This window comes from Myxocyprinus asiaticus, chromosome 25 (genome assembly GCF_019703515.2).
Source record: "Myxocyprinus asiaticus isolate MX2 ecotype Aquarium Trade chromosome 25, UBuf_Myxa_2, whole genome shotgun sequence".
Lineage (NCBI taxonomy): Eukaryota > Metazoa > Chordata > Actinopteri > Cypriniformes > Catostomidae > Myxocyprinus > Myxocyprinus asiaticus.
In genome coordinates, this window is record NC_059368.1 from 25,829,420 (window position 1) to 25,973,598 (window position 144,179).

The 144,179-nt window shown below is 38.7% G+C and overlaps 1 protein-coding gene across 6 annotated transcripts; it reads right to left on the bottom strand.

The window, feature by feature from the left end:
• Window positions 1-1,995: 1,995 nt before the first annotated feature.
• Window positions 1,996-46,296, bottom strand: LOC127416287 (uridine diphosphate glucose pyrophosphatase NUDT14-like). 6 transcript variants are annotated; one of them, XR_007893087.1, is made up of 7 exons: window positions 25,277-25,408; window positions 22,862-22,905; window positions 15,821-15,885; window positions 10,046-10,349; window positions 4,122-5,179; window positions 3,625-3,710; window positions 1,996-3,470 (listed from the first exon to the last, which is right to left on the bottom strand). XR_007893087.1 is itself a non-coding variant. In XM_051655549.1 (6 exons), exons 2-6 carry the CDS (start codon window positions 23,762-23,764, stop codon window positions 4,930-4,932), a joined length of 666 nt encoding a protein of 221 aa, XP_051511509.1. In that variant the 5' UTR covers window positions 23,765-23,820; window positions 46,155-46,279; the 3' UTR covers window positions 1,996-4,929. The 6 variants fall into 6 exon arrangements, 3 of the variants coding, with proteins under 3 accessions (XP_051511509.1, XP_051511508.1, XP_051511507.1); XR_007893086.1 differs by having other exon boundaries at window positions 1,996-3,710; XR_007893085.1 differs by having other exon boundaries at window positions 3,625-5,179.
• Window positions 46,297-144,179: the final 97,883 nt, after the last annotated feature.

The window sequence follows — 144,179 nt, forward strand, 5'->3', positions numbered from 1 at the left end:
ATATTCTCTCATAATTTACTCACCCTCATGCCATCCCAGATGTGTTACTTTCTTTCTTCTGCTGAACACAAACAAAGATTTTTAGAAGAATATCTCAGCTCTGTTGGTCCATTCAAAGCAAGTGAATGGTGGCCAGAACTTTGAATGTCTAAAAAGGATGAAGTCCTTTTTAAAACTATAAATCTATAGCAAATATTCTTTATATCGCCACCTACTGGGCAGGGATGAGAATTCATAGTAAAAAAAAAAAAAAAAAAAAAAAAAAAAAAAAAAGGACTTAAATATTGATCTGTTTCTCACCCACACCAACATATATCTTCAGAAAACATTAATTAAACCACTGGAGTTGTATGGATTACTTTAATGCTGCTTTTATGTAGTTTTTGGACCTTCAAAGTTGGGTCACCATTCACTTGCATTGAATGGACCAACAGAGCTGAGATATTCTTCTAAAAAAAAAATTTGTGTTCAGCAGAAGAAAGTCATACATATCTGGGATGGCATAAGGGTGAGTACAAATAATTTAAATTATATGGGTTAGCTATTCCTTTAAGGCAGTGTTTTTAAAAATGTCTCAGCTTATTTCCTCAGAACTACAATGGCTCAAAACAAATATATTATGTTTAGTCCACCATGCATCATATGAGACCAAGTTCTAAGAAATTAGTCATTAATTACAAATTAAAAGACATCTCTTTACAAAAGGGTCATATCTTGAGAGAAAGCCACAGTGCTTCCATAGTATGAGAGTAAATGATAAGAGAATTGTCATTTTTGGGAGAACTATCATTCTAACTTAACAACATTGCTTTAATAGAATGATTAGTGAGGTTCATTTTTGACTGACACTGACTGAAATTTACATATGAAAGTAGAGACTCAGTCTTAGGCACCAAACCTTTTTTATTCATTTAAACTGAATGCAGATCAAATGTAATACAGTGAACATGCAATATTTCAGTTCTGAAATATATATATATATATATATATATATATATATATATATATATATATATATATATATATATATATATATCACACACACACACACACACATTTCAAAAGATACAAGATATGTATATATATTACATATTTGAAATATATATAGTATATTTGCACGAGGTGCCATAAATGAAAAGAATAAGTAAACAAATGTTGTGAAATCAAAGAGATAAAAAGACATGAATGATTAGAACACATCTGTTGAAATACTGAAAATCAAGCATTAGTAACAGTGGCACATGACAATTAATCTGAAGCCCTGTCCTGAGATAAATGTCCAAAAAGAAGAGTTTTGTTCTCTTTTTTTAAAGAAGAGTTTTGTAAGAAAAAGAGAAATAATACCTAGTAGTGCCCTCAAAACAATGCATAAATCTTAAATGTCTCATTTGCATACTTTAAATGAAGCATGTTCAATTGAACCCACCAATCACAATGCTAAAGGTGTAGAAATCACCAGTTACCTACAAATGTCTTCAACCCACTCCTGTCTGGCAGGAAACTTTAAACATTAAGATTAAAAACACACTCTAGCCCCTCTGTTGTGGACCAAACTAAACCCATTTGCTCTTTTCCACAACACTCTTTTTGATTATGATTATATGAAGATGGTAACTTATTATTAGCATACAGTACTGTGCAAAAGTCTTAGGCACATTATATTTTTCACAAAAACTGTTATTTTATATTTGTCTTAAAGCAGTTATTTTATATATTCTGCTTCTAGTGTATCCGTAGGAAATATCAGTTTTAGATTTCAACATTCCCTTTGCAAATACAATTGAAAAGAAAAACAAGGCGCCCAACAACAGATAGTATGGCCCCCACAGAGGCCGGATCTCAACATCGAGTCAGTTTGAGATTACATAAAGAGACAGAAGCAATTGAAACAGCCAAAATAGAAGAACTGTAGCAAGTTCTCCAAGAAGCTTGGAACATCCTATCTGCCAACAACCAAGAACAACTGTGTCCAGGTGTACCTAGGAGAATTGATGCTGTTTTCAAGGCAAATGTTGTCACACGAAATACTGGTTGAGCTTTTTTTTTTTTTTTTTTTTATGTTTACTAGGCTTTGTATGGCATTAATTGATAAATGAAAACTATTTATGGCACTATTTTTGAAGACATCCTCACTATGCAACATTTTTCACAAGTGCCTAAAACTTTTGCACAGTACTGTGTGTATTGATAATTTAAGTTATAACACTCAATCACAACAGAATAGTTTTACAACAAGATGCAATCAGGTTACAATACTGTATTTATTTAAAGTGGTGGTGATCATTTGTCATGACAGAAACAAAGACTGAGTATTAACAAATGCTAAATAACGTGTAATTAGCTTGGATAACATTAATATCCTTCACTAAATAATCAAACCCACAAGGAAACCAGTGAAAGATCTCTGTGCATAAGAGAATCAGAACTGAACAGCAATAGAGCAAGAATCTGATTAAGAAAGCTTTTTTATACTCTGGCTTTTGTTGTGCTGAGGATTTCTACAAAACATTATTATTATTAATTTTTTTTGTATTCAGTTAATGGAAAACAAAAGCAAAATTCAACAATCTTAATAAAATGTTTATAAGTGAAGTTGCAAGCAACCTCTCAAATATTGGAGGAAGATATTGAGAGTATATTATATTATTATATTCATGTAAGATTAATCAAATGATCTTCAAGTATGGGATTCAAGGGATTCCTTCTTGTGACTTTAGAAGGTACTAGTAAATCTAACTATTCTGACACTATATAGTTTTTTTTTTTGGTGGAAAATATTAATTTCAGGGTTTTATTCAACCTCAACAGGCAAGCTCATGCACTTCTGATATACAGTATTGTATTCTACAAGTCTTTCTGAAAGATTTCAGAACATTGTTATTATAGTGATTATGGCAAAGCAGCTTTAGACTTGTAGGACTAGAATGGTACTAATACCTCTTTAGGATTGTACAATATGTATCTCATAAATTCGGTGGAAAACACACACTCAAAACAATCAACTTAAAGTTAAGCGACAATGAAAAATATCTCAATAAATTTCAGCACTGTGTAACCCAAGTTAAATAATGGTCATTTATAAATATTAAAATTAATATCTTTGATATCAATATCACATTTTATAACATACTGTATATACATAAATATAGAACCCATCAAAATTATATTTTGGTTGATTCAAGGCTTAAATTAAGTTAATGAGCTGTCTAGCCAATCAGAGCTTTGCATTGTTGGCAACAGAGTGGACTGAGACATGCAGGTTAGAAACACAGAGAGTGATGGATGAAGAAAACTTTGATGTTAACTTGAGTATTTAACATATATAGTGTTTTAAACCTCTGAAACTGAACAGAAGGTCAAAACTGTTCAAAACTTTGTTAAATCGCATGATCCAGTGTTAATCTTGTCGTTGGACACTGCTGAATTTATATTTTGACTTGCTCATTGACGCCATTGTTGGTCGTGTGTGCCTGTATAAAAGAAAAGCAAAGTGAATACAGAGGCCAGTTTTTTTTTTCTTGAGCTGGATTTTCCTATTTGATGGCGAGCGTCTCGAATATGACGCTATAAACAAAAAGAGAAACAACGAACCTAAAGAAAATGACAGTATCTTCCCTTACTTACCCTTCTGACCACTCTTCTTTCCCAAAGAAAGAAACTTCCATCACAGAGACTGACTTTCCTTTTTCTATAGTTTGACTGAAATATCTCTGGTTTCAAATTCAAGAGAAAAGAAAACTGATCAGTATCTTATTCGATGTGAACTTGAATCACTGATTGTTTGTGATCACATAAAACAATTGAATGAGAAGGATTAATTCATTTGAACACATGTGAAGATCTTTTAAGAGATTTATTCTCTTTTATTTGAGATTTACCATTCAAATTGTGAATATATCGGTATATACAGAGAGAAATGTAACAGGTGCACCCAGGGTAAATAATTGAGGTTTCATTTTGTATTATTGTCTTTGTTAATGTATGTCATTTTATATTTCATTAAATTTATTTTCTTACATCTAAATTCAGAATTAATACCTAAAATACTTTCAGTAAAAATTAATTTCACCCTTCACATATAAATCCTGTGTGTGTCTGTTATTGCTCAGCAAACCTGCTACCTCTTTCCTCGTGCCTTATAGTCTTCTGGTATTTTTTCCTGGTCCATTAGGCAAGTACCCGTTACAATTGTCACTAACCCTGAATGTCCCAAAGTCAGCTTTGGACCTGAGAAAAATGCAACAGCTTGTTTATTTATTCTTTGCTTGGAAAAGAAATGACTTAATGATTGTTTACAGTAGTGACTATCAAGTTTTCTCAGTTGGGTAGCTGCCTGTGTATTGTCCACATATAATCACATTAATTATTGTGACTAGTTAATATTGTTTTACTTTTTATTTTTCAAAATATTATTCTGTCTGCAAAACTGGTGGGAAAATGACAAGTGGTCTCACTTTTTGGCCACAGCGTACAGCTTTAAAAATGATCTTTCTTTAATCCTCCCGAAGTGAGATGGTACTGTATCAACGTGGACTTTTCAAATCTTGCCCTCTCAAGTTTGAGAGGAAATGATCACTGTCACAAAGTCTTAAAGGGCCACAGTGTGCTTTCAAAAAGATGGCTGGTTGAAATTCCTCACATGGTAAAAACAAAGAATTCAGTTACACCAAACAAACTCACAATGGACCTCTTTAGTTCTATGGCAACCTATTGGGATGTCTCAGCTCCCATAGAAAGCAGATAGCACACAAGTGCTTCTTACATCAGAATTTGAAATAAGACAATAGCTATAACCACAACAAACAGATAAAAGTGTCAGAAACAACTGAAAAAGTCAACACTGTTAGTGACCATTTTGAATACAATATATATAAAAAATTTACTGTATGTAATAACTGGTATTTCGAATAATGGCTTGGAACTTTTAAATTACACATTGGTGGAGATCTTGTACTTTGGCGACATGTTGCTGTGGAACCACATAAAGCTGAAAATGACGCCCATCGTTTTCGGGATGCTCTCATCAAAAGCGAAGGTCATTGCTTCATGTAGGGGAACTTTGACCACCTCAATCAATTCACCCTCTTGAGGTTTACCCCCGCCCTCTCCAATGCGATTCTCATCGGACACCTCCGCGTAGAACATGGTCTGCTTGGATCCAGTGACTCCAACTCCCGACCTGTGGGGGAGGAAGGCACACGGGACTCAGGCCACTTGATAAGGAAAAAAAGAGCAATACGAGAATGCAGAAACCTGAGGAGGCCTGATTTTTCCTTAACAAAACACTGCAGCTATAATCAAACCACTGTGAACGAGCTACTCTTATAGCGCTCATCAGGACCTGCAGGTATGAGAAAGACCTTTCATACCTTAATGGGCAACAACATAGCAGCATCTGATGAGTGCCACTGAGGGCTTACTTCACTTGAGACACTGTCATGGAGATATCACTATGGAGACCTCCCTGACACCCAGAGGCATTACAGGGATGGAAAGCTTCCAGAAGTCCCTCCCTTCCCTAGTACTTTGTAGTGTAGAAAAACTTATTCTGAACGAAGTTGAAAAATGGGCTCATTAAATATGGAAGATAATGACAAGGCCCTAATGCCTGCTCAGCATCAAAGTGATGGATGATTGCCTGAGGGAGTAAAAATGGAATACGCCACGACAATCAGTTTTTAGCATGAGTTTAAACTAGCCACAATGCGTTGCAAAATGCCACTCTACATCAAAGAGTCTGAATTTAAAAAGGATCTCCTAGATTCTAATGTATCTGTCACCAATGAAGAATGGGGTCTATGTTGACACACTCATGAAGAGCGAAGAGAAGATATGACAAATTAACAACAACTGAAGTCCTCCTGAGGCACTTATAGGGGCCAGAAGTTAGGCTTTTCAATCTTTTGATGGATGACAATTGCAGTTTTATAGTGTTTTCAACACAAAAAGTCTGAATTCAGCAATCTTTCAGAAAGAAACATTTGCATTGGTATCAACCCCACACAGCTTAAATAATAGTAATTTTGTCTAATTTTCCTGTAACAATATCTAAGTATCCTTATTTACTTGAGAAGCAAAATGACACATGATTACAAGTCTTGTTTTCAGAGAAATCTAACTGAATTTAGTAAGTTAGTAATATAGTAATAGTAAAACTATTTGCCAATGGGGTAAGAAAAATAAACTTTATCCAAAGGGAAAACAAGTTTATTTTTCTTTCCCCCTTGCATTACTCTCACTAAAATTTGTTAGATTTTTCTGAAAATAAGACTTAATATCTTCTTTCATTTTGCATCTCAAGTAAATGTATCTTGTTTTAGATAATTTAACTGGAAAACAAGACAAAATACTGAGTAAGAAAAACAATTTTTGCAGTGCAAGTGTAACTTCATTCATTTAACAAGCAAGCACACATATTTTGTCAAAAGTAAAATGAATAGAAGTTACCCCTGTTCCATGAGCTCTGGTTACATGCACACAGATAAGTATGTATACAAAGAAAATATTCTAAAGCTAACATTTTCCTAAATGCTCTGATTTTAATGACAGATGAATGCATGTCAAACAGGGTTCACATTCTACTTACCTTTTGATCTTTCTTCTCCAAATATATCTGAATATTAAAAAAACATATTGGCTATATTTCATGTAGCGCATCCACAGCATATGATATTTGGAGCACAGCGTGACTACTATATTTACTATTAACATTGAGAAGAATGCCTTGCATGCAAACACGTAGATGGATATCGATACAGTCAGGTCATGTCAAGACAAGTCTAATTTATTTATTTAAAAACAACATATTTTGACCAAAGTGTTAGGACATCGGACATTATACTACCAATCAGAATGATGACACAAAGCCAAAGAGAAAAGATAAGCTTTGAGACATGATTTAAAGCTCAAGTGTGTAATTTCTATGGCACTAGAGTCACCAAACTGAATTGAAAAATAATGATCGTTTTCAAGTTCTCTTGGTTCTCTTACATATCAAGCTGGAATAGGAGAATATATTGAAACATAAAATGACATACTTCAGCTTTAAATATCTCAGTGCAGAGGAGGACATAAAGATTAGTTCCCAAAAATGAAAATTCTCTCATCATTTACTCGGCCTCATGCCATCCCAGATGTTTATGAATTTCTTTCTTCTTCAGAACACAAATGAAGATTTTTAGAAGAATATTTCAGCTCTGTAGGTCCATAAAATGCAAGTGAAAGGGTGCCAAATTTTTCAAGCTACAAAAAGCACATAAAGGCAGCATAAAAGTAATCCATATGACTCTAGTGGATTAATTAAAGGAATGTTCTGGGTTCAATACAAGTTAAGCTCAATCTACAGAATTTGTGACATAAAAATGATTCATTTAGACTTGTCCCAAAAATCAAAGTTACAGTGAGGCATTTACAATGGAAGTGAATGTGGTCAATTTTTGGAGGGTTTAAACACAGAAATATGAATCTTATAATTTTATAAAAGCACTTACATTAATTCTTCTTTTAAAACTCATGTATTATTTGAGCTGTAAAGTTGTTTAAATCATCATTTTTACAGTCATTTTTAGATTTTTGGGTTTGTTGACATTACATTATCATGGCAACAAAGTTGTAAAATTGTCTGTAACTTTACACAGAAAAGGTTAGTAAGTGATTTTATTACACTAAAATCATGTTTACATACATATCATTTATGTCTTGTGGCTAAACTTCTGCAATAGTGAGTATTTTAAAGTTCAAAAACTGGCCCCCATTCACCTCTATTGTAAGTGCCTCTGAAACCAAGATTTTAGCTTTTTTTGAATAAAAGGAGGGATAAGTAAAAATACATTTTTGTGATAATCAATATTATGCCACAAACGCTGTCGATTGAGCTAACCCTTGTATTGAACCCGGAATATTCCTTTAATGTCTTCTGAAGCGAAACGCTAGGTGTAAGAAATAGATCAATATTTACAACTTTTTTTATTGAAAATGTACACGGGTCGAAGTCGAGCGCTTTGGCAAGTTCACACAAGAACGGAAGCAGTGTTGTCTACAACCAAGGAGCATAGAAAATCATACATAAATGCCTCATTCAGCTGGTTTGAATACGTCAACTGAGGCACCATCTTGGAACGGTGAACAAGGAGAGCTGTTTGAATCGGGTTGAATGCATGTGAGTTAGTGGAGGAGATGCCTCAGACAGAGCTCCTTGCTCAGACCGCTGCATAAACTGCATTTGTGTCGAGACAATATTGCGGTCCATAGAAACAGCTGCTAATAAGGGATCTACGTATGAATATCTATGTATAGGAGGCCTACATGCTTACGTCACAGCACAGTTTGAACACCCTTGTCAACGTACAAACCTCAAGCTGGCCGGAAGAGAACATTTTTAATAAAAAGGTTTTAAATATTGATCTGTTTCTTACAAACACTTAGCGTTTCACTTCAGAAGACCAATTAGACCACTGGAATCGTATGGATTATTTTTATGATGGCTATATGTACTTTTTGGAGCTTCAAAAGTTGGCACTAATTCACTTGCATTTTATGGACCTACAGAGATGAAATATACTTCTAAATATCTTCGTATGTGTTCTGCTGAAGAAAGAAAGTCATACACATCTGGGATGGCACCAGGGTGAGTAAATTAAGAGAGAAAATTTAATTTTTGGGTGAACTATTCCTTTAACACTCAGTAAGTTATATAGACATTAGTCTAGCAATTGATTTGAGCATCTACTAGGCCTGCCAGACTGAGGCTAGAAAGGTACAACTTTGAGATGCAAAATTTCACTTTGGTTGCTTTCACCACATGTTCATATTTATGAAAACAATATCTGGTAAGGACTTTAAGAGCATCCAGCGATGCCATATTTTACCATCTTGTTCCCCTTTCCTCTACCCATTATTTCCTGTCCCTTCTCTCTAGCATATTTATAAATAAAAGTGGAAAAGGAAAAATATATATATTTTTTTTTAATATTTTAGCACAAGCAACTTGGAGTAGGCCATCCCCTCGCTCTGCATTCCTTTATGTAACAACCCAGCCCATAAAAGCAGCAGATGCAGCATGAGGCCCACGTGTGTTTCTGATGGTCGGCAGTCATCAGGTGTGTCTCACTGTGTCTGTGTGTGTGCATTTGGGTGGTTTGTGACTCCATGTGATATCTTAGCAAATCAGAGATGGCAGTGGTAGAGGTCACAGTAAACAGCAATAAGCAGATGTTGCATGCTCACACAGACTCTGGCAGGTGTGAGATGGTAGAGGTTTACGATGGTTTCCTCACTAAAGACTGATAAGAGCATAATGCAGCACGGTTACTTCTTCCTTTATAGATGAGATTGGGACACATTTAACGCCTGAATTCTTTATCTTAGTGTTTCTTTACTCTAGCGCTGGTAAGGATGGAGGATTAAAGTGAAGGTTAAATATTAAATTGGGAGGCATGAATCCGTTGAGATAATAATGTATGCCAGTCAGACAGAGTGCATATTGCCAGACCTCTGTATATTTCCATATGTAATCCTCGTGACTTTTTATCATTATCAGTGTTGTATCAGTGATGACACTGTTTGTGTTATTATTAGGCACTTTCACACTTGAAACCTGTTAAACTGTCTGATTAACTTTTTCACATCTGTTTTTAACACAAACAGCTTTCCATATTTTATACTTAATGTCATCACTACAATCTGTTAAATCTTTGATGTAATTTGCAAGAATTTACCTTTAACCATTAATTTAATTAACTATCAGCAAACTATGTTAGACTGGTTTAAGATGTTTTTTAAGGGTTTCCACAATGCAGTTAACTAGCTATATCATGATAATATATTTCAACTCCAGCATCACATTGGCCTATAGGTAAAGGAAGTGGAGTAATTGTTAACTAACAGTTGGTTTACACTTCAGTTTTAATACCTGATGTTAATGTTCTTTTCCAGCAATTCTACAAAGATTTAAGCAAGCAACTGGAATTGATTTAGATTGATAAGGATGTATGTGTGAAAGCACCAATTTACTTACCATTAGACTGTATGTTACTTGGGCTCTCACCTGTAAGATGTGATCCTTCTCAGCTTGGTGACTGGCACATCATAGCCGCACTCTTCCAGTACTTCCTGCCTGGCGATCTCCTCCAGAGAGAGGTCGGGTTTGTCCACCAAGCCTGCACACAGCTCATAGGTCACCCCTGCCGAAGCTGGAGGCTGGTGAGGGTTGCTTGACGTCTCTTTGCTAGTCTCACCAACTTGGCCCTCTTCTGGGACTCTGGGTTCTGGAGATGTAGCTTCTGAAGGCCCTTCCTCGGCCAGCTGCAGGGGCTTAGGTTTGCTCCGCTCCCATTCACTCATGTATACAGCTGTGGAGTGTGGAGATATGCCAATATAAATATACAATATGTCACTATATGTCAAGTGTAAGAGGGCTTTAGAAAAATGATAAATGAGGAAACATCTGAGTGAACAGCCATTTTGATTGATGAGGTCTCAAATATACAGTAAGTTCTTAGCAATGCCTCAACATATACTGTGTCAGATCATGTAGGCAATCACACTTTGCGCTCCCTTCACTTCCATTCATACATATGTGAACATGGTAAAACAGAAGCGCAAGCATGTCTGGAGGAGTTGTCAATGCATACTAAAGTTCAAGTTTGGTGAACTCAGACCTGCAAATTCGCACAACGAAAAGACGTCTCACCAATTGAAAATATAAACTTTACAGATTGACCTCTTGGTTCACTTCAAAGAAAACAAATTTCAAAGCTGCATTATTAGCAGTGTTGCAGAAAAGTATGTAGTAGATGGCATATTGTTACATTTAAAAGTTACTATTGTTTGTAATTTATTAGTTGTTTAAAACAAAGTCCTAAAGTGTGACATAATATCCTGTTGCCAAAATTTGTTGCAAAGTCTGAATTTTGAATGCTTTAAGAATAGTGTGATGGCACCTTCAATGAGGCTTGACAAATACCAAGATATTAATATAACAGATTGTTTTATCTCATGGAAATTACAGTAAAGTTCAGTGATAATTTCCTGGCACAATCTGGGTTTAAATGCCTGGCTTAAAGGCATAATTGTGACGGCTCATGGATCACAACATTTGTGTCGGAACCTACAATATTTGGTTACTAATCTAGTTCCATCAGACAAATGTACTGGACATAAGGAACTGACTGAGAGTGAACTTAAGGAACAACCATTCATGAGAAGTTCTGATGTTTCCCTGCACAAGGCATGACTTTTCATTTGAAGCATTGTTTGAAGACTATAGAAAAAGAAAATAGAAACCTGGGGAAATACGTCTCTCTTTCAATGCAAGGCTTTCCTTCCATTCTGAGAGGCAGGGCGCCGTCCCTGGCAAGCATGTATAGAACAATAGTGTAAGAGTTGAGTGCGGGGGCCAAAGCTTCACAGAGAGCACTGACAAATGCTTTGTAAGTACGACGGCCATCGACATGAAAAATTTTCTATTATGAGAAAGTTATTGTTTTAGAGGCTGCACTCTTACTGTAACAGGCCAAGATAAGCATTATACAATTGAAGTCAGAAGTTTACATTCACTTAGGTTGAAGTCATTAAAACTAATTTTTTAACCACTCCACAGACTTCATATTAGCAAACTATTGTTTTGGCAAGTCTTTAGGACATCTACTTTGTGCATGACATGAGTAATTTTTCCAACAATTGTTTACAGATAGATTGTTTCACTTTTAATTGACTATATCACAATTCCAGTGGGTCAGAAGTTTACATACACTAAGTTAACTGTGCCTTTAAGCAGCTTGGAAAATTCCAGAAAATGATGTCAGGCCTTTAGACAATTAGCTAATTAGCTTCTGATAGGAGGTGTACTGAATTGGAGGTGTACCTGTGGATGTATTTTAAGGCCTACCTTTAAACTCAGTGCCTCTTTGCTTGACATCATGGGAAAATCTAAATAAACCAGCCAAGACCTCAGAAAAAAAAAATGTGGACCTCCACAAATCTGGTTCATCCTTGGGAGCAATTTCCAAATGCCTGAAGGTACCACGTTCATCTGTACAAGCAAAAGTATGCAAGTATAAACATCATGGGACCACGCAGCCATCATAACACTCAGGAAGGAGATGCATTCTGTCTCCTAGAGATGAATATAGTTTGGTGCAAAAAGTGCAAATCAATCCCAGAACAACAGCAAAGGACCTTGTGAAGATGCTGGAGGAAACAGGTAGAAAAGTATCTATATCCACAGTAAAACGAGTCCTTTATCGACATAACCTGAAAGGTTGCTCAGCAAGGAAGAAGCCACTGTTCCAAAACCAGCATAAAAAAGCCAGACTACAGTTTGTAAGTGCACTTGGCGACAAATATCTTACTTTTTGGAGAAATGTCCTCTGGTCTGATGAAACAAAAATTGAACTGTTTGGCCATAATGACCATCATTATGTTTGGAGGAAAAAGGGCGAGGCTTGCAAGCCGAAGAACACTATCCCAAACGTGAAGTGTGGGAGTGGCAGCATCATGTTGTGGGGGTGCTTTGCTGCAGGAGGGACTGGTGCACTTCACAAAATAGATGGCATTATGAGGAAGGAAAATTATGTGGATATATTGAAGCAACATCTCAAGACCTCAGCCAGGAATTTAAAGCTTGATTGCAAATGGGTCTTCCAATGACCCCAAGCATACCTCCACAGTTGTGGCAAAATGGCTTAAAGACAACAAAGTCAAGATATTGGAGTGGCCATCACAAAGACCTGACCTCAATCCGACAGAAAATTTGTGGGTAGAACTGAAAAAGCATGTGCGAGCAAGGAGGCCTACAAACCTGACTCAGCTACTCCAGTTCTGTCTGGAGGAATGGGCCAAATTTCCAGCAACTTATTGTGAGAAGCTTGTGGAAGGCTACTCAAAATGTTTGACCCAAGTTAAACAATTTAAAGGTAATGCTTTCAAATACTAACAAAGTGTATGTAAACTTCTGACCCATTTGGAATGTGATGAAATAAATAAAAGCTGAAATAAATCATTCTCACTACTATTATTCTGACATTTCACATTCTGAAAATAAAGTAGTGATCCTAACTGACCTAAGACAGGGAACGTTTTCTACGATTAAATGTCAGGAATTGTGAAAAACTGTTTAAATGTATTTGGCTAAGGTGTATGTAAACTTCTAAAGGATGGAGTTGCTCTGAAACGATACAAGGTCAATACACAACTAGTAACACTGTTGATTGGGAAAAAGCTTTAAAAGTGCAGAATACATGGGAGAAATTACCTAAAAAAAATCTATAATGCTTGCATGCCATGCACAAACATGTTGGACATTACATGGTATTAGATCTTAGTGATTTCACAGTGTATTTACTTAATGTTCAAGATAATGCCTTATCCATCCATCCATCCATCCATCCATACATACATTCATTCGAGTTAGTGCAATTACAATAATTATCATTTCCTGAACATTGGGAATTAATGTAAGTGGCATTTATCCTTCGGCTCTAATAATAAAAAAAGAGGACTTCAAGTCCCCAAGCATTTATTATCAAAAGATTATCTTTCATTACAATATGTTACACAGCCAGAAAAAGCCAGAAAAAAAACAACTAATCATTTCTATGGATACCTTTAACATCTCCACTGAACACATGACATGTTTTACATATAGACTATATCACAGCATGCTCAGATTCAAAAACAAATATCAATGGCAGCTTAATTAACATGATGAATTATTACATACAAACATTCAAAGCACTTATACAATCAAACAATAATAAAAAATAATTTTAATCTTACTTTTACTCATACACTGTTCATATACTTTAACTTTGAGCAATCATGAACAAACTTCTATAGCGTTAAAAATGTAGTGCAAATGTGCCACAGCATGGCACTACGCCTATTCACCAACCACTCAGTTTACGCAGCAACTCATATTGCATACTGCTCCGTGCTACACTATTCTTAAAGGGCTCTGAGTTGCCCTTATTCATGGTCCTCCGTGACTGTGCCAAACTAGAAGAATTCTGAACATTCAGTCGTTTAGAAATAACGTACCAATAATGTTATCAAACAAACGGGCTCATTGCGCATTTAACACAAGAATACGTCTGGTCTGAAAGGCCCATTAGTTTTAGGTGTGTCAAGTCTCACACATATGCCCATCTTCTTGTAGAGTTTTCAGCCCTAAAACCCTAAAGAAAATTAGCATTTTCAAGCCATGGGTTCCCTCAGAAATTTCCAATGGGTTTTTAGAATAGCAGGTATCTTTATGTGCTGGACAAATGACACACAATTAATGGAACAAGTAACGTATGAGGTGTGAGAAGTGTAATTTCTGTTGTAGAACAAAATGGGAAACTCTCTTTAAGTAATCTTAACCACAGAAATTATTTAACCCATTCAAAAACCCATTAGAAATTTCAGAGGGAACCCATGAATTAAGGTTCCTGCATACTTCCTAAGAAATTAAAATAACGAACAGTGTGACATCATTTAGAACAAAATCTGTCCAAAACTAATGTGTTCTTTTAGTTTGTTTCGGTGGTTCGTAACAGCTCGCTGGGGCGAACTTTCAGTAAGACGTCTTACCGACTGCTAAACACCTTCTTACTGCCACTGGTCCATGTCATCGTTAAGTGTGACCTGAAGCTCCACCTACTTTGAGACTGACAGCTAATTCCCATTCAGTCAAGATCAGTCCAGATGAACACACAGACATGCTGAGTTATTTGCTAACTGGTGCAAATTTACCTACATCTGTACAATCGATCATGCAGACACAATTTTCAAGACCATGTAATGTGATTTTTTTTGTTTAATTAGTCTATAAAAGGAATCAAATCTACTCAAATACTCTTAAGTGCCCATTCACTCTTTTTTTTTTATATGCTGCTTCACTCATGTACCTTCTGCAGCCGTAAAGCCATTCACACATCTGCCCAAAGTAAGATATGCCTCTCTTATCATCACTCTTCTGTCTGTATTCTGACCATTAACACTCTTTTATACACCCATCTTTAAATTAAATTCAATTAAATTCAATTAAGTTTATGCATTTGGCAGACGCTTTTATCCAAAGCGACTTACAGTGCCCTTATTACAGGGACAATCCCCCTGGAGCAACCTGGAGTCAAGTGCCTTGCTCAAGGACACAATGGTGGTGGCTGTGGGGATTGAACCAACAACCTTCTGCCTACCAGTTCAGTGCTTTAGTCCATTACGCCACCACCACTCCTATCTTTGCATTAGCGTTAGTGTCATCATAAATTTAAATAACAAAGGGGTAACCACGTACATCATGGTCATGCATAGCATGTTCGCTTATTAGCTCTATGAATTCAGAATGTAAACAAGACAATTTATATATTATCTACAGCATCTACTTTAAATAATCATCAAGTAGTTAAAGCAATGATACTTACATGGATCATGACGGTTTCTCATAGAATGAGTCATGAAGTCATTGATAACACATTTTAATGTCACATTAGTTAATGTTTTACATGTAGTCTTGAGCGTCCTCTTATTTAAATGTACATCTAAATGCCTCTCCCAGCTGTGTGTCGGGTGTCTGAATGTTCGCAACAGCATGTCGTTGCTCAGCTTTTTCAAACTTCATTTTGGCTCTGAACGAAGAATGAAGAAGCACTTCTCCGTAAGTGTGCTGGGGCCTTTAGCCTTCCGGGTTGGCCTACAAATTGACGTCAAGACTAAACAGCTCTTTTGGTCAAGATGTGTGAAGGACACACATAAATTACAACTGAAACCAGATAATTCAAGATCAAAGACCCTTGTGTGGAAAACAAAATATACTAGAGTAACAACTGCTTAATGTTACCTGGGCGGAACTGCTTGACCAGGATGAAACAGTGTGAGGTGGTGTTGAAAATCAGCACAGAGACACTGGAGAGAGGAAACAAAGAGATAAGAGAAGAGTATTTAGAAAATGAGTTGACATTTAGAGGTGCACTTCCAGTTTGATCAGTACTCGACAAAATATATCTTTCATTCCTTTTGATGCATCCGGTTCTGCCAGAGTAACAACAAACGAAAGTGATCCGACAACTACACTCACTGGCTTCTTAAGGCTTAGTGATAAGGAGAGTGAGCAAGTTTGTGAACGTGAGCATGAGAGAGAGAGAGAGAGATATTCAGGAAGCGCATGGACACCCACGCTCCATCAAGCCCCAACAATCACCCAGGATTTACACCTTGGCTGTTGTCTTGGCTTTTCACTTTATCTCTGTTTGAGACAAAAACTTAATGCCTTAAGAAGAGGAGAATAAATCCCTGTGTCTTAAGGATCTCTGTATAATAGGATTTATCCACCGAAGCATACAGGAATAGACAGACCTTGGTAGACTGAAAGCAAGCTAATTGCTTGGTGTGGCAGGAGGTCAGAGGACAGAGTCTCCTTCCAGCACTTTCACACATACACACAACATCTTTTTTCCCACTCTCCAACCAGGGCAACATGTATGGCCCTGTTAACACATAGCATTCACATCTGTCTCGCGTGATCTGATCAGAATTGTAGAACAGTAGAACGCCATTTACACCTGGTATTAACATGCATCTCAAATTCATGTAAACACTTGTAATCAGATTTTGTAGAGGGGATTTTGTCATGTATATCACTTAGTAGTGCATTGATAAAGTTGAAAAAACAACAACAAATGAAACCTTCCCAAAAAAAAAAAGACTAAAAAAAAGCAAAACAAAAATTAATCCATTTATCCAAAGTGAGCTATCTGTGTCATTGCATGCTGATATCAGGCATACTAAAGATTAGGGATGTGCACAAGTGATCGATTATTCGGGTACTCATTCAGCTTTAAATATTCGACTAGTAAAATCACTACTCGAATATTGCAATTTGATTTTCCTTTGTGCCTTTGCCTGCCATGGGCAACAATAAAACTGCTTCTCTCACCTACATCTTGACGTTACAACTAAATGCTTGTTATTTAGATTCTGACTACCTTTGAATGTGGTTTGAGTGATCAGATTACAAAACATTTTGGACCCAGTTTACACCTGTGTTTAGGTCTCTCCACTTGCTAATGGACTACCAGAGATGGATGTTAATACCAGGTGTAAACAGGACCATAGAGTGCAAGACTGTCACAGGCCTCAGAGCATTCTGTTCTACAATGTCTTGCATTAGCAATGTGAGGGTATGGGAGTCATTGTTTTGATGGCTGTGGACGGAGACTGCCTTCTGAGTGGGTAAAGCGGATATGTCTGTAGAGGCAGGAAGCCCTGCCCTGTCTTTCCCATGGTGAAAGCATGCTAGAGAAACCACCAGGCCAGTCTGACAGCAAATCTATACACGCACACACAAAAACTAAAAAATCTTATATACAATATGCATTCAGAATTCTACAACCACTTGTTCTGTGCTAGACCCACTTTATATTAGGTGCCTTGATCTACTATGCACTTTGTTTAATGTAAGCATTTCATACTGACATGGCCACTATAAACAAGTTAGAGTACACCAATCTTACATGCACATTTGCACATTTATTTGTTTACAAAAGAACAGCAGAAGCTCTTCTTGAGGTGACTCAAATGGTACAGTACATAAGCAAACATTTGGTAAGAAAGCTCATTATAAAGAGACACCATGATGCGTTGTCTGGGACCTGATTAAGAGGGTCCTTTTCCATTTTAAGAGCCCCAATCCAGTAGTGTAGTCTAGGGCATATGCAGGCATATGCCCTATGCCCACCTATCTTTCTTAGGATTTTGCGTATGCCTACCTAAAATAAGTGATGATACGTATGGCTGCCAGAACAACGAGTAGGCTTTTGACCTGGAACTTTTTCAATCTAATAATGCGATGCCGCAGCACTGTTGAGAGAATTGTGTTTTTTTATTTTTTTATTATTATTATTATTATTTTAAAAAGTGTACAGAGATTCTCTCTAAACACACACGGAGCAGCGGGAGAGTAACTGATGACACAGGCAAGACAGACAGTTTGACTAAGCTGATCCACCAATCAGAACGTTCATTTCAGACACGACATTTGGTGGGTGGGACATTTACAGCGTCTAATGCTGATGCACAAGCATCCCTGGAGTAACCATAATTTGCACTGTAAATTTATTTCCCAGCTAAAAGTATATATATGTACATACAGTATATACAATATATACATTTAAATGTAACTTATGCAATTAAACTTTGTGAAAATACAGCATGTTATTATACCCGAGCTAGTTTTTGATGCTCTTCACAGATGCTGGACAACTATCCAGTAATTATATCAAATGTCTTTTTTGTTTGTGCCTTTTACTGCTGTTGGTGGTGCCTTTTTCTTGTGATATCAAATAATTTCAATTTATATTTCAAAGAAGGAAAACAACTTCACTATACACAGAAAAGCACATAATAGTACACAAATAAAACAAATAACCATTAATTCTTACGTAGGCCTTATATGGTAATACAAGACAACATGTTAACGTGAACATTACTACACTCATATAAGCTATACAATGCTTAACAGTTCATTGTGTATTATGTATGGAGTAGTTTATTAATTGGAGTAATTTTCATAGTAGCCTAATGAAAGGAACATTAATAAGACCTATAAATTTAAATATATATTTAACATCAAGTTACCATACCATGGTTCTTAGTTCTTCTGTGCATCATGCCAGCAAGAAAATGTAGAGTACACTTTGTAAATTCATGTGGGACTATATTTACAACAGCCAAACATTTTTCAATGGAAAAATAAATTCACAGTATGCCCACCTCTTCAGACACTACTACACCACTGCGCCAATCTATCTCTTGTCTCCACCTTCTCTCCTGTCATTCCTTTCATCAGGAGGAAGTGGCTTTCGAGGCACACTCTCATTGTCTGTCTGTCTATCTCTGCCCCTCCTTCCTTCTTCACTCTGATGAGCTATTGAGTATGGACTATCCTGTGAGTCTGGAGAGTGCAGTCTGGCTCAACACTTTGAAACAGTGCGCCTGATGGGTCAGTGCTCCAGCGAGCCTCGGCATGTCTGAGTGTTGTGATCCTCGCTTCTTGACCTCTCCACCCTGACAATACTGCCAAAGTCACGCAGAATGCGTCACACACCGTTAAGCCTGCCGTCCATTATGGCTATCTGGTTTTCGCTGCAGGATGTGATACAATAAGAGGGACAGTGAGGGGAGAAGTGTCCTGGTGTAACAATGTCACAAGTAGTGATGGACCAATATATTGGTCATGTAGATTAATCAACCAAATATTTGGTAATTTTGGCGGATAACTGTGCACAATTAGCTGATTAATGGAAGTGGCCATTTTAGCAAGTGTCAGCTAAAAAATTTACCAACAACCTTGTTAATTGAGAGTGCACATTTTATTTTTTGAAATATTTTCAGTGAAGTTTGAGTAAACATGGTAAAATAAATTAACATAAAATAAGTGCATTTGAAGGGGGCCTGGGTCGCTCAGCAACTAAAGACGCTGACTACCACACCTGGAGTCGCAAGTTCGAATCCAGGGCGTGCTGAGTGACTCCAATCAGGCTTCCTAAGCAACCAATTGGCCCGGTTGCTAGGGTGGGTAGAGTCACGTTGGGTTAACCTCCTCGTGGTCGCTATAATGTGGCTCTCGCTCTCGGTGGGGCATGTGGCGAGTTGTGCGTGGATGCCGCGGAGAATAGCGTGAGCCTCCACACGCACTAGGTCTCCACGGTAACGCGCTCAACAAACCAGGTGATAAGATGAGTGGATTGACTGTCTCAGACGCAGAGGCAACTGAGATTCATCCACCGCCAGTCACTACGCCACCACGAGGACCTAGAGTGCACTGGGAATTGGGCATGCCAAAAAAATTGGGGAGAAAAGGGGAGAAAATCCAAAAGAATACAATAAAATAATAAGTGCATCTGAATTTTGTATACATTTTGTAGAGAATTTACTACAAATGAATTGCTGTTAATTTGCACATGCTAGTTTAGAGTGCAGATCAGGAACAAAAACTGATGAACCGCGATCTGGCACACTCTGCCAGTACTGTACAGGATCACTCCACTATTATGATCCAGACACATGAATTCTCTCTTTAACATGCTTAAAAAGCGCTTGACTACACAGCAAATCTATAAATGCCAGGTTATAATACTCTTCTCCATCATTTGATCATTATTTGATAAATTACTACTATGATTCATGAAAATTTACACAAACATCTCTTTCAGTTTACCGCCTGCTTTCCTCAGAAGGTAATATCACAATCTTAATTGTGCCAGGCAAATAGCAGTTTTGTGAATAAAGTGCAATTTATAATGAACCTAATTTACATAGAAAGGAGGCATGTTTGCGCAGAATGACGATGACTAAATTGAAATACTCAAGACACAGCATCATTTCAGCACTGACTGTACCTGCTTAAACTAGAATGTGAGTGGTTAGTAAATAAGACAAAGATTGTTTTCACTGAAATACAATGCACATAAGTAGCACAACCATTTAGTGAATTAGAATCTTAATTTGATATAATTAAATTGTATTACAAATGTACAGTTTTATTACATTGGCAATTAGCCACCCTGCTCTCCAGATTTGAGTATCATGTCGTTCTTATATCAAGTTATTCATCTACACACAATGCTATGCAAATCCACAAACACACGGATGCCCAGACACACACATACTCATCAATGCTCTACCTTACCCTTGGGTCCTCACAAAAGACAACTGACACAAACTCCTTACCACCCAAGAACCAGCAAAGCTTACAAAAGACTGCAGCAGTGGCACTAATGACCTGAACAGTTGCTCCTCTTAATGGCTTTACCTTTCAACTTTAGAATGCCCCCACCATCCCAACTACACACACACAATTTATCAATAGACTGTCACAGTCCATTATCAGTCAAATGGTGATGTCAAATATTTTAACATGTACTGAATATACAGTATTTTAGCACATTCATGAGTATAAAATGGAACCACACACACATATTCATAATACAAAAAAATTTCAGCTAGCAATATCAAGCACCTTCCAGCTACTGCTATGCATGACGTACCTGTTTGTTCCTACCTTACAAACAGAAAAAAAAAAACTTTTGGTTTCAATGGTCAGAGAACGATCATCTTTATTCTCTTTCAGCTTCATTCTACTTTTCACCTTGTCCAAACCAGGGTTAACATGATAAAGCAACAAGTTGTGGATCACATCTCTTCCACGTCAATCTGAGATTTTGTCCTTACCACCAAGCGATTTTGTTGCAAGTTTGGTTTCCATTTTTGTCTAGGTACCCCTGGCTATGGTAACATTTTATTGCACCAAAATCCTGGTCCACATAACTTTATGTACTGAGTTCTGATTTCGTCACTTTGCGGCAGCATTTTGCTTACAGAGTAAGGACAGAAAAATTACTTGCTCTAAACTTTTCACATCTTTCATGATTAGGACATGGTCTTACAAATCCACAGGAACTACGTTTTGGTTTGTGGATCACTTTCTCATAGACATGGTCCACATGCTCTTCACCGAAGTACTTCTTAAAGGCCTTCATAAGAAACTTAATATAAGGACATGCTGTTACTCTTTCTATAGTATTGGCCAGAGACTTGTTGTTGAGAATGATTGAATCTCCAGACAGCTCCATGAAGAAGAAAAAGTGTCTGACAATATTGACACATTGCCCACAGAGGTACTCAATCCACATGGATTCATACAAATAGCTTTAATGAACCCTGTAAGCGAGGTCAGCCATGATCTCAGGGTAGCAGTGAAAAACTCTAGAGGTACAAAGAGGCTGCTCTTAGGTGTAATGACCCAAGGACCACTTTGGAAGGGGTTCTGCAGGAAATGGCACTAAAGTGGAACTGCTTTTGCCTCACTCCTGAACAAGATTCAAGCCTGATCGGGGATCAGTGGCTGCACTGCACTTTAAGTGTGCAAGGCTTTCTCACTTACATGAACCCAACTAAAAACAGTACTGGGTATTAAAGTAAAAGAAAGGAAGGGAGGAAGTGTGCACTGTAGAGAGAGAGAGAGAGAGAGAGAGAGAGAGAGAGAGAGAGAGAGCAACACACAGAGAGAGAGAGAGAGAGATTTATCTTGACAAAGTTCATTGCAGGCCTGTGCGTGTAAAAGATAGTAATGTAGAGAGATCAAGATGTGTACACAAAGAATCCTAGGACAAGGGAGAGCTTCCTATTGTGGCACCATGGTGAGACATTCCAGGGCCACAGGCCCCTAATCCTCCCAGGTTTATTGTTGCCTTAAGGTCGCCAATTAAGTTACACTAAGAACAATACAAGAGACGTCTCTCTGGGAATATGGCTAAACAGGCAAACAGGAAACCCAAATCTCCCATTCTCCCTTCCTAAAGGCTGAAAAGATGCAGCCAACCCTGTTGGACTGATAAGAGGTCTTGAAGGTGAGCTGCATACTCAGTGAATAAATGAATGAAGTCTACATCAACCCACATAAACTATAAAGCGTCCATAGTACTCTGGCGTCATTTATTTGCGTGTACAACCAGTGAGATATTTATGACTTTACATCTGTGCATGCAGACCAACACTACCTCTATTTCCAAATGAAAAGGTCAATTCCACAGAGGTAGAAATTCAGTACATTGTCACTTCGGTAAATGTCAGCATCTTTTATCTCTATGATGAATAAGACAGCTCAAAATAGATTAAGAGTTTAATGTACCAACTGGAGACATCTCTGATTAGTACATTAAATAGCTTCTAAGAGGGCAGTCAGAACTCCAAAAACAGAGAGAGAGACAAAGATAAAGACAAACCAAAGAAATCAGATTTCACACCTGAGAGAACTCTATCAGGCCCACATGTAAACTGATAAAATAGTATTAAATTAAACAATATTAAGAAACAGTCTCACCTATCATGGGTTTGCATAAAGTCCCAGGACTTCTTTGTTCCATTCTGTGAAAAAAAAAAGGAAAAATAAAATATCCTATCACATCTAATATAACATCATCAAATAATTCAGGTAAAAACGTCAACATAAAAACAACAAACAAATGAGACAAAGACACTTTTTAACATGATAAAGCACATTGAAGGTTGTTGCAAGCAGCAATAAGCAGAATCTAGCAGGTACTGGAAGTTAAAGAAGTAGATGAAATGGAAATTGAGCATTGAAAAGTTTAGGTTTGACCTAAAATGTCAAGTAAAAAAAAAAAAAAGCATGGTTAAACTTAAGTGAGAGGGCATTGCATATGAAATTTTAAGTCTCAATACCTCAAGCGGGGTAGTGGGGCTGCCGTTTTGAAAACTGTAAATAAACCGCTATAGTTGCTAGGCAACCAGACATCCAATTTATCCCAAAATGACATAAAATGCAATTAACCACAATAAAATTAATGCATGCACAGTTTGGTGTAGGAAAAATAAACTTATAGCTTTTCAAAGTGATGTGTAATTATTTTTAATAAATAAGAGTACAATTACTCCTGAAATTTGTTTTTTAGCTAATTTAAATGTTTATAGGTATAGGGGAAAGGTGGGTAAAGGTAAAATATACCACTGTCACATTAGGCATTATGATAAGCTAGATTACCAATATTGTATCTTAATTTAGCTGTATCTTAGTTTATCTGAGTTTTATGTAGTTTATTATAGAGGTCGACCAATAGTGGGTTTTGCCAATACTGATAATTAAGGTGGGGAAACAGACCGATAGCAGATTAATCGGCCGATAGTTTTAAAATGTATAATATGAATGAAAACTTTCCACTCAATGTAAAATAGTGCTGAACTTTAGTTAAGTAATACTTTCCATGGTGATGCTTTAATACATTTCTCTCACACTGGTACCTTCTTCAAAGCCTTTGCCATCTGAAATTAATGAAAATATTAAAATGTTAAAGGTCAAATGTGTTTGTTGTTCAGCAGTAACATAAAACACTGCCTTACAAAGCCAAATAGTGACTGTATGCTTCACCACTACTAACAATATTTGTTATATTATTTTATTTTCATATTAAATCTATGAATGAAGTACAAGAAAGGGAGAGAGAAAAAGGGATAGAAATAAACTCAACACAAGTCTTGTCTTTTTAAAGGTAATTTTAGAATTACATTGTCTATAGTGTATGTGCCCTCACATAAACACTTATTATTATATAACAATGTGCCCTCTCATCAAAATTTATTTCAGATGGATTTTACCATGCTCTTAAGTTTTTTGTACATAACTACATCATAAAATTAGGAAGTTTGGACAGAAGTTCATTTTGTCAGAACAGAGAAAAGTTTGGGAAACTTTAGTCAAAACTGAAAACTATAAAACTGTTCCTGTGCGTGTGCATTCACACAATGAATAGTGCTCGCACTTAGTCTTCTGAAGCAAACAAACAGCTGAGCAAAAACAAAAACTCAGGCAGCATATTCAGCATATTGGCATTATTGATTGATTTACTACTGATAATTAATGTATAAATTCACTTAGAAACAAAACCTCTTCGAAATGCTCATGATTATAATCTGACTGCAACAAATTAGATGCCCCTTAACCCCATGAAAAAAATAAACAAAAAATACAACGGATCTGCACAAATTCATAAGTGACTTTTTCTCTTTTTTTTTTATTCTCTGCGGATTCTGTATTATATTTCTCCACTGGAACCATTATTTAAATGAAACTGCAAATCAAGAATATGTTTATCTTGAAGACTTACATGCCCAATATTTGTCTGAAAAGAAATCAGATCATGATCATGCATCATAGTTAGGAACATGTATTGCTTTTATAATAAGGAGGTTTCTGAAATTGGCAATTTTCCTTTCATGGGTGCTTTTTGTACTATTCATTCACCAAAAAATATTGAATTAGTGCATCATTTGAAGCATATGTTCAACATAGGAGGTATCTTATATGGTTCTCACGATACTTTAATCTCATTTGTACAATACAAGCAGAAGTTTCATGATATCAAGCAAAAAAATTGTATTGTACATATAACAGTAGTTATGGCAGTACAGTTTTTAGGCCTACCGTATAATTTTGGCAGAGCAAATCATTTTAGTAAAGTTCATGCAACGGTAGTTTTTGCAGTACCGTATTTAGGACTACCATATAATTTTGGCAGAGAAAATACTTTTAGTATCATCATGCAACGATAGTTATGGCAGTACCGTATTTAGGCCTAAGGTATAATTTTGGTAAAGCAAATCATTTTAGTATAGTATGTGCAACGGTAGTTATGGCAGTAAACATATTTAGGCTGATCATATAATTTTGGCAGAGAAAATAATATTAGTATTGCACATGCAAGGGTAGTTATGACAGTACTGTTGTGGATGTGAGGGCGTGGTCGAGCGCCGATCTGGGGAGAGAGAAAGTGGTAAGGACATCCACCTGAGATGAATTGTGACTAATTACTGTGGCAAAGTGACTGCTGAAAAGCATATCTTTGTGTGTTTATTTTATTATGCTGAAAAGCAAAGTTTGTGTATACTGAAAAGTGTTGCGATTAAAAGTGACTTACTTTGGATTGTTCACCCTGCTCCCGCTTCCTCCTTTGATCCAAATATGAACCTTTGCTACACTGGTGCCGAGACCTGGGACAAGGAGGAAGAGCACACTGCTATGGAGTCATCTTCGCTGCTGGAGGGAGTGTTCCGATCCCTTGCCAGCATCCACCAGGCTCAACACCAGGCCCTCATGGATTTGCGGGTAGAGCAGCAACAGCGCTTCGAGGTGCTCCTTCGAGGCCAAGAGTAGGAACGACGAGCGTTGCGGAGCTTGGTGCATCAGGAGGGGGCGCACACCATGACCCCAGTAGCAACGACCCCCATGTGTTGCTTGCAAAGATGGGGGCACAAGACAATCCGGAGGCCTTTCTGGAGTGCAATGGTTAGTCCACCTCTTACCGCTGCTGACTGAGGAGGCCCAAATCTCGGCCCAACAGCTCCTGGTTGACAACCTCCTGGGGTATCCCAGGCTGAAGAAAGCCATCCTGGAGCAGGTCCGCCCCAGTCCAGAAGAGCACCACCAGCGGTTCCGATCCCTGACACTGAGCTAATTCGGCCGCCCGTTTGCCTTTGCTCAACAGCTCCGTGATGCCTGCCGGTGGTGGGTGCTAGCTGAGGAGCCCAGCAACATCAGGCATGCCATCGATTTCGTGGTGCTGGAGCAATTCATCTCCCGAATAATGAAAGGACTGGTGGAGTGGGTCCAGTGCCACCGCCCTGTGTCGCTGGATGAACAGTACAGTTTGCGGAGGACCATTTAGCGGCGCACCCAGGGGCTGGCGTGCCCCGCTCTCTCTCTCTGTGATACCTCTGGAGCAGACGCAAGGCGAGACTCTTAAGCACGCGTCTGACCAATTGAAAGTAATTGATGGTCAACAACTTCAGCCGCAAACTGCACTCACATATCTGTATTTCTCAATTATAAACGATCAGTTGTATCGAGTGATGCAGGACGCTCAGACAAAAGAAGATACAACCCAGTTGTTAGTACCAAGGAGCCGTCAGGAAATGTTGTTCCAGGTGGCTCAACATAGTCCGATGGTGGGTCATTTGGGACAGGGGAAAACACTAAACCATCTCATGGCCCGTTTCTATTGGCCAGACATTTGCGGGGATGTTAGCCGGTGGTGTGTGACATGCTGCGAATGTCAGCTGGTGAATCCACTGGCCACTCCAAAAGCACCAATGCACCCTCTTCCTTTGATCGAGGTTCCCTTTGACAGAGGTGGCATGGACCTCGTCGGGCCATTACAATGGTCAACACGCGTGCACCACTTTGTGTTGGTTCTGGTGGTCTACGCAACCTGGAAGCAGTGCCTCTTCACAACATCTCAGCGCGTAGTGTTGCGGAGGCACTCTTCAGAATAATCTCCCGAATGGGGATTCCAAAAGAAATCCTCACTGATCAGGGCACTGCTTTCCTGTCATGTACACTATGCGAGCTGTACAAATGATTAGGTACTAAATCCATTTGGACAAGTGTGTACCATCCACAAACGGATGGCTTGGTCGAACGATTTAATAAAACCTTAAAAAATATGATTCGTAAGTTCGTGAAAGAAGATGCTCGGAATTGGGATAAGTGGCTCAAACCCCTGTTATTTGCAGTGCGAGAGGTCCCGCAAGCCTCAACGGGGTTTTCCCCATTTGAATTAGTATATGGGTGTAAGCCCTGTGGTGTGTCAGACGTTATGAAGGAAAATTGGGAGGAGGGACCTTCACAAAGCAAAAATTAAATTCAATATGTTCTTGAGCTGAGAGCAAAACTCCACACACTGGGGCGTCTATCACAGGAGAATTTGCTACAGGCTCAAGCACGTCAGTCCCAGCTGTATAACAGGGGAGCTCGGCTATGGGAGTTTGCACAGGGAGATAAATTACTTGTATTGCTGCCCACAACAAACTCGAAATTACTCGCAAAGTGGCAAGGGCCCTTTGAGGTCACACGTTGAGTTGGGGAAGTCGACTATGAGGTAGTGCGTAAGGATAGGGGCGGGTCTCATCAAATTTACCACCTCACCCTATTAAAACCATGGAGAGAGGCGGTCCCCGTATCCTTGATGATAGTAGTTCCGGAGAGGGAGGAGCTCGGTCCAGAGGTGAGCCTAAAAGCCAATCAGTTCACTCCGGTCCCTTGTGGAGACCACCTCTCGCCGTCACAACGTACGGAGGTTGCCAGATTGCAAAAAAGTTTCTCTGACGTGTTCTCGCCTCTCCTCAGCCGCACTAACCTCATAGAACACAATGCCTCGCATTGACGAACTGCTCGATCGGTTGGGTGTGGCTCGCTTTTACTCGACACTGGATTTAACAAAGGGTTATTGGCAGACCCCCTTAACGTCGATGCTCCATGAGAAAACAGACTTCTCCACACTGTTTGGATTACACCAATTTGTGACCCTTCCGTTCAGTTTGTTTGGGACCCCGGCTACGTTTCAGCATCTTATGGACAGAGTCCTCAGACCGAACGCTGCGTATGCTGCTGCTTATTTGGATGATATCATTATTTACAATAATGACTGGCAGCGGCACATGCAGCATCTGAGGGCCATTCTGAGGTCGCTGCGATGAGTGGGACTTACGGCAAACCCGAAGAAGTGGACAATTGGATGGGTATAGGTACGGTATCTGGGGTTCCACATGGGGCATGGGCAGGTGCAACCCCAAATTCATAAAACTGCAATGATTGCGACCTGCCTGAGTTCTAAGATCAAAAAGGAGGTGAGACAGTTCTTGGGGCTGGCTGGCTGGCTATTATCGAAGGTTTGTGCCTAATTATTCGGATGTCAACAGCCCGCTGACTGATTTCACAAAAAAAAAAAAAGAGCTCCAGACCCGGTCCAGTGGACGAAGCCATACCAACGGGCTTTCACACAGGTAAAAGCTGCACTTTGTGGTGGGCCGCTTCTGCATTCCCCTGATTTCTCTTTCCCTTTTGTTTTGCAGACGGACGCATCAGACAGGGGGCTGAGTGCTGTTCTGTCCCAAGTGGTGGAGGGGAAGGAGCACCCGGTGCTGTACATTAGTCGAAAGCTCTCTATGAGAGAGACGAAGTATAGCATATGAGAGAGACGAAGTACAGCACCATAGAGAAGGATTGTTTGGCTATCAAGTGGGTGGTCCTCACTCTCCGCTACTATTTGTTGGGACGAGCATTCACCCTCTGTTCGGACCATGCCCCGCTCCAATGGCTCCACTGTATGAAGGACGCCAACGCCTGGATCACCCATTGGTATCTGACACTCCAGCCATTTAAGTTCGAGGTGGTCCATAGACCAGGGGCACAGATGGCTGTTGCGGACTTCCTCTCCAGAAAAGGTGGGGGAGTGGGCAGTCTGGACAGTTCCCCTGGCCTGATTTGTGCGGTGGGGGTATGTGGAGGTGAGGGCGTGGTCAAGCGCCCGTCTGAGGAGAGAGATAGCGGTAAGGACATCCACCTGAGATGAATTGTGACTAATTACAATTTCTATGTTCACAGTGAGAGTTGGGGGAGATAAAGACAGCCCAGTCCAGAGAGAGAGGACAAAGCTGAGTCTGTGGGAAAGTGACTGCTGAAAAGCATATCTTTGTGTGTTTATTTTATTATGCTGAAAAGTTTGTGTACACTGAAAAGTGTTGCGATTAAAAGTGACCCGGCTCCCACTTCCTCCTTTGATCTAAATAGGAACCTTTGCTACAACTGTATGAAGGCCAACCATATAAATTTTCAGAGCACATAATATTAGGATCGTACATGCGATGCTAGTTACGGTAGTACCGTATTGAGGCCTAGTGTGTAATTTTGGTAGAGAAAATATTATTAGTACTTGTGCATACAAGTACTGGTAGTTATGGCAGTATTTTGAGGCTAGCTATCACAATACCACTTTCGCACCGGTACACCATGCAATACTAGTATCTTGTGAGCACATGTATCAAAGAATACAATGATCTTATCTTATTCCCTCAGGTAACCACCAAGGTTCCTCTTAAACCAGTCAAATTGACACTGATTATTCTGATAAATACCAATTGAGAATCTGTGGCTACTTTGTACCACCCAGACTGCAATAAGTTATATAGGAAGTCTGCAAGTCTCAGCAGTTTTATTTGAATACAAAACAAGAAAGACAGCAATAAGGAATAAGATAAAAAAAAAATAATAATTAGGTGAATGTACATTAGTAAGACAAATAATCATCACACATTTCAATGAACTGTGCTATATAAAAAATGCTGCTCCTTTTTCCAGTTGAACAGCTTAAGTTTGACCTACCTAATCATGGTTGCAGGCCTGATCTGTTAATAAGAAGCAAGGCTCCATTAATGGAAACAGCCAACGGTTACCTGAGGCACCAGTGTAAAACGAGAGTGTGGAAAGTGAACCTGCATACCAAGCGTGGTCAGTGGATCCAAAGGGGTCATGTTTTCTTTGGGCAATGCCACTTTTCGTGCTAATGACCTGTGTCTTTTGGCTCCAAAATGTGGCTGTTTTGGAGGGAAAACTGAGAAAGCGGAACAAACTTCAGTCTCAGAGCTCTGTATGGTGTCAGAGTTGATCCATTAAGAAAAGAGGACCAAGTTGAATGCTTTAAAGGGTGCTTATAATCTTCACACTTTAAGCATGGATACTTTTGCTTCTACAATTCATTAAGTACATAGGTGCTATGATAAAAGAATAAGGAAGCATTTTTTAGGATGAGTTTTGGTGAACATACAAAAGACAACAATCTTTCAGCAAAGAGAAAAAGAGAAGGGGCATTTAAAGTTCTAGTATTTTAATCAATATTTGAAAACCATTCAGGACCCAAAAAAAGGGCCAGTGTGAGTTGGTTCGAATTCTGTTGATTTAAACATACGAGCAAGGTTATGTTATTTTGCTGTGTAACATAGCGGTTTTGTCAATATTGCAATAGTGACTTGTAAGTAGGGATGCACCGATCCGATACATGGACTGGTATTGGCTCCGATACTGAAGCTTTTAGACGGATTGTGTGTCAGTCCGACGAGCCCGATCCAAATCCGATACTGTGCGTTAGTCATGTTCGTTACTGTCAAGCTCCAAAAATGACATAAAAGAACCATAAAAACATCATTAAAGCAGTTCGTATGACTCGTGCATTTTATTCAAAGCCAACTGAAGAAGTGTGATAGCTCTGTGAATCACAAAAGGCTGTGTTTAATAAGTAAATATATATGCGCAGCGCCAGCGCGTTAGTGAATGGTGCTGCTCTGTTGACACAAACTCACGCACAGGCTGGTGATGCACTCGTGGCTATTTTTAGCCTTCACAGCGGTGCGCAACATTTGAGCGCTACTCAAGAACAGCATCTCAGATGTAGATGCTCAATAGTTCAGTTCACTTGTAATATGCATTTAGAACAGCACCGGAGGTGCATTTTACCAGAATTTGAATAAGAAGTGAATTAAACTACTGTGAACTTGCCTACAAACAGACAAATACAGGACTTCCTGGAGAGTTTAGAATGTCAAAATAAAAGCATGAGGGTTTAAAAAGTGCACGATTTAAATATATTACTGTTGTATTTAAAATTAAAAGTCAATAATAATATTAATAACAATTTATTATTATTTTTGTCATCACTAGTATTTGTTTACAATTTATAACAATATTTAAGTTGAATGAGTTCCAAAAAATAACTGTGTGAATGAAAAGTGGACTGATGTCTTACAACTAAATTGAACAAAAAAGAGATCTGAATCCTTTAAAGTCCAGATGCAAGAAAAAAAAAAAAAAAAGGCAAACATAAAACACTGGTTGAAATAATGTGTAGTTAGAGGTTTGTGTTTATTTACATATTAAAGAGTACTCACAATTAGTTCCACACAATAATGTAAAGATATTCTAAACTGATTATGCAAAAAACACTGGTATCAGCTTAGGATCGGTATCAGCCGGTACTGAGATTTCCAATATTGGAATCGGATCGGAAGATAAAAAGTTGTATTGGTGCATCCCTACTTGTAAGTCTTGACTCGAAGCATGGGCGGCATTAGGGGCGGGCTACTGGGCTTAAGCCACAAATGTTTTCGGTAAAGCTCCAAATGTTTTTATCACCAGGTAGTGATATCAAGAGTATCAGTGCTTTGTAAGAAGTTGAAACTAAAATATAAATATATATTAATATAAAGTAATATATGGATAAATTCATGAGACCGGCCTTTCTACAGTATCGATAACACCAAATACTGACTCAATTCAGTACTCACACACTGTCTTGTTGGAGGCTGCTGTGTATGTGCGCGCATGCAAGACGACGCACCCCATGACTTGCAATTGTGGCTGTGTGTAAGCGGTCAAATACCTGTCTTGGTGAGATACGGGAAATACAAAATATTTAGATAGACAACCCTGAAAACAAAGAGTAATATACAGATGTGCTCGAGCAATTTGCAAACTAGCGGTCTGCACGGGACCTTTTTCCATCCTGCTCCCCCAATTTACCATCCCGCACACTAACGCTCCCACTGAATTTTATTCCATGTTCACCCGCTCTTTGCCTGCAGTGATTTTCTTCCTGACCACTCCTGTTCCTGCAACCCCACATTTATTTTCCACATAGGACAAAAGCCATACAAATAGACAAGTGTACAAAAATAATGTTTTATTTTCTGTTATTGCTATTATCAGATAACAAGTGACATGATGCCCATCTGACTTGCCTGAGGTCGGTTTCTTAACACTTAAATTTACCTTTTTCCTGTCCAAGTTTCAAATCCTTTGATGACACAGTGTTGTGTGCACATTTTTACATTGGGTTTTCTGTTTATTATCAAAATTTAATTATTTGTAAAATAAAATAAAATCATATATATATTTTGCATTCATAAATCAACAATAAAAAATAGATGTCCACATCGGATTTTTCAGGCTCTTCTCTGACCGCCCGCTCCCGCACACAACTCATGGACATACTGTCCGCTACAGCCTTCAACTCGGAAATTTAATCCCGTGCCGCAAGAAATCTGATCGGGTCCCACGGGAGTTCTGTGTGAATGCAGACCTCTACTTTAAGTCACGAACCAGGACGTTTGCGTTTTTGCCAACCTTCTTTATTAAGACAGGATACGATAAACCAAGCAAACTATGGCAAAACTAGGAAATATTTTTCCCTTATAAGCAACTATTTACAGCCCGCATTTCTTCTAAACTAACTTTAAGCACCTGAAGAATCAATAATAGGCTATAAAACTGTGAATCGTACACAATGTGCCTTGAACTACTTTAAATCACGTTTTAAAGTACATAGTGGTAAAAGCACACAATTTCTGATCTTTGAACATACCTGAGGCTGACACAAAAGTTAGTAGGACCTTTTAGTTTCATTAATATTTAAAGATTTACAATATATTTATGGCACATCACAGATGTAACACAAAAACTTTTATTGCAAAGTGTATTATATTCTGATATTTCATCAAAGTATGGCCCATACATATCCACAAATGTCTGAGCTAAGCCTTGAATATTCACTGACCCTAGAACCACCCCTGCTTCGAAGCACCAGTAAGAATGGGTTGGAAATTATAAACAAGTCAGAAATGTTTTATATCATACTGTATGCTAATGCTATCACGTTCCACCATATGTCATGGTGTTTTTATATTACACCTGTAATTTCCAGCTATTATTTCAAAATTTGAATAGTTTTTTTTTTTTTCCTGTAAAGAAAAGAATAATATTAAAACACTTTACCATAAAAAATGCATTACTAAAAACAAGTATTATTTTCGTTGTTGGGCCAGTAAAAATCTAACAAAACACCCTTATTGTTGAGAGGATGTGCCAATGCAGAGGTGTTAATCTGGTTCCTAATTACATCAAAGTGATCCAAGCATATTTGTGTAGGTGTTAAATTCTTCATTTTTCCTGCAGGGCAAGGAGAGTGTGGATAAAAAGTGCCTTTCCATGGCAAGTGTATACTTGAATTCATACTTGTGGAGGCGCAAGTGGGTATGTTTATTGAGTAGAGGGGGATGTAATGTGGCTCCTAAAATGGACACTGCTATAAGGAAAACCTTCACACTAAAGCAGGCCATAATAAACACACAATCCATATGCAAACATCATTTGAGCAATTCTATAACTGAGGATTCTATTTGTTTTTCAATAAGTGATGATGCCAACCAAGAAGAACTGCAGTTTACGGAGAGGCTTGAAGAATTACATTCCATGAATGCAAACCCAAAAGTCTTATTCTGAACACCATTAACTTCCCAGCCAGCCCTGCAGAAGCAAATTGAGAGAGCACAGAAAGGGAGAGGCAATGCAAGTTCATACACAACAGATGTGCAAGGATGAAAAATGCACTGCAATGGCAAGAAAGTGAAAGTGCCTCAAGAGCAAAAGATCTTACAGCATAGAGAGTGATTGAGCAAAGCCTTTAAGCTGATGGGAAACAGTTGAGATGTAATATTTGTTGTTAAACAGTCAGGTATGCACATTCACACACCACATACTCCAGATCCATTGGGCATCTACAAATTTACTGCCATGGTATCCTGAAGTATTAAAAAAATAAAAACATTTTTGGCCTTACCAACTTTTTTGAAATGATCAGCACAAATGCTATGATTCTGTGTAATCAAAAGCAGCCACCATTAACATTTGAGAACATCTGCCTAACTGGATGACTGTTTCAAGATGAGGAAGGATTTTAGCTTTTTAATATACACTGCAGCAGTGGGTAATACCAAATATGTCTAAGAAAAATGTATGATAAAACTGTTCTTCCACTTCCATAAAACCAGTCAACATCAAACAAGAACTCTAATCACATGAAGTCAGCATCTTGCATCATCTCAAAATGCTTTATGAGGGGGAGGGCTTGTTTCGACAAGATGACTGTGTATCAGTTTCAAAGAGCATTCTGTAAAATAATCTGGAGATCATTGTGTTTAGGAAACTACTGTAATCTCCACATTGAGGATGTCCTTTTCTCATCCAACACGTTAACCTTAAACCTAAGTCGTGCACCCTGGAAAAGAAACCACAATGAAGCAGTTTGTGTAGATTTTGTGTAACAGTCTAGAAAGTGAAAGGGTATTGAAACCAAATCAATTTACAGCATTCAGCCATTCCCATAATGTTGGTCCACTTGGTTCATCATATTGACCAAGAATGGGAAGAAATGGTTAGATAGTGCCAAAAGAACAACTTCTTAACTTTACGTCAGCATTTTCCAACAATAATTATTAAGGTTAATGAAGTGTCTTTGTTCAGGAGCTATCTAGGTGGTTCTGCTCTTTGAACATAATAATCACAAATTGTGCTCATGTGTGGTCATGGGTTGCTCTGTTCTTCCATGGTGCATAAGTGGAGGGTTTTTAAATGGTTTCATGTCCAGGGGCCAATGATCTCTAAATCTGGACTTGTTTTCTAAGTGGCGACCAAACTCAGCGGTTAAGGCATTTTTCTGCTTTTAGAGATTTTACAAACTATCTTATCTAAACAGAGGAAGTAAAATCAGAGTTGCTGCTCTGCAGGTATGAATCCTGTAAAACCAGACAAAGTCCTACCTCAAAATATTGTACTACTAGTGTTTTTTTATTCACTTGTGACTGTTAAAAACATTACAGTTGTGTTAAATCAACCATTATGCAGGAGGATATCGCAAGATGATCTACAGATAATTAAAAAAATTTTAAACGATAGATGATTTCTCACCAAAACTCATTCATTTCAATTCGTGTGCATATGCACCTGCTACACACTAGTTTCAGCCTTAGACAGCACACCCACAGACCGTTCACGGAATGTCTGATCGACACAAAAAGGCAAGCACTTTGTCAATCTAGCAAGTGCAATCTACTATGAGCACTTCTGAAGAATATCTAATTACTGGATTTGGCAAAGTATGCTAGGCTCTTAATAGTTAGTATTTGAGATACCAACAAGAACAACAGTATATTCTGCTTTGTTATCGGTTATGTCTGACAAATAATCTGTACATTTTACGTTTGGACGAACAAAAATTCCAACATGATCACACGGGAAGTTGACATTTTGTTCCGAAAGTTCTCGTACCCTGATGTCGACATTGAGTTACTGACAAGCGGCATCTCCCATCAGGAGATCATTTTAAGCGCATTTGACGTTCCTACCGTCTCCGGTGGCATGACTGAGACCCGGGTTCTTGTCCCGTGATGAAACCAGAAAGTACTGGCATTTGCATAATCAGTGACAAAAGCGATTAGGTTCCACTTACCCTCTAAGATTAAATTTGTACTCAACTGACGTTTAGGTTTAGGGTTGGGTTTTGGGGGTAAAGTTAATAAAATATGCATTCCTCTTTACTGTATTAAAGGGATAGTTTACCCAAAAATGAAAATTCTCTCATCATTTACTCACCCTCATGCCATCCCAGATGTGTATGATGTTCTTTCTTCTGCAGAACACAAACAAAGATTTTTAGAAGAATTTCTCACCTCTTTTGGTCCACACAATGCAAGTGAATTGGTGCCAAAACTTTGGAGCTCCAAAAATCACATCAGTCATCATAAAAGTAATCCATAAGACTCCAGTGGTTAAATCCATGACTTCAGAAGCATATGATAGGTGTGGGTGAGAAACAGATCAATATTTAAGTAATACATATCTGGGATGGCATGAGGATGAGTAAATGATGAGAGAATTTTCGTTTTTGGGAGAACTAACCCTTTAAATCATTTACAAAAACAACTCGCATTTGGCGCCCCTCTGTGAACTATTTTTATTCAGAAACTGGAGCACATACATGCCTATAAATTCAAGAACACTTCCCACTTTGGCCACCTGGGACAGACCAAGTTTAGCTCAAAAAGAGTTGACCTAATATTGCCAAATTAATTATTTATATATATATATATATATATATATATATATACACAGTGGTGTGAAAAAGTGTTTTGCCCCCTTCCTGATTTCTTATTTTTTTGCATGTTTGTCACACTTAAATGTTTCAGATCACCAAACAAGTTTAAATATTAGTCAAAGATAACACAAGTAAACACAAAATGCAGTTTTTAAATGAAGGTTGTTATTATTAAGGGAAAACAAAATCCAAACCTACATGGCCCTGTGTGAAAAAGTGTTTGCCCCACCTGTTAAAACATAACTTAACTGTGGTTTATCACACCTGAGTTCAATTTCTCTAGCCACACCCAGGCCTGATTACTGCCACACCTGTTCTCAATCAAGAAATCACTTAAATAGGACCTGCCTGACAAAGTGAAGTAGACCAAAAGATCTTCAAAAGCTAGACATCATGCCGAGATCCAAAGAAATTCAGGAACAAATGAGAAAGAAAGTAATTGAGATCAATCAGTCTGGAAAAGGTTATAAAGCCATTTCTAAAGCTTTGGGACTCCAGAGAACCACAGTGAGAGCCATTATCCACAAATGGTGAAAACATGGAACAGTGGTGAACCTTCCCAGGAGTGGCCGGCCGACCAAAATTACCCCAAGAGCGCAGCGACGACTAATCCAAGAGGTCACAAAAGACCCCACAACAACATCCAAAGAACTGCAGGCCTCACTTGCCTCAATTAAGGTCAGTGTTCATGACTACACCATAAGAAAGAGACTGGGCAAAAATGGCCTGCATGGCAGAGTTCCAAGACGAAAACCACTGCTGAGCAAAAAGAACATTAAGGCTCATCTCATTTTTGCCAGAAAACATCTTGATGATCCCCAAGACTTTTGGGAAAATACTCTGTGGACTGACGAGACAAAAGTTGAACTTTTTGGAAGGTGTGTGTCCCATTACATCTGGTGTAAAAGTAACACTGCATTTCAGAAAAAGAACATCATACCAACAGTAAAATATGGTGGTGGTAGTGTGATGGTCTGGGGCTGTTTTGCTGCTTCAGGACCTGGAAGACTTGCTGTGATAAATGGAACCATGAATTCTGCTGTCTACCAAAAAATCCTGAAGGAGAATGTCCGGCCATCTGTTCGTGACCTCAAGCTGAAGCGAACTTGGGTTCTGCAGCAGGTCAATGATCCAAAACACACCAGCAAGTCCACCTCTGAATGGCTGAAGAAAAACAAAATGAAGACTTTGGAGTGGCCTAGTCAAAGTCCTGACCTGAATCCTATTGAAATGCTGTGGCATGACCTTAAAAAGGCAGTTCATGCTCGAAAACCCTCCAATGTGGCTGAATTATAACAATTCTGCAAAGATGAGTGGGCCAAAATTCCTCCACAGCGCCGTAAAAGACTCATTGCAAGTTATCGCAAACGCTTGATTGCAGTTGTTGCTGCTAAGGGTGGCCCAACCAGTTATTAGGTTTAGGGGGCAATCACTTTTTCACACAGGGCCATGTAGGTTTGGATTTTGTTTTCCCTTAATAATAACAACCTTCATTTAAAAACTGCATTTTGTGTTTACTTGTGTTATCTTTGACTAATATTTAAACTTGTTTGATGATCTGAAACATTTAAGTGTGACAAACATGCAAAAAAATAAGAAATCAGGAAGGGAGCAAACACTTTTTCACACCACTGTATATATATATTATATATATATATACATACTGCAATTGTTTGAAAAACTCAGTGGCAGTGTTAGATGAATAAATGATCAAGAGTTACAAGAAAATCTGGTTTAATTTAGGGCTATAGGCTTTGCTTCATAGGACAAATGTGGTACAGGTTTTGTTGCACCTTTTAGTTATCATGGTTAAGCATCTTGTTATCTTTTGGTAACAGTACAAGGAAGTACATTAATTCATACTGCCTTCAATGCTAAGTCAACATCCCTTTGGGTTTTGGCAAGAATCTACATCAACAGTCATATGGTTCCAAGTGTGGAGACCTGGCCCATTAAATTAAACTTCCCATTAAAAAGTTTGATCTCGATGAAACACAGTGCATGCTCCTTATTTAACTCCTGCACTTGTACTTTAAAATACTGAGAAGTAACTACACTCCAACTGTATTATTTTCTCTTTGCCACGACAATGCTAGGGAGTGATGGGTAGTTGCAGGGCAATGCTATTTGGTTGCTCTGGTATTCTGAGTGCTTTTTAACGTGTTCCTATGCAGTTGCTAGGGAGTTGCTAGGCGGTTTCAGGGCAATGCTATTTGGTTGCTCAGGTGTTCTGAGTGCTTTTAAACGTGTTCCTATGCAGTTGCTAGGCGGTTTCAGGGCAATGCTATTTGTTTGCTCAGGTGTTCTGAGTGCTTTTAAACGTGTTCCTATGCAGCTGCTAGGGAGTTGCTAGGCAGTTGCAGGGCAATGCTGTTTGGTTGCTCAGGTGTTCTGTGTGCTTTTTAACATGTTCCTATGCAGTTGCTAGGGAGATGCTAGTTGGTTGCTCTATGATATCCTCATCTCGCCCCACGGCTTGGGGCTTTAATGTATATGTTTTTACATGTTTTTTCTTCGTCTGTTTAACTGTCTTACATGCAAAAAAATTAAGTCTTGATTATAAAAGTAATAAAATAAATTGAGATATCATGTCTGTAGCACAAACAGTGCGGGAAGCATTAGGCACCAAAATTTAATACTGAGGGTTTCTAAAAATCCCTAAGCCAAATTATAAGCAATAGTAGTTCATGCCTTTGCAAGTGCCACTGATTAATTATCCAACTGTTTGTTTTCAACAATAACCACAACAAAGTGTCTGTAAAGTAAATCAGCTTAGCCATAATTTTACCAGCAAACTAATTTTAGCCAAATTTCTCCTCTAGAAACCCTGGTGAGGTTCAATTTGCTTTTATGGCCCAGAGTGGTTTGCCCCCTACAGGACTATTCTGTGTGGCCAAGCGTGTGCAGGGTCCCTGCTCCAGCACACAGATGGTGGAGGTCCCTCATTATCAGGGCCACTCTCTAGGTCAACAAGAAAAGCCTTTTGGTACCCTGGGAATCACAAGCGACATGGATTACAACACAGATTACAGGGAATAGAAGGAGATGCAGGGCCTTGAAATTATTGTGCCCCTTTGGTCCTGGTCGCAATAAAGGCTTATGAATGAATAGGGATGAAGAGACATGTCTTGTTCTTTTGCATGCTTAAAATCTAATTATCATCAGCTTTCAGTTGATAATACTGTGACCCCAACAGCTGCTGAGAATTCAATTGCCATCACGCTGCCATTTACAATCAAGGCCTTTAATTCCCACCATGTGTTGTTCAACTTCCCAAGATTTAAAGCCCTCATCACACATCATTCCCACCAGGCTATCATGTGCCAAGCCCTGCTGATATTCATGGAAAGAAAGATGCTCTCTGGATTTTCTAGGGTGTGTTTGTGTGAAATGCAAGGGATATTGAACAAAGGGATTCAATAAATGATTTTAATGCTTGCATTTGTTTACCTTTATCACCGACTAATTTTTTTTTCCCAGTGTAGTGACCTGCCCTCATTAATTTAATACAAAACTACTATTAGTACTCAAAATTAGAGATACTTTTCATAATAAACAATTATCCACAGCCACTCCCCCTCACTTAGGTACAAAGGTTAATTGAGTTCTCAACCCTACTTCAGCAGTAATCCAGAACTCTAAAGTAAACAATAAGACATCATTATACCAAAAAGAAATCACTTTACTAAACCCACCAACCACCAAAATAAAACACGTTCTGTGTAAACAACAAAGCCCCACCCTCTGACGAGAACACATGCTGATTATCCACAAAACTCTCAGGAACATCCATAAAACCACAACAGAGAACAACACAAGTGACCAAACAAATGACAAACATTTAATAGAGGTTTTTTGTTCCAATTCACATATTCTTTTAAATTGTTTTATCACACACCCCAATTCTCATTTGTCTTTTCTGTGAGAGGTGTGTAGCCTGTAGTACTTTAACACTCTGATGCTATATTTATCGGCTGTTCATCTTTGTCCATCATCTTTAACACTGAAAATTTGAAAATGTAAGGGCTGGGTAAGATATGTCAGCCAAATGAAAAGTCTTTGTGTTGTTTCTTCTTTTCCTGCTCTTGCGCTTCAGAGCACAGGGCAGGGATGAAAGAGTTTGAAGAACAGAGGGAGCTCAACCTCTGTGTCTCCATCTGCTTTCTCCGCGCCCTCCACCCCTCATCGACCTCACTCTCCTTCTGCCCCTCCAATCCACAGGTGTGAGATTACCTACCAAAATTACCCCCCCCCATGTACCCCTGCCCCCCCTTCTGGCCCCATGCTGGGCTTAAGTAGTGCTAATGCCCCTCAGGGTACACGCTCCTGCTGCCTTTACAGCAAATGCCTACTGTTCTGGAGCTAAATAAAAGTCCCCAATTACACAGTCAGTTGATGGATAGTAAAACAAACTTGGTTGGTTCTTATGACATGGAAGTGTAAAGCCTAATTTATGCAAAGGAAGAAGCCAAACTATTTTCTAGGGATTGGCGGATCAATCCTAAAGTAAAGATACTTCAGATACTTATGTTGAAATGGCATGATCGATACTCAAAAAAATATCGACACAAAAGTTTTTTTCCTACACTAGTGATTTCATTTTGTATTTACCATGAAAATTCTTGCATTTCATAAGATTAAAAGTGGCACAAAAAATATTTAATTAAAATAACTAAAAGCAAAAAGTTGCGCGTTATTGGATCCATTTCTCCCAACGCTCATCTTAACACACAGAAAAAGAATACGTAAAAAAAAAACGCAATTAATCATGCCACAGATCCATTTGTAAATTCCATAATAAGAAATGTTTCTCCCACCGGACAATTCAAGCTTGATGTTACACCATTATGTGGCAGTGGGGGGCAGTCAGCTCCAGCTGTACAGGCAACATGCTTCGTGAAACCAATGAGAGCAACAGGCAGCACAGCTTTCCACAGATGTAACAGCTGGACCGAGCACAACAGAATGCGGGGATGTTGTTTTGAATGTTTCAAACATTTAACTTAACACAGCTTATGTGACTAGAGATGCTGGAACCTAGTGAAACATGAAACAAACAAAGTGAGATGCTCCAAAAGCAAGTATATTGATCATCAATTAAAAGTAGCTCAGATGGTAGCAGGCCAATAATACATAATATTCAACGATATGGAAATCAATATTTAGATTTTAAGCCAATTTTTGTATTGTAGAAAAACTTAACTTGTCTGCTGCCACAATGTATGCGATGTAATGTATTTGAGTTATAATTTTTATTATATTTATAATTATTTTAATTATTATATACAAAATTATCTTTATTTGGGGGCCTTTCTCAGTAAATATTGATAAATGCGATTATTTGGGATTAATGTTCGACCAGTAATTCTAAATTAGCCTTAATACATCACAGTCTTTTCTAAACTTACCAAGCAGCTGTTTTTCAACGACATTCTATTTGTAACAACTTTCACTAGGGAAAAAACTATCTACAGAAAACAACTTTAACATCTAAATGGAGACGGCACTGTACTTTTTATTCTTTACTACGTGAGTGATTTATTAACTTCTCAAACCTCCACACATCATTGTTCCTACAAACAATCTACAATCTCACTGGGAAATTATATACAGGACACAAATACAATGCCCTGAATGGTGGCTGAAATCCTCCCGCCACAAGACTGAGGCTGTGCCATGCAGTGGGAAAATGTTCTTGGGTGCTGTCACTTCCAGATTCTCACCATACAAAACCAACATCAGTAAGAGAGAGGATGTCAGTGGTGATACAGTTCCACACAATCTTGGGAAAGTGACAGCATACCTTTAATCATTTGTTTTAGGGGTTTGGGAACAGTTGATAAGTAGTAAGCTACACTGTGACACACTTACCATCCCATGCAAGATGAAAGACCAGCCTTGGGTGACAAAGAGTTCTCAAGAGCCTTTCTTTCTCATCTCCTTGTGCTTTCATTATTTTAGAGTATCTTTGTAAAGATGTCTAAAGAGAGGTGGTCTACACAGAGGGTAGGGTTAACTGCTTTCATGGGAAGTGCACATTGGTTGCTCTCACCTTTTTCTTGCTCATTGAGCTCTAATGCATTCATTACCTCTCTTCTCTCTCTGTCACATCTGCCTCACGTAAATCCCATTTCCTGTGTCTATTGAGCGCAGCCAGTAGCCTGGTGCTGGGGTGATGGCCGCCACACGTTTCCCATGGCCTCCTCACCCTTCTGCTCACTCCAGCGTCCCTGCCCCTATTGTTCCTCATCTGCTGTTCCCCACCCAATGCACACTGTTGTCTGCCCACCAACCACTGCTTTAATCCAGCACCCCTCCTCTCCCCAATACACTCTCCTTTGATACCCCCTTCCCTAGCAAAGGCCCCTGCAGCTAAAGCAGTAGCCTTGCAGCTGTAGCAGTTGACCATGTTGGCTCAGCTGCTGGTTCGCGAGACCTGAGTGACTCTTAGCACTGCACCAGAACAACACTGGGAGGCAGCTTAGGCTAAATTTAATTATCCAACCAGTCTACTAATTAATTACAACTTAATCCTATGGGAGAGCATTTGATGATTACTGTACCGAAGACAGCAATGAACGTAGAATAACAGATCACTGTTGATCCGTGTTGTTGATATGTTGTACTGGTACTCGGAAAAATGCTCCGATACCAAAATACGTTGAATGAGAGAAGATGATATATCATGGCATCTGTGCTTCTAAAGCAAAGCCAAGTTATATTTAAGCAATATCACAAGAGCACTCTTACCGCGCTCGTACTGGTACTCGTACTCGTAAAAATGCTCCGATACCAAAATCAGATACATCTGGCGTACGAATGTCATTACCTAAACAAATAGCCCACAAATTAAAATCACGTCATGTCTAGTGAGATTATTTAACCGCAAAAGCTGCAATTTAATGAGACAAATATATAACTTTCTTGTAATTCAAATGTGAGCGCTTCAGAATGTGTGGAGACAGTGTTGTGCTGACACCGGCTGCTCATAGTTTTTAAGGCTCCTCCAAGGCTCATACAGGGAAAACACCGTCATGAGCATTGCACGCTCTTTTTGTAGAAGGTGACAGTAAACAGAGTGCAAATTCACATTGTAGCATGAGGCACATACAGAGTGCATACTTATTTAATTAAATAGCAGCCTTTTGCAGTTTAATATTCACTATGAGTCACGTAGCAACCTTCTTTTCCACAGTGGGAATCTGCCGTCATTACGTCAGAGCTTCTATGTCAAAGCAACACAGAATCACTTCAAAATAAAAGCTACATCAAAATTAAAGTAAAATTCATAGGAAAAAAGTATTACAGAAATATACTGTAAAGTTATGTAATATTCACTGTAATACTACTACTACTAATACTAATAATAATAAATCAGTAGTAATTGTATTATACTTACAGTATCTAACATCTGTGATGCAGCACTTTATTTGACAAAATATAACTCCAGTGTTGTATTTTGGATTGTGCTGTGAAGTTCTATATATAAGCACTTCATTTGATAAAAAAATAATACAATATTTTGTTGAAAATGTATTGTTTTATTTTCATTTGATTAAAGGATTAATTAATGTATTTATTTAAACACCATTTTGATAATAAAATTGAAAACTGTTGATATGGAGCTTAAAAAAAAAAAAAAAAAAAGAAAAGTAACATCGAGTACCAAAAATATGAAGTATCGGTATTCGTACTCGTTCTCAAAAAAATGGCATCGGGACATCCCTTCCTGTTTGTCACCAAATGTATTGCCTTTAGAGAGTAACTAGCATTTGCAGGGGGAGGAGGGAAGAATCAAACTCGGGTTTGGAACAAGCAATTAAACCAAGCGTGATAGCACCCTAAATCTTCAAGTCTTAGCCAAGTTTGGTTATTTGTGTTCAGACAGGGCATCGATTCCTTCTGTAGAACAAGACCAGGCCCTGGAGGTGAATCTACAGAAGGGGTGTTGCCAAGATGTGTGTTGGTTGGTGGCAGTGTTCAAATTTATGAGTAGCATAATGGAGTGGCTACAGCCATCTACTGCTTCTTAGTGCCAGCAGGGCTGTGTGGGTGGCACAGCGTTGTGACTCAGTGATGCGGCAGCTGCTAAAAAATTTGATTTCCTTAGAGTTGTGAGTGCATAGATTCCACTTATCTTCTGTTATACCTGAAAACGCGTTTGGAGTTTTTTGACCTGCACTTTAAAGTTGCACTTTTAATGCATTTAAGACCTCCTACTACTATTCATAAAAGAAAACTGGGACAATTAAGGCCCAATTATTCTTTTCTACTAGCCTGAGCAGGAATTTTTACACTGGCAGTCCTAACAACACACTGCAATTTTTTAAATGAATTATAACTATTGTTCTTAATGGACCTGCACAGTGTTCATAATGCAGAAAGAATAGGAATACTTAGGTTTACTTTTTAGGAATACTTTCTCAGTTTAGTTAATGTGAAAGTTTTCCAAGTAAGGATGAAAAGTGTAAAGATGCGGTATTTGTGAAAAGGCAGGATGCTGTGGTAATGTGAGCCATTTGAATACTTCTGCTTTTAGTTAGCATAAGAGTAACATCAAGACAAAATATCTGATAGCCTGCCAAACATCATCAAATCTTCATATGCGAGGGCGCTCATTATATTTACATGCACTGAGTAATTTCACTTTTGGTATCCTGTTAACATGTAACAGCATGGTTATTTTTTATTTTATTTTTATTTTTACAAGTAAGCCTTAACCATTTATTTTTCTCTCACTGGATTGAGGATGAATTGACTGTGTTTTAAATCCAAGCTACAAGATTTAGGCCTAGGTGGTGTGTAGTGAGAGTGTTGTGTAATATGAAACACCTTGAAATCCCTTTCATTAAAGAGCAGCGGATGCGGATTACTAAGACACCTCATTAGCAACATTGTGAGGTAGATTGAGGGACTCCTTAACAAAGTATAGCAAGATAAAGTATTACTACATTCTAAAGTATGTGCAATGTGCAGATTTAGGAGAATAATCAAATAGGAAACACCTACTGGTGCTCTGCAAGAAAACAAAGGATTTAAAGCACACCAGCACAACAGAAGGAAAAATTATGTAAACTCAAGAAAATACTATAGATATGTTGACATATTTGCTACCACTCCACAGTTCCATAGAAATAAGGAGGGCAATGCAATGTCAAAAAACGTTAGATGGAATATCTTAATTTTGTACTGTACTTAATTGTGTATTAGTCAGACAAACAAACAAACACATAGATAGATAGATAGATAGATAGATAGATAGACAGATATATAACAAATTGATGGAATGAATGCAAAAAAATACTTTAATATTACAGTTCAGTAATATTACAATATTAATACTACCACTACTACTAATAATAATAATAATAGGAGTATATATTTAAGCATGTTTAATTCGTATGCAGTCCTTTATCTTTCTTTCTTTCTTTTTTTTTTTCATTTAGTTTTAGCCTGTGACATTTGACAAGGAACCAATTTCATCCCTCAGTACCGCCTGTTCATTGTGTGCATCAGGCTGTTCATTTTCTGCTAGCTTACTTAGCCAGCTGTGCTGCTTGTAATGTAAAACATGTGCTTGGGGGAAAGTGGCTGCTACGGTCTAAAGCTTATTAGCGTTTTGCTAGTTAAGCTTATATTTAAATACACGATTCTATCTTTGAAATACATCGTTTGGAATCGTAATAACGCTATGAATGCATGCTTCTAAATTATGAGGCACAATGTTGGTCGATAGAGGCAGTGACAGAATGAATGGGGGTTGCGTTGCTGACAGTAAAATTATGAGGTGTGACCACATCACTGACAGATGAGATAATGTGCGAGTAAACTACAGCGACTCACCTGGTTATAATGCACCCTAAACGGTCTCAGATAATCAGAGTTGGTGCACGGAACGACCTGAATATTATTAATCTGCTCCATGGCTTTCTTATAGCTGCCCACTGCTACTTCTCACCACAGATTGCACAACCGCAGACTACGGGAGAACGAGGGGAAATGTCTACGGAAGCCTGTAAAGGGCAGAATAAGAACGTTGTTAGACTTTGCGTTGTTGTAGTGCCATTTCTAACGAGAGGACTATGTGGAGCACAAAACTGCAGCGTTTTGCCACTCAAACTGCAGGTCTGCGGTAGCTGGGGGTAGATAAAGTCACGCATTTCTTTTTCAGGTTAAACAACTGACCCTGCCCGCCTCAAAACACACCCCCTTTCAACCTTTACCGCGCGCAGCGCTCCCGACACACGAATGCAGGTGTGTATGGCTCACGCAGTCATTGCCTCAGATTAACCGCCAACTTCAGATTTATGAGTAACGCGTGAGCTGCTAGATAAATCGCCAAACAGAGTCATTTATTTAATATAGGCAGTTTTCTTTGAATCGTTCAAAAAACGAATATTGGTCAAAGAATAGAATTATTAATCTGATCCCTCACCTATAGGACTAATGATTTACCTTGCAGGTCTTTATGTAAAATTGATTATTATAATGTATCAAAACAAGGAAAAAACGTCATGCTTAGCTGTGAAATGACTGTTTACAATGTAGTGGTGTATAAAAAGTAAAAAAAAAAAATTTGATAAAATAATAATACGCTTAATTATTGTTCACAAATAAATTATTATTTGTATTTAATTTTATTAGATTGAGAGCTGCAGCATACAAACTGTAGGCCTATTTGTAAATCACAACGAACAAACAAGTTAATCTCTCGAAACCTGTCAAGAACATATCCAGGTTATATTTCACCCAAAAAGAAAGAAATTATATATGTAATGCTTTATATTTTGCATTGTTATATTATTTTTAATGACAATTGAGCACATTCCCTAACACTTCTGTTTCTCATTCCCATTTATAAAAAAACAAACTCTTTACCTTAATGTGGAAAAATGTGTTTTTATTATAAAAGTATATTAAAATTGTATTTATTTGTTGTACTGCATTGCAGCATTAGAGAATATAACAAGAGTTGCAACTGAGAATAATGGGAATCACTTAAGTTTATTACTTAAATGTTAGAGTATAAATTAAAAGTATAATGAATACAATGTGTTTCTTTGTTTGTAAACTCTTAACTCACTTATCCTACTTCAACATATTCAGTACTCATTTATGCTCATTTTCACTGTTAAAATTACATCAATTCCTATCTTGGAATTCCTATGGAATATCCATGAATATCCTACAGAAGCACTGTGGCTTTCTTTCAAGATATGACCCTTTTCTGAAGAGATGTCTTTTAATTTGTAATTAGTGACTAATTTCTTATAACTTGCCCTCATATGATGCATTGTGGACTAAACATAACATATTTGCTTTTAGCCATTTTAGTTCTTCTAAAGAAATAAGTCAACCCTTTCAAAAACACTGCCTTAACAGAACAGTTCACCCAAAAATGAAGTAAAATCATTTACTCGCCCTCATGCCATCCGAGATGTCTATGACTTTCTTTCTACTGCTGAATACAAACAAAGATTTTTGTTTGGGATGTCCTTACAATACAAATGAATGGGTACCAAAATTGTTAAGCTCCAAAAGCACATAAATGCAGCATAAAATTAATCCATAAAACTCCAGTTGTTTAATCCCGGTCTTCAGAAGTGATATGATAGGTGTGGGTGAGAAACAGATCAATATTTAAGTCATTTGTTACTATACATTTCCACTTTCACATACTTCTACTTTGGTTTTGTCGATTTACATTCTTCATGCATATCGCCACCTACTGGGTAGGGAGGAGAATTCATAGTAAAAAAGGATTTAAATATTGATCTGTTTTTCACCCAGGCCCGGATTGGCCATCGGGAGCAGCGAGAGAAGTCCCGGTGGCCTGGCAACTGATTTGGCCCACTGCCCCGCTTGTTTTTATTTATTTACTTACTTATTGGTTGTTATTTTACATTATTGCCACCCAAGTGATTTCTGAATGTGGCATTCAATAATAAATCGATAATAAATCACAAATCCGCTAGTCTTGACTAATCTGGGCCACCCCTAAAATGGGTCATACCATTGACGTGAGTGGTTGAAGTAAATGCGTGGAAAAACCCGCTCATTCAAGGATGCGCATTCATTCAGTGCATGGACAGGACGCAGCTAACGTAAGTGTCTAAAATGCTTATACACAGATCAGTTGAATGATAAAGTTTACCCTCTTTAACTTAATGTTGTCTATCCAAATGGATGAAGCATGCCATCTGCTGAAATAATGAAAAATAACCACAAAAATAGGCTGCAGGCACATTTTCTCTCAGAATCATCATTGACCGGTAGAAAGAAAAAGAAAGAAACAAAACTAGTGTTTTATTTGACATGCAAAACAGACAAATGCTCTCACATCATACAGAATAAAATTAAGAATAATGAATAAATAAAATCAATTCAAGTTTCTTTTTGTTAATATTCTAATGGTAAAAAAAAAAAAAAAAAAACCTTAGTCACAAAAGAACAATGTTTGATCCATGAAAAAGTTAAATTAGGCCCTATAATGACACCAAATCATCGCAACATGGAGTGATATTTACAACAAATAACTAAATCCTTCCATGAAGACAAGATAAGTCAGAGAAAGAGAACAAAGAGGACAGGTATTTGCTATTCAGTGAACAAAAGTTAATTTAGGAGTTGTTGAGAAAGTGCAGTCCGGCACTTCATATCACCTCTGAAGATATAGTTTGCCACTGGAGTCTTATGGATTACTTTTATGCTGCCTTTCTGTGCATTTTGGAGTTTTAAAATGTTGGTACCCTTCATTTCCATTGTGGAATTGAGGACCCACCGAGCTTAACTATTTTATTTAAAGCACTTTTTCAAGCAATTCCCACTTTAAGTCTTTAAAGGGATTTGCATCTAATTCTGGTTGTCTTTATTTTAAAAATACTTCTAATAACCACATTTTTCTTCTTACATTTCTGATTAATTGTAATTAGAAAGAAATCTAGTATTTTGTAACAAACCATTTTTTTGCAGCCCACATGACTGCTCTCTCACTTTTCCATCATATATCTGACACATTTAATCAACTTTTTCTCTTTTTTACTCCCACAGAACTGCACCCGCTACTGCAAAGTAAATCTTTGTGGTTATCTAATGGCCTTACAACATCAGTGATCTGTGAGTCAAAGTTTAAACATGTGCTTTGAATGAAGTTTAGAGGAAACAGAATCCTGTGTTTGATGTGGATGTCTCAAGAATTGCAGAGGTAAGCTGTTTGTGTCATAATGGGTGCGTGATGTTACTTATCTGATCCTATGCATCTGCTAGTTTTTCATCAAAACCACCTGAAGAAGCTTATCCACTCTTCCTCAAAGCATCCTTATTTGTAATAATAATTCCTCTTCTTAAATAACTGGGTCTTAGTGATAGTAAAACAAAATTAGTTGGCATCTTAATACTCTTACACATGCAGTTAGGTGTGTTGCAGTGCAGCATGCTACAGTTTAATGGCATAATCAAGACACACTGTTCTGGCTCTCTGAGGGATATCTGAAAATAGACTCAAAATGGCCCAGTTCTTGTAACTTTTAAGGTAGAGCCAAAAATGAAAAGAATGCAGCAATTAAAACATTGTCTTTATGTGAGATCAAGTTTGTGAGTTGTCTTCTTTTACAAGCACAGAACGTGCAAAATTGCCACCTCTGTACAGGCTGACAATTTTCATTGATCTGTTTTAAATATCTGTGATGACACATATCACTTGTCTGAATAAAAGCATCTATTCACTTGGCATTGACAGATAGTGATTATGTCTACTTATGGCCTGGCATGATTTCAAAGACTGTAGAAGTGGAGCAACTTGCTAAATACTCTGAGGAAGTCACTCAGGGAGCTTTGCGACTGTCAGGTCAAGGTTACAAACATATAGGGCTCTATTTTCGTAAGCACGCAATGACTGTGTGCTACGTCTTAACCAATTTCTGTGACCGCGCTAATTCTAAGTTAAATTTTGTGGCAGCGCTAGTGGGTGTGGGTGGGATTGTTTGTGCTATCTGTGGGTGTATGCGCACAAACTGTGGGTGTTTTGCATGTTAACGAAGAGGCGCAAAGCACAATTTGCTATTTTCCTGAGAAATAGGTCATTGCACTAAGACATTTTAATACCACCTCTGTTTTCAGTGCATCTAAATTCAGTTCCTGCATTTGCAGTTTGGAGATTCCACCAGCAGGTGGTAATAAAGTTAATGTCCAACCTCTGAAAATATAGTGGAACATCACATTATATCCCGACGATCAGAGTTGTAAAGTCATCTTGTGAAACAAATATTTATGAGATTTGTGTTAAACTATCTATAGTTAATTTATTTTTAAATTATTATCATTTTGGTTATATTAAAAATTGTATTTGTATTTTATAATCTAATTTGCATTGGTATTTTTCCACCTGTTGTTGTAGCACAATTTTTAAGTCACTGCAAAAGGTGTTGTTGAAATGTTTGGATTTGGTATATTATTTTGTTTTACCATTTCATTATTTTAATTATAGTTTTGTCTCATCTGAAGTGTAATTTAAAATTAGAAATAATTTTGTTTCAATAAATTGTTCAAAATCAAAATCAACTGGTAGAAATGAAGTGCGTGCAGATACAGTCACTACTAATACTAGCCATGATTTGTGTGTCAGTAGATGAAAATTTATAATAATACTTACATTCCCTATCATTTAACGGAGCGTACATCCAAATCCTGACAAGAATAACATTTTCTAAGCAAATAAAAGGAATGTGTCCATATGTTTTATTCTTCTTATCTAACAGTACATGAAAAATGGGTACAGTCCATTTACACTGCCATCTTCTTAGGAATGTGCTGTCTTTTTTATATCGCTGGTGCTTGAGAGAATGGACTATATTATAGGACGCAGATGCTGCAATAACCGGAGAAAAATCTCAATCTTTAATTGCACTTGACTCAGCCCATTAGCACATTGCACGCACCATTTCGCCAAACACACTTGCACCTAACTTAGCGTATGCTTGCACGAAAATACCAAAACTTCATGGCCATGTCCATTGACTTTGTGCTTATGACTTATGGCATAGCGCTGCACTTAGCGCTAGTGCTCTTAAAGGGCCAAAGAGTCTGAAAATGGGCTTGAAATCTCAGGTCTTGGATTTGATTCATTCTTCTTTTTAGCCCATATTCTTGGACCTTTTCTCTTCTCCTGTAAGAAATAACAAAATAACGACAGCAAAACAATGACCTATATCAGTCTTGGTTTAAAAGATTTATTCTCATGTGGTCACTGTTTCTCTGTATAACCACCACAGTGATTAATGGGATCGCAATTCAATGCACAATATACTCCACACCCTGTTCTTTCAATCATAGCTAACTCATATTTCTCATACCTCTAATCATAGTTCTCAGAACTCTTTCACATGAGCAGTTTCCGCCCTTCGGTTCCTCTTTCCCGCCCTTCCAATCTGCTGTGCGCTTGTCTGGAAAATACAAGTTCTAATTTGATCTAATTTAGATCCTTTGATGAAGGCTGGGTGGAAGTGGGTTGATAAGGTAGCAAGGAAATGTTGTATGTTCCTTATGGACCCTGGGGTTTGCACATTTCCAAACATCTTTAGACGTAATACTTTATGGTACAGTGTATGTGGTTGCCTACAACAATACAATAATCAGTGCAATCACAAAGCACCATACAGGGCCAAGCCAGGAGGTGTTGAGAGGAGTGGAAGATGTGTAACTCCCAGGATGCCCAACTTTGATGCTAAACTCGAGTGAAAGTGAATGATGTCACACAACCTGTAATGTGGCACTCCATCTCAGACATTCAGTGGGTCCCAATCTCTTCAAGCCAGTTTCCTCCTCGGAGGGCAAGGAGTCCCACCCTCCATACACTGGCAGGATGTAACACTTTTGCTGGCTGATTTACATCTAAAGAAACATTGGCAGACAAAACAATGTGCGACTGGAATTTAAACACAGACCTTTTTTCTTCTTCTGGCCAATTGATATTGGACGATTGAACAAGGGTGCACTCTATGATAAGTAGTATGGGAGGAGACCATTAGCCCTGAGGGCGGGTAAATATGGAGACGAAGAAGTTCATAGTGGTGGCTTTCAGAGTTGTAGGACAGGTTCATAGAAAGTTTATGGGGTCTGTTGTGGGGAGAAGTGATTGGTGTAACAGAATGCACCATCTTCCTGATTATAATTCTGATTAATAAAGTGATTTTGACAACAGTCATGCCAGTAAAGGTTGTAATTCAAAATAAAATAATAATAATAATAAATAAATAAATATAAATGTATTGGATGTTGCTGACATCTTCATGCAGCAATTGAAACCACTAAACACTGTGACCTGTCAGCCAATGTGTCATATTTGTAAAAGTACATGACTAGTGCGTTTTCTACATGCTTTACTTCTCTGCATTATGGTAGTGACTTCACACTCTGTATCTTATGCAATAAGGTCAATAAGCCGTCTATTATTGCCGTTTAGTGGCATCTTCATATTACGGTAATGGCGGGTTTAAAGGTTTAAAAGTTTTTATTTTATTTAGTTTCAGAGACATGGTAATGTATTTAAGTTTAGTTTTAGTTTATCCAACTATGTTATTTATTTATTTATTTTTTCACTTTTGAAAAGGAGTTTTTTACATTTAGATTTCGTCTTCATTTTAGTTAATGATAATAACATTGATCACAATTCACTTATATTGCATCTTTTTACATTACAATGAAATTGAATTCTAACATCTGCTTTTGTGTTCCACAGGAAAAAATAAAATAAAAAATCATATAACAACATGATGGTGAGGAGCCTAAATGATGATAATTTTTGGGTGAACGATCGCTTTAAGATAATAAGATTGTTTCTTATTCTTAAAGCTCCAGAGCAGAGTTAAAATCCTTTGTAGCAAGAGATTTAACATCCACAGGATTAAAGCTGACAAAATAAATTGTTAATGTCAACAATTGTAGCTATTTACAATATATGAGAGGCATAGTAAATATAGCTCTCTGTTCTGCGACACTTGTTTTGAACTGTGTACGGTATGTCTCCATAAGTAGCTGAAGAACTGTGTGGGTAAATGTCTGAGAACACAAGATAACTTGAGATGAGACATGGCTCATTACCTAGTGTATCTCTTAAAGGAGAATGGAAAATGGATACTGGATCACCCGTTCTTCATTTCAGACAACGTGAGGCCCCGTGTAAGACCCCCTGTATCTTATCAGACCATCTTTTTGGCTCGGGAGCCCCAACAGAGTACTAATCCTGCACCCCTGTGTGCATCTTATGCCGTCACTGTGGTCTGGACTGTCCCATCACAATGAATTAGACTTTTTGCTGCTACATCAAGCCAGGCCACTGCAGGCTCAACAGCATGGCAGGGTCATGGAGCCTCACACTCTTCTTTTCTTAGTTCTGTCTGTCTCTTAGTCTCCTCATGGAGTCTAGCTACAGTAAGTTTATCAGGAAGGGTCAAGCAGGGATTTGTTGCTGCTGGAGATGAGAAAGGTCAGGCCTCTGAGAATGTACTTAGCTGTGGTGCCTACTACCCCTCTGTTAGTGGTCACAGGGTGTTGAGAGAAACACGACATCCCTAACAGATTGTGGTCTTGAAGGTCATTTGCTGTAGCATGTGTATTACTCTCCTGTTATTTTCCTTGAATATTATTTTTTTATCCACAGTATATACACAAGGAAAACATTCCTTAAAATAGGAGAAGCAAAACAAAGCTGTGTTTGATTAAAGGATGGTACTGTATACATATAGTGTCTGTTCCTACATGGGCAGCATCCTAGCTGAAATGCAGCCTCATAAGAGACCGGTATGGAATGCTCTTCATAGGCAGCAACTCTACACGTCATTCACATACTCTAATGAGCATAAATATACAGTAAATAGCACACACATATTGGGTAATATAGTGAGTTTTCTATCACTTTAAAAAAAAAATTATCTATACATTTCAGTATTAAATGGATCATATTTCTTATAAAAATGTCTCTCACCCTTATGCCATCCATGATGTGTATGACTTTCTTTCATCTGCTGAACTTAAATGAAGATATTTAGAAGAATTTTTCAGCTCTTTTGGTCAATACAATGCAAGTGAATGGTTGGCAAAATGTTGAACCTCCAAAATCACATAAGTCAGCATAAAAGTAATTTATAAGAATCCAGTGGTTAAATAAATATCTTCAGAAGCGATATGATAGGTGTGGGTGAGAAACAGATCACTTTTACTTTCTACACCTTGTGTTTTTGGTGATTCACATTCTTCATGCACGCCGCCCCCTACTGGGCAGGGAGAAGAATTTCAAGCAAAAAAGGACTTAAATATTGATATTTTTCTCACCCACACCTACCATATCACTTCTGAAAATATGGATTAAAACACTGGAGTCATGTGGATTACTTTTATAATGCCTTTATGTGCTTTTTTGAGCATCAAAATTTTGGCACTCATTCACTTGCATTGTTCGAAAGATTTTGTAACAGACCGTTAGAGGATTTTATGTATTATTTTCACTAAAGCAATGTAGTGAATGTAGTGACCATTACAAATCAAAAGGCTGGGCTGGAAAATGAGGGGTCATATATGTGATGCCATGTGGGCAGGTGTGAGGTGCGTGGCTTTGGCCGGGATAAGAATGGCCATCGCCTGTCACATCAAATGAGACTTCGTCCCTCCTCCCTTTCCAGGTAGGGCCTAAATTAAGGCAACCTGATCTGTGTGGAACTCGCCTCTCATGAATAGTCCTTCAAAGCAGTAGGCCTCTCTTCCATCCAAGGCCTTTGTAATGGAATCCACTGCTGTTATTTCCCCCCTTGTATTTTAGGCAGGGCTATTATTGTTCTTGTTGCCCCGGATGTGTAGCCCAGGCACAGGCAGAATTCCCACGTACTGCTCCTTATTTTGCCCAAGAATTGTGGCTACCTTACACAGATCACATTTTACACAACAGTACTAATGTCCATTGACATATCGAATTCAAAGAGTCAAACAGAATAAGATGTTGAGTAAAACTAACAGTTTGTGACTCTGATGTAGGCTGCTGGGATAGATGGTGGTAAAGTGATAAAGAGGCATTGGGGGCTGAAGAGGTATTTTTAGAAGTGGAGCGAAAGGGCAAGAGACAAAAGTGGCAGCCGTCTTTGGGGATTACAGGACCACAGGCCTGAGAAACCAACTGAATCTTCATCTCTCTCAATTTACTAAGGGACAGCTGACCACCCCCTCTCCTGCAGAGAGGGACTATTTTAAATGCCTTGAAACTCAAATCCTATTGTTTTTATACAAGGCTTTTCACACACTCATGTTGGTGGGCCAATTTGGCCTTAGATGCAGGGCCCATGTCTGTTACATACACTTTAAAAGTTTAATTTTAGTCAGACAAAAACAATACTTTGTCTTTTTAAAATATCATGTAAACACTTTAGTCTGACTGAAATCGTACTGGTCCAATTTTTGCGAGTCTGAAAGTCCGACTAACAGACCTAGATAATTCAATCGCAGCTCGGCTTCGTCCAGAATATAGACAAGTTAATCAGACCACAACTGGCCTCTGCATTATGCTCCAAAAGACAGGGGTGATGCGCAACATGTTTTTCTAAGACTTCCCCAGCTGACGTCCTTCCTTTAAATTTCTGATTAGACAGACAGATGAAGACTGTAGCTCAACTAAGCGAAACCCGCTATAGCCTGATTAAAACTGCGCATTTAATTGTTCAACACTGTGTGTTTGTGAAATGGCTTGCGCTTCACATCACCATGGGAATGCACGTTCCCCTGCTAATTACTTGCTTGAATTGGCCCACAGAGACACTGTTAATGACACGTAACCGATCTCAAAAACCTGAGAGGCTCTACAGAAGGTGCAGCCTGCATACAGAGTGAGGGGTTACAACGGGTGGTGGTGGTGGTAGCGGAGCTATAGTGGAAAAGGTGACCAGAGAGAAACACACAAATGACATACTAAACCAACTGTGCAAACGCAGCGGCATGTCAGTGCCATCTCTAATTCCACAGACTATTATGTGGCCTGTGAAGGTGGGGGTAGCGTAGAGGGAAGGTTAGTGGCCATAGTTGTGGTGGATGAAGTTATGTGGTGGTGATGGGCCACAATGGCAAAGCACCCTCAGTTGCAGCTGGGTTCAACTGCAGTCCAAGAATAATAATTATTGCTTTTCTCACGGCAGTGGTATGTAAATGAAATGCTGTGCCATAGTCACCGCACTAGCTGTAGAACTGAATGCACAGTGAGGGACTGCAGCAGTAGTGCAGTGCTAAACTACATGTGATGTTGCATCAAATGTACATGAGGAAGTGAGGTTAAAAAAAACTAAGGAGGCGATTAACAGCCCCTAAACAAAACTCCAGTTACAGTTACTACCAGGAATATTCCGCCCTCTTCCACAGCATACCCAGCTAACATTCTTTGCTTAATCTGTTGTGATCACAGCCTTAAGGCCAGAGTATACTTAGGTTTTTTGCATGCCGGTACATTTAGCAAATTTCGTCATCACATTGTACGCACAGACAGTCTCTGTATGTCGAACTCTTCATTATAGGGTCGTGGTCATGAGGCTATACTTTGAAAGGCTGAGCACTTGACGATGCATGAGACGGAACGGCTCGCAGAAAAACAAAGTATCCTATTTTAAGACCAAAGCATACTTCGTTTTTACGCTTGAAACAAATTTAGTCATCAGCAAGGTATGTGCGTTCTATCCACATGCAGCATAGTTTTGCTAGACAAACGGACAGTCCGCGTCTTTGCGTGTAGTCAGCGCATGTGCCTGCCGTTGACTGTGCGAAAAGAATATGTAAAAGTATTTGTAGAGTGCATACTGCGAACGCTTGCAGTCAAAAGAGTACATTTTGAAAGGCTACAGTGTTTGACCATGTGTGAGATGTAACGGCACATGGAAAAACATAGTATAGCCTAGCCTTTAAGGCCAAAGTATACTGTGGTTGTATGTGTGCTACTATGTCTCCCGCACAGTGCGTGTGATGCAAATTTCATCATTAGCACAGTACCCGTGTGTCCGCGAGCAGCCCACTTTTTCTAGAGATGCGGTTGGTTTGTGTCTGTCCGCGTCGTCTCCACATGTGACTGGTGTTGAATGTATTAAAGAGTATTGCAGTCATAGTGCACATGTGGCGAACGCTTCTGTGGTCTAATGAGTGTACTTTCAAAGGATAGGGTGCTCGACTGTGTGCGAGATGTAATGCCACATGTGAAAATGAATTAAAAAAGTATACCCTTAGTCTGGTCATAGACAGTAGTATGTATTATGAATGAAGAACCATTGCTCATGGCTTATTATATACCAAAACAGGCTGAATCAATGCACTTATTCCAATGCTTCAGTATATTGCTAAAGCAAAAATGGAAAGTATCATAGCAGCCCTTCCTTTCTTTGTGCTTGCATGTTATGACTGCTCTTCTGGGAGAGAGGGAGAGAGGCAGCTTTAGATCATCGCGTTCATTATCGAAACTGAGTGTAAAACACATGCAGAATTCAGCTGGGTATTCAGAGCCTTTGTTAAACACAATGGGGCACATTTCATTATCAGTGTGAAGAAACAGTTTCACACCACCACTGAACTACCAGTGTTCATTTTCACCTCTGTCTCAGAGAGATCAGACACCTGCATTTGCACAAAATCTCCATAATCTAAAAATGTGAGAGACACATTTAAAAAAAGATGAGGATAGAAAGAAGATTTTTCTCATTTGGAACAGGAAAGGATGGTCACAATATGGATTTAGACTGTACAAATGACAATACACACAGTTTTGGAATTTTACATTTTGTCTCTTCCTGTATGGTTGCACATCAACATTTTGTGTAAATTGATCAGTCACAGATGGTCTTACAGTAAACTGTTTATCAGATAGGGCACACTCATACATACTAATACATGTGGTGTCCATCTACGCTCTCAGACATGACTCTGACCTATGTCAAGATAGACAGAAAACATATGGTAAATTCATTGTGAAGTACGCAACAGAGGACAAAATTATTACACAGCTACTATTCTTTCTTATGAGCCAATTTCTTTAGAAGCTTAGGAATGTTCCAGGTTCAATACCAGTTCAGCTCAATCAACTGCATTTGTGGCAAAATGTTAATTAATTACCACAAAAATAATTTTGACTCATCAATCATTTCTTTTAAAAAGCAAAAATCATGGTTTCAGGAAGGCACTTTCAATGGAAGTGAGTAGGGCCAGTCCATAAACATTAAAATACATTTCATAAGTAAGCTACAAGACGTAAACATTAATATGTATGTGTTAACATGATTTTAGTGTGATAAAATTAGCAGTTTACCAGTTTTACAGTGTTTACCAGATTACAGGGTTTATCGGCATTATCTCATCATGGTAACAAAGTTGTAATATTGGATATAACTTTACACAGATAAGTAAGTTAGTAATATTATTATTTTTTAAATAAAGGGACAAGCCTAAATAAACTTTTGTGGTAATCAGCATTATGACACAAATGCAGTTGATTAAACTTATTAAGTAATGACCCTATTCATGCTAGCGCCATCTTTTTGAATGGGAATGACGATGAGGCTCTCTTCAATGTGCTTTATTGCAGTTTAAAGTGTTTTTGGATTGTTCCACGGACAAAACATTGATAAAATTAACTATCCAAGAACATTCAATATACAAAGAACTCCAGACAACATGAGTTGTGGAAAATAATTTGTGATCAAGCAGCTGGTAAGATGGTAAGTCTATCCCTCACAGCCTAGTTGTCAGTCCCATTAAAAATCAAAGATGGCTCTAGCGTGAATAAGGTCTACTGAACCCAGAACATTCTTCATGCTCTTGTGTTGAGCCTGCTACTTTATGAGGGATAAGGGCCATCCATTGGTCAGACTCCTGAAGAGCCATTTTCACTCCTGGAATACCTGAGGAGTTACTGTCCTAAAATCAGCACAATGCATACACACACAAGCCCAAACATACAAGGACATCTTTAGTTTAGCTACTGTATATCTGTACTCCTCAATAAAACTCTAAATTAATTATTTCAGCCAACAAACATCCTGCAACTGTAAATCCATCAAGCCCTTTAAAAGAATAAACAGATCCTTTTTGCAGCACAGGGGCGACATACAACAATTCCTTAGTTGAAGCAGCAACACTTGTGAGGCCTTGAGAAAAGATTTCCAAAGTCAAGGCATATTATCCGAAACCAGAATGTTTTGTCATGCAGTGCTTTTGATTCTGCATCCCTCCCATGGATGCCAGCAATACGCCAGTGACCGGACGGCTGTAAATAAAGCCAGAGTGTTTTGGGGAACTCCCTCGAGGCTCCCTCTTTTCCTGTGCCACCCGCTTCAGAAGGACAATATTATTCTGTCCCCAGGTCTGAAGAATGATTCCATTGTGCTAGAGGTAGAATGCGGCCTTCCGCCGAGCCCATTTTACTGCTGCCGTGCTTTCTTTAAACAGCACTGCCTTTATCTACGCTCCACTCTACGTGCTCTTGCTGTCACTCGCCAGGCTCGGTCAGTTCTGTTAGATATGCCTTAATAAGGGTGGTGTTCTAAGCAAACATGTCGCAGCATGGGGACTGGGTGACCAGCAGGAAGTGTCAACAAAGAACAGTGTATTAAAAGCTCTTGACAAGTTTGATTGTTTCCCATCATGATAATTGTAATGTCTAGTTCTTTAGAATATGGTTATGGTCATCATCCTGTTTTGAATTTGTCGTGGTTTTCATTGTTGCATTGTTTGCAGTGTTACTGACTAGGAAAACACTAACTACTAATGAAAAATTCTGAATACGAATTACGAATTATATTTCGGTAAGCACTATTCTATGCGAAATGGCTATTTGAAAGCTTTACAAAGGTTTGTCAGTTACGCACAAAAATAAAATATAGTATTAAAAGCTACCTTAAAGTGATAATTCACCAACAAAATCTGTCATTTACTCACTCTCATGTTGTTCCAGACCCATTTGGCTTATTAGTTAGAATATGACAGCCACTGTGCAATGAAAAAATATGCAATGAAAGTGAATAGTGACTGACGCTAACATTCTGCCAAACATCTCATTTTGTGTTCCACAGAATTACATTTTTGAGTGAACTATCCTTTAAAGATTGTTTGCTAAATACGGATGTATTTGTGCCTTGGGTTGCATTCGGATCTTTTGTTTGCCATTAGTTAGTTTCCTGTATATCACCACACCTGTGTGTGCCCAGAAATCAGTGAGGGGTCATACAGCCTGCCCATACATGCCAGAATTTTTCTCTCAATCATGGCTCTGGTAATCCTAAAGAAAATGGCTTTGTAAAGGAGGGATCGCCCTAAATCAAAATAAACTCCTGCTTTTGGTTCCAATGGAGCATGTGCACTTATTTCACGTGTGTGCCTCCTTGAAATCTTGGATCCCAGTCATTTGAAATAATAACTAAGCCTGTTAAAATTTTTAATTGAATAAATGACAATTAATTAATCGTAATTAATCGCTAATCAGGAATTGTTGAAAAAGACCCCCAAATAAAGATAATTAAATAGATGATAATTAAAATAATTATAAATATAATGTATGTAATAAATTATCATTCTGATAATTTAAAGACATTACATTATTATGGCAGACAAGTAAAGCATTGATTAGACAATACAAAAAGTGGCTTCAGATGTTAATGTATTGTTTTGTTTATATTTCCATAACATTGATTATAAGCCTATCATTGTTCTCCAGTCCTCTGAAGTCCATTTTGCAATTGAGTTTGTCAGTCTGTCCTAGGTAGACTTTAGGGCTTTGCTCACAGGATGCGTCACATCTGTAGATATGCGTCAGTCAGACGCTTTGGAGCGTTTCACTGGTTGTCAGTTCCTTTAGCCATATACTCCACATTTTAAGGATTTTGTATCAAGTTAAATGTAGTTTGAACCTTTAAAAGCGCATCTTGAGACCCATGCATTGTGTTATACTCTGACCAGCTGTTGGTTTGTTGCCTGTACAGCTGGATTTGCGCTGACTGCCCCCTGCAAACTGAGACTTGCAGAAACATAATGGTACTTTAAGCTTAAATTGCCATAGGAAAATTCCTTATTATGGAATTTATGTACATTCAGGGGGCATTATTAAATATGTAAAATTTTTAGTATGTTATTTCTTATATAGTTAATCACACTGAATGCGTTAAATCAACAGCCTTGCTAATAACAGGTTTCTTCACATAACAACACATCATTTGATTTCACATCAACACAGTGGCTACATCAAAGAATTGGTCAGTTGCCATGGCCTGTTGACACTGTTCTGCCATCATGCTTAGATAGCACTGCTCTCTTTCTGAGGAAACTAATGCCAGTCCCATATACCAACTGACACTAGCATTTGAAGTGGAGTCGGCTTCCCTCCCTGGTGAGCTTTGATTGCACAGACTGACATTAAAGTTGTGTATATACTATAGTTCATTTCACCTCCTTCTCTTCACTTCTTCTCTCTCTTTGTTTAATTGCCTTCCCTGATGACAACAAGCTCTTATATCGCTGCATTGTACTTTAAGGGAGATAGTGTTACAGAAGAGATCATATTTCTACTTAGCCTTAGCTCATTTATAATGTCCTCCTACACTCTCTGGGATATATTGGCTATATTGGCAATGGTGTTTGGCTCTATTCTCAGTTCCACCAACCATGACAGTCTGAGGGAAGACATACAGTATGATAAGCAGAAATAAAGGGAGAATGTCTTAGGGACTTAAGCCGTCTTATGACAAGACTTGTTTAGGGTTTGCCCAAGCAGACCAGACGAAGCCCAACTATCCACAATGCAAGAATGGCAGGCCTCTTCAATGAATAATGATTTCCCCCTTGTGATTAAAGAGTGAATGGAGACATATACAGTTTGTTATGAGGCTACAGAACCCATGAATAGAGAAGAATGTGCCTTCTTGGTGCCATTGTTTGGGGGTGCACTGGAGGTGCTGTGCAGCTGGTTTATCCATGAGGAAAAGAGCAAGCGTAGGCGGCTAATAGGATGTGTTCCCTCATGTCAGTCCTGCCGCAAGAGAGAAGGAGGGAGGGCGCCAGGCGGACAGTTTGCTTTCATGCGGAACTCTTTTTCATCTGGGATTAGCTTTAGGGAGCAAACAGGCCTATATACTTCGGCACGTTCCGAGAACTATGTGGTATTACATCACAGAGCTATACCAATGGAAACATGGAATAATCATTAACAACCCAATATGTCAATCACAGCAACCCATATAGGTTAAAAAAAAAGTGTATTTGAGGTGCTAATAAAGAATACTGTAAATACATGTTTTGAATACAGTGTTGGTTTAGTTTGAATTTTGGTTTTAAAGGGATAGTTCACACAAAAATAAAAATTCTGTAATCATTTACTCACCCTCATGTTTACTTTCTACCATGGAACACAAAAGCAGATGTTAGGCATATGTAAGTCGCAGTCAACATTTACTTTCATTGCATTTTTCTTTCTTTTTTTTTTCGCATACCATGAAAGTGAATGGAGACTGAGGCTGCAAGTCCCTATCATTCTGCCTAATATCTCTTTTTGTGTTCACATGAGGGTGAGTAAAAATGACTACAGAGTTTATATGACCCATATGAATCACAAAATCAACACCTATGCCAAGATACAAGAACTTATCAAAGGTGCTTATCAGATTTGTAGAGAGATACTGTAGCGTTCATGTGAGTTTGCATTTTTTCTCATATGAACCTTTGCTAAAGGGGATAACACCCCCTTGTCAGTTTTATGGTTCACAGTATGTATATACCGTATGTTGGAACACCTGATGACAGAGCCCTTAAAATAACTACTCCTTCAGATATAAGACACATGTCCTGATATAACCACAGAACTTGCATCTTCTGAATTGTTTTATAACATGCTGCCTCACATTTAACCTATTAGAGAAATGCAAAATAAGACATTTTGGGAAGTCATTTGCACTCCTTAAATTAAGCTGTCTGACAAAGATCAACAACAAAAGCTTGTAAATAACAAGGCTGACTGAGACCATACCATCCATTAACCACATCTTTCAAGTAGATGCCTCATGACAACAGGGGATCAATCTGGATGTACATGAAAGCAGGAGCTCTGAATGAGTTCAGAATTTAGACTAGAAGCAAAATATAAATCGAGATGAAGTAATTTTTTTTTTTGAAATGTTAAGAAAAGAAAATAATAAGAAATAATAAAAGAAGATAGCACATATTTTTAATACTTAAATTAACACAAAAAGGAGAGATCCAAAGTGAACACTGGTTCTGCTTTTCTTCATTTGTTAAAAGGGAAAATGCAATGAAAGAGGCCAGTAGATAGCCTTTCTTTATTTTGGCAATAGCGCCACCTGGCCGAGATGTTTAAAATAAATCTGCTTTAAATGTCAATAAAAAAATTTGTTTTAACATTTTTTCTGAAATATGACCAGGTTTTGTTTGGCCCTGCTTTATGATGCCAGAAATTACATTCTGATATAAAACATCACATTCACAAATTCTGTTAGCAAGCATGTCATATTTTCTTGTCATGTCATATCCTGTGACATGACAAGAAATATATTCAATAATGACTGCACGGTTATGATGTGTCATAAAGAGAACTGCTTCAGTTCACAAAGTGAAGTAATTCTGGACCAGTGTAGTCCTTACATTAAACATGGCTAAATATAGATGAGTGATTAAACAAAAAGGCTTTGTGCTTGTTTTCCACATCCTTCTACAGGAAGCCACATTATTAACCCTAATGTCACAAAGGCATATGACTTTCATCCTTAATGCAGGGCATGAGACTGACCTATCAAATTCCTTTGTTTGTCCAAATTCGTTTAGACACTGAAAACCAACATAAACCTGTTGTGTTGTCAATTACAAAGTCTAGAACCATCACAATATTAGGATGTTGTGGGTGGGTTCCAGGTCGTTGCTATGTGTTTGCAAGGTGTTTTGTAAGGGTTGCTGTGTGGTTACTAGGGTGTCCGCTACTTGCTAGTTGGTATGCATGCTTACTGGCACAAGTGTAAAAAAAAATAAATAAAATAAAATAAAAAATGCCCACACCCAAATCTCTCTGATATTTTCGTCTCAATGCCTGTGGACCCTCCTTCAATGTAAGCCTATGGGATTTTAGTTTTAGCTAATTCATTATTTTGCCAAAGCAAAAACTGTAAGTCTAATCACTAGGAAAGTAATAGCACACCCCTATTCAACAAGCCTTGCCCTAACAAGCACCAGTAATTTATATTCATACAACAAGTGTATAATACATACGACTTAAAACATTGTCAATAAGCCACAAAATATTGCAAAATATGGATACTATACAATACTGTACATGTTAAGGCAACTCAGGCTTACTCATCTAGTCTCCACAACCATGCTTTCTGTCTGTCAGGAGCCTGTCTGTGTGAGCAAACAGGATATTTGCCCATTTCCATCACACCTGGAAGCAAATGAATTGGAAATTGGGTTAAAAAGATGGAATGAGAAAAAGAGAGACCTATACTGAGAGAGAGAGACAGCAGAGAAGTAAAACAACAAGAGAGAAGGTGCAGAAGAAGCCAGATTCTACGTATTATGTGAGAACTAGGGCAAACTAGAGAGAACTTTGCAATTTGTAACACAAAATGACTAGTGTTACACAGAGGTGCAGTTGCCCCTAACTAAATTTTAAACAGCATAGCTAATTCTTTTATCATGACAGCATATGCTGGTGCTGTGGTAAGTCTAAAAGTATTGTATCACTCTTGAAGCATTGCTTTTGTTTGACCTTTTGCTTAATTAGCAGATGACTTTGATGAGATAGGCCTCAGAGTCAGACCTTAATGGCAATCTCTGCTTTTGTTGGCTTGGTACAACATTATATTTATCATGAATGAAGCTGGACAGAGGACTGCAGCAAAAGAGACAGTGTAATTATCCCTTAGCAGCCAATCAGACTCCCTGTGTAGATCATAGCGTTCAATCAGTCTCCCTGCTGCGATTGGCTCGGCCAATAAAGATTCCTGTTGTGAGTTGTCTGGGAAACTGCAGTGCTAGGGTTGCAAATTTTAAGACATTTTCGATTCATTATTAACAATAACAATAATAAACTGTAAGTGGTTAACAACTTGAAGCTCAAAAAATACAAAACACACTTTTTCCTTCAATCAAAGCTTTATCTATACAGAGTTAGATTTTTGACTGACCAACCGTTCTAATGCAAACTTGAAAATGTCAACATCGGAGAAAAATACCCCTACTGTGAAAACAGCCACCAAAGTATGTGCATGTAGCCTGTTGTTTAAAAATAAATTAAATAAACAGAAATGTGAGTATTGGTATTTTCCTCTTAACATATTTTAAGTTCAAAGTAAAGTCCTGCCTTTCAGGTAAAAGAGAAAATCACCTTTTAGATACAGACATCTCTGACAGTCAGTTCGAGAACACGCATGCACGTTAGCTGAACCAGCCTGGAAATAGTATTTTTATAGCGTGACCTGAGCTAAAAAGCACAATTTACTATACCATTGTTTTCAGATTTTACTGCTGATTTGAACTACACTGGCAGCTAAAAGTTTGGAATAATGTACAGATTTTGCTGTTTCGGAAGGAAATTGGTATTTTAATTTACCATAGTGTCATTCAACTGATCACAAAGCATAGTCAGGACATTACTGATGTAAAAAACAGCACCATCACTATTTGAAAAAAGTAATTTTTGATCAAATCTAGACAGGCCCCATTTCCAGCAGCCATCACTCCAACACCTTATCCTTGAGTTGGAAAAGAGTGTTATGGATCTTAACCCCATTGAGATTTTGTGGGATCAGCTTGACTGTAAGGTGCGTGAGAAGTGCCCGACAACACAGCCACATCTATGGCAAGTGCTACAGGAAGTGTAGGGTGAAATGTCACCTGAGTATCTGGACAAACTGACAGCTACAATGCCAAGAATCTGCAAAGCTGTCATTCTGCACATGGAGGATATTTTTATGAGAACACTTTGAAGTAGTTTAAGAAATTTATTTCAAATTGTATTAGTAATTTTTCACATTATTAATGTCCTGACTATACATTGTGATCAGTTGAATGCCACTTTGGTGAATAAAAGTACAAATTTCTTTCCATAAGAGCAAAATCTATACATTATTCCAAACTTTTGGCCGCCAGTGTATGTTTTTGATCATAATCTTGACCAACCGTTTTGGAGATTTCAGTCTTTCCCCATTCAAGTAGATAGGAGCTGTACTTTTATGCCACTTGTTTACACTGAAAATAGCTGCCAACCTGCCCGGAAGTGTTCCAAAGATGACCACCAAGTGGACTGACTTGCCTTGAAACGGTTCATGTATTACTGTTAATAATAACTTGTATAGAAGATACAGATTCAAGTTCATTAAAACTTTATGTTGTAAATCATGGGACATTTTAGAACTTATTTTTTTTTTTATTTTAAATTAAGTGAAATAGAGTACAATTAATAATAACATACCTCTACACGGTTGATGGTGAGATTTCAGGTGAACGTACCTGCATGGTGTCCTGGCAAGAACTGATGTGATTTTCTGTGTGGATGACATGGGGAGACCGGTGGATCAACAATGCTTATTGTCATTTTGTACCTTAACACACTCTCACAGTTTATGCTGTAAACCTAATGTTTTTCTATAGAGAAACACTCCATCTTTACAAGCAAGGAAGTGAAGGATGTGCATCTGTGTAGTAATGTGATGTTTGACACTGAAGCTTCAAAGCTTGTGTTGAAAAAAACGACACATTTCACATTGAAGCACTGTATCGGAGCTTGATTCATTTTGGGAAGAACCACATGATCTGTGTCATCCGAAGCTTCATTGGGGTGAAAACCATGTGACTGCATTGGTATGTGGTTCAAAAGAAGTGCAAATCCCAGTACAAGTTTGAACCCAATACAGTCACATAAGCACATTTCACTCCCCTGTTAATAAAATGTTACTGCCCAGCCAACAAGCATATTTATTTTCCAATCTAAACATTAATTATCAGTTACTAATTAACTATTATACATTTTCTTATTTTATTTTTAACATAAGGCAGTAACTTCTTAACTCTTATATGGAGCCCTTGAAGCTTGAGCCTTCACTTGGTTATTAGTCATTTATTTATTTATAAACACTTTAGTGAACAAAACTCTAAAACGACATAGCATTGATTATTAATTTTGTTGCTTCAAAATTTTGTCAGCCCCAGTAGCTTTCTAGGTTCACTTCATTTTTTTTGACCACCATGATGACAGTAATTTGAACCGTTTACAGAAGCTTCGAGTAATGAACCCATTTTCAATACATTTGTATTGAAAGCCTCGTTGCTTGATAAAGCTTCACTTTCCCATCACTACATCTGTGTTTTTTATTCTGTGTTGCTGACAGGGCATGACATGCAGCGCACATCTGGCAGTGCACCCTCTAGTGGTGGATGGCTGTATAGACAGTCTTTTCTCTATTACATTTTTGCTGGGTCAGTCTAATCTATTAAGGACACACTAATCTGTCCTAGTTGATGTTGCATTGAAATGTCAGTCGTATAATAACTTATTCATAATTACTGCTTTTTGTAATGTTATACTGAATATATCAGTAGACATGTCAGGTTTTCAAAGCCATGGTTAAATTCAGCACAAAACATGACTCCTGACACACTTTTATAAAACAGTTCTAAAAACAAATTTTCTAGTAAGTAGCTTGAATTTCAAGCAGAGTATAGGAATTTATTTTGTCTATTTTTGATCTGCTAACAAATATATATTTCCAAATGAAGCTAAAGCCCCAACTGTGCAGCGACTTTATCGCTTGATGTCACTAGTCTCTGTACTGTGAATTAGCTAGTGGGTGTTCCTACTGCTGTCGCTCAAACGTTATTGGTGGACTACATGTCTGGCCATATCTTTTGAAAATATGATCACAGATGAGGCATTTTGCTAGTAAAACTACAATTTAATTTTAATTTAACAAGGAATCTGTTTTCTTGTCCCTAAAAATGCACATTCTGCATGTGTTTTTATATGAACTGCATCAGTGCTCACTGCATCATAACATTAATAAGACGAACGAACTATCAATGTACGAATCAAACTCATTCAGACTGCCGACAATTTCTTTTACACGCACCATTTTTATTATATTCATGTATGTGGGTATAGACGAAGCATATAGAACAGTGAAATCGCTCACAGAAACGTTCTTCTCTGTCTTGTCTGCACTCGACTCCGTTACCACAAAGGAGATGGGTGACGTGATGAGCTCCACTGACACAGTCTTCACTCCTATTGTTTCTTGCTTCCAAAAGTCGCTCCTCATTTGCATCAAGTTAAACTTTTCTCAACTTTGTCGTGTCGCTTACCATGGCCACATCTAGTCACCAGAGGTCACTGTCGCTTGTGTCACTGGAAGTCAGCAGCTCTCATTAACAATGAATGAGATGAGGTCACTTTGTCACTGGAATTTGCTGCATGTGTGTACGAGGCTTAAAACAGGATCAATTGTTGTGTTGCCAATATAAGTACAGACTGACTGCTTGTCTTGTCTGAAGTCTCAGTAGTGTTATGCTACATATCAGCACTCTGTTACATGCTACATGTCCAACATTTGGTTAAACCATTCCTGCATTTCCTACACAAGCTGTAAAAATGAGATATGTAGGGGTAGCTGTTGCTCCCATGCTTCTTTCATGACTCAAGGAGAATCTGGGGCTATCTACCAAGCAGCAAGGTGTGAATGAGCGAGATGCCTGAGGCACTTCCATGTACCCAGCAGAATGAATGAATTCATGGGATCCCAGTCACACTCATCTTATCTTTTCCAGCATCCTCTTGATAGTGGTACACAGATGTGTGCAGATGTTTATGCACACCTACTTACAAAGGTCAGCCATAAGTGGAACGCAGACAGAGTTCCTTGTGACTATCTACGCAGCATTTTGGGCAACACTGACTTGATCTTATGAGTTCAGCAAATTATGCTGCCTCCATAGAAACCGTATTTAGGCTAACAAGTGGGGCAAGGTTACATTATTTTTTGTCTGTTTGATGTGGGGAACAGTGTTCAGGTGCAAATTACAGGTTATGATGTAAATTCAGTAAGTATTTCAGTACTTTTTAACTATAAACCATCACTTCCGGTAAGCTTCTCAAGAGCGCTAAGTTCACGTGGTCCTCGTGTGACTTATTTGCATTGGCATGTTACGGACGTAATCTCACATTCTTCTCTCTGTTGAGACATCCAGGATAAGCAAACAAACACACCATTGTGAGTAAAGAAACAGATACTGAACAAATACAGATCTAAACCAAAACCAACAAAGCTTCTGTACAGAGTTCCTCCTACTCAGTTGTAAACAGCGCTGCTCATCCGGGTGTGCCGCACATGCGTCAGTTCTCGTGTGTCTTACATGCCAACGCGATTATGTCACACCCACATACCGCTGCTGACCGGAAGAGATGATTTAGAATTAAAAAGTACTTTTTGTGTATTGATCTTTTTTTCCGCACCAAGTGATCGTGTCACTTTAGAAGACATTAATTTAACCGCTGGTGCCGTATGAATGACGTTTATGCGTCTTTATGGAGCTTCAAAAGCAGTGGCGAATTCTCAGGGCCAGCAAAGTCTTCTCTGCTGGCCTAACATGCCAAATAGATACATATTTTTCATCCGCATGAGTCTGAGCTCCATCCCGTTAGGCCTTCAGAATTTCCACAGAATCCCTCAACAGTGCAAATGAATAGGCATCTAAAGTCAGATTCATCAGCCAATCAGATTCATTTATTTGTTCTTGGTGGGTGTGATCTTAAGGATATGTCCCAGTCAAGGCCTTCTAGCTCGCCTTGAGTGACACAATCATGCTTTAAGTGATGTACGTAATTTGAAAGCGAAGAGAGCGAGATCTAGCTGACGAGTCGGCTGTCATCACTGCTGGTATTGTCATTGAGATAGAGATCCTTATGGATTTAAAAACCTAAGATTTTCTGCATGACCGTGTGATTGCTTAATTTATTCAACAGGAAAAGAAGACTGCTTTTCACTTCAAGTAAATTGTTAAGTGTTTTTTGCATTGTTATAGCATCATCAGGAGTTTTCTAAGTGTAAATTAGGCTGCTGAAGCATTCAGTGTCTGATCAAGTTTTGAAAAGTAGTGCTGCATTCCATTCAACTCGGAAAGTCGGATTTTACAACTTCCTACTTGGAAAAGTGCAATGGAATGCATCTTGAAGTCAGAATTACAACTTCTAGACTCGTGCAGAAATTCTCAACTCCGATTTTGCCGAGATGCAGGGGCATGATGTCACACAAACATGTCGACACTCAGGGAGATATACAAAGTAAGTGATAAACATTCACTTTATTAAGTAATATCGATAAATGAGTTTGTTTCCACATTACATCATATTAAAGCTTGTTTAACAAACGCCTGCAGAAGCAGGTGTATAAAACATTATAATCTCTTTTGATAATCGTACACCTGAAGCACAAATGCTAGCGCTACAGCATTGTTTATCAGTTGGGTTGCTAGGAGACATCTCTAATGAGAGTCAAACACCTGCTAAGCTAACGGGAGCATTGCAGTTCCGAATATCGGGGAATGGAATGCATTTATGGTCGGAAATATCAAGTAGGAATATCCCACATCCAACTTGTATGGAATGCAGCATAACCATGTACCCTGACGAAACTAAATTTATTGCAAGCGACGTTTAAATCACAAATATTATTAGTTAGATTTTTCCAGGTATTATAGACCTCCTTGGTAGATCCATATAAAAATTATGTCTGTTCGGGAGACGTTCATTTCACAAACAGTCATGCTACAGTTAAAATTAGGCTTGCTTGCGCATTAAGTGTCATTTCAAGTTCTGGCTTTCATGCGTGGACGTGTTTTTAAAATGTCAATTGGTATTATTAGATAGCTGCGACATAATGTATGATGCCCAAAGGCATAGGGTGTCTTATTCATTGTGAAACTGTGTTTTCTTAATGGCATGAATCACACTGAAGGCCTAGAATTAAAATGCACGGCTCACCACTGTTCAAAAGTCAGATCACCATCCACTTGCATTTTAAGGACCTACTGAGCTAAGATATTTTTCTTTAAATGTGTTCTGCTGAAGAAAGAAAGTCATACACACCTGGGAAATCATGAGGGTGAGTAAATGATGAGAGATTTTTCATTTTTGGGTGAACTAACCCTTTAAGTTCTTGCTCTAGCACAGAGCGCCACAACTGCAGTTCCAACTTTGGCCGCTGGGAGGTGCAGTTTAGACATTCGGAAAGCATACAGTGATTTTAGCAGACAAAACATTCAAACTCCTGTCAAGAATAACAGGGGAGGGGGAAGGGGATCTGGAGACAATGCACCAGACTTAAACCTGTGTCCCTATGGGAGCACTATTGCCTTAATAAGTCATGAGCATATGCACTACCGCTGCTTTACGACTCTGACCGGTAAGTCTTTGGATTACAAAATGTTCTTTGGAGTGAGTGAGAGAGAGAAAGGACCAGCAGGCTCATTGTTCCAATTCGTATCCACATATCTGTCACTGAGAAAAAAGGGTCGCCCGCATTTTGTTGTAATTTTACCCAACCAGTATCTGCATTCATTTGAAGTGTCACAAGTGAAATTTTACACCAACTCTCTCAGATCCACTGATTTTCTTTCTTTCTTTTTTTCTTTTTTTGTACTGTATATGCTTACAAAGTGATGGAAAAAAGGGAAAAAAATACTTTTTCTTAGTGATGCAGTTTGCTACTTTGAGAAAAAGGGTATGGCTGCGATTGTAGAGATAACAAACAGTAGTAGTGTAGCTGGATACTACACATACTGTATACATTCACTCCTTTAAAAACTGAATGCGAACAAGCAATCATTAAAAAGCAATGAGCACACCAGGATAGTGTTCTCTGAGTCTGACAATAGAGAAGCATTCCCTTTCACCCAGTGTAACTGACTATGGAAGGCTCAATGTGTTAGAAATACAGTACCATATGTTTTATGATCAGCAGAAACCAAATCTTCTCCATGTTAACTCTGAAAAAAAAAAAAAAAAAAAAAAAAAACATCAAGGACATAGTTGCTATGATGTCTATCTGACGACATTTTCAGTGTTCTTATTTAACCCGCAAACCACCATTTTCTCCAGGCCTACACACAAATCATAATTCATTGTTACTTATAAATATGTCAGCCCATAATGGATCTGAAGAATAAATGGCTACAGAGAAACCATTAAAGTGATGAACTGCAGAAGAGGCGTCTCATCCACAATCATTAACCTGGCCCTACTCTGTAACAAATTTCATTCCTCATCATCACAAGTACTCGAAAATCCTTGTTTTGAAACCATTATGAATTTTCTACCACATAATCACATCACAAACACTGGGTCTGATTCACTGATAATTGCATGGATTTTGCATACTTACACACGTCGCGGCCTCTTTCGGCATATCGCGGCACTGTTTTGCAGCCCGTTTGGCCCCGTTTCACAGCCGGCCTACCGGGAAAAGTCCCGGTTCTCCCCATGGCCAGTCCGCCCTTGATTTGAGTTTAGATTTAATCTAAACAAAGGAGGGTTAAAAATCCAAAAATTACCATTTGATAAGCATTTATAAAAAAAATTACAATTTTTAAATTTTTTTTTTTTATTTCTTTTTTTTTTTTCAATTTTATTAATACATAGTCTGGACTCTATAGCTTTATGACAATCAAATGAAAGAAACCATTTTTATGATACAGAACAAGAGTAACTAAGTCAAATTGAACTGGATCAGCAATCATCTTCACATGATAAAGTTATCAGAAACATGATCACAGGGAAAATTTACATGTTGCTTACGATAGTTCATGTACGCTGAAACCAACCCTATTCTACCAAATTACTGACAAGTGGCATCCCCAAGCAGACAATTTTGCATCAATTCAACTGTGAGCAAGAGGCCTCATATTCAAACTCTCCATAGGCCCCGCCTTTGCTTGGGACGGCCCTACTAGGAAGTAATTTTGTTTTCATAAATATTGGCGAGTGTGATTCGGAGGGTGCATTTTCAGTCTAAAATTATATTTTGACACTAGGGTTAGGGTTGGGGTTTGGGGTATAGAGCACTTCCAACACTTTCAGCTTCACTGGAGGGCGGATATTCAAATTTCAAATTTCAGACCGATTTCAGTAGCAGAACTTTTGACCTAGTGTTGCCAAAGTCACAGTGCAAAAGTATGCTCTGCATAAATTACTTACAGGGGAGAAGATTTGCTGTATGAGATTAGATGTATACAGCACATATAAACAGAGGCGACAAATGTGAATTCTGTCCACTGAAATTGTCCTGCTTTCTGCCTCTGCATTTGCTGCCTAAGTATTACATTTAAATACATTAACCCTTCATCACGCAGACACCCGGAACCCCTCCTCCAAACACACGTGCACGCACACACACTCTCTCTCTCAGGGGGTATTTGATTGCTCGTTAAATCAGCATGATAAACGGTCTCCAGCCAAGAGTTATTTTTGCATGGAGTAAGCAACCTTGAACACCTCATTAATGGAGGATTCTGCTTTAAATGTATTATTTTACTCAATTAGTGCTTCTCTGACATCTTCCAATCTGCCTGAAGGATTCATGGGTTTGTTTCATTGTTTCGATTTTCGTGACTGACTAGAAGAAAAAAAAGTATTTCTTTGAAGTTACTTTCTTTAAAGAACAACTGTTCTTGAAGACACATTCAATAAATGCTTGTCTTAAATTTCTTTTCCACAGATGAATAGTAATGAATCATCTGTTTATATTGAAAAAGGAGCAGAGGGGCTTGGTGCTTTTGGCTTTTGAAAGCTTCAAAGCTCAGTGTCAGCAAAACCCAAGTGAAACACAGAAAGCTACAATGCTTTCTTCTCTTATGTTCTATAATATCCCACAGGTAAGCAGCTGCTTTAGAGTCAATTAAAGTCCCCTAAACCATCTCTGCTAAAATATTCAGAAACAAACTTGTTTCTATACAGTACAGAGTTTAAGGCAATTGTGTTGTGTGAAATTTGCACATCGGGTTATTGTTATCTGTGTGGATTTTGGATGGTGTCTGTTTTCTAACTGCAAAGATCCTCATAGAATAGTCAGAAAAGTGAGTGTAACATGAAGATCGAGGTTTACCTCAGTAAATCCTTGGAGCATAATTATCTCCCAGGCCAGTGAGAGATGCTGTAAAAACAGGACAAGACAGCTACAATATAAACAGATAGACAGAGATGCTGAAAGAAATACTTTATGCTCACACATGCAAAGGCATGCAAGCACATTAGCACATTTAGACAAAACATACAGATACAAGAGAGTTCATCTACCCCTATGATAGGCTTTACTTTAAAAACAATAGTTTCTGACGTTACGATGCCTCCAGTATGAAACTAATACAAGCTTTCATATTGCGAGAAACCAATCACAGTTGTTCTGACATTGCACAACAGTTCAGTTCAGTTCAGCTTTAGAAGATTCCGAATAGTCTTTTATTTAAAAAAAAACGTATGTTATCGAACTGAATAATTATCCATTAGTTATTTTTATTTTTTAACTAGCAGTGTTCCAAGAATGCTGATATTCAGTACAACAGTTTGACTCCGTGTGTCTGTGTTCACTACATACTGTAGTTTGAATAAAAATCAAACTAAAATCTAAAAAAATCTAAATAAAAAAAAAACAAAACAAAACAAACAAACAAAAAAAATTACCCCATAAAGAAATCTAAAATATGGTCATACACGAACATATAATTCATATATGTGGGTATATATGTACATATTACATTTTTGTATGTATATTTATTTTAAAATATATTTTCAAACTACACACATCAAGCAGGAAATTTTGTTTTTTCACTTATTCAATGTAATATATTTATCCATAAATGTGATATATAGGACTTCAAACAGAAATATGTGTCGTATACAGTATGAATGTGTATTTGTGAAAATATGTTATATACATTTAGTAAAATTTAATTTGTCTTAAAATGTGATTACAATATAAATAAACTGCTTTCAAATTTTCACAGACAGGTATGTCTATATTGGAAACTGATTTACAAGCATAACTTTACTTCCTACAAAACCCCTATATGGAACAACAGATATACAATATAGTGCACTGTAACAAATACAAAAAATAGTGGTTTGATAAAACCACTTTGACCTTATGGATGCCAGTGGCAATGTTCTTTTATTTGATCAAAATATATGGGAATGTATTCACCAGTAAACTCATTGAAAACAAAGTATCTAAAATATCAGTTACACCAAAAGCAAAAGACATTAATTTTTAGATTATGAATGACATTTACCCTTCTGCAGATTTTTTACTGTTACGTTTTAATTTTGGGCAAAACAAATTTTCTTTCTGTACTAATGGCATTAAAACAACAGAACATATCTTTTTTCATGTCCAAATGTTCAGGTTTTTATGAAGAATATTTTGGAGTGGATTAAGACTTATGTGGAGATGCCTGGAATTATCATGGGACAATAAGTTTATTTTAAATTTAATTTTTATCCTAATTCTTTATACACAAAAACTAAATTTATGAAGACCCAAGCTGTTTTCAATATCTTTTGAAGGAAGTACACTTGTGCTTTAGTTCATTGTGAATTATGAAGAATATGAATGCCATTAAATTATTTAATTAATTAGAAATCCTTGGAATGACCTAACTTTGGTTTACAAAAAGAATGTTTTTTATTTAACTTTTTTCTCCTTTTTTTCACTCTTTTTTTTTCTTCTTCTTTCTTCTTCTTTTTTTTCTCATTTTTTATGTCTGCTCTGCTAAGTTGAAATGTTTGTCTTAATGTTGTGGTGCCTTTGTTGTATATTTGAAAGTTAAAAAAAAAAAGGTAAACAGGCATTTTTGTAGTAGTTTGAAATATACTGTATGTTGCATATATGTTCAAGTGTGACATCTGTTATATCAGTGAAAACCATACACGAACATTTATATGTGTTTTACCTTATTTTAGATCCAGTATCTGTATGGGCATTCATAAAAACTTATCACTTGCAAAAGGAACAAATTTATTATGACCACAAGATGGTGTTGTTTCCCTACGGTGAAACTTGGAGACTAATTTTCTTGGTCTTGGATAAAAACTTCCACAGATGCCAAAAATGAGTGGTTATCTGGGTCACTGGCTAGGGAATCCCCTGTTCTGTGACCATTATTTTTCTCTCCAATTTGAAAAGATTAAGATTTAATTTTCCATGTCATAATGCATCAGGCAATCCCTTTTTGTTCATGTCTGAATCATAAAATATTCAGTAACTGTGTCTAGAATGGTACCCCAGTGTACATTTGGTGGAGAACTGTGAAGACAGGACCAACTATATTGCTAATTAAGTAAATAGTCATTAAGAAGACAATTGTATCCAAAGCGACTAACTGTACACTTATCCCAGGAACAGCCAACTCTATGTTGCCAGTGGGCTAGATGATGAAAAGCATATTAAATGGAACAAATGAAAGTCATCTTCTTTCTAGAGTGATTAAGGGAAACACTTATGTTAAAGGGTTAGTTTACCCAAAAATGTAAATTCTGTCATATTTACTCACCCTCATGTTGTTCCAAACCCATATGGCTTTCTTTTTTCCGTGGAACACAAAAGGAGATGTTTACTCAGAATGTTGGAGACTGACAGCCCCATTCACCATTTACTTTTCATTTTTCAGAAAAAAAGAAAATGTGCAAATGATAAACAATATTTATTTTGGGCTGAAGTGAAATGAATGGTGGCCAGAACTTTGAAGCTCCAAAAAGAACATAAAGACAGCGTAAAAGTAATCCATAAGACTCCGGTGGTTAATACAAATCTTCAGAAGCGATCCAATCAGTTTTGGGTGAGAACAGACCCAAATGTAACTCACTGTCCACTGTACATCTTGCCATTGCAGGTTCTAGGCACCATAATGATTTCAAGCTCAATTATACTTCCTGACACATGCGCAGAGCGCTAGATATCGTTAGGAAGTGTAATCAAACTTTAAATCATGATCGCCAAAGAGACTGCTGATGTAAAGATTTACAGTGAAAAATGAGTTACATTTTGGTCTCTTCTCATGTTAAACCGATTAGATCACTTCAGAAGACATTGATTAAACCACTTTTGTCGTATGGATTACTTTTATGCTGCCTTTTTGGAGCTTCAAAGTTTTGGTCACCATACACTTGCTACACCTACAGAGATGAAATATTCTTCTAAAATCTTAATTTGTGTTCCGCAGAAGAAAGAAAGTCATACGCATCTGGGATGGCATGAGGGTGAGTAAATGAGGAGAGAATTTTCAATTTGGGGTGAACTATTCCTTTAAAGAAACATCAGCTCTTACCAAGCGACATTATACTGTTATGTCTTAAAAATTTTAACCCTCCATTACTGTTTGGGTCATTTTTGAAATTTGACTTTTCTTTTTCAAATTAAAAATGGTTTCCTTCATTGGAGCAGTACAAGGCTTTTCCACCACTTTGCCATCTAAACACACACACACACACACGCACACACACAGACAAACTGGACTTGATTTGATGAGTCTAAGTGGTCACAAAAAAACTGTGACATTTTTACTGTCCATAGGAAATTAATGGATGAGATTAAAACGCAGAGCTCCCCCTCGACCCCCCCCCCCCCCCCCCCCATACACAATGTAGAACACACACACACACATATAGATGAAACACCGAGTCTGACCCCACATTGCTTTTCATGTCACTGATTAGAATGTTTAAGTTTGCTATTGCAAAGTCTTCTGTTTGTACACAAATGATATTATCACTGTTCATTGCTGTTCATATCTGTTCATTGCTGTTTGTTTTAATTACATTTGTATTTATTTACTCTTATTATAATTTGATGTTTGATGTCTGATATAAATAATAGGAAACAAAATGCATTATGTCTTCTCTTCATAATACCTAAGGTTTGACTGTAAGCGTAATGTAGCATAGTTGCAACAACTGACACTTCAAAACAAGTGGTTTAAAAAAAGAAACCTGAACTTTGACAAATAATAGTCTTTGATTATGTCTAAGTATATATACAAATTCATAACTTGTGATATACATCTCAAAAATAGATTTGTTTCAACAGAATTACAGAGAGAAGGACCATCTAAATCAATGGTTAACTGATGCCATCTACTGACTGTAAGTGTTATTTCATGTCATGTCATGAATTTTCTTTTTCACCAGATGGCAGCAAATGTCCCAAAAGCCTGACACGATCTGATATTTTCGTAATTTCTCAGATTAATGAAGTTTATGTTTTTACAGAAGTGAAATCAATATAAAATGTGTTTGTTTTATTTTTTTATAATTTGTTATTTTATTTTTTATTTATACAAATTAATTCTAAATACCATTGAATTTGAGATAAAACGTTTAATATCCTGAATATTAAACAATTACACTTACAGTCAAACCTTAGGTATTATGAAGAGAAGACATAATGCATTTTGTTTCCTATTATTTATTTCAGACATCAAACATCAAATTATAATAAGAGTAAATAAATTAATTTCCTTTAAAAAAAAAAGAAATTCAATGTGTGATTACCATATCCGGGTCAAATTTGACCCGGAACAGAAATGGTGTCGGCCTGTAATGAACAGTAACCAGGGGTTAAAAGAAGCATTGATGTCAGGGTGTGGTGTGTTGCTGGAGTGATTCTATAAAAATACAAATTATAAAACCTCATACTACATAATTTCAAACACTACGAAATCCTCAAAATGCACTTAAAGATAGTGGATACTGACAGCTTTTTTTATCTGAATGTTTCCAAGTGAGACAGCTTCATACTGAGCCACTGCTACCTGCCTCTCAGGCCTCCTCCAGTGTTGAGCAGTGGAGATCACTCCACTGAGATACTGAGAGCCAACCCTGCCTTTACCTCTGTTACAATGCCAGACCAGCCCACTGCTGTCTGCAAATCACAGTGGGATCTGTGCGGTCCTATATACAGATACAAGGGATTGTGCCAACTGCAGTCTACTGTACCCAGAAGCACTACGACATCACTTGGAATACTAAAAACCTACTTCAAAGATCTTCCATGTTCCAAGTTGTTTGAAAACCAAACACCACCTCCTTTAATAAATTTACCTGCCAAAAGGACCAGCAAAATGACCACAATAAATGATGAGTCAACCACAGTCACGGTGTCACATGACTAGAGCTCCACCCCAGCTGCCTAAGGCTCCTGCTAAGAGGCCAATGAAAAATTCATCTCTCACACATTCATAATTCATCAGCAGAGGCAGACAGCCATAGCCAGCCATTCAGGTAGTTGACCCTCCAGTGCGAATGTCCCAATACCCCTTGAACCACATAAGAGATAAGTGTAATTCTAAAGCATTATTCACAGGAGATTTTAGATTTTAGAAGAAATGCTCTCTGAAGGCAGAGCTACTGTTCTTATGGTGTTGATAGGAGAAATATGAGAAGTATAACTAAGTTTTAGGCCCCAACAAAGAAGGCCATTTTAAACCCACTGAGAAAGCAGTGGCAGCCTGTGCATTTTAAGTCTAGTCCTTCAGTGCGATTCATGCCATTAAGGAAACACCGTTTCACAATTAATAAGACACCATATGGACATTATACATTAAGTCGCAAACAACTAATAATACCAATTGACATTTTAAAAATGCGTCCACGCACAAAAGCCAAAACCAAGGAGGTCTAAAAACAGGAAAAAGCTATCTAATAATATTCGCGATTTAAATGTTGCTTGCAATAAATTTTGTTTCATAAGGTGCTGGGTACACGATTACTTTTCAAAATTTGAACCGACACTGAATGCTCCAGCCAGCCTAATTTACACTTAGAAATCTCCTGATGTTGCTATAACAATGCAAAAAGCACTTACAAATTTACTTGAAGTTAATTGCCCTGCTTTCTTGTTTAGTTCTCGGGTTTTTAAATCCATAAGGATCTCTTTTCAATGGCGATAGCGACAGTGGCAGCTGATGTCAGTTGGATCTCGCGCTCTCTTCGCTTTCAAATTATGTACATCACTTAAAGCGTGATTGCGTCACTCAGGGCCCTCTAGAGGGCATCAACTGGGACATATCCTAAAGATCACACCCACCAAGAACAAATAATTCAATCTGATTGGCTGATGAATCTGACTTTAGATACCTATTCATTTGCACTGTTGAGGGATTCTGTGGAAATTCTGAAGGCCTAACGGGATGGAGCTCAGACTCATGCGCTGCTTCAACTAACAAGCTCAGCTTCAGGCATGCGATGTGAAACAGCCGTCACGCTTTGCTTGTAAGCATCGAGAAATAAATTCTGATAGGATAAACTTTTGTTTTTTTGCTATTCATTTGTAGAAGAATTAGGATTGGAAAGCGATTGAAAATACATGGGCAAAAAGGTGAATGAGAATGAAAGGATGAAAAAATATTTATTTACTAGGCATGTTAGGCCAGCAGAGAAGACTTTGCTGGCCCTGAGAATTCGCCACTGAGAGAAAGAAGTAGAGAGCAGAGGTTGAGGGAAAGTTGAGCCTTCTTTTTCAAGAAAGCTGGAGAAGAAATCTACGAAACGTTGATGCAAAGCTTTTAAGTAACTGAATTCACATTTAAAGGATGGGAGCTCTGAATTGCAGTGAGCATTTTGAAACTTAATTGAAGTGTGTAATTTCAGCATTACTAGTGCCATCAAACGAAATGGCAAAAATAATGGCTGAGTTTGGATTTGCATACTACCATACTACTCATAATATTTCTATAGACACATATGGCAGAAGTAGTAAGAATAGTATGGGTAGGATGCCATTCTGAACTCAGCCAATTACTGTTTTCAAACAGGTGTCTCTGAACACTCCCCTGTTTGCCATTGGTCAGACCAGGGAGTCAGGAATTAGCTGGTTAGCAGGTCCCCATTAGAACCTGCTGGTAGATGCTTGAACCACCCTGTTGACAAAAAGCATGTTTAAAAAAAAAAAAAAGATTGAATGATGTTTTCATATTCGACACTTTTCACAAAGAGTAATATATATAATTGATATAGACTATTTTATATAAAAATTTATTTTGAAAATTTAGAGGATGCCATGCTTGTAATTTTAAAGAGAGAATTTACAGAGAGTATTTAAACACCAAAAAAATTACCCACTTCACCTTTAATAATAAAGACAACTGAACCTGAAATTAGAACACCAAAAGAGTTATCGTATCTAGCAAATAATTGTGTATTTTTTGAAAAAACACTTTTCTGATTTTGCTGTATCTGTCCAAAATTAATGTCTAAAACATGGGCGTCAGTTTGTTTTAGAAAGTGCACAGTTGGAGGAGGGGTGATGTCACAAAGTGGCGAAACTCATGAATATTAATTAGGTTATGTGCAGATGATGTCAAATAATCTTTTTTTTTTTTTTTTTTTTTGATAAATAGTCATTTTTGATGACAAATTCAAGCACTCTCACTAATATTTCATATAATTAATTAGAAAACTTGATCCGTACATCTTACACTGTCAATACTGGGTTTGTTAGTCAGTGGATAAATATATGCATCAGTACACTTTAGCCAGCCACACTTTAGCCACTGGTCTCATAGTAGAGTTTTCTCCACTAGAATAAGGAATTCTGGACCGTAGTATAACCTTTTAATTAAATAAAGAAGATTGCATCTGTACACAAGTACACTGATGTATATCATTTGCAGGGACACATCTGTTTGCATTTTGCTTTGCGATTTAACTGGAATGGAGTGTGAGCTGCTCAGCAGTGGAACGAGTAGAGCGCACATCGGGTTGCACGAGAGAACATCGCCGCCCGCTGTCACTCAATGCAACGAGTATTCATAATAACAAACTCCATCATGGGATCGCTACTTATTATAGCACACACGAACAAAACAGAAACTCCTGCTCAAGAACTGGAGGTGTTTCTGCTGCATAAGACACTAACTTGACGAAAGCTATTTCAGAAAGCGGTGGGGACAAAACTGGCAAAGGCAAAAAATGTTAGGGACGTGTCTCACCTGTCCCACCCATAAATTAGGCCTATGGCCTAAAACATCCATTTGTGCGGGCGTAATCATTAGATAGAGATAGTTTGCGTTCCCATGTGTCTCTGTGCTCTATGTCTCCAGGAAGACAACTGTGAATGTTTTGTGCATACATCTTGGGATAATTAGCATCGTTGACATTGTTCCCACCTGCCGTGATAATCTGACTATGAGGGACTTATCAGAGTGAGTGTTTACAGAGTGTGCCTACAGACCGGGTGTATGCTAGATTGCCTCTATTCCTCTCCTCTCCCCTATTGTCCACCCTGACGCCTGGCCACAAAGCCAGTCCTCATGTCCTTATTGTTCAAGAACAACTAGCCAAGACAGCCATCAGCAGGCACCGGGCAGATGGTCCTATTCACTATAGCTCTCACAATGCCAATATTGCAGCCTAACAGCACAGGCCTGTGTCTCAACACTGACTGGGCCACTCATGTTCACAACTAAACACTGATTCAATGAAAAAAAGAGAAGACATAAACTGCTGCCATGTATCAACCATGTATGTTTATAAGAGTGATTGATGAGTCTCCACCAGGGAGTGGTTAAAAATGGAGATGTTGCCATATAAGCACTCTAGCACAAACTAATTGGATGTGGGAAGGTATTTATTTAGGTCTTTAGCTAAATATGAACAGTTACCTAAGTACTTACATACAGTGGTGTCAAAACAAGAATTTGAACACATAAGCCACACCTACAATGTATGAAAATGATCCATTATTTCCATAATATTTCAATTAACAAAATATCAAACCAAGTAGCATTTTGTGGCATGGGGGCGTGGTCATGTGTCGGTCTGCGGTAGAGAGAGAGAGCGGTAAGGCTCGTCTTCTGGTTCATAATTATCTCTAACACCTGTCTCTCATTATAGTGATGGCGGAGGGAGACTTGAAAAGGCACGCCAGAGCATCAGAGAGGGGGAGAGAGTGACCAGAAAGCACAACAGCCCTGAACCAAGAGAGTGGTTGTTAGAGATAATTATGAACCGGGTGATGAGCCTTACCGCTCTCTCTCTCCCGCAGACCGACACATGACCATGCCCCCATGCCACACATTTATTTTAAAGACAACATGAAACACACTTTTTAAGCAAACCATTTTACAAAAAGAGGTTTGAGGTTTAAAATGTTAAAATAATAAATATATTGTTCAAATTTAAGATTAACACTTTAATATTTTGTTTTCTATGCAATGACATCTAGATATTTTAAGTGTCACTTAAGTGTCCAAATACTTTTTTTGGCACTGTTCTATTGTCATATGTTTTATTGTATAATTACAGGTCAACTCTGCAGTTTCGATAATTTTGTCTTGTATCATGAATAAAATGGTGTGATACTAGAACTGATAATAGAAAGGGACTAAGCAACGAGGTGAGAGAGAACGAGAGATGAAGGACCTGGACTCCATGCAACTGGCGTCCATGCTTTTGTAGTCCATGTAACACTATTGTGGTAAAACTTTGATGAAGAAATGCTTTCATTATTTCAGTTCGGCACCTGCTCTAATTAATTACACACTCCATCAAATCAGGGCCATTGAATTCAGTATGTTAAATATGTTTTGTGTGAAGTCGACACAGTCAGTTGACCATCAAAGCATTTCATATGTCTATCAGTCTAGACTCTAATCTAGTTGTATTAGAGCTCACTTATGCAAAATGAAATAAACATCCTTATAGAATTCAAGCTGGTTCATTGTAATTTATCTTCTGTGTGGCAGGGAGAATGCAGTGTTTCCTGAGCAACAGTGCAGAAGATTTAACATATGTCTTTACAAGACCAACATTTAATACACATGACCGGTTGACACAATAGCAACACTCCATCTAAAACTATTTTAAACACAATTTTCTAATTATTTTCTAATTAATATGCATGCAACTTTTATGAGCTCATATTAATCAAGAGACTACAAGGAATATTAGCACTTGAAAAAAATGACAAGAAATAATTTTGGGATGTTGACATATCTTGCAGTGTGAGATGCTATACTCAATCTAAAGCCATTTTAAACAGCATTTTTTATTATTTCCTAATTAATATGCATGCAGCTTTTATAAGCCATAATTGAGAAACTTCATGGAATAGTTTTACTTTAAAAATGGATGTCACATTGCTGAACCATTTAAAATGAACAAGTGAAGGCAAATAAGGTGATTAAAAATGGTAATCTTGACCCAAGATATATACTTTTCCTTATACAGTACATTCATTTAAATCTTGACCTAAAATGTAGATGTTGATTTAAAAAAAAAAGAAAAGAAAAATAAAAAGCCATGAATATGTTTGCGTCAGCTACCCAAATACAGACAATTTACAATTGGGGCATACTGTAAAAGTGTTGTGCAAAAGATAAACAGGTTAAAGTAGCAGTTTATTTACTTCAGTGCAAAACGTAGTTAGTAAGCGAGCAAGGAAGGAAGGAAGGAAAGAAGATAGACAGAAAGAAAGTGCAAAGACAATGCCCACAATCTTGCCATGTTGATGCACCTATTGTGTCTTGACTGATTAGATATTTTGTTATTTTGTGACTCACTATTTGCTTCTCAAAATACAAGCTAATTGAGTATTGGCAAGTGGAAGCCGACATGTCTCATGAGAGTTGGTGTGGAATGTGGTTACTGTTTCTCTGGTATTCAAGTCCCTTGGAGAAAAATTACATCAAGGAGAGGTGGAGGGCAATTCAGGATGGGGGTGTTCAGAACCCTAAATTAGGCTTTTATAAATGCACAGCATGTCTCTCATGAAGCAAATTCTAAATACATGCAGGAATGAGGGGTAACAAAACAACATTTTTTTGGATGAACTGCAATGAACAGAGCAGGCCTCCTTGTGACAAAAGCTTAAAGAGCGGTGGTGATAAGAGATGAATCAACAGTGATTGTTACTGCTACTTAGATCATGCTGAAGGATTGTGCAAGTATGAAGGAGGTGAGGAGTGGGGTGCATATGGTGGGGTGGGGGGGTGAGTCAGCTGCTGTTTTAAGTGGCGGAATCCTCAAAAAGGAGAACACTCCAGGAGAGTGGCATGCAGCGGTGAGGAAAAGCACCTGCCATCTCTCTGTCTGCGTGCCTCTCAACCCCTCCCCTCTACATTCATGATGTCTTGACTGAAATAAATTTTAGCTCTGTGGAGGGAGCACCAGGGAGCCTAAACATATTTTACGGATGGTGTGTGATGTCATGTTTGTGCTAATTGAAATGTAAAAGATGAATAAAAAACATGACAAAAATGAAATTGTATTAATTACAAGACACACTGCAGCAGGGAAGTTTTTATTACATAAGTTACTGTTGCATCCATGTCAGAAATAAAAAAGAATATGACACAGCAAGATTTTTAGAATATGAACGTGACTACAAAATGTGGTCAAATGAGTCCACTAACCAGGCTTTATTCCTCACCAGCAGATGAGAGGCCTTTGAGCCCCAGCATTAGCTCTATGATAAGACACCACTCAGAGCAAATACTGTAACAGTGACATAGACCTGCCAATAGGCCATATTTCTTCAGCTCACCAAAGCAAGAAGACACACTCATACCAGAACGAGTAAACATTTGTCATGGGCCACTGTGGTTTGTAGTTTAGTATATCACAACTCAAGGTCTAATTTGAACCTTTGCTGCAATTACATTAATTATTGCCTTTGCTTGTAAGTATTCAACACTGCCTTGATCAGGGTCAGGTAGTTGACAATGTAAGCAGACTAGGCCAACACCTACTGCAGGTCAACTGTTTCATTGCTGTTTAACTGTTCATACTACTGTTTTTTTATTTTTATATATATGAACAGGTTCCCTCCAAACCAGAGTGGTAGCAGCAGCTCATCGCTGTGATGTGGATCAATAGAAACTGCAAAGACTGCATGGGAATCGAAAGAAAAATGCATGTTAAGTGTCTTATTTCACTGTCCACATACCTCCATTTATTTCCAGCAATGCTCATGCCACTCACACAGGCAGGAGGAGCTGATTCAGTTCCACCGTGCCAGTAATGTAAGGGATTTAAAATATAATACATATAATATACAGTATATATATATATATATATATATATATATATATATATATATATATATATATATATATGTGTGTGTGTGTGTGTGTGTGTGTGTGTGTGTGTGTGTGTGTGTGGGCGTGTGGGCATGTTTATGTGGTTTACGAGGACAATTTTTAGGTTACAAATTACAAGGGTATTATGCTATAAATGTGGTTTATGAGGACATTTCTAGTGTCCCCATAATTTAAATATCTTAAAAAACATACTAAACGATGTTTTTTTGAAAATGTAAAAATGCAGAAAGTTTTTTGTGAGGGTTGGGTTAGGGGTTAGAATCTATGGGTTGTACAGTATAAAAATCATTATGTCTATGGAAAGTCCTCATAATGATAGGTAGACGAACATGTGTGTGTGTGTGTGTGTGTGTATACAGGTGCTGGTCATATAATTAGAATATCATCAAAAAGTTGATTTATTTCACTAATTCCATTCAAAAAGTGAAACTTGTATATTATATTCATTCATTACACACAGACTGATATATTTCAAATGTTTATTTCTTTTAATTTTGATGATTATAACTGACAACTAAGGAAAATCCGAAATTCAGTATCTCAGAAAATTAGAATATTGTGAAAAGGTTCAATATTGAAGACACCTGGTGCCACACTCTAATCAGCTAATTAACTCAAAACACCTGCAAAGGCCTATAAATGGTCTCTCAGTCTAGTTCTGTACACTACACAATCATGGGGAAGACTGCTGACTTGACAGTTGTCCAAAAGACGACCATTGACACGTTGCACAAGGAGGGCAAGACACAAAAGGTCATTGCAAAAGAGGCTGGCTGTTCACAGAGCTCTGTGTCCAAGCACATTAATAGAGAGGTGAAGGGAAGGAAAAGATGTGGTAGAAAAAAGTGTACAAGCAATAGGGATAACCACACCCTGGAGAGGGTTGTGAAACAAAACCCATTCAAAAATGTGGGGGAGAACCACTACGCACAGACGTATGCAAGACATGGGTTTCAGCTGTCGCATTCCTTGTGTCAAGCCACTCTTGAACAACAGACAGCGTCTGAAGCGTCTCACCTGGGCTAAAGACAAAAAAGACTGGACTGCTGCTGAGTGGTCCAAAGTTATGTTCTCTGATGAAAGTAAATTTTGCATTTCCTTTGGAAATCAGGGTCCCAGAGTCTGGAGGAAGAGAGGAGAGGCACACAATCCACGTTGCTTGAGGTCCAGTGTAAAGTTTCCACAGTCAGTGATGGTTTGGGGTGCCATGTCATCTGCTGGTGTTGGTCCACTGTGTTTTCTGAGGTCCAAGGTCAACGCAGCCGTATACCAGGAAGTTTTGGAGCACTTCATGCTTCCTGCTGCTGACCAACTTTATGGAGATGCAGATTTCATTTTCCAACAGGACTTGGCACCTGCACACAGTGCCAAAGCAACCAGTATCTGGTTTAAGGACCATGGTATCCCTGTTCTTAATTGGCCAGCAAACTCGCCTGACCTTAACCCCTTAGAAAATCTATGGGGTGTTGTGAAGAGGAAGATGTGATATGCCAGACCCAACAATGCAGAAGAGCTGAAGGCCACTATCAGAGCAACCTGGGCTCTCATAACACCTGAGCAGTGCCACAGACTGATCGACTCCATGCCACGCCGCATTGCTGCAGTAATTCAGGCAAAAGGAGCCCCAACTAAGTATTGAGTGCTGTACATGTTCATACTTTTCAGTTGGCCAAGATTTCTAAAAATCTTTCTTTGTATTGGTCTTAAGTAATATTCTAATTTTCTTAGATACTGAATTTGGGATTTTCCTTAGTCGTCAGTTATAATCATCAAAATTAAAATAAATAAACATTTGAAATATATCAGTCTGTGTGTAATGAATGAATATAATATACAAGTTTCACTTTTTGAATAGAATTAGTGAAATAAATCAACTTTTTGATGATATTCTAATTATATGACCAGCGTGTGTGTGTGTACACACATTGCATTTTTTCCCCCTCTTGCATAGGTGGTAAAGATTGTAAGACCTGGTTTTGATGATGCTTTTTTGATTAGATGTATACAATTTTTACGGCTTTTAGCATGCACCTTCTATTCTGCACTTAAGAGCCACCCTTCCTTATAATTTCTCTCTTTGAATTTCGATCTCATGTCATCCTGAAGGCAGTTATGCCGATTCGTGTGGGTTTGCAATCCACATTTCTTTTTTACTGTTGACAGTTTTTAAATTGTTTCAATTATGAAATAGCCAACTTAATAAAGGTGGTTTTAAGTAAGATTTGAAGAGTGCCTTGGAACCTACTTCTTGATGTTTAAAAAAAATAAAATAAAATAAAATGTCTCTACCAATATATCTTTTCAAAATTTTGAGCAGACAGAAGTCTCTCTTTTGTTACTTCAATCTCATGTTGTTTTCTTGTTTCATAGTCCTCATTATCTTATCATTATCACAGATATGTTCCAGTCTTGTGAGCTGACTAATTGGCAAGCTTTTCAAAGAGGCACGAGGTGGACTGACAAAAATCTCCACAAACAGTAAATTCAGCTCAGAGAAGGCCAATGGATAGTAGCACAATTTAATCCCATTCTTACTGAACTCACCCCTCAAAGGGGGCCCTGAAAAGTCCATGTGGAAACATGGACATTGGCCTGGAAAATCTATGGAAATGTACCTGGAAAAGCCTTGTGTGGCGATAAAGTGTCACATCTAAACATTTGTTTTACAGTGAGTAACTATCACATGAATCTCAATCTCAATAATCTTTTTATACTATAAGCTTTGATAGGTCAGTCGTGGTCAAATGATTTCTTCAGACTGGATATTTTACAACACTGGCATTAAAATTTGCGGTAATGGTCATACATTGAAAGCAGCATTGTAGGCTGTATACTAACACTTTTACACAGATAAAAATGTTGAGACCAATATCTCTTCATCCAGTCATTCCGTCCTTCTGTGAAGCGCAGATATGAATGTGTTTGTTGGGCAGTTCCCAGGTGTTCCACTACAACAGAGGTAAATATAAGTGTCCTGTAGTTTATCTGTGATGAAAGAACATGCTTATCGGCTGTCTGTTGGACCTGCTGCCTGTGTTGACACATTGGTGCGTTGTGTTTCCTGTCCAGTTTCTGCACCAGCACATGCTATATCCATAAAAGCTGACCATGGGGAAATAAAGGACTTGTATCACAAGGTGTTTTAGAGGAATAGCAGTGTCAAATATTCACAAAATATGTATAACATGTTAAAAGACAAGTTTGTTTATCCACAATGGTGTTTCACAAAAAGATAAACCAGTGAACTGCATTATCTAAAGTAATAAATGGAATATAATGATAGAAAGTTAAGAAATATAGAAAGACAGGCAGAGAGGTACGTATATGGGAGTCGGGTTAAAATGACTGTCTGACAATGTTCATTAAATCAAGTTAAATAGGAGCCCTCAGATGCTTCTGAAAGCTTCATGTCTTCTCTCTGTCCTTCTCTTAACAGTTGACAGATGAGAGCTTTCTCAAAGCACTTTGTGTTCCCGAACAGGCTCACTCCCTATCAACCTATTGTCATGTGGCTTCTGTTGTTCACTTCCTCCTCCTCTCTTTTCTTTCTTTTTTTTTTTTTTTTTTTAATATTCCTTTGCCATCACAACAATCATCTAAATGCTCTGAATACCTTGTTCTTCAAAGAGAGATCCTGCTTTCATGAGCCTCGCTAAACTGGTGCTCCGCAGATCTCAACTCACTCAAGTGTGCCTCTGACAAAGAGTGAGTGATGAGCTGCCTCACACACATATACAGAGAGAGAGAGAGAGTATTTTAACCACAGTCACATACATTGAGACATACTGCAACCACATGAACAGACGGAGTATAATGTGCATTATACAATGGATAGTTCAGACTCTAGATTTTAATTGGATGTGCCGCACTTAAAGCCGTTGTAAAAATACAATACACACACACTTGTGACTGCACTTTCTACGTATAATAATGTGCCAATTTGCTACGTTGCTTGGCAATAGTCAACAGCTTACAGTTATGCTTATGAATAGGGCTGAACTTCTGCACGGGCTAACCTGGGTTGCAGCCCAGCGCCCCAGGCTTTTGGGGGGCCCCCAGCAGTGTTTGTGAGCGGTGCGGAGTGAAAGCTGATCAAAGTGGGAGTGTGATTTTGCCTAGAGGGTTGAGCATTTTTTGCGGAAATTCAGAGAGTCACATGGTTTCTCTTGCTCAAAGAGCGTTCCATCATGAGCATTACGTGTATCAACCTAATTGTACATTTATAAGATCAAATTTAAAGAAAGAGCGCGATCACAATTGCTTACTGAATATTACAGATGATGAAGATGAATAGGAGTGTGGGGAGGTAATTATGATTCATTGTGTACAATTAAAAAAGACATGTGGCCAAAAGCACGACAAAGTGCTCCTTTCACACAAGAAAGAAAACTAAAGGCAGGTTACATCTCTCCTCTTCCAGAAACCTCAAAAAATCATCATACTATCATATGAATAGATTGCCCTTGCAAATATTGCACAAACATGGTTTCCCACAGCATACAATAAATTATACTATAACGACCTTAACATTAAGGTTATCAGTTTTTTAACAAGGTTTAGAAACAGTTCAAGGAATGAAAACTGAAAAACTAACACATGTTTTTGGAAGAATCTTAATAGAAAAAGTTTTTTTATTAACTATTATTTTTTTTTAAACAACATTTCAATTATTCCAGTTTGAAAACATTGTTAATAAATGTTGGTAACTGGTTAATCACATTATTTCATTCCGATATTTTTTCATGAAACCAAAGACAAATACATTTTCAGAAATACCTCTTGCTGTTGCCTGAATTCTGTTAGTGTCTGTGCCCTGTGCGCTCTTTTGATAGGAAGAGTACACTAGTCATTGCGGCTGCCACATTGGATATATTTCAATATTTGCTTCCAATTTTATCAACTGATTTTGTTGAAAATGTCCCCTTAATGCTTACCATTTTTATTAAAATGTTTGAAATTATATAGGTGTTGGGGGCAAATTGGTGGTAATTAGGCAATTATTCATCACTCAGACAGACTGAGCTGTCATGGCCTGAGTTTCCCGATAACGTTGCAACTAAAGCTTTTAATACCACCTTATTTAGTTTGTTTTTTGTTACAATGGAGTAACGCCTGTTTCCCAAACCAGCACGTACTGTAGATCGCGTGTTATTCATTCCACAAAGCTGTTCTGCTAAAAAGGTACTGAACTAAGGTCTGAAACTTTAGTAAACATGTTCAGGAGGTTGTTTTCTCAACATGGAAATAGTGCAGAAATAATGCCAACATTGAAATTATTTGTAATCTTATCAAGGTGCTGAATGATTTTAAATATAAATGAATTTAATAAAATAAATAATGATGACTTTGGTAAGACAGGGCTGTCATGTAAATTTACGAGTATCACGTCGCATGTGCAGACTGTGGAGACTGCTTATTGTTTTAAATGCAGTCATTTTAAACACTTTTTTCAACACTTGAAAACAGAGTTCAATGGTTTTCCAATTATTAAAATATATCAATACAATTTATTTTCCTGATAATTATTTGAAGCAATAAATGCTAATGCTATGTTCTCTCAGAAATACATTTAATTATTTTATGGTGTCAGTAAGGCCCCAACAATGAGTCCAGCTCAGGGGCCCACACCCCTTCTAAGTCCGTCCCTGCCTATGAACTACATACTTGGCAGAAGATCTGTTTATTCTGTTTATTATCAATTTAAGAAACTGAATTATTTATAGAACATTGGTGTTTTTTTTTTTTATTTTATCATATTGCTTTAGCAATAAGCCACTCAAGGTTGTATAACAGAAAGCCACTCAAGGTTGTACTTTGCAGTGATTTTTCTATGGAAAAGAGCCTAAGAACACCCTTACTCATGGTAAAATTACTGTAAAGCACAGCCTCGTGGCTTTTTGCCGTGATATGCACTCTTCTGTATAGTACTTGTGCAGTTATGCTAAGAATCATGTGCTTCAATCAGCACCATTATTACTGGGCACAATAAGTGCAATTCCTTATCATTCTGTTAATTAATTGCCTATTTTTAGACAGAGTGATTGGTCTCAAACTCTGTGTCAGTCATACTATTCTATTCCCTGCATAATACAGCACATAATGACTCATAGAACACAAAGGCTCAATATGAGTTGTCCATTGATGCACAAAAGCTGCAATTACCCCTGATTGGGCCAACCAAGCTCCCATTAGTGTCAAGTCCTCCTGTTCTGCTGTGCTGACAGCACCACACAGTAGCAACAACACCTGCCAGTCATCCAGTACCCAAGGAAGGCCCTACTACACACAACAGCCTAGAGACCCAAAATATTGTCTGTTACACAAGGAGTCCACTGTACCAAATGATGAGGCTTTCTCAGGCATGGGCTTTCACTGTACCGTTGCTTGGTCTCTCTCTCTCTCTCTCTCTCTCTCTCTCTCTCTCTCTCTCTCTCTCTCTCTCTCTCTCTCTCTCTCTCTCTGTTTCTCTGTTTCACCTGGCAAACATTTCATAGCAGTGGAAGGAAAGATTGGTATTGGTAAGGACTAATTTGTTGAGTGCATGAAATCAAAGACAGTATAATAAGGAGGAGGTGATAGGCCACTTGTAGAAAAGAAAATCTTTTTGATGGCGACTTTTTGATGATGTTTAATCTAGAACACATTTTTGCATTAGCTGGAAAGGCTTGAAAATAAAGCTGTTGTTTTTGCATGATGTGATCTGAAGAAGCAAATTTTATGAAACCATTGTCAAATTTTATTGCCGATTTGAAATGTTTAACTTACTCTTGACAACCCTATTTGGAGATTTCTGTCTTTCTCCATTCATATAGATAGTAGATTGTATGCCTGTTACCTACCTACATAGAAAATATCTGCCTGAGGGTGTTACCAAGATCGCCATTGAATTAACTGACTGCCTTAAAGAGACTTTGATTAAATTAAGCAGCAGACTGAGTGAAGCTGGGAAGATGCTCTTTGACTAGCCGAGTTATCCTGTGTAAAGTATTTCAGGGATGTGTGCGAACAGAAGTATCAACAAACAACCACAGAACAAAAATTAAGCTGAAAGTATAATCAAGTTAGCCAAAGTATCTGATAAACAAACACAAAAGGGGTGAGGAATGTTTAGAACTTGTGAATGAAGGGCATTTGAATTCTGTGGAAATTAGCAGATCTTTCTGCATAGAATCCGTGTGGGCCTGCTTATGAGTTGTTTCTTATGAGTTCTAATTCATGAAAAAACTGCACTGCCAGCCATAGTTAGTAGGATAACTACATACAATAGAGAGATATTGTAACAACACCCTAAAACATCCATTCTAAAAACTGAAAGAACATGTAGTCAAGGTTTATATGGTAAAAAAAGGCATATATTTTAGAGTACACTGATCTGACTCCCTCGAGAGTAAATGGTATTGTGCACCAACAAGCACATGCAGACAGTGACTCACTCATTCCACATGACGTCATCAGCGGTGGGCTCCCAGGGTTGCTGGGAAAAGGTGGATAATGGGAGTCGGTGGGCGCACATAAACAGGCCACTCGCCTCCCACTGTTACTAAACAGGAAGTTCCCTATCTGTCACTCACCCGACGTTGTGTCGATGTAGTGACACTAGGGGTCACTACTGGGAGTCCCAAACACCTCTGATCTTTGAAAAAAGGCCAATAGGAATTGGCGAGTGGAATTTGCATGCCGCTCCCCCGGACATACAGGAATAAAAGGAGCTGGTATGCAACCACTCATTCAGATTTTCTCTTCAGAGCCGAGCGGTTCTATTCATTGAGCTGAATTCTCCACGATTCTCATTCACCTCCTCTGCTGGATTCTACAGTGCATTTCAGTGGCTTCTCCCCCTCTGCACCAGTGCAGTGCAGATAACGCCCCTGGGCGCTTCAGCAGAAATAACTAAAACAAAAAGAGTATATTCTAAAAGAGTATATTTTCTTCTAAAAGAGCGGCACACATGGAACGTCTTTTTAAAGATGCCTTTCCGTTTGTGTTATTACTGGTTGCGGTCGTTATCTCTCGGCTTCTGATGGCCACGATCGCTGTCTTACATGTCTGGGCACTGCCCACGCGGAGACATCGTTCATGGATGGGTCTTGTCCTCACTGCGAGAACATGACCATGGCAACGTTGTGGTCGCGGCTTGTCTTTGTGAGAAAGCAAGCCACCCCAGCGGCTCCCCACCTCAGTCCTTCAACCTACGGGTATGAGGCCGTGGCGGTTAGCACTGGGGGCAATTTGGGGACCTCAATGGGAGCACCTCACTGGGTATCCCCCCACGGTGCTGAACTGTCTGAAGGCGTTCAGATGGAAGACAGCGGTCCCACTGAAACTTTTTCAGAGGCTCCTGGGGCATATGGTATCCTCAGCGGTGGCCACACCGCTTGAGTTGATGCATATGAGACTGCTTCAGCACTGGCTTCAGACTCGAGTCCCGAGATGGGCATGGCGCCACGGGACACATCACGTGGTCGTCACGCCGATCTGTCGCCGCCTCTTCAGCCCTTGGATCGACCTGACATTTCTACGGGCAGGGGTTCCCCAGGTCTCCAGGCGCATCGTGGTTACGATGGATGCCTCCAAGTGGGGCTGGGGTGCCGTATGCAATGGGCACACAGCCGCCGGCTCCTGGACTGGCCCGTGGCTACGTTGGCACATCAACTGCCTTGAGTTGTTGGCAGTACTGCTCACCCTGCGGAGGCTTCGGCCATTGATCCAGGGCAAGCATGTGTTGGTTCGGACAGACAACATGGCAACGGTGGAATACATCAACCTCCAAGGTGGCCTACGCTCCCGATGCATGTCACAAATCGCCCGCCGTCTCCTCCTCTGGAGTCAGCAGCACCTCAAGTCGCTGCGAGCCACTCACATCCCGAGCGACCTCAACACCACAGCGGACGTGCTGTCATGACAGGTTATGCTCAGGGGAGAGTGAAGACTCCACCTCAGGTGGTCCAGCTGATTTGGAGTCGATTCGGTCAAGCACAGGTAGACCTGTTTGCTTCCCGGGTGTCCTCCCACTGCCCGCTTTGGTACACCCTGACCGATGCACCCCTCAGTATAGATGCACTGGCACACAGCTGGCCCCCAGGACTACAGACCCTGTGCAAGGTCAGGGAGGATGAGGAGCAGGTCGACCCAGACATGATGCTCGGACCTCACTCTCCTCGCAACAGCACAATCACTCAGGCTAGGGCTCCCTCTGCGAGGCACCTGTATGCCTTGAAGTGGCATCTGTTCACTAAGTGGTGTACTTCCCGACACGAAGACCCCCAGAGATGCGCAGAAGGATCGGTGCTTTCCTTCCTGCAGGAGAGGTTGGAGGGGCAGCTGTCCCCCTCCACCTTGAAGGTGTATGTAGCTGCCATTTCAGCACATCACGATGCAGTGGATGGTAAGTATTTGGGGAAGCAAGACTTGATCATCAGGTTCCTGAGAGGCGCTAGGAGGTTGAACCCCCCCAGACCGTGCCTCATTCCCTCATGGGATCTCTCTGTAGTCCTTCAGGGACTATGGGGAGCTCCCTTTGAGCCCTTGGAGTCAGCTGAGCTAAAGGGACTCTCTCTGAAGACTGCCCTCCTGACTGTGCTCACTTCCATCAAGAGGGTAGGGGACCTGCAGGCATTCTCTGTCAGCAAAACGTGCCTGGAGTTCGGCCCGGGCTACTCTCACGTGATCCTGAGACCCCGACCGGGCTATGTGCCCAAGGTTCCCACGACCCCATTTGGGGATCAGGTGGTGAACCTGCAAGCGCTGCCCCAGGAGGAGGCAGACCCAGCCTTGGCATTGCTGTGCCGGTGCACACTTTATGCATCTATTTGGATCGCACTCAGAGCTTTAGAAACTCCGAGAAGCTCTTTGTCTGCTTTGGTGGACAGCGGAAAGGAAGCGCTGTCTCCAATCAGAGGATCGCCCATTGGGTCATTGACACCATCGTGATGGCATATCACGCTCAGCACATGCCACCCCCCGTGGGGCTACGAGCCCATTCTACCAGGGGTGTGGCGGCCTCCTGGGCCCTGACCAATGGTGCCTCTTTAGCAGACATCTGCAGAGCAGCGGGCTGGGCAACACCCAACACCTTTGCGAGGTTCTACAATCTCCGGGTTGAGCCGGTTTCGTCCTGTGTTTTGTCAGGTACGAACAGGTAAGTTCCGGGACAGCTGGCCGGGTGTACTGCTTGCGCATAGTGCCTTTCCCTCCCTTGAGGTGAAGACGTGCGCTGTTGACTCCCAGTAGTGTTCACAAAGTGGTGATCCCTGGATGACTTTCCTCCTTAGCCCTGTGACAGACGAGTTTGCGGAGAAACTCGCTGCCGGCCCAGTACATGTGCTAACTAAGCCCTGTACTGGGGTAGGTGCTCCACATATGCTGGTTCCCCATAGGTGACCCCATGTGATGTATATTTGCCACTAAATCGTTTCCCTGTTGGTAAACTTCCTTGGGCAGAGATTCCTCTGTCTCCGGTCACCGTATTTGTAGAGTTCCTCCCCTCTCGGGTAGGACCTACCATGGGACTTCTCCACATGACATACTTCCGACAAGACTCGGTAAGACCATGTGATGTAATTCCACTCAAAATACACCCCCCCCCCTTCTCTGGGCAGGGTGTGGTCTCCGCGGTGTCTTCCCCTTGGGAGTGAGATCAGAGGTGTCAAAGATCAGAGGTGTTTGGGGCTCCCAAGAGTGACCCCTAGTGTCACTACATCGACACAACGTTTCGTTCCCTCCATCAGGGAATGGAGGTTACGAAAGTAACCAGGATGATGGAAGGAGTGATGCAGTTCCAATTCCACTGTAAACAGGTGTGTTTTGATGTACCCTGCAGGCATGGAAATAATTGAGTGCATGCCTCCCCAGGACTTCTGTGCTTGAAATCTTTAAGTCAAAGGGTACAGATTATTTTTCTCATGGATTGTTATATCCATGCTGCAACATAATATTTATGTGCATAAATCATCAAGCTTGTGGATTTTAGTTTATTGTAATGCAGCAAATGCATTGAAAGGCTGCTTATACTGTATACTAATTCAACAAGTGACTTGTAGGTAACCAGCTCAGTGTGTGGAGGTTGATATTTATGGGCCCATCTGTGCGGGTGGTCACGGTGCCCTATAGTCTCTCAATGGAGCTCCTTTCACGAATTCAATCCACTGGTGTGTTAACTGTAGAAACAGCACCCTTCCCCCACTTTAAAGGCATTTACACAAGCTGTTCTGTAGACATTTAGTTTGTGGATCAGAATGTAATGCTTGATCAAGACTCAAGGATTCAAATTAAAATGACAATGGTATGCAGTTATATTAAAGCAATCCCTTACAAAAAATTACAGTAGTGGTACCATTCATGTTCATGGTATTTCATGGTACTTCAAAGAAATACCAAGGTAGTGCCATGGTATTTTCTAGTATTTTTGTGTTGCCATCACATCAAAAGGACAGTGTACTATGACATTGAAGGAGGGAATGAAAATTAAAGAAAGAAAGAAATTTACTGAAAATACAAACATGAGCTCCGTGTTTGTGTGTATGGAACAGAGGCATCTATGTTGTAACAGTTGTTGTGGCATGATGCAGATGTGGTGCAGTACTAGAGTGGACTTCTGTGACATAAAGTAGCAGATCGGGTAGTCCTGACCTCAGACACAGCACTCCACACACATACATTCCATAGCTGACTGGCAGATGTGCCTGGAAAGAATAAAGAGCAGTGCCTCTGTGATTGTGATTGTAGAGGAACAGTAAAAGCCTTTAAAGCAGCTTTTGAGACATCACCATAGAAGATCAATGCACCAATGCAGACACTGAACATCACAGACATTCACATCGGCTGATGGCTGGCATGAAATACTGTAGCTCTAACAGGGATGTGCAACACAACATATTTTTGAAAGTCAACTACAGTATATGGTGGGTTGCCTCAATGACTAGTCGACTAATCGTGCTAAAGGAAGCACTGTATAATTAGGCTGGTTTTGGGATCACAAAACTTTACAAAAATAAAGACACCTTTGCAAAAGATGTGAAAAATAGCTAGGCAGAGCACAATGGAATGAATTAAAGCTGAAGCGTGTCATTTCTGTTCCACTAGCGCTACCAAATGGAACAGCAGAAATAAACAGTTTTCAAAACAGCTTTCTGAATACGCCCTAAACCTAACCCTTCGCCCAGCACCGTATTTAGAATAAAGCAGCTTTTTCTCTAAGAATATTATGACTAGAGCCTTTATCTCATTTGAGTGTACATTATTTTAAATATATATATTTTTAAAATACTATTAATTTCTCTTCTGCTTAGCAATTATCTAAAAAAGAAAGAAAAAAGAAATCACTGAGATCACCTTTAAAGATGCAACTTTTCAGAGAGCTAATTAAAAAATTACAGCTACAGAAAAAACAAATCTAAAACTCGCCACTGCTTTAATTGCCTTATTTGCCTAAAACCCTCTATTCCACTATACCACATAGCACTGCAATGGGTTACACACCTCCCACCACATTGGTGGGGTATAAACACTCTCAAGAGAGCCATCTATAAAGGCCTACATCACACACCCACATGCACATCCAGTTATCCAAGCAGACACACACACACACACACACACATACATACATAAACACTGTGAGGTTGAATCCACGGGGGAAATTTAACAGAGAAGCACCAGCAAAACAAAGGAAGCATGAGAGGGAAAACAAACAGGAGGGGAAAAAAGAGGGGGAAGATTAAAAAAAGGACATGAATTGGTGAGTTGGAGAGTGGAAGATGAGAAAACAACAGAATTGTTGCATTTGGAAAAAAAACAAAAAAACATTTGAGATTGGTCAGAAAAGTAAATAAAACATGAGACCTTACATACATTTCTATATGCATAAATATGCCCTTATTTTTTTAATTGCATTTCTTCAAGAATGAACAAAATGACGTCAGTGTATGAAAGAAACAGTGCAACTGTGCAAATTGAAAGATTATTAAGGCTTATTAAGAAAGATTATTGAAAGACGTGCCCAGTATGCCACCCCCTTTTGGACTCATAGAAAACTGACGTAGAATCCAAATTAGAGTCAGTTACATTACAAAAATCTTACTGATTGCTCTTCAGCAAGATTTATAAAACTAACCTGTAGTGTATTGAAAATGAAAGGTGTTAAGTCCTGTGACAAATTACTTCATACTTGACTTAGACTTGTCCTTCACATGCTTGACTTGGAAATCACAGATTTATGAGCATGTCTGGCCAGTATAGCATGATAACCTTTCCTGTCATAGGTCTGCACTTGCATGTTTCCATCCAAGAAACAGGCACATGCAAATGAACATCTCTTGGCCTCATATTTGGTTTCATGGTACTGAAATTATGTCTGTGAGAGAGACTAGAGGATAAACGCATGAGGAATGTGACTTTCATTTTTAAATGTGGCTAGACCAGCCCATGTTTGTTTAGAGGAACCATCAGACAGACATATAGATGTTCAGTCAACCGTGCTTCAGGCCACCTCAACAAATTTCACCCAAATTACAGACCTACCAACCATGAGTGATGTTTGATCAGTTGGTTCAAAGTAAGTCTTGGCAGCTTATGCGCACAGTCATTTAGTGGGACAAATTGTACTTATTTGTGAGAATGTTGTACAGTCAAGACAAATCCATGTTTAAAGTCACATACTGGTGTTTGATTAAAATGAATGTGCCATCACTACATTAAACTGGGGGTCCATTAAAAATGACTTCTTTAACAGTCGCTGCACAATTCGTTATTTTATTTCACTGCGCCATATCCTCTTCATTTATAACCATTGCAGCAAACACAGGAAAGGTTCATTCCAAAGCCCTTAAGGAGAATCTGCCCTGCATTAACATCTATATTAGCATCCTTAAGAAGCAACTCCTGTGCAAGCAAACGTAATATTCTCTGGGAGCTGAGTGCCCACAACACAATGGCACACCAATGAGTGCTACTCCACTCTCCAAATTCTTTGCCTCTGGGTATCATATCAAAGAGGTGTCTGTGAGAGGAGGTTAACTTAGAAATGGACCTCTTAATAGGTAGCGCTTAACCCTAGTAATGAAGCCCCCTCCTTAGTGTGGGCACAGGTGGCACTTCATTAAACACAAACTCAGGCAAGACCCAAGCTATCCATCTTTCACATCGATATCATAGAGACTTCTCATGGGCCACGGAGGGAATTGGACTCTGATTTCCCCAAAGAAGCCCAGAGGGACTCTTTGATGACAGTTCCTGTTACTTCATTTTCATTCTCTCTGGCTCTTCCTCTTTTATGTCTTTCATTTATTCTAAAGGCACTGTGTGACTCCAGGTGAAAAGCTGTGGATGAAGTGTGGTTTGAAAATGAGACAATGATGTTATGGATTCTCCCTGTCTATCAGGGTACAGGTGAATGGCCTGAAGCATCTATTCAGGCAGAGAATTACCTTTCTCCAACAGACCAGAATGAGATATGTTGTAATGTAACATTTAACTGGTCTTACTGTAAATCCAACACATTATATCAGTAATAAATCATAATCAAATCCTCAAAAGGAACATGAATATGTGGCCCAAGAAAGTATTTGGATGCTTTAATAGCTTTACTATTGCATTAGATAACAAAATATCAAATGAAGTGGCATTTATTTTAAAGAAATACAGCACACCTTTTAAGCAAAACATTTCACAAAAAAGAAGTTTGTTAGGTTTTATATGTTGAAATGGTAGGTATACTATGGGTCTGTTCCAAAACCTAGTGAGCTACCTTGGGAGGCAGCACTTTACATTGTAGGCATGCTCCCGACATGAAGGCTCTTCCAAAAGGTAGGTATCTTAATTATGCTGCCTCTTAAGATATCTAATTTTGGCCAAATTCTAAGGTAGCATCGAATGTATCCTTCCCGGGGAAGGCTATCTCAGAATGCACCGTGATGATCTATGTGGAAAAATTAATCTAAGATGGCAGATGAAGCGAGAGAAAGTTTGATTTTAAATACATTATAATGCATTTAATACCGAAAAGTTTAAAAGGGGTGGGATAGCAGAAATAAACATTGTTTTTTTAAAACAGCTTTCCGAATACACCTAAACCCTAACCCATCGTCCAGCACCATATTTAGAATAAAGCAGCTTTTTCTATAAAAATGATATGACTAGTGTCTTCATCTCATTTGAGTGTACATTATATTAAATATATTTAAAAAAAAAAATAGTAATACTAAAAATAAATCACTGAGATCACCTTTAAAGATGCAACTTTTCAGAGAACTAATTAAAACATTACAGCTAAAAAAAAACAAAAAACAAGAAAACAAAATCGGAAAATAGTGTAATATCGTAGAAAACGTACTATTTTACCCATAACGTGTGTGTGCTATGTATATTTATGCTGATTAGAGTATTGCGTCATTCCTCTCGCGTCACCTGTATTGAAATCAGTTGCAAGTCGAGTCTCCAATGCATTGCGCCTGAGAAGCGCTATTTGAATGATGTGCGGAGCTGCCACCTATGAAGACTGTTTTGAGTGTTTTGTTTGCTCACTTTTGAGACTCTATTTCATTTTCTGAAGCTTCCATAGAAGACAGCTGACAATGTAGACAGGAGACAGCAAGGCATCTCAATTATTTTGGAACAGACCCATTTTTTTTTTTTTTCAAAAGTATATGGACACTTTCTGAATGTCGGACTTTGTGGAACAACATATCCATAATAAATGTGATGAACTACACCTGTGGTTACACGGCTAGATCACCTGTATGAGCTTGAAGGAAACTGATTTATACATCCACTAAAATCACCTTGGGACCAGCTTGTTAAAAAAATAAAAATAAAAAATAGCAAACATAACTAAGAAAAGCTAAGTTAGTTGGTGAGGTGAAGTTAATGAAATTCATACATTCTTAAGTGAGACTTAAGTGTGCAAAAATATCCAAATTCTTTTTTGAAGCCACTGCATGTCCAATTCTGCATATGCTCTGTCCTTATAGGAACAAGCTGAACTATAACACATTTAACTGTACTGCCAGAGAAAAACTCCCTCTGTTGTCTTCTTGCACCTACCCTAAAAATATTACATAACTTTTGCATGAAAAGGCAGAGAATCTTTCTTGAGTAGCACAAATGACACTGTAGATAAATCTTGTGATCTCACTTACCCTTTGTTATATGATCTGAAGTAGATGCACGGCTATAGATCTCAATACAGTTTCTCAGTGCTGAAGAGTTATTGAAACATTATGAGAGAAATGTGATGATCGGCAATGCATTTGTGATGACTGAAAAATACATGTAACATCTTCAACAAGGAACGAGAGTTTTGATATCATACTCAGCTCTTTTTATGGTTTTGTTTGTCTATGATGGATGGGTAATTGTTTGGGCTGGAGGGTTGTGGAGAGCCATGCCGCTGGGCACTTTGATTGTAAGGCACATGTATGCACGAAGGTCAATCTCAATCATGATCCTGGAGACCCCCAACACTGTACGTTTTGGAAGTCTCTCTTATCAGATATACCAAGTTCAGCTCATCATCTCATTAGAAGATTCTCCATGTCCATTACTGGCAGATGCATTATCACGCATAAAGCCATGCAACCTCCTTAGACAAACATTTTTAATAGAACTGAGTATACTTCTGCTGTTCCAACATGACAATGAGCTTGTGCACCAAGTATGCTCCATAAAGAAATGGTTTGGAAGAACCTGACTAGCCTGCACATATCCCAGATCTGAACCCCACTAAACACCTTTGGAAAGAATTGGAAAGTTGACTAAGTAATGTCCCACTGTCCAACATCAGTGCCTGACATCACTGATGCTCATGTCTGAATGGGAGCAAATCCATGTAGCCATTTTCCAATATCTATTGGAAACTGTTGTAAGGGGAGGACCAGTTCCATATTACAGTAAACATTCAACCTGCACATATGGTTGTGTTGTTTTGGTGCCCACATACAGTACTTTTGGCCACACAGTGTACAAATCAAAACAAAATAGTTCATTTATAAAAGTTGGTAGACCAACATTGAGCTGTGTTCCTACTTTTCACTTCATACAAATTAAAATGTGTCATCCACTTCATTTCTGTGATGAATTTAAATAAATTATACAAACTGATTCAGGAAAACAGGGGTTTTGGCATGCATACCTAGTAAACGACCCTGATCACATATCACTGGATGCAGGCAGCAGGAAGACAGAGCTGGGGTAAGGGAGGGATTGAAGAAGGAAACTCATAATCCCTCTCTTTGTGGTGACAGTGAGAGGTGGTTTGAAGGTTTCTGCTCTGAAAACAAATTGAGTTTGCTGCCATCTCCCTGAGCCCATATTTATGAGACTGTCAATGATGGCTATGCTGTACTGGGCTGTCTGTCTGCCTGTGAAGATGTGTGGGCAAAACAGATGAGTGAGGCTTCCTGAATATACTCTAGCACACACTCAAACATTCACTACAGTGTGTATTGGTATATACCTGTACAAACAGGCACATAAAGTTCAAGGTGGGCACACCTGGCCTCGCTGTCTAAGCATTTTTCTCTGCACTACACCCACTTGTAAATAGTCTGGACTGAATAAACTCTATGACAAGAGTAAAATATCACAGTGTTGGTGAGGTTGCAACTATTTATCAGCGCCTTTTACTTCTTTATAATAAACACAACCTATGACGCAAAGACCATGGTCTACTGCCACATAAACCACTATTTCTGCATCATGTCGAACCAGGATTTCAGTTAGGAATCGATCGATCCACTCTGTCGAGCATTTCTTAGAGTTAGTATCTTTTGATGAAAACATCCTTTAAATTAAGTCAATATTTCATCATGTCATATTAATTAATTTGAGTAATTTTTACTACAGAAATAATTTGCTAACAAAAATAACATCTTTTAGTTGACAATAGAGCGGAACAGTGTCCGCCCCCTTTTCTGAGCTGTCTTGGTTCCAGAAGTGTTTTTCCCATTTACAGTATTTCTTCCATAGGGATTTCAGAAAATCCAACCAAACCAACCAGCTCTGAGGTGAATTAAACAATACAAGCTTTGACTTGAAACAAAAAAAGTACTTGAAAATCAGAAAAAAAGACAAAGATACAAAATTGTTCACTTACCTTCTTTCATGAGGGAATGAACTACAATCCCATGCAGCATTGCGAATGACATAATCGTATTAAAAACTATAGAAAAAATATAAAACTATTCATTTAAAGTTGTTGTTTATAAGAATAGAAACAATACATTGTAAGTTTGCCGTAAAACATTCAAATTTATACAAATATATTATTTTGACAATGTAGAGAGACAATGCATTTTGAAAACACCTTGTAACGGGGTTCAGGATGGGCAAGGAGGAGGCGGGAACCGGCAGAACAGTCAACATAACTTTATTGACATAAATCATCTCAAACAAACATAAACACACAGACACACACACAGCAGCCATGTGTTTCTCTCTCTCTCTCTCGAACTGTTGCCCCGATTTCGTCTTTATCCCTCTCCCAGCTGATTAGGACAATTCAGTGCTGGGCATGCGTCCTCATGGCCCGGCCACGCCCTCCTCCTCGTCACACAACTTTGTTAGCCAATGAAACTTTTTTTTTTTTTCAGTAATTTTGCTGAGGAGATTATCACTGGTTTCCCATAGCTTAACTTGCACTTGAGCAATCATTAGTGGACAAATAAATATTCTCTCACTGCTTGATGGAATGGCACACAATCAGCATGAGTTTCAACATGTCAGTATTTGCTAGTATAAGACAAGTGCTGAAATTAGGTCTGGGTCTTGGTGAGATGCTCGGTAGCTCTGAAACCCCCCAACAGTCAATCTGCCATTCAAAAAAAATGGCCTATGAAGTGAACAATCTGTTCTCTGAAGCTACACTGAAAATCTGATGTTTAAGTTACATGTCACAGCTAACTTCCATCACAGTTACCACAGATCTGACCATGTGAGTCTGTGAGATGTAAGAATGGAAGACTAGTGACAAACCACAGCTCACATTACAGTCTTGGACTTTGATTTGCTATGTAAAATATGTAAATTTGTCCTTTTATTAGCATGAAAGCTTTTCTGGTGTTTTGGTGTCTATTCTGGAATGTTCTGTGCAAGAATTATTTAAATCCTAATCCTTAAATCCCTTATTTATTTTATTGTTTTGGTCAATCTTGACAGATCTCCAAGTGTTTGTATCTTTCACTTAAATAAAAATTCTGTATGGTGTCAAAGGGCATTTACATTAAAGTGTTTCATGTTTGTCCAACTAGTGCTAAAAAACAGAATAGCAAAACAATGACTTCATTAATGACTAAAATAATATCAATAAATAATGAAAAAAAAAAAAAGACTTTCAAACAGGTTTCCCAAACACTCCCCCTGTGCTGCTATTGGCCGGACAAACATATAGTCCCATCCCAAACTCACACCACTGGCTGAGCCAGTGTTACTATAATGGGCTGGTCAGAATGCTCCAACAAACAGAGCAATGTTTTGAAAGAGCCACAATGTTTACACAGTAAGAATGGCTTACTTATAGATGTCTATACCCATTAAGCTGAGATAGTATTTTAAGTAGTGCTGTCAATCAGAGGCCATATCACCCTATAGCTCTAGACCGGTTGCCCACTAAAGCTAAGCAGGGTTGAGCCTGGTCAGTACCTGGATGGGAAACCTCCAGGGAAAAACTAAGGTTGCTTCTGGAAGAGGTGTTAGTGAGGCTGGCAGGTGGTGCTCAACTGGTGGTCTGTGTGGGTGCTAACACAGACACCGTCCTTCAGATGAGACGTTAAACCCAGATCCTGACTCTCTGTAGTCCAAGGAAAAACCCAGGACATTTCTTGCAAAGAGTAGGGGTGTAACCCTGGTGTCAAATTCCCCTCACTGGCCCTTCTCAATCATGGCCTCCTAATAATCCCAGTCTATGAATTGGCTGTACCACTCTGCTCTCTCCTCTCCATCAACAGCTGGTGTGTGGTGAGCATACTGACACACTGTGGCTACCATTGCATCATCCAGGTGGATGCTGCATGCTGGTGGTGGTTGAGGAGAGTCCCCTGTACATTATGTAAAGTGCTTTGAGTGTAGCGTCAGAAAGTGCTATATAAATGTAATGTTCATTCCATCATTAAAACTTTTGATCAAATAAATTACATTGTATACCGATTAACTAATCGAAATAATCGCAAATATACCATGGGTCTGTTGAATGCTTTATACTGATTGGTTGGCAAACATTCTAAGGTGTGCAATTATTTTTCAGTAAACGTACAGCTATGAAGTAGTTCCAGGTCTTGACCGCATAATGGTTCCATATCACTTCGCCAAATTATTTTAGTTATTTCAAAGAGCAGCACAGGCCACCACAGAAAAAATTACAAATTAAAACAAAAACACTGGCTAATCATATCGGATAAGAATGACAAACAATATCTATAATATACTAAATTGATTTCAATTTCAATTGAAAATTTCAGTCCCTCTCTCTCTCTCTCTCTCTCGCTTTCAAGCTCACTGACACACAAACATACGCACACACACACATAGAGTAGAGTTGCGGCCAACAAACACAGCCTTGATAAAATTTACCCTCTGTGACTTGATCAATGTAACAGTTTATTTTTTGTGTGTGATTTTCTCCCCTTTTCTCCCCAATTTGGAATGCCCAATTCCCAGTGCGCTCTAATTCCTCATGGTGGCATAGTGACTCGCCTCAATCCGGGTGGCAGAGGACGAATCTCAGTTGCCTCCACGTCTGAGACAGTCAAACCACGCATCTTATCGTGTGGCTTGTTGAGTGCGTTACCGCGGAGGCATAGTGTGTGTGGAGGCTTCACGCTATTCTCCGTGGCATCCACGCACAACTCACCACACACCACACAGAGAGCGAGAACCACATTATAGTACCCCGAGGAGGTTACCCCATGTGACTCTACCCTCCCTAGCAACCAGGATAATTTGGTTGCTTAGGAGACATGGCTGGAGTCACTCAGCATACCCTGGATTCGAACTCGCGACTCCAGGGTTGGTAGTCAGCATCTTTACTTGCTGAGCTACCCAGGCCCCCAATATAACAGATTCTATATTATCTGAAACAACTTTTAATAAGCACTCTTGTGCTCCTCTTTCACTCTCACACTCGGACACATACACACACAAACACACACAAGCAACAGAGCCTTCATGTCAGTGCACCCCTGCAACTCAGGGTTGAGTTGCAACTCATAATATTATTGTGGCAGATGAGTAAAGCATTGATACAACAATACAAAAATTGGCTTAGGAATACAATATATTGTTTATTCCCATATTATTGAACATAAACCAATAATTTACTGGCATAGAGTTCACAGCAATCCATTTTGAAATTGAATTCATCAATCAGTTCGAGATTTATTATAAGGAATTTTCTAAGGACGCGTCAATGTACACGCATGTCAGATGGACGCTTTTGGAGCGTCTCATTTTGGTTGTGTCGCATCATAAACATAGCGCTTTTAGGTCTCTGTGTCAAGTTAAATGTAGTTTGAAACTTTAAAAAAACAACGTCTTGAGATCCCTGCATCTTGATTTGCACTCCATCAAGCTGTGTTTGAACACAAGAACCAGACTCATCTTGTGCTGTCTGCTGTGGTAAGTGTTATTTGTTCTCTGTACTCTGTACTGTTTGTTGCCTAAACAGCTAGAGTTTCGCTTACTGCCCCCTGGAGATAACAGGTGTTACTTCAAGCTTGAATTGCTACAATGGGAGAAATATGCCTTATTACGGTCTGGGGACATGATTAATTGTTTTAATCAGTTAATTAATTAGTGCATTATTCTTTATATAATTAATCACACTGAATTAAAACGTTAAATCGACAGCCCTAATTTTGACATTGAAAAAAATTATACACTTCACCTTTAAAGATCTCTAAAATCCTGCCCTAACCTCGTGGTAAAACCTGTAAAGCCTACAAAATCCTGACATAAGCAGTATACATGTCTGAAATATGCAAAAACACAGTGACAAACACACATAAGCAAGCCCCAGCATTTTGCTGTCAAAGCAGCCATGTGTATCACTGATGCACCTCTCCTCAAGCATTTGCATTGAGAGGCAATGAGCGTGTGAACGCAATGTGCCTCATTTACCTCTCCTTTGGGCATGTCTCAGCTCTGCTCTTACATAACCTTTGCCAAACAGATTTGGAAGTGCTTGACTGAGCACACACATTTTTCACCCCCAAAATTCATTAGAATTTTAGACAAGCCAGAGCGCAGTCTATAGAAGAGGAGAAAGGCTAAGCCACGCTTGAATGAGTCATATCACGTTGGGGTAACCGTATTCATATAAGCCTGCACTTCCAGCGTTTATACTGAAAATTTCCCAGGAAGTGAAGGCTGACTTGAAGTGTAAGATCAGTGAATGTGGTTCAACACCTGAAGTGTGACAACTCCTCTTGCAGACAAAACCAAGGCAATGAGGGGACATACAGGACATCTGTTGCATTAAAGCCCCAAAATGCAAAATTCTGTCATTATTTACTGATGCTTGTGTCGTTGCAAACTCATAAGACTTTCTTCCTTGGAAGACCAACATAAACATTTAGAAAAATTTGTGCAGTTACAATGAATGGAGACTGATGCTTTCAAGATTCAAAAAGGAAGCTTGAAAGCTCAATAAAAGAATATTAAAAGTATTCCATATGACTTGTCCGTTATATTCTAAGTATTCTGAAGCTATATGATTTCACAATGTGCATTCTTTTGTGTTCTTATGTTCTCGTGGACTATACATACATACATACATATGCGTGTGTGTGTGTGTGTGTGTGTGTGTGTGTGTGTGTGTGTGTGTGTGTCTGTGTGTGTATGAATGTGTATGTATGTGTATGTATGTTTATATATTGATCCTTATACCCAGGTACTATGTACATTTCAACATATTTAAACCCATGTGTTCGTTTCATGCTCTGTATTGTATGTTTAATGTTATATATGTTAATAATGCTTTTATCCCCTGTTATGTTATTGAGCAGTGGGGGGGGGGGGGGGGGGGAGAGTAAGTCAAGCCGGAGATTTCCCTGGCCTGAATCGGGCACTGGGGGTATGTGATGAGGAGGAGTGCGTGGCCGAGCCATAATGATGTACGCCCAGCGCTGAATCAGCCAAGTAGCCGGGAGAGAGATAAAGAGGAGCTGGGGATGCCAGTTCGAGAGAGAGAGACACACACAGCAGTCTTGTGTGTGTATGTGTTTTGTGTTATTTTGGAAAGCAGTTTAATGTTGTGTTATGTTCATTTGTTTATTAAAAGTTTACGTTGACTGCTCAGCCGGTTCCCGCCTCCTCCTTGTCCATCATGTGAATGCGTTATAGATGCGTTCTACATCCTCCTGTTCTTCCGAGTTTGTTCTTCCAAGGTAGCTTGGCAAGGCTGGTCTTCATAAGAACACAAGTCCATTCTCTGTGTTCTTAGAACTGAGAAACACCCATTATTCACTAAAAGTCTTGACATCTGCACTCCTTGCTCGTCTGTCTGATTCGCAAACGAATTGTTCTATTGAGTTCTCTTGATCTTTTGAATGAATCAGTTGATCCAGTTTACAAAACTGGTCTGTATGATTGGTTCATGAATTAAACTGATCTGGTTCTTTTGAGAAGTCATTGATTCAATGATTTGGTCACAGCAGTTAGCCCACTGGAGAGGAAAATTATCAGTGAATAATTTAGGACTGTTCCTCACACAAATAGAGCATGAGTCAAATGGACCACTTTTCATTATATTTTTATGGATGCTTTTTTATCCTTTTTGAAGCTTAAAAGCATCAGTCCCCTTGAAGACTAAGTCTATGTGGAAAATAGTGATTAGTACAATTCCTCTTTCATGGTCCACAAACAAAATAAAGGGTCACACTTTATATTAGGTGTTTTTAATTACTATGTACTAAAATTAAAATACATCCAACACAACATATTTACTGTGTAACTACAAGTTGTTCTACAAAATTCTCACAATATTAAGACTTGCTGCTACTGAGGTTGAGGTACAGGTAGGTTTAAGAGTAGGGGTAAGGTTAGGGTTAGGGGTTAGAGTTATGTTTTAGGGTAAGGGTTAGTGTAGGGTTAGATTTAGGGTTAGGGGTAAGGTTAACAGAGTAACCTCAAATGTAAATGCAGGCACTTTAAATGTAAGTACTATGCAACAACATGTATGTACATTGTATCAAATGCTTAAGTATATTGTAATTAAAGACACAATATAAAGTGGGACCATAAAGTCATACAGGTTTGTAAAGACATGAGGGTGAGTAAATGGTAAATAATGCCTTTAAATTATTCATATTATATATGAAAGGGTAGCACTTACTGCATATCTGTCACTACAGGTAAAGGATTAATTATGTACATTCATCCTTTCTGCGTGCTCTGCCTCATTTTACCCTGGCTGATATAATGATGATATGTTCAGGATTGATATTGATATAATAAAATAAGAAATTAAAAAGGAAATATATTCAAGCATAACTAATTTAGAAGGAGCTTGGATAGACTTTTTTTCACTAAAGATCTAAATTTATTTAAGCAGTTAGTTACATGCACATTTATATTTGCTGGTTCCTGTCTACAATAATTACATTTTGAATGTGTCAGACTGCCTTTTCAATTTTCTTTCCCTTTTTATCTTAATTCTATGCTCAATTTGCTATGTCATAAATTGAAAATACAGCCCTCCATGGACTGGTTCTAAATTGTATCATATTGTATTATATTTCACATGATCCAAACCCAATGGCTTCATTTAGAGATAAAATTGCTTTCTGGTCTTTCTGAATGATAGATGACATTTTGGGGAAAACCATTATAGAGCCTGTGTTAATATACCTTGTAAAAGTGTGCATGTACTACTGTGTGCATAATGCATACTTTTACTTTGCACAAGTGTGACTTTGCGGTAATGTGTGTGGGAACATCTATGGACAGCGGCCACCGTGCCAAATTAAACGGAATGCACACCTCTCCCCTTGAATTTGGCTTTGCATCTGATTGGCTAGAAGTATTACTCGAGTTTTTGCTTTTTTATTGTTCAGGATTTGATTGGCACATGTCTCAACTGCCCATACAGAAACTCTGTACGGTAATTTTGGAAAGATCCCAAATCAAAATGGGAGTTGTGTGGCTTTTATGTCATGTCTCTTAGCTTTGGAGCCATTTATATGCTAGTGCACTTCTAAAAGTTGTAACCTTTAACAGATATACGTATTTGAAATATACAGCCTTTCTCTTCTAGGAAACTGGAACAAAAATATTGATGACTCATCTTTCACTACACAGATTTTTGTTCAATCAAATGAGTTATGTCCCTGCCTGCAATACCACCTGCAACTAGCAAGTAACTAATCACACCTAAACTAGCAAGTAACTAAAGCCTATATGTCCGACCCAGACTTAATAGGAATTACGTCAGCACAGGTATTCAGTACTGGTATTCAGCTTTTGTGATATTGCTTACAGATAATAATACTAATTATATAACCATTTAATATTATATTATTGTTATTATGAGTATTATTGCTACTACTTTGAATATTACACTTTTATACAGTAGTAATATTTTTCTGTCGTAATGTCTTCAATTTCATGCAGCCAGTTAAATAAAGCTCTCATTTCAGCTGGACTTTTATTTTGAAAGACCTTTGAAGTTCTTCCTGTTTTTGAAGGGTTCGTTATATCAAACTTGTGACTCGTGAGCTGAAATCTGCAGCGAAAATGGTCATTTGAGAGTTCACAGCCGTTTATACACTAAAAACACTGCTCTGTGGCTCTGCTGATGGATACTATTGGACACACTGCTTGACAATCAAGCAGTAGTAGTGTGTGTTGTGCGCACGTGTGTGTGCGCCTGCGTGCCTGTGTGTATGAAGGAGATGACAGAGCGGAGCCTCTCATTCATTCTGTGGCACGCAGCGCATGTGACTGTATATTATGATTGATTTCATCTCAAAACTCTCACATTACATTACATTTTGCTAATGGCAGCATACTTTAATATGGTACCGAAATTAACAACAAGATGATATCGTACCTTTTAAAATTGTTTGGTATCGCGATATTTTGTTAGTACCGGTATACTGCGTAACCCTAACTAATTGATGAGATGGTTTTGTAAGACAGAGAAACAGCTTTGTTCATCTTTTTGACCAAACATCATTGACAAAACTAATGACACACCGTGTGGGCCTGTGTTGGACCTCAATCAATCAGCCATTACTGCAGAATAACAGCACCAAGGCCACTTGCATGCATTCCTCAATGATCTTTGTTAAGGCCACTGTTCAGCCACAATTTACAGTGTCATTAAGCTTTCCATTGTTCCACCTCAAAGCTGTTCACAGCAAGATTGTACCAGGGGACACAGCATACACTGTGTGCTTGCCAAACTGTATACATTATCAGGAAAGCTTTGAATTAATTTAAAATATGTACATTCATATTTGCAGAATAAAAAGTGTTATGAATAGTGTTATAAACTGATGCAGTTTGCACAGTGCAGAACAACCCGATTTTGGAGCAAAGTGGATTTTAAATGCAACTTGCAAGTATTTTTGATTATTAAGTTTAAATTATTATTGTGGGTTAAAAAGTATGTGTAAAACGTCGAGGCAAAAATCACCCGTTCATATGTCTAAATTTGGTCAGTCTAATAAAGTTGCTTTTTTTGACCCTGTTTCCAGCTGGTATTAAGATGCGTTTTTGGTGAAACATGTGGTCAGCGCTAAATAGTAAATACTCTAACCAGGGTCTAAAATGTTTTGTGATTGGATCATAAAAACCACATGATCCACAAATTTCAGCTGCATCAGGGAGAAATAGTGCACCATTTTTTTCGCACTGTCTTTGTCTTTTTTTACTTTGTTGCAGTTTATCATCATGCAGTAACACACTGACAGTCCAATCACAAGTGGTCACAGAAGATGCATTTAAATGATCTGGTGTAAACAGTGATGTGTCTCACCTGACCACATGTGATTGGATCACCCGAGACGCATCTTAATACCAGGTGGAAATGGGGTCTTTGCAGATCATTTGTATTTGCTTCTGACATCATCTTCCAACCCTAATATTGTGAAAAGCTCGTATGACTTTCTTGTGCAACAGAGCTATTATCAAAATTACAAAGCTCCTCTTTTTCATGGGGTATAGGGGGCTCTGGATAGAGGTAGTGCATTTGTTGTCTGGCAGCTGCACTCTCCGAGAGGACGGACGCACTGGCCCTCATCCATTTCCCAAATCTCTCACGTCTGCCTCCAAGAAGGAATTATTCCTGGCATACCCAGGTACACCGCTTCAGCTGGCAGGCCAAACGACATTGAGGGGGTGATGTTAACACTGCATCACTAGGCATATGAACTTCTACAGTGAAGTCACTGGCTAGGGCAGGAGGTCTCTACAGATCAACGGCCAAGTGTTCAGGACCAGGGTGCACCATATGTATTAGTGGACTGCGGCTGTGGCCGACCAGCTATGGATTGGAATAACGGGGAAGGCAGATCTCATCAGCCATGGTTGGCCATCTGCCTAGGAGAGGGAAACTCTGATATAAAACCAACGGCCTGCAGACCTCGCTGTCACCGTCCTGGCTTGCTGGGCCATGGCAGATGAACCCCAGGTTTAAAGGGTGGGGCCAGTTTGCGCAGACTGTACTCCACCTAAAAGCTCCATTGTGCAGGCATGAACGAACTGTCTACTGTCTACTGTTCACATCTACCCTTATATCTATACCAAGCCCTGCAGCGATGGGAAAGGGGAGAAAACGGCAGGTGAAAGATGTCACTGGAAGCAGCAGTCCCAATCCTACATGCAGGCGACGCAGGCCCTTGGCCGTCTGATGTTGATCCAGAGACGACACCATCACCCGGTAGCAGCCTGTGTGACCAAGCAGCCTTTTCTAGGGACAAAGTTTGTCTCCTAACCCCCCCAGTTGGCCTGCCGCAACCAACGGGCATCTTCCAATGTGGTCGAAACAAAACAGAAAAAACAAGGCATGCCCCACCTGCCTCACATCGTGGGAAAAGACTAAGACTAAAACTGGCTTGTTGGAACATCAGAACAATGCTAGACTCCGACAGCAACAGATCAGAATGACGCTCTGCCTTAATCGCACACGAACTCTCTGGCATTGGTGTTGACATTGCTGTACTTAGCGAAGTCCACCTTTCAGAGGAAGGAAGTCTGAGAGAACTTAGTCTCGCATATCCAGACCTTCAGACTGACGGCAGGAGGTCTGGACTCCATGGCAGCTTTCATTGGCCAAGGACTGCCCATAAGGCCATTTGACCGACATGTAAAACAACCAATCACAGTTCGCTTTGTTCAACGTCACGTTTAGGGGCGTAGAAATGTCCCCACAATAACAGACCAGCGTGCAACCAGTAAGTCATTACAGTAACCCGCATTGAAAAAGAAGAAAAGGAAGAAGAAGAAGTAAGTCAGTCATTTATTCACGAACATCGCAAAAGTTTATAACAACAATGGCGCATCAGTCTCCAAAAGTACCTCTTAGCAAAACACCTAGGAAGTTGGTTGTAAACATATGCAGACTTTGTTCAGAGAACTTCAAAGCATCTATAACTAACAAACACACATTGTTTCGTGTTGTGCAAGAGGAGTTCGTTGGCAAGCTTGATGACACAAGTTTGGCGATCTGCACCTCTTGCCAAAGTCTATTAATGAGGTACAGCAGCGTTTCCAAAGAAGCTGTACTACTAAAATAGCATATAAAAGACATGTGCAGTAAGACCAGGGAGAAACGATGTGCACCATCAACGCCAACACAAGAGCAGAAGAAACGACTTACCGTTTCCAAATGCAGCCCTGCAAGATGTGAGTTGTTTGATCGACCGTCACCTGATGTAAACACTGCATCAACATCTGTACAGGATACTGTTAGTAGTAAAACTGTTGTTATGGTGAGTTTGTCACAGAAAGTTCAGCAGACGAGGGGTGTAAAGAGACCTATGAGGACCCTAGTAAATAATATTACCAGGGGACGCTACAATGCTTAGGTCAAGAATTTAATGAAAATTCCTGGGCAGTCCCAGTTGGTCATTGATGTGGTCCTCAAGCAAGTTGAGAAGGAATGTCAAATTTTAACAAGCAACAAGTTCCATTCTGTAGTACAACAAACTACACCATCGCACCTCGCTGATTTTAAGTGTGAACAAGTGTTGGCTGAATGGAGGACTGCAGCACCAAAATTTGTGCAAAAGTGCAGCAACAAACTTGACCAAGCATAACACTAAAGGAGCAAGGATTCATAAAAGAAGATCCTGGAGCAGAAATAAGCCAGAGGTGACAATGGCTGGCCTGATACTTCTTAAAGCAAGGTCAAAATTCATGGCATCTGCTATGTACCGAAATTCAATGGTGTTGAAACATGGTGGTGCAAAGAAAAGATGCATTAACAGATTCAATAGGATTGGAGTTTGTGTGAATCACTCAGCAACCCTAAAGAAGATCAAAGAGATTGCAGATACATGGGATGCTGGAATTCTAGAATGGAAAAAAGTAATGTGTGACAGCCCAAGCCTTGAAGACTTGTCATGGATGGATGAACCAGGTTGCAGCTCTTCTTTCCTATCTGATCATACATACCACCGTGAAGAGAAAGAAGTGGAAGAAGTCTTAATTGACACCAGCAGTGAAAGTGAAGAGGTTTGTAAGATTTGGTCTAATATTTGTTTATATATTGTATATGAAGGACTTCTCCACCATAGAAAAAATTTGTCATAATTTACTCACTTTGATTTCATCCCAAAGTTGTATTACTTTAATTTCTCTGTACCCCAAAAAAAGATATTTAATTTTTTTCCACCTTATGGAATTACTTAACATTAAATTAATAGAATTCTATAACAAGCGTTCACGGAAATTTCATAGTTATGTTAATCGTCTTCTTTTTTTTTCTTCTTCTTTTTTTTTTTTTTTCATTAATAGGAGCTCACAGATCATGACACAAGAGCTTCTAGAAGAACTGAGTCAGGTCGCACAGATGGGTCATCACCAATGATGACCCATCCAATGGCACAGGAGTCTCAGGTGAGAGTTGGTATTTTGCATTGTATGTCTATATGCACTGAGGAGCCAAAACATGCAGTCAGTCTGGCACAAACAGTTACGCCACTGTTCCAGAAACACTGAGATCATATTTTTCACTGGCATCATATAATCAAAACCATATTACGCAGGTTTTTGTAATGTTTTGTCTCATCTGTTTAAATCTAATTTAATGTTTCAATCTAATTATAATGATGTTACGTAGGGAAGTCCATGCAATGCTCCATTAAAAATTGATTTTTTACTCCATTAAAACGTAAGTGTAACACTTAAAGAAAAATTTTAATTTTAAGTTTAGTAACTCATTTTCCTCTTTCTCACAGAAACACACACCCAGGACACCTGTGCAGATCACAATTGATAATTTGGATCTCATAGTGACACCACATACAATGACCATCAGCCATCAACGTATGGACTACCACTTGCTGCTGATGGTGGGCAACCATGAACGAGTGAGTGCTGATTTCTTACCCAGAGAGAGCTCTGTGTCTATAATGGATGTACCACTCTCGGAAATTTTAACAAACTTGGAGGACAGACAGCTGCTCCGCTCCAAATTTAAAGTATTGGTTGGTTGTGTAGTAGTTCAGGGTTTTGCTGCATTCAGACAGTTTTCCAACATCGTACAGTGGCACATTCCTCAGCTGTACAGTGACATCATGGCACAAAAGACAGAAATCACTCCCCTGGGACTTCTTGAGGTGGATGAGAAGGTATCTGCAGATATGGTGAAAGCAATGCAGTACATCAATCAGCGATACGTTCCTTACACATCTGATTTAGATAATGGAAATTACATCTCAAAGCCAGAAGTACATGTGATTTTGGCTGGTGACCAACTGACCAAGCAGAATGCTGATGTTGCCATCAGAGCAAAAGTAAATGAAGACACATCATTCGAAAGATTGGAAGGCCTAGTTCCAGTTATTGCGGACTTTCATTGTTCCATGAACTTCAATGACATAATTTTTAAAAGATTCTACAATTCATGTTCACAGTGTGATTCTGGTTCTTTGTTCCACCTCAGAAATGTTGTCCACAGGACCAATGTGACTAAATCAGCCTTGGGAGACAACTACAGGCCATGCAACACTTTCATCCAAGATGTGTTGGATGCATCCATCATTGCCGTTGGTCTCCATAATTTCTCATTACACATGGAGGACATGCCAGCATCCATGCCAACCTCTTTTCTCTCCAATGAGGAGAAGCAAGATTGGTTTGATGAACAACTCCTAAACATTGTTGACACATACATTCTCAATGAATCTCCAGAATTTCATAACATGTTGCAAGGCAATCTCCAAAATCCTCCACAGAGCCCAGTTGTACCTCAACCAATTGTGTGCCAGATGCCAAGGTGCAACCATCCACCTTTCAAAAGACAACATGATCTAACAGAACACTTCAAGAAAGACCATGGCACTTCTGTGTGTGATCACAAAGAAAAACGTGGTGTCAATGCTGTTCAACAGCACCAAGAAGAAGATTATGTATTCAACTATCACAGTGCCTTCTTAAAGACGGGGCTTTTGGAGCATGACTTCCAAGACTCTGTGAGAGAGGGGGGTGGAAAAAGGACCTGCCGTCTTTGTAAATTTAAAATGCTTAATTTTAAAGAGGCCCAGAGACACAAGTACAGCTTGGAGGCTCTGAAATTACAATTTGACCTTCAAGCACTGCAGAGTCCACGAGTCAGCCACAGAGTGATGTGGAACAGAACTGTAAATGTTACTGGGGGTGCTGGCAAGAACGTGGCATTGGATCCGAATTGCGAACATTATGTTCGATTCACAAAGGATGCAATCTCACATCTGGGTGCAAATGTAAATTTCCAAAGCGCGCAACAAATCAGCAGAACACTTCAAAGGCAGAGAAAGATAATGGACAATTATGATACAGATGTTCAGCTAACTCCAGAATCTGGGAAACACACAATGGCATCCAAGGAGGAAGACATCAATGCAATGGTCGCTGTACTGAAACAACAAGAAATCTACAAAGTCACACCTGGTAGATGTTATGCTGCTTTTCCATCATTTAATGCAAATCCGCTTCACAACCTTACATCCAAACATTTAACTGGCTGGATTTGGGAACACAAGCGAAAATGTCATCGTTCTCAGATAGTCAAAAAAAAAACACCATGACCTAGAACATATAGATACTGTGCAGACCAAATAAAGGTCACGTAGAACTTGGATCTGGTCACATAGATCTTTTGACTTTAATTAGATTTTTATATTTACATTTTTTGGGGTAATTTTGGTTCTATATTTTTAGAATACAGGGCAGCGTGCTGTATATGTAAATAAATGAAAAAAAAAAAAACAACAGTAAAAACCTGGAAATGTAAAAAGTGTTTCACAGTGTTTGTTTTTTGAATGTTGATGCTGAATGTTAACTTAAGATTATAAAAATGCATGTGAATTTTTCATGTTTACAACTAATAAATACTTCTACAATTCTGACAAATATACAACAATGTCTCCAGTATTTCATTAATAGCAATGACAAAATTAAAAGATGTTTACACATTTATTTTTTAACCTTTACTTTTCTATATAAAATATTAATATAAAGCAATGTAATGCATGACGGAAAACATTTTCTCCACTGAAAATCAAGTATTTTACAGTAAATTTATTGTTTGTACTGGGACAAACATGTATGTATACAAATGAAAAAAAACAAAAAACTTTCCAGTAAATTAAGAGTGAATCTGCTCAAAAGGTGTTATCCTTTTTGATTAAGATAATTATAATGATTAGTTAGATGTAAATGGCTTACCAGAAATATAATGGTTCAATCTCTGTTATAACGGCAGTGTAATTAAATGAAGAATGCCAAAATACTTAAGATTATTTTATTTTTTTTCAACATGTTGACAGTGACAACTAACATTTCACTTTCAGTTTTGAAATCAAATAGTACAGAAGTACAGAAAAATATAAGAAATTTAGCTGCATCTTACATTTGACATATAACAGAAGATTAATTCACTCATCTAATGACAATGCATCAAATGCAGAGACATTCACACTGTCATCAGCACAGTTGCTGTCAACATCTGATTCACAGTCTACGAACACATCCATTATAGTTTCAAGAATGGCCTTGGCCTGATTAAGATCGTACACATGAACACGGCAAGTTATGTCATCAATGCTAAACAGTGTCTCACATGACTGCAGGGTCTCACTCATGATTGTGTCTTTTGTTGAGTAGTGTTCCTGCAATATGTGGTAAACTGAAATATTTCCACATAGTTCATGATCCACGTCTCCCTCAAGCCTGTCCATCAACATCTGACGGAGTGATTCTCTTTGATGATCGCTGACAGTTCTCAGTTTGTGTGCAATTGGCTTTGCAGCATGAAGTTCCAGGTCACCGGCATTACAATCACAACTGTCCTTGCACTGACACATCTTAGCACAATTGTCACAGCAGGCATGTTTTATTGCAAGGGGCTGCACAACCTCCTCATCAAACAAGTACAGCAGTTGAGCTCTTCTGCAGGAACTGTCATTACTGACATATTCACGCATTTTATCTGAAATGCCGATTAGCTGCTTTACATGATACAGAATGAGAGAATGGGACATAAAGCCATCTCTCCCTGCTCTCCCATACGCTTGCATGTATGTTTCAATGTCTTTTGGTGGCCCATATTGAACTATATGTTGTACATTTTTGAAATCCACTCCCATGCCCAAAGCCACCGTTGCTAACACCACTCTGAGGACAGACTGAGGGTCTCTGAGAGCCTGAATTATGTGGTTTTTCACACTGTCTGATGTCATTGAATGAAACATGTCAACAATTCTGTTGGATGACACATTACTAGCACCAGGGGGGTGTACTGCTCTTTGTCCAAGGGAGGCAAGGAACACATCAAAAAACAGCATTGAACAGTCAGATATTGTTTTGCAATAAATGATAGTACGTGCAGTTTGTGGACCCTTAACCGTGAGTTCGTTGACAAGCCAGGAAAATGTATTTGTTGCATCAGAAGACACTTTTTTAACTGCAAGTCTGATGTTGCTCCAATCAGGGCTTCTGACAACTTCCAAGCACTTCTGTAGTCCTAAATGCTTCATTATTTTCTTTCATGTTGTCAAAGACGCTGTAGCAGTTAGGGCCAGCACTGGTAAGGAGACAGGCAGAAGGGATCTGAGCTCACCAACCAAACCACACCATTTTCTGAATGGGGCATCACTGCCATGGCATTCCCCCCTGAAGCAAACACACACAAGCATTTCTTATTATGTTTATTGTTGTCACTACAACGTGTTTCATTACTAACATTAGTATTTATGCAATGTATTTGTCCTTTTATAGTTAAAAATGTTTAACAGTTCATGTAAAGCTCTCTTAAAATAATAATGTGACTAATCACAGGACCACTGCCATTTAATTATCAAAGCTTAAGATATAGGAATTCCTTAAAATATACATAGATATAATAACTAATAAATTGTTGGTCACAGTACTATGTAACATAACTTTTAATACTAATAATTTTATAATACAGCTGTAATTGTACGCGTACCCACAAATAATAAATTACAAACTTTAAAAGCAGCAAAAAATGTAAAGGCAAGTTATTTGTAAAGGGTTATTTTTTTAAGGATTCACACAGATATTTCAAATAAAACCAAATAGCATCTGAATCAAGAATTCCATTACTTAACATTGTACAACGGTGTGCACTTCGTCAACAGCCATACTGATAAGATGCTCCAGATAAACATCTGTTTGGAGCATATCTCTCCACTTTTTATCACCTACAAGCAATCCTGGAGAACCAAACACAAGACTGAATCAGCCAGCTGCGATGTCAGTGTCTGTTCTTTCATGCTTGCCCGCAAATGCGGCTGCTATCCCCTAACTTGATCTTCCATGATCGATATGAGGGGGCACACAACTACTAAAACTGGATCAGTAGGGAATCCTTCCAAATGCTGGCAAAGGGTCGGTCAGGCTTGGAAAATAATACTTTTGCCAAATCCTGTCGGCAAACAGGTTAAAATATCTCTTTTGGATTCCACTAAATGCCTCAAGCAAAACTCTTGGACATCTTTTAAAGAGTCTATGCCGTGAACCTCGCATACTTTTGAGAATCCAGTGTTTAGCTGATCTTGATAAATGCTCATTCTCACCCATGTAAACACGACAGTTTTTCTTCTTCGATCAGACGTCTTTGCTTTGTTTCCAGGCGACCGTTAAAGAACGCGACACTCACGTCTCCCGGAAATCCTGTAGAATCCAACCAATCAGATGACGACTTCGAAACTCCTGAAGTGTGCCATATGCATCAGACGTTCAGCCAACGTTTGATGTCTGAGGCTGAGACTAGAGAGCACTCAGCACTGGATACACCCTGTACTGGTCAGGAAAACCAAAGACTGAAAAACGACTTTCAGGAGTTGGTTTCATGGTCAAGGACTCAATCACCACCAAGTTAATAAACGTTCCTATCGGTCACACCGACCACATCATGTCCATGCATCTCCCGTTAGGGAACCAATAACACGCCACACTCTTCAGTGTATATGCTTCAACACTCCAGGCAGATACTTCTGAAAAGGATAAATTCCAAAGATGGAACTCGATGAGGTACCCACACTGCAAGAGACTGTAAAAGCCATAGAACAGCTGAAGACTGGAAAGGCTGCAGGAAAAGATGGTATTCCACCAGAGATATTGAAAAAGACCCTCACCACCTGTGGCATTGATCACCGCCAATGGGCATCACAAGCTGTTGACCATGAAAGCTGGTGACGTACAGTTCACCAGGCCACTTTTGAACAAAACAGACGGGCCAGCTTGGAGGAAAAAAGATGGCGAAGAAAAAAACCGGGAACGATCAGCAGCATCCACCACAACACAGACATTCCCCTGCAGTTTCTGTGGACGGATGTGCCTGTCACGTATTCGGCTTGTCAGCCACCAGCATGCGTGCAACTGACATGGACATCCCCCTTCCTAAATCTTTGCAAGTGAAGTCGAGCAAAGAGGTCAGATGCAATTTTGCTCGGTACATATTAAAAAACAACAACATTTTAGCCATGTTAAAATAACGTTATTAGCTTTATTAGGTTTCTTTCACAGGGGAATAAACCCCTGTCCCCTTTGCATACTGATCACACTGTGGATTCAGCTACAGAAGGTCTCTGCTTACCGAAATTCAAACCATTGCTCCCAGTGGCTAAAGCTGGTAGTGTTGTTAAACGTATGTGCATATGTAAGCTCCAGTTTCCAGGTGAAATGTACTACACAGAGTGGCACCAAAATCGAGTTGCATTTTTAGTTTCAAATGATGTATTAAATTCAAAATGAATTCATGTTTTATTAACCCTATGCCCTAACCCAAACCCCAACCCTAAACCTAACTGTCAGTGGAGTAATAATGTAATTTTATAGTGAAAATGTAACATTGCTTGCGTAACATGCTATTGTTGCACAACAAGACAAGGAAGCCGCTTGTCAGTAATTTGGCAGAATGGGGTCGATAAAAGGTTAGATAAACTTTCAGAAGCAACAATTCGATTTCCTGTGTGATCATATTGCCCCTTGCATGCAAAACAAAAACAATTCTACTAGACTAACACATCTTACATTTATACAATAAGCTAGTAGGTCTAATGTAAGTTGTTAAAAATGAGCCAAAGCTGCCAGCGTTTCTCCCTCAAAATACATAGTTGCATGATGCACTGGCACAGTGTACATACTGGTTATCATATGAAATGCATTATACTCATCATACAGAAAAAACATATAATTATTTACAGTACATGCAGCTCTGCGCATTTGAGCACCTGAACACACATATCGCTTTTCAAATTGACAGCTGATATTAAAATGACCTGCATGCAGATGATAAGAGAGAGATGGAAATGAATTTTGATTCATAATCTTTATGGGTCCCATGGGACCCGCTATGACACTGCACAGAAAAGAGAATACCCTAATTGAGGCAGCATGCATGACCAGTTTGATTGGTTCCTAAAGCCCTTAGACGAGCAATGGGGGCTGGGAGGAACAAGGTATTAGCAGTTTTACGAGAATCTTTGCTCGTCAAGCCACTCTGGCTTGGAGGAGGAGTGAGAAAAGCTTATAGAGCTGATTAGAAGGAAGTGAGCAGAAGTATTTAATTAAAGATGCACACAGTTTATGTCTGCAGACACCATTTCCTATCAGAAGGGCAGTGTTTGAGTGAATGGAGCTTGAGCTCTGCACAGAGAAAATAACAGAAAAATGTAAACCCCTCCCTCCGTATGAAAACAGCATAACCGCTTATATCTAAATGAAACCAACCCAAAAGCAAAAATGGGTCCTTAATCCAAGGGCATAGATTTGCCTTGAATATTGGGAAAAATAGATTGGAGAACTTGAATGTGGTTTAGTGTCCAAGCTGGCCAAAATTTCACCACTTTAGATTTCCGTAACCTGAAACCCTTGATGTAAAAAACTAACTAAATAAGTAAAAAGACAGAAAGAAAAATTGCCCCAAATCTTTTTTTTTTATTATTATTATTTTTTTTTATCAGTATTAATGCTTTTCCAGTAATTTAGTAAGATTTATGATTAAAAAACAAGACAAGTTTCTTAAAAATGTCTTAAAATGGACTAAAACAACCATACTGATCTACCTTTTTTTGCAGCCAATTAAAAGAGCAAGCAACTTCTCAATAATGCCATAGGCCACTAAATGATATTGTGCCCAATTGTCTTCCTCTCTCCTAATGAGAGCCATTTGGAAAGGCGTATTCAGCTAATATCATTCATAACAAGGGCATTGATTAATTGCACATATCATGCATCGTTTAGTGCTCATGACTTTGATAGAAGAAAGTGGCAGAGAGTGTTTTGGTTACTCTGTTGTTTTCTGTGAGAGAAATCTGTGCTCATTTAAAACCTCTGCCAGTAACAGCCTCTTAAAACCCAGCAAAGTTCTCCCTCCTCCTCCCCAGGGGTAACTGGTTATGATTAAATGTTCCTTTACCATGTTTTATATCCCATATGCTGAAAAACATAAATGTAAAGCCAGTTTACGCTGTAAACCACAGTGAAATGCTAACCAATAAACAACTACAAAAGAGTCAAATTTGAGTTTAATATTAAAGCTGGCATGTGATTTCTGCATGACTAGTGTCACAAAACAGAACTGCAAAAATAATGAATGATCATAATAGAGTGCAACAGTGCCCAACCACTTTTTCAGCCATATTGGTTCCAGAAGCATTTTCAAATTCATTTTTTCCATAAGGATTTCATAAAATTCTTCATAAAAGAGTTCTAAATCATGAAACAATCCAACTAGCTCTGAAGTGAAAGAGAGAGTACAAGCATTAATGGTTTAAATGCTGCCCATTTCAGCTGAAAGCTAGTTGAAATGGGATCAGAGGCAGACAGGGTTGACATGCTCACAGATGGGATTACTGGAGCTACTGGTGTGAGCAATAATTTCCAATGCGAAATCTTAGTCAGCAAGACCTCTCACTAATATTCTAATTTCCTACCAGTCCATGGCAGAAGCCAAGGATGTTCTTTGATACATCTGATTATGGAAGACCCACATCTGTGATGTAAATACCTGCACAGATGCATGATGTCAGGTTCACAAAAACATATTCACTGAAGCCTTTTAGGAATATGGCCAGAAAGTGGTCAGATCTGGTTTTCAACTAAGCTTTTGAGGGGAATTCTGCCATCTAATTTTAACACAAAACCATTCAAATTAAAAGCCAATGATTATGCTTGCTGTAAAGCAAACAGTTAAATTGTCCACTCAGGTTTGCACTATAATAAAATTAGTATGGCAGACTACATAACATTATACAACTATAAGAATCAAATGCATAAGTAGATGTCTAAACCTGCTGGGCATTACTGCCTGCTGCACCTCTGCCAGTGCCTTCAGTCATCCAGCTATGGGGTCATCATCCAGGAGCCATCTATCACGGATGTATCACCCCATTAATCCTGGAACATCTCCTGGTGGTGGGGCAGTGGTCAGGGACGTCTCCCTGCCACCCCCCGCAGCTAGACACCGGATCCTTTGATTGTCTCTCGTTCTTGCTTTCCCATCATGACATTCCTCCTTTCCCGTTGAGACACACCATGCAACCATGTTCCATTCAGAAATCCCCAGATAAGGACCCAGTGGGTCAGCGGAAGTAATTCCTACCCACCCCTTTTCCTCTTCCACATACTACCTCACCAATATCACAATTGTTCCCTATTCCTTCTTTCTCACTTCTGCACACCCCACATTTTATTCTTCCTTCTTAACCATAGACAGAAGCTCCCTTTTCCTTCAGAGACTTCTTCAACGTTTATCCAAAGATACCAATGACTTTCAACAGGTACTGTATTGATGTTCCCATAAACCCTCAAAACCCAACCTCCACAAGGTAAGTGGCCAACATCCAACCATTTCCCCAGCACTCTGCGGCCAGATCAGCATATTTTAGTTTCTTCCTTTAATAGGCTGCCTCCAGTCCCTCTTCCCATGTGACAGTAATTTCAATCATTATGACTTTCCTAGCTGATGGCAACCATAAAATTATGTCCGGCCTCAAGGAGGTAATGGCGATCTCAGAGAGAAATTTTAGCTGCTGACCAAGGTCAACCACCATTGACCAATCACTTCCATGTGCCAGGATTGAGCTTGCCTCCCTCAGTGCCATGCCTTTTGCAGCACCTCCCTTTTAAAAAAACATATAGGCCTATTTGATTTGAAATGACGTACCCACTTTACAGACTCATTCATTCATTATTTCACCTCTTCATTTACTTATTTTAAGCATTATCTTGGTGGCTAATAAACATCTTTATCTGATCATATTCGGTCATCCAAAAGACCAACACCATCTTAAATATCATAAAAGCTTCCATATATTAAGCCTATTGTTAGGTAACAACATCAGAAGACATGTACAGTTTAGGGCAAGTGCCTTAAGGAAATATTTCTACATGATCTAAACCTTAAAATGAGTTTTGTTGGTGTAACCTAATGTATTCAGGTTGATTCAGTGATGTTAGTTAATATTTTTACTTGATTGAAACCAGTTAATACAGATGTTACCACATAAAGCAATTTTTTTAGGTTATTTTTTTTTTTTCACTGTAGTTCAAAGCTGTTTACAATGTGGATCTCCTGCTGTACAGTTAAAAGCCATGGTATCTGTCATTCACAGTCAAAAATATGTCCATGCTGACGTGCAATATTGTCATGTGTCAACAGAGACTCACAATGACATACCCTTATGACATCAGCAGCTCACTTTCATTATTCAGTGATGCCTGCCTCCACACTGCACTGAGCTCACTGCCGATGTCACAGGTCAGCTGCTATCCATCAAAGGATACATATCATATCTCCATTACACACAAACACACACATGCACTTGGTCATCATGGGTTCAGCCAATTAAAAAGAAACCCAATAGGGAGAGGGCCATTGTGAGGGGTTTACTCACCTTTAACACACACACACACACACACACACACACACACACATTAGCAGCTGTGTGAAGCTGCTCCTCTGAGCCAGGTGTCAGCTTTCACAGGGATAAATCAGTTTGCATGAGAGAGAACTTGTCCCATGCAGCACGTAGAGGGGAAAAAAGAATGAGAGCCATGCCCAGGGCAGAAGCCACTCTCAAATACAGATCTGTTTTCTGAATTTGATCTAAAGCTTGACCCAAACATGTGGCCTCCATCTTTCACAGGGACCATGAAAACAGCCATAAGAGTCCTGAACAAAGGAGTGCACACAGATTTTTTTTAATAGAAAAACCTTTAGCTTTTAAACGTTTTACATGACCTGAACTCTAATTATTGGCACAATAATAATAAAATGACTTACATCAGGGTCTTTCACCTTTTTCAGGCCATGGAGCCCTTGGGGGATAGAGAGATGGAGCAGAGATCTTCTGTTCCATATTGTATGTACAATATAGTATAAAACAGAGTGCTGCATTTTTACCTATAATAAGAAGTGTACATTATTAATAATTTATGATGCTTATATTGCAAATTGATGTACAGATTTATATACTTGTACATTACATCAAAGCAAAAAGCCATGAGAGGCTGTGAGCTACAGTCATTTTACTGGGCAGGATATTAGGTACTCTGCTTACACTGTAACATACAGACTTGAGCAGATTATTGCATTTATAAAAGAACAGCAATATGATGAAAGATGCCAATGTTTAATAAGCTTTTCTATTTATTATAAAAATTTATGTGAATAAGCAATTCATAATTGCAAAACAAGTAATTTGGTTAATTTTCCTAAATGTAGGCTGTTTGCTTTTGCTATGGTAACTTAGAAACTAAAAAAACGGAAGACCAGTCTTGCATAGCTACCTTGAAAGAACAAACTCACAAGGACAGGAGGACAAAGAAGGTATACAAGCAAGCTTTGAGATGTGCTGTGATATGTAGATTGATCAACCTCATATATGCTTCCTTTTTTTCGAACGTTGAAGATGATCTCGAACAAGTCCACAAGAACGTAAGAAAGCATAAGAATGCTCATTGAGGGTCTGTTCCAAAACCTAGTGAGCTTCCTTCTGAGGCAACATTTTAAGACATCATAGGCAGGCCCGTATTAAGGTGCTCCGTGGCCCTGGGGCTTAACGTTTTGATGGGCCCTGTCATTCGTCAGAGCGGGGGGTTTGGAGGCAGAACGTTAGCACTCGATCACAATGCGCTACATGGACGTGTTCAACCATTGCACACCTTCTTTGTGTTTAAATCAGCATCTCCCGCTGAACGCGTTTACATGCAACGCAAAAGAGATTTACATTTAGAAGGCCAAGTTACTTAAAAGTCCATCCTTAGGCCCAAAGAATATAAGAGTAAGTCCATCAACAAAATCAGTTCAAGGTTAATGTTCAGTTAAACCCAAAATCAAACAAATAAATACTGGAAAATAAAATAAAAGTATTCAAAAATGTGTATGTTTGTTAGGGATTGTTGGAGGGAGAGATTTTGGTTCTGGCTCTAGAGACCCCGCAGGGTGTTTGGGTGACATCTCGGCGGTATACTCGCTCAACTAAGCGACATCACTCTCCCGTTCCTGTTAGGGTTTCCAATCGATTCTCCCCACTCAGTGATGCACCCACTGAGACTCATGTTGAAAGAGCCTTTGTTATAGGTGGTTCTATTGTAAGGAACATGGAAATAGAGACTTCAGCCACTTTTGTTAAATGCATTTCATGTGCCAGAGCATCTGACATCAGATCAAATTTACAAGTGCTGGCTAATGCTAAACGAAGATTTTCTAAAATTGTTATTCATGTCGGCACTAATGATATCCGGCTTCGCCAGTCAGAGATCACTAGAGATAATGTTAAAGAGGTGTGTGTGAACTTTCAAAAACAATGTCTGACACTGTAATGTGCTCTGGCCCCCTCCCTGCTCGTCGTGGTGATGAGGTTTATAGTAGATTAGTGTCACTGAATGGCTGGATGTCTGAGTGGTGTCTGGAGAATAGCTTAGGACTTATAGATAATTGGAAGAGTTTTTGGGGTAGACATGACCTGCTAAAGAGAGACGGACTCCATCCCTCCAGGGAAGGTGCCGCTCTCCTTTCTAGTAATTTGGCTCATAGTCTTAATAGTGATAGTATTTGACTAACTGGGGCCCAGGTCAGGAAGCAGACAAACTGGCTAATCCGAACGTCTGCTAGCTGCCTTGAGATATCACACAGGTCACATAAACTACAACACATAGTGACTGTCCTTTTCCTACTTGGCTCCTAAACTATGGAATAGTCTCCCTAACACTGTTTGGGATGCAGACACACTCACTGAGTTTAAGTCTAGACTAAAGACTCTTTAGCCTCTTTAGACTATTTAGCCAGGCATACACTTAATTTATTCTTCACCACACAATTAGGCTGCTTTAGTTAGGTCTGCCGGAAACTGAAACATTGATCATGATCTATGACTCTGCAAAAAATGTAATGGCATCTACGCTAATATTATTCTATTTGTTTCCATGTCTCAACCTTGGGACTTCTATCCCGAGGTCACCAGAACCGGCCGGATCCAGCTCCATTCCTGCTTGGTCTCTACGTGATGACGACAAAATGCGCCGATGCCAGCCAGACATCGCTTCAGTCTATTACGATGGACCTTAGAGGATGAACTGATGCCAACTCCAACCATAAGACATGGGATACTTCATATGCCATTGTCTGAACCTTGGATTTATGATAGACCTCACCGAAATTACCGGCCGGTTGAACTGCGAAGCACCTTACTGATCTCGGCCTGCATCACCTTGGTCTAATGATGGACTACACTCTTAAAATGTAATACATAGACTATCAATAAATTGCCAACAAAAGCCTTCATCAGCCAACTAACAAAGGACAATGCATGTATTTGAACTTCTGCAGTTAATCCAGGATGAACTTCAAAGACTTTAGTCATTAATCTTACATTTCTTACAAAATCTTTGTTTAAACACTGGCCCATAACACTTACTTAGTGTGTGTGAGTGTGTGTGTGTGTGTGTGTGTGTGTGTGTGTGTGTGTGTGTGTGTGTGTGTGTGTGTGTGTGTGTGTGTGTGCTGAATCGCATGAAGACGAAACCCTGTCTGCAGGGTCTGGCTACTTGATTAGAGAGATAGCTCCGCTGCAATAAACGTGGTGAGTTTTGGAGAATAAATGGTAAAGAATTTTATATTAACTGAGATGAATTTATCTTAACAATTAAACAGCATAGAATTTTTATTCTGTCTCAAAGCACTGGTTGACAAGTTAGAAGAAAGGGCCATTTTAGGTACACCCAGATGTCCGAATCAAATATTCAAGCCATATATTAGTGAAATCAAATAATCAAAATGCACAGTGTCCCGTGGCTATTTTTACAATTTCCTATTTCAACATGAGCATTAAATTGAAATTACAATAAACAAGTCATTATTTGGTTTTTAATATTGGCTTTGTAAGCGAATAATGAAATAAGTCGTTTTTTGTTTTTCTGATTTTTAATTCCTAATTGAATATGAAATGAATGAATGATACACGGATTACTGAGGATTAATTTCTCACAGACTACATGTGGTATCAACAGTATAGGAACAATTTGTGGACTTCCCCTTTTCAGAAGAGTGCTTTTGGTATCCAATACAAACCATACCAGGCTTGCTCTTTTGGAGCCAAATTGAAGGTCAGGCTTATTCAGGGAAATGACCACTGGCCAGTCTTGATTAGAGAAATGATCACTGTTCTCTGGGTCATCCAGAGATCTAATTCCATGTCTGGTAAATGTGTGTATATCTATTATTGAAGATTTATATCTCTTTCTCAGTGTTTGAGATTCAACTTCTTTCCCAGATGGTTAGATTAGGAAATACTTCCTGACAATCCCTTCATACCGTATATTACCAGAATCAATGGACTTTCTGTCATGCCTTGTAGTTTAAGCACAAAAGGAGCTGTTTAAATGGATCACTGGATGATGTTGAGAGATTAGTATGTAGAGTGTCACAACTAGACTTGTTATAGCCTCTTTCAATCCTTCAACATTCAATACTTTATTACCATAACAACAAAGACAGGCATTTGAACATTTTAACAAGTAATTGTTAAGTGTTTCCATATACAGTAAAGGTGACCTTATTGCTTGTCTCTTACTATATTAATTGTATACCTTGTATGGGGTAAACAAAACTAATTAGAATGTCAACAGCATGTTCAATATTTTTTTTCTGGTGATTAACCTTCTGGTAACCTCTATGAGAGGAGTCAGGCTGGCTAATGTTTGTGAATGTGGAACGACTGCATTTTTCTCCTGTTTGCTGAGGTGGACTAATGGTGACAGCTCTGACAAATGGGGCAATGAGACACGATCCACAGAGGCTAGTGTACAATACTGCAAACACCAAATAAGTTTCAGTAGCCACAAACACAATGCAGCCTGAGTTTCTATTACCACAAACATATGTAGAAGCATACAATCTCCAAGGTTAGCACAAACTCTGTGAACAAACTGCTGAAGTATTCTGAAGTGAGATGACTTGTGAGTTTCATTGTGTAGATTGTTTTCTGACATTTCTGAAATGTCTAACTGAAATTACTATCAGTTAACTGAACTAGCAGAATAGCATTTTGTGATATCATCATAACATGCTATACAATTCCAAGTATATTGTTAAGTCCCTTCCTATTCTTAGAAAAAAGTAAAGCGTTGTTAAAAAAAATATATATATTTTTAATGAATTTTAATGGAAAAAGAATGTAGAAATGCTACAGTAAAAAAATGGTCAATTGGTTAGCTGTTTAAACTCATGAAGTACAATGGAAAATGATTATTTTTTATATATAGATTTTATTTAAGACAATACACAATTTTATGGTAAATTATTGTTAAAAAAATTAATAATTTGAAGTAAAATGGATGAATTACCTTATAGTTAAAGGTAAAAATGTATATTATGTTTAACAAGACCAGACAACACAAGTTATTTTACGGTAAACTATTGTAAAAATTACAGTAAAAACAAACAAACAAACACACACACACACACACACACACACACACAAAACAATCATTGGCTACTCCCATTAGTCCATGCATGACGCTTCACATTTGGTTATATTTTATTGAAAAGGTTATGTTTCTTCCTCTTTTTGATATCAATTATGTACATGGGGTGTTTTATGTTATATTTTGTGTTGTTTAGTTATTGTATTATTGTAGTGTTACGTGTGTTAACCTGATGGTGTTTTGCATTTGTATGAGTGTTACTGTGTACTGTCTCTACATATTTATTGCCCATTGCTATTGGGAGGGCCATTCTTGATTTAATTTAAGTTATCATGTGTCATTTTTCTTTACACATTGGTTAAATGTACAATTAAAAGTGCAAAGCAGATTTTTGTTGTTACTTCCTGTGGCTCTGGCCCCTGAGCCCTTGCCTCCTGAGCCTTCATCCCTGGCAGCTTTGCCCCTGAGTCTCCGCCATCTGTGGCTCCGCCCCCTGAGTCTACGCCTCCTGCGACTCTGTCTGCTCCACCCCCTGAGCCACATACTGCACCACCCCCTGCGGCTCCACCTCCTGAGCCTCCAGCAGCCCTGCCCCCTGAGATTCCAACATGCCACTCTGCCTTGTCCAGCCCTGTTCCACAGCCCAGGCCTCCTCCTAGGCCTCCACACCCCACTCCCTTCCTGGAGTCAGCTCCCTGACCTCCGGACCCCACCCCATTTCTGGAGCCGCCGCCCAAACCACTAGACCTCGCTCCCTTCCTGGAGCCACATTCCAGGTCTCCGGACCCCACTCCCTTCCTGGAGTCACCTCTCTGACCTCCAGACCCCACCCCATTTCTGGAGCCACCACCCAAACCGCTGGACCTCACTCCCTTCCTGGAGCCACATTCCAGGTCTCCAGACCCCACTCCCTTCCTGAAGCCACTCCCCTGGTTACCGGCACTGCCCTGGTCCCCTGGTCTATGCATGTCTCTGGGCCCTCCACCAGCTCCACCATGGACCATTGTCATTTTCTTATTGGGCTTCAGGAGCCGCCCTTTAAGGGGGGTTCTGACACGTATTGGACTCCTGTTAAGACTCTTATTTTGAAATTTCCTTTGTTTCCCTCCATTGTCTCTGTCTTCAGTTCATTCCTTAATTGTATCCCAGGTGTTCCCCATTTATCTTGATATTCTTTGTATATATACAGTACTGTGCAAAAGTCTTAGGCACATAAGATGTTTCACAAAAGCATTTGTCTTAAGATGGTTATTTATATCTTCAGCTTTAGTGTGTCAATAGGAAATATAAATGTTAGACTCCCAAACATTACTTTTGCAAATAGAAAAGATTTGAATAGAAGAACAGGGAGAGCCCTGCAACAGATGTCAAGGCCCCCACAAAGCCCCCCACTGAACATCATGTCAGTCTGAGATTACATAAAGAGACAGAAGCAATTGAGACAGCCTTCTCCAAGAAGTTTGGAACATCCTATCTGCCAACAACCAAGAAAAACTGTGCCCAGGCAAAGGTGGTCACACCGAATATTGATTCAGCTTTTTTATGTTTACTGGACTTTGTATGACATTAAGTGATAAATGAAAACTATTTATGTCATTATTTTTGAAGACATCCTTGCTATGCAACATTTTTCACAAGTGCCTAACATTTTTGCACAGTACTATATATATATATATATATATATATATATATATATATATATATATATATATATATATATACACACACATATATATATATATATATATATATATATATATATATATATATATATACACACATCATGTATAAAATCATGTATTTTTGATGCTGATCTAATATAAATAGGTAAACTGTTCCACAGTTTAGGGGCGGCTACCGCAAAAGCGTGGTCGCCCCTCATGATCAGTTTAGTCCTAGGGACAATCAAGAGCTTCTGATCAGATGATCTGAGGGATCTCTGAGGATTGTGCATATGAAACAGGTCAGCAAGGTAGGGAGGTGCTAGTCCATATATATCCTCAGTTTCTTTGTTCCTTTGTCTGTTCTTATTTGTATGTAGAGTGTTAGTTGCCAGCATACTGCTGTTGAGTTTTTGTTACCTTCTTCTTTATATGTTTACCTCCTTTGTTGTATCCTCTTCTTTTGTTCAAATTAAAGCTCTGCATTTGGATCCTCACTCTCTTGTCTCTTCCCTGCACAAACCCTGACACTTTCATTAGGTTTGTATGACATTATCTAATTTATGGAATAATTGACCTCGACCCATTGAATTATTGAAAAATAGTGCACACCCAAGGTGGTAATGCTTGGAGTGGTCATTAAACCTTGGGTATGCATTATTTTATTTTTTTATTTTTTTATTTCAATTATACTGCTTTGTCCACGGTTACCACACCTTAAAACATTGTTCAGGGTTTATCTCAAGACTTTTGCTAGTCTTCAACTTTCTTCAATCACAGATGAAATGAAAGTTTACTGGAGTAAAAGGTAGTGCGTTTGTGCATGTGTGTGTGTTTGTGTGTGTGCATGAGCAAATGCAAGAGAAAGAAAGCAAGAAAACTGAGATAGATCACGTGTTGGATTACCTGTGTTTGCTGCTCTCGTCAGCAGAAACATTGCTTCAAAATGGAGTTTTAGTATACTTCTTAGCAGGGACTAAAAAGAGTTCAAGGAATGAAAACAAAAAAACGAACGAAATTTTTAGCAGAACATAACCAAAAACCAGAACAAAGTGATTTTTTTTGTGTATTATTCATAAGTTTGAAATATGAAAATTAAATTTGTATCCTTCCAGTCACCAAACTCTTTAACATTATTTCAGCATCTATTGAAGCAAGCTGTAACCCCTTATTCTTCCTTGTTTTCCAGTTTGCCCATTTTGCTGTACCATTCAAATAGTTTAGCAAGCATACTTTCTGTCTATCTGAAAATCTGTATAATCCCCAATAAAAACCTCATGAGAAAACTGCTCTCTATCTATGTGGGAGACTAGTTGACTAAATAGTTTTGATGCTGCTAGTCGACACTGGAATAACTAGTCTGAAAATTTTTTTCCCATTAAACTGTTCAACATTTTTATACATTTAAGTTTGGCTTTATATTTTTACAGAGGCTGCACTTAAATTATTGTCATATTAATGTTACGCATTTTAAAAATAATTAATAATACAAATAATATTTAAAAAAGAGGATATATGGAGCAGATACAAAGTTTAATTTCACCTCAGGCTGCGCATGCTTCTTCCCTCTCTCATTCGCGGCACGCACACTCTGTGCAGGAAAATGTCCTCTCACTGGACAAGCAAACACAGCAAAGCCAAAGTAGTTATGAAATAACTTCTGTGGTGGTGCTGGAAGCGGGTTTACGAAATGTTGGGTTACAAGTCGCTATGGATGTTTTCACATTAGAGTCTTCTTTAAATCTTGTAGTAAATTTTCCACTGAGTGTGCTTTTTCAAGCGCAGCATGATTGTTTCAGTGTCCTGTCTTTCACCGGACCATGTCAGTGTGTTAATTTTGCTCATCAAAGAAATTATGTTTTTGAGTAAGTAGCCTTGAAAATTACAGTTTATGCCATTTTTTTTAATCTGCTGATTAAGAAGGCTATTTTCAACAAGGTGCCAACTGCTTAACGGGTTAAAATATCTTTTATTATGTGTGCAAGTCATGTTTAGAATACATTAAGTTTATAGTAGGCTACATCACAGGCCTATTTTTTCTATCCTATAGCTATTTTTCATTTTTTTTTTTCATCGTATGAAACGTCCTGGTTTCTTTCATATCCTCCATTCCCTGATGGAGGGAACGAGACGTTGTGTAGATGTAGTGACACCATGGGTCACTCTTGGGAGCCCCAGCAACGCCAAGGCTGGGTCTGCCTCCTCCTGGGGCAGCGCTTGCAGGTTCACCACCTGATCCCTAAAAGGGGTCGTGGGTCGGGGTCTCAGGATCACGTAAGAGTAACCCAGACTGAACTCCAGGCACGATGCACTGACAGAGAACGCCTGCAGGTCCCCTACCCTTTTGATGGAAGTGAGCGCAGTCAGGATGGCAGTCTTCAAAGAGAGTGCCTTAAGCTCAGCTGACTCCAAAGGCTAAAAGGGAGCTCCCTGTAGACCCCGAAAGACTACAGAGAGGTCCCACGAGGGGACGAGGTGCGGTCTGGAGGGATTCAACCTCCTAGCACCTCTCAGGAACCAGATGATCAAGTCGTGCTTCCCCAAGTACTTACCATCTACAGCATCGTGATGAGCCGAAATAGCGGCAACATACACCTTCAGGGTGGAGGGGGACAGCCGCCCCTTCAGCCTCTCCTGCAGGAAGGAAAGCACCGATCCGACTGCACATCTCTGGGGGTCTTCACATCGGGAAGAACACCACTTAGCAAACAGACGGCACTTCAAGGCATACAGGCGCCTCGTAGAGGGAGCCCTAGACTGAGTGATCGTGTCTACCACCGCGGGTGGTAGGCCACTTAGGTCTTCCGTGTCCTGTCCAGGGGCCAGACGTGGAGATTCCAGAGGTCTGGTCGTGGGTGCCAGATGGTGCCCCGTCCCTGAGAAAGAAGGTCCTTCCTTAGGGGAATTCGCTGGGGGGGGGGGTCCCGAGGAGCATGAGATCTGAGAACCACGTCTGGGTGGGCCAGTAGGGTGCTACTAGGATGATCTGCTCCTCATCCTCCCTGACCTTGCACAGGGTCTGTGGGGAAAACGCGTATTTGCGTAGTCCAGGGGGCCAGCTGTGTGCCAGCGCATCTATACTGAGGGGTGCATCGGTCAGGGTGTACCAAAGCGGGCAGTGGGAGGATTCCCGGGAAGCAAACAGGTCTCCCTGTGCTCGACCAAATCGATTCCAAATTAGCTGGACCACCTGAGGGTGGAGTCTCCACTCTCCCCTGAGGGTAACCTGACGTGACAGCGTGTCCGCTGCAGTGTTGAGGTCGCCCAGGATGTGAGTGGCTCATAGCGACTTGAGGCGATGCTGACTCCAGAGGAGGAGACAGCGGGCGAGTTGTGACATGCAACGGGAGCGTAGACCACCTTGACGGTTGATGTATGCTACTGTCGCTGTGTTGTCTGTCCAGACCAACACGTGCTTGCCCTGGATCAACGGCCGAAACCTCAGCAGGGCGAGAAGTACTGCTAACAACTTTAGGCAGTTGATGTGCCAAAGCAGCCGTGGGCCAGTCCAGGAGCTGGCGGCTGTGTGCCCCTTGCATACGGCACCCCAGCCAGTCTTGCAGGTGTCTGTTGTAACCACAACAACAGACCAGCATCATGCGTTCGACAGCTCATCTGCTGAATAGTGCTGCAGGAAACACTGTCAGAGTATTTAAGTATGGTGTTCCAAGATGCATGTTCAAGAACCTATAAAGAAACAGAAAGTCATGAAAATCAAACAGGTTCTTTATTTATTTTTTAATGGATACTTGAAGCATGTAGCATTTGTCGTGCTACTTTGAAACTTGCTAATAAAAGTAGATTGTTACTGGAAAAGCTACACTGTTTCTGATTATTTTTAATTTTTCAACTGAAAAAGCTGAACTGTTCACACTCCTGAAAAATGTAGTGAAGTTATTAGCATTGCTACCTTTTTTCAGTTACTTCCCAACACTGCCACTGGTAGAGAATGTGTATGGGAGAACATGGAGATAAAGCATGTGGGAAACATAAAAGTAATAATTGTTTCTCAAACAAGCAAAGGAAATAAATGTCCTCTCTCAAAATACAAACCCTGTTCAGCAGGTGGTGAACATCAGTCGAGCATCTGTAGAAGTTAACTTTTCATTTTGTCATATTTTTTCCTCTATTTGTTGATTTGCTTTCAGTGCTTGTTTCTTTCCCAGAGATGTGATTGCAGTGAAACAGAGATGTCCTGTAATTAGACAGTCTGTTCACTCTTCAGTTGAACTGTGCGTGGCCCTCCCAAAGGGGGCCTTCAGCGCAACAAGAGCAGAGGGGCCAGAGGAAGACCTTTTGAGTGACAGACGGGTCAGCCATCCCCCCGAAAGACATTCTTCTTACAGACCTGTTAATGAGGCTTTTCGATTCATCACACCACAGAGGAAAGGCCAATAGATGTCTCTCAAGGGGCTAGCGACCAAATGAAAAGCAAAAGGTTGCGCAAAACCCTTTCTGCACAAGGCCAAGATAACAGTATTGATTAAATGAAGCAACAGACCGGATGTTTTTTAATAACATAATGTTGGCAGAATTATTACATCATTTGGGGGTTGTAGAGTTCTTTCAGACTATTTAAATTGTTACAACAATTGTTGTTTTAGTAAACCACAACATAACTAATCTGAACCCCACTGTAAAATTTAGAACATGTTCCAAAACATGCTTAAGCTGTATTTTTAGATGATCTTATAAAAATTATGTGACTGTGGCGACATATTTGCAAAATGACATTAAAAGGTTCATTACACATATCGCGGCAGTTCCGAGGTAAAATGTCCACTGTGTAGCACTAAATGAGTTAAACGTACTCCCACACATCTGAGATTTTTAAGGTTAATATTTTATCGACAAAACCTTCCTCCCTACTTTACAGGAGTGGTCACATTTACCTTAGCACAACAAAATTCCATGGGTGAAATACAGTCATCTCAATGGGAATCCGCACGATCGTGAATTTCACGCGATGGACTTCCGGTGGCGAAGAATTTCCTCGCTTTTACTGAGTTTATGAGGAGTTCAAGTTAGGTCAACTTTGACTGTTGACCAATAGGTCATGGCTTTATTTGGCAGTGACCTCTGTGAGGACAGTGGTTCATACACAGCTACAATGAATATTCACAATGGACAAGGATATCATTTTAGCTGCGAGTTTCTTTTTAATTTCACTCTCATAGAGTATGAAATGCAGTGTTAATAAGATGCTGCTTGACTATTTGTTTTTTGCTCAATATCTGTCTATGCCCTCTTCGCCCGCAGGATTATGTTGTGCAAATGTAAGTGTGACTGCACCTTAAACTGAAACCTAACCAATAGTGTAATTAAAAGCAAATGCAAGATGAAAAACGCAATTGCTAAAGCAATCACATAATTTTGTGGTGCTTCTATGACTGTTTTGGATCATTCTTTTCTGAACTCTTACCCTGGCCCTTCGCAAGTACAGCGTTCTATGAGTTGAGCTCCCACGCAACTTGATCACACTCAAATAAGCTTTTGAATGTATTTATTTATGGTTTATTTGATAGGGACAGATACATAGATAAACATATATACATATACAATATACATAGATAAACTGAAAACAGCTATCCAATGCAAGTATCATTGTGTTTATAGAGAATTATAATTTGCAACACCCATTTAAGGGTACCATTTAAATATTTGAACTCAACCTTTACATAATGAAAATCAATAACATTTACTAAGCTTAAAATCTTGTTAAAAAAAGTGTTTAGATGACATAAGATAGTATGGTAACACTTTATAATAACAGTACACGAATAATCATGAATTAATACCTGAATTAATAGTTACTTCTGCATAAATTAAATATGAGTTAAGGAATGGACTAATCAGGAAATAATGAAGAGCTAACATTAACTACAACATGACTCATATGAATTCATGCTTTAATAACAGCCACCTTAATTACATGTTAGTTCATGTTTGATAGTTAATGCATTAATTAACATTAGGGAATAAACTAAATCAAACAGCCTTTATAAGAAAGGATGTGAAGTACTTTAACCTTGAATTAAACATTCATATTTAATATTGTCATAATTAAAATATTTTATACTTTTAGCTGTCTGCAGTTTTGCCACAAACGTCATTGAATGACGTATATAATTCCGCTATTTTTAAATGGACATGAAAAAATTTAGAAAAACACAAAAAATAATAATGATCAACAATAATTTGATCCCAAACCATTTTAATTTATTCTTCATTCTTTTTATTTCATACTCACTGTACTACTCAATTCGCTCGTCATCCAGACAGTAGAAATAGGAAATGTTGTCATTATTTTGCTGGATTCATATTTGTTTCTGTTTTATATATATATATTTCTCAGTGTTTTTCTTGGTTACTTTGTGAGTTTCATCAGTACTCAAAATCAAAATTCAAAATGATGATAATGGATCATCATCATCATCATCATCACCAACATCGTTGTTAATAATAGTAATTTGTTTTGTTATAAGCACCCCGATGGGGTGCTTATAAGCGGTGCTCTCCAGGTGTTGGCTGGATACTTGCCAATATTTCCTATGGTAATGCTGACATTTTTAATCTAACATTATTGGTTGTTTTGTTGGACTAAATTAAGGATTGAAATCAGAGATTTTATCATATCAATTTTGGCAACGTTATGTGCAGTATTTGAATTAATTTTGTTATTTGAATTGAACGTATTAAACGCTAACATTAGTATTTTTAGCATTTCCGATTTGGCATCAGGAGAGAGACAAAACACACCTTATAAATCATTTAAAAGTGCCTTGTATGTCTTAACAGGTATGTTTGGATTTTCTTTCGAGTCTGTATATGTTTCAAAAGAGATTTAATTCATTTAAAGCGTATTGGTGGAAGGTTGACACTTGTCTTTCAGTATTGTTTTTTTCTTCACATTAAAGAAAATGTGAATCTTGAATACGTGGTTATATCCTTGGCAATAAATCCATAACTTGTTAATGCATCATCATGTAATGACTTTACTTGGTGGGGCACATCATTATTAACTCATTGTTAACTACTCATGAACTATCATCAACTGATGGCTTGTTAACGAATCATCATGTCATGACTTTACTTGGTGGGGCACATCATTATAAACTTACTATCAACTACATGTACTACATAGTATTCATCCCAGTTAAATCACATATTGTTTAGCATAATTTGGTTTGACATGAGGTAAAAGCTGAGATGCGGACATGGCCTGCGTATGGTTGACGGGTGAACTGAGTGGTAGGACAGAGAGTGGAAGGGCAAATATGAAGGGAAAGGAATGGAGAATCACACAGAATGGGTTGAGATCAATTATTATTAATAATAGTTATTGGTGGTAATCATTAAAGGAAAAGTTTACCCAAAATTGAAAATTCTCTCATCAATTACCTACCCTCATGCCATTCTAGATGTGAATGACTTTCTTTTCTTCTGTAGAACACAAAAAAAGATTTTTGTAATAATATCTCAGCTTTGTAGGTCCATAAATGGCAAATGGTGACCAAAATGTTTAAGCTCCAAAAAGCACATAAATCCAGCATAAATGTAGGCTAATCCATATGACATCAGTGGTTTAATCCATGTCTTCTAAAGATGTCCAATTGGTTTACAGTGAGATCAGATCAAAATATAACTCCTTTTTCACAATAAATTTCCTTGGCCATCATGATTTCAAACTCGATTACACTTCCTTGCACCATCTAGCACTCTGTGCATGCACTATGAAGTATAATTGAGCTTGAAATCAAGATTGTGCCTAGAGACTGCAATGGCAAGATGTATGGTGAAAATGAGTTAGATTACTTTTATTCTGTTTTATGTGTGTGGCAGCGGGGGCGTGGTCAAGCATCTCTCCGGAGAGAGAGAAAGCGGTAAGGGCGCTTACACCTGAGCTAAATTATGTCTAACACCTGTCTCTAATTTCAGTGAGCACGGGGAGAGCGGCATAAATAGGGCCACGCAGCACTCAGACGGGAGAGAGAGACTGGACACGAAAAAGCCGAGCCAGAACCAAGATTTTGGAATATGAAAGTTTACTTGTGAAACAGTGTGTGTGTTTAGTTTAGTGTTTTAGGAAAGACTGTGTATCGGTGTTGTGAAGAGGGAATAATAAAGCCTCACCCTAAGAAGGAAAGCTGCTTCTCGCCTCCTCTTTTACAATGTGCTTTTTGGAACTTCAAAAATGTGGTCCCCATTCACTTTCATCATGCATTGTATGGGCCTACAGAGCTGAGATATTCTTCTAAAAATCTACATTTGTGTTCTGCAGATGAAACAAAGTCTGGGATGGCATGAGGGTGAGTAAAAGATGGGAGAACTATTAATTTAATGTGTTCAACATTTGATAAGGATGATCCATGTAAATTATGCAGAATAATCCTGCGTCATCCAGCGATGTTTGTAGCGAACCTGAAGACATCAAATGTAATACAAATTGTAATTATGACCATTTTAAATTATGTACATTTAATTCAAGGTTAAAGTACTTCACATTATTTCTTATAAATCCTGTCTGATTTAGTTTATTTCCTAACGTTAATTAATACATTAACTATCAAACATGTACTAACATGAAATTAAGGTGACTGTTATTAATGCATGAATCCCTATGACTCATGTTGTAGTTAATGTTAGCTCTTCATTAGTTCCTGATTAGTCCATTCCTTAACTCATCATTAATTTATATGTAAGTAACTATTAATTCAGGTGTTAATTCATGATTATCCATGTACTGTTATTAAAAAGTGTTGCCGATAGCATTGTGCAAGGGACAGGGTGAAAAGTGTTTATGAACTGGTAATCTACCATTTTACTTATGAGTAGTGTGAAAGTGAGTAAAAGTCATTGTTGTTCTAGCGCCTGTAGTGTTCATTTTGCCTAGAAAGTGATGTGATACATACAAGTCATGTAAAAGTTATTTAGCAAAAATATATGTATAGTAACGTGATTCTATGTTTGCAGATTTTCCAGCAAGGAATACTGTATTTTAGGTAGGAAATTCAGGTCTGTATCTTCAAGAAACACAACAACATCTCCCTTTTCCTTGAAGTCAAGTCAAGTGGCTTTTATTGTCATTTCAACCATATATAGCTAGTACAGTACACAGTGAAACGAAACAACGCTCCTCCAGGACCATGGCGCTACATAAAACAACATAAAAAAACTACATAAAACAAACACAGAACTACGTGAGACTACACAGAACTAAATAAGACCTACACATTACTACATAAAGTGCACGTGTGCAAACAGTACAAGACGGTACAATAATTGCTAAAAACAGGACAATAGGCACAGTAAGAGACAGTGCAGTGCCGACCAGTACACAGTTCTACATAGTACATAGTTCATGCTAAATAGAAGTTTTGTTTTTGTTTTGATATCATCTGTGCTCTTCGTCCCCTCTCATCCTTGATTGTCAGAGAAGTGTGCGCTTGTGCTGAGAGCAGAGGCTAACTGCAAATCAATAGTCTGCAGTTGTTTCCTACATTTAAAGTGTGAAATACAAGCTTTGCGCTCTAACCACGCGGCAGCTGGCATGTGAAAGAGCCATAATCATCTCCATTCTTGCTCGTCATGAGCAATTAAGCTCTGGATCATGAAGCGATTCTCATCACCCAAAGACAAACTGGCCTATAAGGCCATGGGCAGCGACACACTCACATATCCATAGAAATTCTTCATAAGCTCTCAGGAACACTTAGACATTTAAACTGAAAACCTAAGATGTGATTCTAATGCATAGCTACAGGGATGATGGGGAAATGAAGAGTGTGGCAACTCACAATCCATCACACCACGTAGGGTTGCACAATTAATTATATTTTAATAGCGATCATGATTTCTGCTTCTCATGGTTAAATAAGCATATCCTTCACCTATATTAGTGAGCTAGCAAACAGAAATTATCAGCCAGGTAAAGTTGCAAATTGTTGTTCATTTTCATTGTAGGCTGTGACTAGGGATGATAGACCAAATCACAAGCTTTTTTGTAGTAAAGTTTTAAATTTTTAACCAACCACGCTATCTTCAGAGGTTTGCTACTGACCAATCGCTGTTTCACTTTTGAGCACTTGCTGAAATTCAGAACAGCAGATGTTTACGAGTATCGTATGTGCCCTGCACCAGTGGCAACTGCAGCTGTACGGCCGTATGCACTGTGCGTACTATGAGCGCTCCGTCTGACCTGAGAAACATTAAATGTCAGAATATTTCATCAATCATGAAGTGTGTCCCATATTTCTGTTGGCTGAGCAAAAGAACTAGCAATGCCCAATTTGCGAATGAATAATTCTAAGTCGGTTCTTTTCAGTGAATTGGCCAAACAGGCTTGCAAAACGGCCTGAATTGATTCATGATTCAGTCCAGTTCATTCGGAATGCTCTCTGTGTCTCACAGAGTAAAACAGTATCAGGATCTTTACTAACACAGAGAACAAACAGTGCTGGATCCAGTGGAAATTTACCTACAATCA

What these genes read in the sequence shown, in the direction of transcription:
- LOC127416287 (XM_051655547.1), bottom strand. Translation starts at nt 25,393, where the DNA reads ATGCTTTTCAGCAGTCACTTTGCCACAGTAATTAGTCACAATTCATCT. An exon ending in ACGCCCTCACATCCACAACA is followed by an intron (nt 22,906 to 25,276) that starts GTACTGTCATAA and finishes TTTTTTTCACAG; the next exon opens with AATGGAACAAAGAAGTCCTG. An exon ending in AGAAGGATCACATCTTACAG is followed by an intron (nt 5,180 to 10,045) that starts GTGAGAGCCCAA and finishes CCTCCCCCACAG; the next exon opens with GTCGGGAGTTGGAGTCACTG.